At 38.1% G+C, this 121896-nt stretch overlaps 2 protein-coding genes and 1 long non-coding RNA gene across 7 annotated transcripts; 1 reads left to right on the top strand and 2 right to left on the bottom strand.

The window, feature by feature from the left end:
• Nucleotides 1–19386: 19386 nt before the first annotated feature.
• GAS2L3 (growth arrest specific 2 like 3) lies at nucleotides 19387–37554 on the bottom strand. Of its 2 annotated transcripts, XM_045553136.1 has the most exons (10): nucleotides 37523–37554; nucleotides 34473–34520; nucleotides 32347–32515; nucleotides 31112–31227; nucleotides 29188–29329; nucleotides 26092–26155; nucleotides 25287–25425; nucleotides 22569–22676; nucleotides 19766–21068; nucleotides 19387–19643 (listed from the first exon to the last, which is right to left on the bottom strand). In XM_045553136.1, exons 2-10 carry the CDS (start codon nucleotides 34494–34496, stop codon nucleotides 19606–19608), a joined length of 2103 nt encoding a protein of 700 aa, XP_045409092.1. In that variant the 5' UTR covers nucleotides 34497–34520; nucleotides 37523–37554; the 3' UTR covers nucleotides 19387–19605. The 2 variants fall into 2 exon arrangements, with proteins under 2 accessions (XP_045409092.1, XP_045409093.1); XM_045553137.1 differs by lacking the exon at nucleotides 19387–19643 and having other exon boundaries at nucleotides 19730–21068.
• LOC123639394 lies at nucleotides 19912–27364 on the top strand. Its single transcript, XR_006735710.1, has 3 exons — nucleotides 19912–19998; nucleotides 22919–22978; nucleotides 27325–27364. It is a non-coding gene; the product is annotated as an uncharacterized LOC123639394 (long non-coding RNA).
• A 13468-nt stretch (nucleotides 37555–51022) lies between the features above and the next one.
• NR1H4 (nuclear receptor subfamily 1 group H member 4) lies at nucleotides 51023–121321 on the bottom strand. Of its 4 annotated transcripts, none has more exons than XM_045553142.1 (11): nucleotides 121131–121321; nucleotides 106330–106484; nucleotides 105541–105675; nucleotides 89538–89903; nucleotides 73797–73937; nucleotides 71805–71938; nucleotides 69860–69958; nucleotides 69420–69519; nucleotides 65954–66100; nucleotides 52800–52913; nucleotides 51023–51643 (listed from the first exon to the last, which is right to left on the bottom strand). In XM_045553142.1, the coding sequence occupies exons 3-11, from the start codon at nucleotides 105617–105619 to the stop codon at nucleotides 51405–51407; spliced, it is 1419 nt and encodes a 472-aa protein (XP_045409098.1). In that variant the 5' UTR covers nucleotides 105620–105675; nucleotides 106330–106484; nucleotides 121131–121321; the 3' UTR covers nucleotides 51023–51404. The 4 variants fall into 4 exon arrangements, with proteins under 4 accessions (XP_045409098.1, XP_045409097.1, XP_045409096.1 ...); XM_045553141.1 differs by having other exon boundaries at nucleotides 73785–73937; XM_045553140.1 differs by lacking the exons at nucleotides 105541–105675; nucleotides 106330–106484; nucleotides 121131–121321 and adding an exon at nucleotides 96312–96448.
• Nucleotides 121322–121896: the final 575 nt, after the last annotated feature.

Below are 121896 nucleotides of genomic sequence, written 5' to 3' on the forward strand. Positions count from 1 at the left end.
AAAGTTTTATCCAGAGAGTTAAAGTACTTTCCATGAATCCTTTGATTCATGAAAAGGCATACCATGTTGGAAAAGTTTAAAAACATCTTAAGATGTCAGTTTTTCACAAATTTATTTATAGAGTAATGGCACCCAAACAAAATTCCAATGGGATTGTTTTTATGGGGAAAAAAGGGAAGGACAGTGTTTTAAAGTTCATGTGAAGAAATAAACAAATAATTTTTAAAAAGTCAGTAGTAGTGTTGGTGGGGTGTACAAATGGTGGTGAAGAGTGGTATTAGAATATTGGTTAGCAATTTGGCAGAAAAATAATTTAGATCTTGATCACACACACACACACATCCCAATACATTTTGACTGGATTAAGACCTTACATTAAAAAAAACAAACCATAAAAATAAATATTTATCAAACTTCTGGTGGCAGTATAACTTTCTAAACTTGGGAGTAATTGAAGAGTGAGAGATTTTAATGCACATAATTTAAAATGCCTTCATATAAAAAGATAATCAGGCCAGGAGTAGTGGTTCATGCCTGTAATCCTAGCACTTTGGGAGGCAAAGGCAGAAGGATCACTTGAGGCCAGGAGTTTGAGACCAGCCTGAGCAAGAGCAAGACCCTGTCTCTACCAAAAATAGAAAAATTAGCCAGGGATGGTGGCTCACACCTGTAGTCCAAGCTATTCAGGAGGCTGAGGCAGGAGGATCATTTGAGCCCAGGAGTTTGAGGTTTCAGTGAGCTATGATCACACCACTACACTCTAGCCTGGGTGACAGAACAAGCCCCTATCTCCTTCCACATAAAAAGATATATATATATATATACACACACATGTATATATATACATATATATATATATAAAATCAAACAAAAGGTAGACTGGGAAATATGCAAAAAGGAAAAAGGCAAGGGTTAATATATTTTACTTTTATGTAATAACAATTATGTAAGTTAACAAGAAGACCACTAAGATCACTAGGAATAAGAATGAGCAAAGGACATTAATAGAAGAACTTGTTCAGCCTCAGGAGTAGTCAAAGATATGAGAATAAGTAGAATGACAAACTAGCATTATTTATATGTTAGTTAAAAAAAAAAAGATTACCAGAAACTACCCAGAGTTGGGGAAGGGGAGATGTACTATGAAAGGCAAGTTGTTATCCCTGCTGGTGGCTTTGGAAACCAAAAACCACATTTGAAAAGCAGTTGGTGATATTTACTGAGAACTGTAGAATGACAAACTAGCATTATTTATATGTTAGTTAAAAAAAAAAAGATTACCAGAAACTACCCAGAGTTGGGGAAGGGGAGATGTACTATGAAAGGCAAGTTGTTATCCCTGCTGGTGGCTTTGGAAACCAAAAACCACATTTGAAAAGCAGTTGGTGATATTTACTGAGAACTATAAAACATTCTTTGACATTGATCGATAGTACTAATACAATTAAGGTATTTCTGACAAAAATATTTTTAGATTAGTCACACTAAAGGATTCTTTTGTTTTCAGCTACAAGCACGTACTTTAAAGTTGACCTGCAAACTTTTTAATTATTTAGGAAAAAAATTCTGTTGCTAAAACTATTGTTCCCTACAGTGCAACATCTTTATTCTCCATTTGGATGCCTTTGTGGAGGATTATAAGCCTGATGATACATTAACCCATAAATCTCAGGGTGCCTAGGAGTTCTTTTTTCTCTTGCTAATGTGACTAATCTTTCATCTAACAGGAATTTATTGAGCATGATCTATATGCACACCACTGGAAGAGGTACACAGCTTTATGGCACAATTTCTGCCCCCAGGAAGCTTAGAGTCTGGGAGAAGAGTTCATATGTCATGTTTAAGAGAACCAAGCAAAAATCCAAAGTATTAAATAGAAAACAAAAGTCACTATTAGAGGTGCTGGATGCTTTGTGACATTTCTATTTTGAAATCTTTACTGTATTCACATCATACCATCTTCAATGCGAAGTTTCTTGCTGATGTCATGTTACTTTGTTAGTAAGTGAGAAAGCAACAGAAACTCAGTAGAGAGTCTTTGCAAATAAGCATCTGTGTGGTGAACATCGTTGTTAGAGGCTCAGACAAACAAGCCATTGGCCACACACATTGACAGTTCTCAGAGAGAAGCAGGAGACTTGGAAAGATCCAGAAAGACACCAAGCTGCTCCTTTCCCTCTGGGATTGGTTACATGGTAACTATTCTGACCTGAAAAGGGAGGAGTTTGGTATTTCTAACGTTTGAACCAGCCATCTGCAAGAACTAGCACCTGCATATGCACATACACGGGCTCTCTAGCCCTGGTCCAAAGTGAAGGATCTTCTTTCTTATTGCAAATTCATCTTTATTCTCAGTCAGAAGTTTGCTAAACTTCTTTCTTCAGTGAGGAACCCTGTTCTGTTTTCACCTGTACATTTGTGTCAGTTTGAATGGGTAAGTACGTGTCTGGCATAAAGTAAGCACTAAAAGAAAGAGGGGTTGGATAAAGTTAATCTGGGCAGGCTGCATTTTAAGATGCTTTTTATGGAAAGAAGTTCATGTGGAAGATTATTTTATAGAAATTTGTTTTCCCCAAAAGCTTATGCTTCATCTTAGTTTTCGTTTCTGATGCTATTTCTTAGAACCGCTGCATACTTCACTCCTATTGATTTTATTTTTCTCCTAGAGACATAAGAGAGGATAGAGGTTAATTTGTCAAGTCCATTGATTTTTCCCCTAAGAGAATGGGTTTCATTTTCAGCATTTTCATCTATTAATTGCTACTCATACCATAAGTGGGTTCTCCAAGCTAACTTCTGTTAATGTCTAATGTATTTTCTGAGTCATGTAACATTCCTGTGATTATTGCAGTATTTGGCCATGATTTTTTGAATTCACACCTTGTTCTTATTTCTAAACTCCTCAGGATGTCTCCAAGGAAATGCTCAACAAATAGTGACCCTCTTCTCTGTCCGGGTTCTGAGCAAGTTGAGAAATAAAATAATGACTAAAGATAGAAGCCAAAATAACAAGGATATTTGTAATAAAAGCTAAGGGGAAGGGCAAAGTTTAGGGTGTTAACCAAATGGGCTTGCTGACAGGATTTGGAAATTAAAGCACCAAATTCCAGGCAGAAAGGAACCGGAAAACCTACTCCACTCCCACCCACCTGCCTCAAACTTTTTTATTTTTATTTTTTACTTTTTTGAGACAGAATCTTGCTCTGTCCCCTGGGCTAGAGTGCCGTGGGGTCAGCCTAGCTCACAGCAACCCCAAACTCCTAGGCTCAAGTGATTCTCCTGCCTCAGCCTCCGGAGTAGCTGGGATTACAGGTGCAGGCAACCACACCCAGTTAATTTTTCTATTTTTAGTAAAGATAGGGTCTCAGTCTTGCTCAGGCTGGGCTTGAATTCCCGAGCTCAAGCGATCCTCCTGCTTCTGCCTCCCAGAGTGCTAGGATTACAGGTGTGAGCCACCACATCCAGCCTCCAAACCTTTTGAAATTGCAGAGCAGAGTAGAATTTTGCTGTGGTCAGCCAGGCTCCCTCCATAAAGCAATAAACGGGGACATTCTTCCAAAATTTACCAATCAGATAAGTTACTACCTCCTTGGGGTGGTGTGAGGAAAGGGAGAGAGGCCAGGAATTAAATTAATCAACCCGTTCATAGGAAGGAAATAGGAAATAGCATGAGATGGGAAGAACGGCTCTTTGCTAATAAGATGCACATCGAGAAACAGTAACAAGACATGGAATGAGCAAAAAAGTGGAAGTAAAAATATTTGGCATTAGTCCTGATTTTGCCATATTTTCTAGCTGTGGGGACTGGAACACATAACATCTCCCTGAGCCTTACAATTTTCTCATACGTAAAATGGAGATAACAATATCTGTTCTTTTTATCCACCAAAGTTATTACAGGATGACGTAAAATAATACAACTTAAAAAACAGTTAAGCACGAGGATATGCTATTAGCAAATATAATAGAAACTTACACAAAATCCTACCTGAAAACCACAGGATCAAGAGTTTGAGCCCTTCGTGGAGGGCCTCTTCCTCTCAGCTTTGAAGCAGAGTTAGCTATTTTCAGACTTGCTTCCTAAAAGGCTCCTTGAGTTTGTTCAGCTTCCTTCCATGCGTTTCTCACTGTGGCCCTAAGGTGACCAGAGATTTCCCCAGGGACCTCCTTGGACATTTCTGCCTTAGGCCCTACATTTCACTCCCTGTGTTGTGTGTTCTGCCTGCCAACAGCTGTGGCACCAAAGCTCTGCGCTGGTTTGTCTAAGGAGGCAGATGCCCAGCTCCTAGGTGACCCGGCACACCTGACCCCTCACAATAGCTTGGTGCATCCTTATGGGCAGGACTGTGAGGCAAACCTGCTCCTCCTCCATGAGCCGCAGCCCCAGCTCCCAGGCGCTGAGCCGGAAATCAGGGCTTCGTTGCCAACTCCCCCTCCCCCTCCCGCAGCCCACCTGAAAATTATAGTTATTCATTGAGCCTGCATATGAGTTAGGTGCTTTTTAAAATGCTTTGTATGTCTTGTCTCTTTTAATCTTCAGTACAATCCCAGGAGGTAGGCCCTATTTTTTTAATCTCCAGTTTACAGTTGAGGAAGTTAAGTCCCAGGGAGATTAAATACAATAACTTGCCAAGTCCCACAGCTGTGGTTTTACTGAACTTCCACTTTCCGTCAGTTGCCAAGCCCTGCATGTTTTACCTCATGACTGTTTTTCGTTTCCATTCCCATCTCTTCACTCCTACCCTCCTCGTCGACTTGAGGCCTTCATTTCTCTCCTCCAAACTGTTGCAGCTTCTCGTTGAAATGTCCTTGCCTCTCTCCTTCTACTCTACAAAGGCTGCCCAGCCATCCCAAGTGTGGTTGATCAGTCCCTTCTTTTTGTCTTATAAGTGTTTGGGTATTTAAGTATCTGTTTACCTGTTTATCTTTCAAACTAACACAATCTCCATAATGACAAAGACAATTGATAACACTCATAGGAATTTCTACTCCATTTATTAAATGCCTACAATGTGCGGGACACACTGCTAGGTACTTTATAATTGTCATCTCTACTCTTAAAGACCACATGGAATATACTATGATCTCTATTTAAAGATGAAAAAAACCTAAGGCTTACTGGTCTTTGTATAACTATACACAACACAGATCTGGGCAGAGACATTCAATAAATTTGTGTGTTGAATTTAAAAAAGTAAATGAATGACTCCATAATCTACAATTGTATATCTTTGGAAAAACACTGCACTTAATTACATCTAATCCAAACAGAGGTAGAAACTCAGGTTTATATAGAGATGTCCTACAACTATAATCTATCTGTGAAATTTTTTTCATTGGGTCCTATTTCACTCTATCCAATGTGTTGATATATTTTTCTGCTATATCTGTTCTCTCAGGCTTTGATTTTCTTTTTTTCTAGAGACAGGGTCTCACCCTATCACCCAGGCTAGAGTACAGTGATGTGATCACAGCTTATTGCAGCCTCAAACTCCTGAGCTCAAGGGATCTTCCCCTCTCAGCCTCCTTAGTAGCTGGGACTATAGGTGTGCCCCACCAGACTTTGATTTTTTTTTTAAATCAAATAAATTAATTTCCAGTCACAGTGGACCTTTTTTTCTAGCTCAGATACATCAAAATGATAGGTTACATATTTTTAAATTTAAAAACCTATAGTCACATTAAAAAAAGAGAAAAAGATTCTATAGAACAGGAAAAGAGAGTCCTCCAGAGTAATGAGTGAGGGCTGAGGCCACAAGCTTACAAACTCATGAGGTAATCCAAATCCATAAAAGACATCCAACAAATTTATACCCAAAGAAATAGAAATACAGGAATCCCCAAAGGAATTTGAATTATGTTTAAAATTTTGAAAGAGACAAAGGAGAGAATATCTAAGAATAGATGTTATAATCAAGAACAGTAAGTTATTAAAAAGTACTAATAAAAAATTCCTGGAAAATAAAAAAATAGTCACTGACATTAAAAAGTCAAAAGGACTCAGTAAAGAAAGAATTAATGATTGAAAGGTGCAGACATCACCCAAAACACAGCCCAGAGAGATAAAGTGGCAGAAAATATGAAGGTGAATTTAAGAGACACGAAAGACAGATTGCAATACTCTGACGTGAATCTTCAGGATAAAAAAGTATACCAAGTGCCAAGCGGAACAACTTTTTAAAAAATTTCCACTCTTAGACACCTTGTAGAAGCAGAACAGCAGAACCTCAAGCAAAAAGAGAAAAATCTTAAAAGCCACCAGAGAGAAACAACAAAATTTCTAATGAGTAAAAGAAGATGCTAGAATAAATGGAGTGATATCTCCAAAGCACCTCAGGAAAGCAGTACTCAACATAGAATTCTGTAGCAACTAGAACAACATTTAACTTACTTGAATTTTGTATCATGTGGAGGTATTTCCTGTTCACAAAGCTAAGTATAATTTTTTTAAGAAAGAGTGAGGAGAGTAAGGATAAAATAGACATCTTTATGCGCAGACTAAGCTAGTTTATTATCCAAAGCTCTTTCCTGACAGAATTTCTAAAGCAAGAAAACTAAATCCATGAGGAAGGATGCAATTATTGATTGTAAAATAGAAATAATTACTGGCTGCAAAATATAGAAATAATAATTATTTTTTCTTCTTTAAAGACAAGAGAGACCTGAAATTCTCAATAATAATAACAACATGAAACAATAGGGATGGGCAGAGTTGAAAGAAGATAAGCCTGACAAGTTCCTTGTTTTGTTTGAGAGCTGTATTTTATATGCTTTTAAATTTTTAATGTAACCATTGAAACAATAGAAATAGAATGTTTTCAAACTGGTAAAAAAGAAAAAGGGGGGAAAGAGAACAGAAGATAGGAAGGGAGAAAAAAGAAGCAAACGACAAAGTATGAAAAGAGAAACTCAGAGGGCAGGTAGTTCAAATACATCAGTAGTCACAATAAATGTAGGTGGATTAAATTCACATAATAAAAAGACTTCTAATTGAATTAAACAGGCAAAATAAAATATTTGCTTGTGACACACCAAGGTGGAATCATTCCATTTCCTCTGAGCTGAATGCGTCTGTATGTGCATGTGTGTTCACGTGTGTGTGTAGCAGGGGAAGAAGGGCATGCATCCAGTCTACATGCTCTTTGTAAAAGATTTTGGTGGGGCATAAAAGCTTTGTGGACCCAGTAGCACAGTTTTAACCTATGCATATGTTCTTTTACAAGTTGTAATTCAATTCATTAAGATTTTTTTTCAATGAAAGTTCTTCATCTAAAAGGTGCAGAATACTGAATGTGAAGCAAGTCATAGTAACTATTCAGGAGGGTGAGATCTATGAGAATGATCAAAAGACATCATCAAAATAGCTTGTTTCTGCATCGTATGAGTAATAGGTCAACATTACCAGTTTTTTTGTAGATGCAGCCAAATAACATCCCAAGGAAGGAAAATTTCACATATCATTGATTATTCATTTGACCATTTTAGACGCAAGATCTTCATTCTTTCCTGGGGCTTATATAAATCAATTGTAACAAACTGTGTAATTATCATTCTTGCAACTGGCTGCTTGTGGCAGATTTAAATTCCATTTTGCAAGAGAGCCAAAAATCTCTTCTTTGCTTCCTAAGCTCAAAAGCCAGAAAGCAGCTGAAAGATGGTCACTGCTTTGTTCTTGAATGGAGCTAATTACAGAGCTGTCTGCAGCAGGATGGGCACTCTGCAGTCAGTGTGTAAATAGGAACAATTAGAGCTCATTTGAAGCAGACATTACTTCCAAAAAAAGAAATAGAGCTTCAGATTTTAATTACTCTCATAGGAACCGTTACATTAAACAGAACCTGACCATTTTTTTTCACAATTCAGTTCCACAAACATGACAATTCTCTGTCATAAGAATGTTCTAATTTTAACATTTCTACAGATGGTTTGGTAAGAATGTGAAGTGTATTCCTCCCATCTTTCCTCACTAGATTTATTTTAGTCCTACATCACAGTTTAAAATAATTTGCATAGTATTGAAATATGTATTTAATGTATTTTGTTCCTATCCTTTAAAGTCATTACTTTTAATTTTTTAAAATGTTACCAATCAACCATTTATTAGACTCTTAGAATATTTCCCCAAACTTTGTACTTAATGCCTTGGAAGCATTCTCTTGCTTGGTCCTCGTATCCACCTTGTGAGGACTGTTATCCTCATTTTATAGTTGAAGAAATTGAGGTGTGGTTACTTTTCCAGTGCCACACAGTTAGTAAATGGTGGGACTGTGATTCAAAGATATTTCCAGGGCCCTGGCTCCAGGCCACTCCCCTTGCCTACCAGCACAATTTAGAAAGTGGTACCAAACGGTGCCAGCCCTCAGGGAACTTGGCTAAAGAAGACATGAGACATTTTCAGGTAGTTTAGGAAACCACTGTGGGAATGTTGACTCCATGTGTGTGCGTGTGTACATGTGTGTCTAGTTGCATTTCTGGGAGAGGGAGCCCTGCAATCTTGGAGTTTGCAATCGTTATCCAGGTGCGAGGACTGGGAGGGGATGGTGAGCATGGAGGGAGAAACGTTCAAAGAAACATCTCAGAGGAGATGGCTCTTGCTCTTGGCAGGTTTTAGGTTATGGTTGAAGATCAAATGATTGCCCTTCATCCACGATCTGTTAAGCTTCTGTGTAGATGACTGCTTTGAGATACCCCTTCTTTTTCTAATTTATTTTTATTCTTTTGTGTTTATGTTCCTAACCTGACCAGGTTGCATTATGTCACTCACATACCCATAACCCAGCTTAAGAAATAGAACATTACAAATTCAGCAGAATCACACCCAGTACACCTCTACCCAATCCCATTTCCTTCCCTCCCTCAAGAAGTAACCACCATTCTAAGCTTGGTGTTTATCTTTTTCAGCTAAGGTGACCAACTGTCTTGGTTTGTCTGGGACTGAGGAGTTTCCCGGATAAAGGACTTTCAGTGCTAAAACAGGGAAAGTCCTAGCCAAACTGGGATGGTTGGTCACCCTACCACGCATATTTCATACTTTTACTACATATATATCAATCCACAAACAAGATATTGTATTATTTTCTATGTTTAAACCTTGTAGAAATGGAATCATGCTGCATTATCATTCTACAACTTGTGGTTTTTTTTTAGCTCAATATATTTGTGAGACTGAGTCATGTGGATAATTATAACTCAAGTTCATTCATTCTCACAGCTCCAGAAGATTCTGCTGTTTGGATACAACCATAATTTATTTATCCATTCTGCTATTGATGGGACATTTTGGTTGTTTCTAGCTGTTCATTTTAAACAGTGCCGCAATTAGCATGATTGTACATGTCTCCACATGCAAGTGGGTGAGAGTTTTTCTACACAGGGCTGGGTTTGCTGGATTGTCTTTTACACACATCTTCACCTTTGCTAGCTACCCGGGAAATTGCTCTCCAAAGTGATTTGCTAATTTTCCTCCCTACTAGCCATGTTTGAGGGTGGCTGTGGCTGCACATCCTCACCAAGGTTTGGTATTATCAGATTTTTTAAGTGTTGAAATCTAAGGGATGTGAAGTTCTTGTTTTCTTTTTAACAAAATTTTATTGCTTGTACTATTCCCTACTGATTGTTTTATACATGTAAAAATGTAAATACTTACCAGATTTTGTTCCATAGGGTAATGATTTTATTCTCACTGTGAACTTTTTGAGGGTGGACTTCAGTTGTAACTGTTTTTTGAATACTCAGAAACTATCACAATGCTTGTCGCATAGTATTTACTCAGTATATGCTTATTGAGTAAATGAATGATAGATTCGTCAGGTTTTTATTTTGGGGTAATGTTTTCTTTGTTACATTTTTATGAAGGATCTAATAGTCATTCATTCATTCAACAAATGTTTATCAAGTACTTACTATCTTCCTCGTACACACATACACACACACACACACACACATACACACACATATCCAGAGAATGGCCAAATTACATTGATCTTGTCTCTTTAGTAGCCCCTGGAGTCACAATGCTGGTGGGTGGTTTTCCAAAAAGGCAAATCCAATCATGTCACTCCTCTGTTTGACATCAGTCAACTGCTTCCATAGGCAGTTCCCCATAAAACACAAACTCCATTACATGGCTCACAAGGGACCACATGACCTGGCTTTGCCTACCTGTTCCCAAACCCTCAGAGCTCAGAGCTCTACATTCCAAATTGTGAGTGATGTGTCACATTTCCACATCTCAGCATCCTACTACTCTTTCAATTTAAAATGCATTTCTCCAAATAGCCAGCAGGTCCTGTTTTTCTTTCAAGGTCCAGCTACTGCATTAGCTTCTTGGAAAAGCCTTCCCTGGACACTCCAAGAGACCACCACTCCTTCCCAGTGCACACTTTCATGCACTCGTATTGTGTTTGCAGTCACGCTTACTACAAGTCTGTCTTCCCTGCTAAAGAGTGAGCTTTTTGACAGCACAGTCTGCACCAAACCATGGATGTAGACGCTACTTTCATTAGGCCGGAAGCTCCATGAGGGGTTGGCCCATATCTATTTTGTTCACCATTATGCAAGGGTGAGCACATGTAGGCAATTAATAAATCTTTGTTGAAATCTTTATTAAGCAAGTGCTTAATGAATGTTTAATGAATAAATGAATGAATGCATGAGTTATAAGTGTTAGGCTGGGAGGGAGGTTGGACTAAATTTTCTGACCATCTGGGGATTCATATTTATTGACTGCTTGTTGATTCAAAATCGTAGTTACAGCTTTCAAATACCTAATTTATGTAACATGTAGTGTCCTTTTGTGATGTGCCAAATATTGTATGGCTCTCAGTCAGACATTTAGTTAGTGCATCTGTATTGTTGAAGATGCCAATGACATACTTATTATTAAATGGCAGGTATCCTCAGCCTGTGACCCAAAGAAGACCCCAGTGGCTTAATAACTAGTCAATCTCACTCATGAAAGATGCAAAAATATCCCAGTTTTCTGCCCTCACCCAGAGGCATTTTTCTTCTTCACTGGCACTTCTTTTTTTGTGCACATTCCATCAATATTATTTGCAAGTGAGGTGAAGCCACTTAACGTCAAATAAAGCCTGCCAGAGCATATGACCTTGAGATTTAAAACCACAAAGTGAGTACAAAGTGAACAATCATTTTATGCACTTTCTGAACACCATGGATCTCTATTCAGGCCAAAGGTCATTACATGGGGTGCCCTCCTGCAACTTCAAAAGACAAGGGAAACAGTAAAAAAGCCCAACAAATGATTCATGTCAACATACTCTAAAACACCAGCACAGTGCCTGGCTCACGGTAGGTTTCCACGTGAGTGAATAAAGGAATGTTCATTCCTAATTTCCATTATCAGTATCAAAGATGGCAACCATGCAAAAATTAGGAAACAAATCAACTCTGTTATATTCGTGATTTTTACTCTTTAGCATTATTGCACTTCGTATCTTGATTTTATTTGAAGAGAGTCCAAGGATGTCCTTCCTGTTTCTGAAATTTTTGTAACTACAGATAAATTGCCCTAACTTTTTCTTTTCCTTTGATAGCTTCCCTTTTGCACCCTGAACAAAGACCAAACTCCAGCCCAGACCTTTAGGCTTTGCGCGGTGTAGACTCCTCCTATTCCCTACTGTTCTGCAAGCACCTTACACAGCAACCTAAAGGAACTCTCTGTTATTTCCGTGCACATTTCAGGATTTCCCTCCTGGCCATTGCTCACATAGCTAGAATGCTCTTTTGTGCTGCTTTGGAGCATATGGGGTGGCAGGATTCTGAGCTCCAGCTACAGGTTCAAGGCCAGGCTCCACCACTTACTGTTGTGGTATTACTGTTGCAGGTGATTTTTCCTATTTGCTCTCAGATCCACCCCATTCCCTCCCCTTCCGCTGCTCTGAGCCCTGCAGGCTGCATTGCCCAGGCTCCAGGGTCAGCCGGTGGAAGCCCCCAGAGGGCCGCTAGAGGACAGGAAAAGAAAGAAGCCAGAGTGTTTTCCTTCCTGTCTCTCTGCTGTGGGCAGCATCTCTGGCAGCTGCCGTGTCTCCTCCTTGGCTCCAGCTCCACCAGACAGGCCTTCTGTGGTTTCAGCTTCCTCAAATGGAAAGGGAGGGAGGGAGTCCCGAAGAGGCTCTCAGTTCAGCCCACATCCAGCTATGCTTGAAGCCGTAGGATGTCCTCTCTGCAATTCTCATTTATGGGAGCCAATGCATTCTCTTTTTAAACATAAGCCATTTCAACTTGGAGTTTTCCATCATTCGCAACAAATTAATCTTTATTAATTTAACCCCTCAAGTAAGAAGTAACTTCTCACTCATCAAAGAAGTAACAGTGTTCTTAACTCATTAAAGTGCAGGATGGAAAGTGCTACTTGGTGTAGGAGGGATGTGGAAATTCAGAAGAGGAAGAGTGACTTCCATTGTGACCTGTGGGTGGACAAAGCCAAAGTGTGTGGCCTTTATTCAGGTTAGACTGGGAAGCCAAGGAAGATTTTTGAGCAGTGGTGTGTCAAGATTCAAGTTGAGCTGTAGGAAGATTACAACAGGCACAGTGTGTAAGGTCAATTGGATGGGCCTGCAGGGCTACTCCACTGCACAACTCCAGGGGGCGCCATTCACCTAGAACCCACTGTGAATGGTGCTCCCTAGAGTTGTACATGTGCAGCATGGCTATGGCTTCTGCTGAGACAAGCAAACCAGCCTTTTCCTTGTGCTGAAGTACATGCTCCAGGCCACGCAACCTGTGTGAGCGGACACTGAGTGTCAGAGTAGGCACTCAGAAAAAATGTTTGCTAAATGAGCAAATGAACAATTGGTGTTTTACTGCCCACACTGATTGGTCAAGGGGATGGGTCCATGATCTAAAGGCAGTGAGTTCATTGGTTGTCTGGTGACTGATTCAGTGACTGGAGCAAAACTCTGGAGCTCTGCCCCAAAGGAACGATGGTAATTAAGCCAATCAGATTCTCTCTTGAGACCTTGAACTGGCAAGTGGTATCAGTTCATGTTTGTTTGGAGAAGATACAAGAGAGCACACAAGGAGGAACAGAAACTTGAACACTGGCAAGAATACATTCACGGCAGAGCACCAGAGTGAAGAGGCGGGAACTCAGGCTGCAGAAAGGGAGATAAGATTATCTGTCTCTAGAACTCTCTAGACTTCTGAATGACTCTTTAATGTCAGCTTCTGTGAGGCTTACTGTAAAAATATTTGTGGGTTGCTGCCAGATTCCTGTTGTCCTTTTGGTTGTGTGTATCCATACAATAACCCGCTATTAGAGAATGCTGAGGTGAATCTCTGTTTCTTGCAGCCAATAGAGCTGAACTACACACACCAGCTCTTCCCAGGATGCCCTTGGGTCCCTTGGGCTGCAGGCCAGCTAGGAGGATGCAAAAGACATTGAAGATGTTGTTTTTTACAGGACAAGTTTCCTCTCTCATCTGCTGGGGCAGCAGGACAAGACATGGAGATGTCAAATCACAGGAGCATCTGCTCAAAGCTGTGCTTCTTCCATGTACCTGAAGGGGCTGCCAGGAGACCAGCCTTCCTTTCTTTCTTTTGATGGGCTCCTGATCCGAAGCAATATGAGAAAACACAAGCTGCTCTCATGGAGGTATTTTATCCCATGAGTGATATAAGTCACAAGGAAAGGAGTGGGTTACAGTCAAAAAGAACATCACACTTTTTTTAAAAAACCCACTTGAAGGAAGGTTGTAATCTCCTAAGAGCAGGGATTGGGCTTATCACTGTATTCCTAGCACTTGGCTTAGTGTCTGAGTAGATATCAAATGTCGGAGTAGGCACTCAGAAAAATTGTTTGCTAAATGAACAAATGAATGAATTGGTGTTTGGCTGCATCGTGGCCAAGTAGATTGCTTTAGAACTCACCATAAATACAGCTAACACAAGGAATCTGCAGGGCTGGACCCAATGCATTGAGTCTCATTGAAGGGGCCAGCACCTGGGATGATCCCAAGAGCCCCCTGGGATGACCAACTCTACCATTTTGACTTCAGTCTGCTGCTCAGAGGTCGGTTTTAAAGAAATGGAACTAATAGACTATATCAATAAGCTCCCTGGCCTGAGTTTCCTCCTCTGTTCAATGAGAGAGTTGACTCAGTAGCAGCAGGACACTTGTCAATCTAAGTCAAATGTCATGGTCTGAGTAGCCTCTCGCAACCCTAAAATATTTTAAAACAAACATCTGGACAGTGAATTTGGACGTTTTCAACATTTTTTTTCTGTAAAAATGCCACACTCTCTAGTTAAGTGTTACGTAAATAAAGAAATCCGTAACTTTGAGGCCTCTCTTATTACTGCCCTCTTTTCCTTTCTTTTTTCCTCTCTTCTCCAAAAATGAGCAGGCTATGTTTGCAGGCTTCGCCACACTCTGCCATGACGTTTTCTCAGGAAAAATCCTTGCACTGTACGTGGGTCAACAAATTAAGCTAGAGGTTCTCTTTACACACACTGATGGCTTATTTCTCCCAGTAAAAGGACATTTCCTTCCCTCCTTTCTTTCTTCCACACACATTCAGGCCCTGTGCTAAATGCAGGGGATGCAACTGTGAATAAGTGAGACACGGAGTTCCCACTCTCAGCTTGGGGAGAAATTTAGATCTGCAAATGGGAAATTGCAGTGTCAGATAGAATGCAATAACAGGAAACACGTAAGGTGGGAAGAAGGTACACTAGACACATCCAACCCAGGGTTGGAGGGAAGGGTCTGGAAGCTTCTGCACAAGTAATATTTAAGCTGAGACATGAAGGGCAACTGTGAGCCAGGTGCAGTTGGGGTGGGGAAAAGGAGTGGTAAACTTGGGGGAAGAGGCCTGGCTCTCATTTCCTGCTGGAATATCCTTTTAAGACTCCAAACTATTCTGCCTTCTTAACTCGCCCTTTGAGCCTCAGAGCCTCATGCAAAGGCTGTAATTCTCAGCAGGGTTTGTTTTCAGTTTTTTGGTTTGTTTGTTTTGGTTTTGACCTGTAAGGAGTCATGGGTCTTGGTGTACTCTAATAATTGCTTTTGCTGATGCTTAAGGTAAATGAAAACTACTGCAAATTGCTGTTTAAAGGCACTTGCCTTCATTTTATTTCAGTGCTAAGATTAAAATAATAAAAATTTTAAATGTCATGTTTCACTCCTCTTTCAAGACACACCACAGTTTGGCCTATTCTTCAACAATTATTTATTGGATTGGCACACACCTAACACGGTGTGATGAATTATTGAAGGGATCTGTGTAACACAGCTTTGTACCATATTTTCAAGGCTATGTGAGAGAAAGTGAAATTTATTCCTTCTGGAAGAAGCCTATGAAACCTGCTTACTCAGAGGACAATTACTTATTTTTAAATGTTTTTTTAAAGGAGGCTCTATAGGTGACCTTTTTACCAATATCTATTTTCACTGTACTATAAGGAAATTGATTTTAATTGCTAATACTGTATAAGCATTTTTGTGCTAGATTTAACTTATTTTTCTCTCATTCATTTATCCACCAAATATTTACAAAGCACCTTTATTGTATCGTCCAGGGGATTGAATGCAATAATTCATTGTTCTAACAACAGTGCTTATGTTCTAAGAACATAGCAAAGTGGTTTATAAATATTAAACTAAAAGCATAAGAATACACTAATCTCTAAGTATTAAAGCTTACAATATATAAATTCAAAAACAATTAAATCAAGATTTTTCTAAGACAAAGTAAAAACAGGAGGTGATAGTCCAGATGTTTTTTAAAGATGCCACACAAGTCCTATTTTCTGTATATTAACATGAAGAGCAACTCAACAGTTTGTAGGAAGGTATGAATAGGTAAAATGATTTTATCCTTTAAATAAAATTCAATCACTCAATTCCAGTAGATATTTTTATATTCACTTGAGTAACTGTCAACTTTCCTGAGCCTCAGTTTTCTCATCTGTAAATAGAGAATTCATTCATTTATTCATCAACAGTTACTGAATGCCTACTATGTGCCAGGCATTGGTTTAGGTTTTGGGAACACAGTGGTAAGCGAAATAGACACAATTCCTGCCTTCATGGAGCTTATATTCTAATGAAGATAAGGCTCATCTCATGGAATTGAGAAGATTGGATGCTATGTAATTAAAAGTGTTTCGTGACTTGCAAAGTGCTGTATAAACCTAACATTCTTGAATATAGTATTTTATCTTATGGCTATACCAGTATTAATATGCTATGATTTATATGCTGATAGCTAAATCTTTACATGCATTATTTAATAATGCCTCAAGATAGAGTTTTACTGTGTTTTTCTACAAGAACAAAACAGTATACTTATAGGAAAACAGCTTAAATTTAGTAAAATGTTTGTCTTCATATTTTCAGATGAACTGGCAAATGTTTTGTTAATATTTTCCAAATATTCCCCAAAATTTCATAAGATAAATTTAATAATCTTACATTCACAAAGGGTTAGGAAAATATAACACAAATTTTGTCTAAGTTGTGTTTTCACAGAAAATACATATTGGATTAACTGTATTTTGTAATTGCTCTGGTCATAAAGGAAAAAGATGAATATTCAAGAATATTCTCACTGTATCAAAGTGTGAAATTATAACAGGATTATAGGAATTGAAAAGTGGAAGTTCTTATTACCAGTAGACTTCTGTGACCACAATGCTTGTGTGATCTACAGAATTCTATTTAATAACTGATAAATTATTTCTGTTATCTGAATGATTATTAAATATGACTGGTCTTTCTAGAACAAACATGTAGCAGCTACAGCAATGTGGGGGACAAAAACTGCTGCTTAATGGTAAGTTAGCCTTATAATCTCCTGGGTGCAGTGAAATAAATTCCACAAATATAAAAAAGGCATTTTAAATAGCAATAGGATTAAAACTATTCTCAAATTATGAATGCTTCATATGTGGAATTTCCCACATGAATCGAGCAAATAGAATGTTATTCAGAATACAACAACAAAAAAAACCAAATTGAGACTTTGGTGTAGATGTTTAAATTTTAATACTTGAGAAAATATAAGTTAAAATCTAATACAAATACTGCTGGCACAAGAAAATATAAACAAATGTGAATTTGAATGGAGTCAGTATGTGAACGTGGATGTCAGAATGTATTGTAACAGCCTGTTATTGAAGCCTTTTAAAGAAGTAACAGATTTTAAATCAGAGATTAAAAGATTGCTGAAAGAACAATAATTTTTCCTTAAAAAAATCCCCTTATCCATTAAGAATTGTAAATTCAGTATGGAGAGGAAAGTGAGAGGTCATGTAATTTATCAAGGCATTTTGAAGACATAAGCATTAAACACCAACTCTAAGCCCAAACAATGCAAAAATAATCAGCATTTCATTGTTCTCTGAAGTTTAATTTTATATATTAGTTATGTTAACAAATTATAGCAAAGAAAAATAAAAATATTCTATATTTTTGAAAGCACACATTATTTCTTCTCCCAGGTACTTGAGTAATTTAAACTTTATATTCATTTTATTAAACACAAAAAAGAACTTACAAAATCTTGCACTACTATTAAGAAGAAATGAAACCTTTCCAACTTCAACAATGTAAAAGCTGTTTTAAAAATTGTGAAAATGACGAGAAATATTAGCTCTGTAGGAGAATTTAAACATATCTTTGAAGAAATTATCTTTCAGGCATTGTTTATTCAAACAAAACCTTTATTTTGGAAGGGTAAGCTATGTATACATAAAAATTCATCCCTCATGAATATAACTGGAGAAATTCCCTACTGTTGAAGACTAGAACTATCTATAAATTGACTTCCAATTTTTCAAATAATTCTTTGGTTAACTCTGGAATTTGTGCCAGATGCCTGTGGGATACTTTATTCCTAATTATTCGCAACACAAAAATTAATGTGTACATATTATTCACAATGTAAATTATACATTGTAAAATCTACGTGGATTCATAGGTTGGGTATCATACCATGTATTTATTTATTTATTTATTTTAAGTTTTGAAAGTTACTGATACAGAAGTATTGTTTAGTCTTAAGGGAAAAAAACTCCTTTTTGATGATAAAATTCTTTCTCTAAAAGATACATTAAGTATTTCTGATCACTAAAAAAGTAAAGCTTCTAGCACTGCATGAACATTGATTTCACTCTCCAAAGATATAATTATAATATTATCTCTTTCAGTGCCCGGATCAAAAGAACTAAACCAAATATCTGGGGACTCCCTGTTTTATGAAGAGAAGCATGAATTATTCCCAAAACTAGTCTGCAAATATCTTTGATTTTAACTGCACTCCTCAGGCAAAAGATCACTTACTTTTATATGACGTTTTCTTGCTTTATAATCTGTAGAACATTAGTAGCCAGCTTAAAATGCTTCTTCTATGATTGTACATTTGTGTAAACTATTATTTTTTTCTTTAGGAAACACTAAAACAAATAGAAAAACACAAACCTCAATACTGAATAACCTGTGATAACTGATAATACTGTGAAGTTATTAAAAACACCCTTAAAATTTCTCAAAGTACATTAATAATTTTAAATCGTCATAATCCCTTAAAAATAAATTATTTACAGGTATCATTTTAGGTTGGTGGTGTCTATGCAGTCATTACATGATCTGGATATGTTTCTTGAGAGAATCTGCCTACAGAGCAAAAAATGTGTCACGTGTGCTGTGTGCTTGTCATTGGAAAACTGGAGGCAGCATGACTTTATTAAAGAAAATTAACATAATTGGAAGAAACTAATTAAAATTGGTATTGTGCTATCTAAAGACAAATAATAATCTCATGATAGAATTTTTTATTATATATAAATCACTCTAAGATTCTTCTTAATAGCACCTTAATTTTAAGAGTGTTAAAACATTCTACTGTTAAAATATTTTAATGTAAAAATTTATATCTGCACTCATAGGAAATGACACTATTAAAATTTATTTTTAACATGACAAAAGCTACTAAATCAGTTTCCTCTGGCACATTGCACAACATCCATCTAAATTATAAGGTGTCTTAAGGTTTTACAGATAATATATTTAAAAAACTTTTTTTAACCAAATTACAATTTGTTTCGATAATTTGGGTTTTTGGTTTTTTTTTTTTTTACCAAAAATATTGGTAACAAAATATTGCCAGTGTTAATATATGCCAAGTAAATAATCAGTTCCTTCTGATTTGGAAGGCCTAAAAAAATTTAAATAAGAATTATACCTAACTCAGAGTAGTGCCAAGCTAATTAGCAGCAGCCACTGGTAAGTATTGGTGAATCAGGGAATCCTGACTGGAAATTAAATTAGGTGCCTTTTGTAGGACAAGTGCCAAACCATTGCTTTTTTTACTAAAATGCAATTAACTAACAGTAAGAGCACCACTGTTAATATTAGCAGGTATATAAACTCCACATTTAATACATAATCAAAAATATAACTACTGTAGTTATAATTTCTGTAGTGTTATTTAACTGTTTCCCTTCAAGGGAGGATGTTAACAAAAACGGTATGGCTTGAAAATCATATACATGTCTATGATTAATAAGAAACTTGGGGTGATTTTATACTGTTTACCTCAAAAAGAGCACTTCTGGTGAATTCTAATGAACTTTCTTCTCATTTCAACCTCCAACCCCTATCTTGTACTTACTGTCTGCACCTATTTGGACAAACACAAACAGGAGAAACTTTTAAGATGTGAAACTAACACATTCACTCTCTTCTTCCTTTCCTCTGTTTTCTTAAAATGACACATATGTATTTATTTCCTAGGTTTCTTACTTCCAGTCATGACAAAATAATGGTCATCATCTTCCTTTTTCTTTGCAGTAGGTTTTTTATCTCCACTATCTGTTTCCTTAAGAGATGAGGGAGGTTTCCTGGTCAAAGTTGGGGTTTTACTACTTTTTGAAGATCCTTTAGCTGAACACGGGCCCTTAGTGGCAGTCTGTGCTGACTTTGGTGCAGTTTGTGTTTTGGCAGAAGACTGGGGAAGGCTCACAATGGACAGAGGGGTACGGCCGGGAGACTTTGAGGGGCTGGGTCCTTTCTTCTGGCCTGTACTTTTATTCTGAGGCTGCTTTTTGGCAACTGAAACTATATTCTTATCTTTCAATTCCTGTGCAACTTTTGCAGGAGAAACTGAGGATCCAGAAGCTGGCTGATTTAAACTCAAGGCTGATTTAAGCTTCTGTGCAGGGAGTGGCTTTGCTTGTGGGGCTCTATCAGATGGCTGAGACCTCGTTCCTGGACCTATGGCTGTGGTTTTGGAACTAGGTTTTGTCATTTTTGCAGAGGACTGGAAAGAAGGGGAAGGTTTAGGCCTTGCATGTATATTTGCTTTAGGTAGCTTAGGACACTTTGATGATGAATTCAAATGTGCAGCCAAGTGAAATGCCGCGCCGTCCCTGGAAGAAATATGGTTGTGTTTCAAATACTTTGGTTCCGTTTTTCCAGAACACTTACTTGGCAAACGTGTAGAATCAGGCAGATCTCTTGAATTCTTGGCTGGAATAACCTTGGCCATAGGGGTACTGGGGGATGCGATACATTTTCTCAGTGACTCGGATGCACAGGGTGCAGTTCTTGATAAAGCTGGTGAAGAAGTGTTTTTACTTACTGGATTTGAAGAAGCAACGTTGTTCAAAGGAGCATGTGGTTTCTTTGTTATGCCTTTGGAAGGCTTGAGCCTGGGATGAGAAGATGCTGCTAGAGAATTTGGCAATTTAGAATGGACTGACACTGAGCCCAAATTACCTCCTTTCGGTGAAGATGATGGTGGCAATACACCTGGTTGACGTGCCTGTTTTTCTTTGCCCCTTGGAATACCACCCGGCGTGCCAGGTTTTGAATTTTGTTTCTGAAACATGTTAACTGCTGACAAAGGATTCATTTCAGGAGGCTGAGGTGTTCTGTTAGGCAAATCAGGTGCACTTTCATTAGAAACTCCTTTTTGAAATGCTAAAATTTTTTGTTCTAGTGTAGCAAACTGTAGTATTCGACAGGGGTCATATTTAAGCAAAAATCCTTGAAGAGTATCCCAGCCTCCACCAACACGAACCATGACATGTTTTCCATGAAGCATCTGCCCCCAAAAGAAAATAAAACATAAAGCTGTAAAACTGTGGGGTTTACAGTTACAATTCATTAGCAGTCACAATTTGTAATGTCTGTGATCTATGAAATTCAGAGTATTTGCCAACAGCTTCACTACAAATTGAGAATCTCTTTCTTATATTATCAGTATAATAAATTTAACTCATGCTGAATTATGCAACTAACAATACTAAGTCTTCCAATTTGTAAGGCAGATATTTACATATAACTTGCATCCTAAATATCCAAGTTATTAATATACAAAATTGCAAGAGCAATATTATTCAATAAAGAGTTGAATATTGAAAGAAGGAGAGAGAAAAGAGAAAGAAGGAGAGGGACAAAGGGAGAAATGGGGACTTACAGAAAAAAATAATTATGAAAGATAAGAACTAAACCTTATACTTTACAATTTAATAAACTATGTCCATATGTATTCTATCCATTTAAAACACTTTGGTATAAGTTATTATTAGTTCTTTGCAGAAGAGAAAATTATGGCTCTGAGAGATTAAGGAATTTGTCCAAGTCACACAGCTTGGCCTGGCCTCAAATGCACTGGGCTGCCCCTAACTCAAATGGCACTTTGGTGGGGACACAACACACCCTGACTCTGCCAGTACAGCCCAAGCTGGATTTCAGGCCCCTGTCCACTCAGTAGACAAAGTTGCACAATTGTATGAGGTTGTCCACAAACTAGTCCTATGCTCTGCGAACCACCATATCATATTGCCTTAAAAAAGAAAGCTAATTAAAAAAAAGTACATGTGGATGTTTCTGTGTGAGTTGGGTGGGGGTGGGGAAGTAATAACAGTATATGAAATAAAAGAAAATATGGATGGTGAAATTATATTTGTAAATACTTTTCTATCATTTTCCTAAATTGGAAATAAATCAGCACTTGTATCAGAAGTGGAAAGAATGCTTGACAGGTGAAATTTCAATCTCCTTATCAGCAAAGGGAAAAATTAATCAATTATAGATCAGAAAAAGGAAGGAAATGAACATGTATACCAGCATACGGGAAGATTTTATGCTTAAGGTCCAAAGTATGTATTATTATAAACTGCAATGTTTCTATTTCCTTTTCTTACTATGGGTACTCAATCTTATTATATGTTTTGTTTTGTTTTTTTTCTTCTTCTTATGATGGAAAATTATTCCATTTTATAAAATATGAAAAATGGAATAAGTTCCCTGGGATGTAAAAGGATTGTTCTCCCCAATTACATTCAATGTCTAAAAAGTCTTAGCTCTCCTGAAGTTAGTCATTTGCCGTGTTAAAAATGTTTACCTAAATTCATTATATATTCATGAAAGCAAGTACTCTATATTTTTCCTGTATAGAGAAATTCTTCTATTAATAGTAGCCACTATTCTAATTTTTTTAAAAAGTAAAAGGGGAGCAAAAGGAGATTGGTAAAGCAATCAACCCAACTTCAAAACAAAATCTATATGCAAATATTATGTAAATGTAAATAACACTTACCCTTATAAAGAGAATTTTATCCCCTAGTCGGTACCGTCCTTCGGATAAGTACTCAATAGAAAATCGATGCGAACAACTACAAGGAGGGTCCTCAGCGATATGTTTAACCTGAGATTAAACATAAATAACAAAATTCGATGCTTGTTACAAAAAGCATTTTATTTAAAATCAAAATGCAATGTTATTTGATAGCTAGGAAAATCAAACTCAAAGATAAAAATTCAAAGGCAGTTCAGCTATTTAATATCTCTTCTCCTTTGCTTGTTAACAAATACTGAGATTAGACATTGCTAATCTAACATAAAAACCCACACTGATGAAGTCTGAGTCTCTCTCTCTTTTCTCCCAAGTGCAATCAGGCTCTCAGGGAGTATTAATACAACTGACGGCTAAAGAAGGTCTTCGAACAGGTAAGAGAAGGAAGTTGATTAAAAACACATTTGTTGAGTTCTAGAAAACATATGAGTTCATTATTTAGCTTGAATTGTTTTAGGCTCTGAATTAATATATCTTTGTCAAATCAAAGTCAGGTCAGTCAGATAAAGGTTAAGTAGGAATTTTCACTTCTCCCTTAACACTGTGCCCAACTAATATTGCAGGAGAATATCTAGATTTGTTTAAAGTTATTGTTAAAATAGGCAGATACATATTCACATCTGTTTTCCCAAGAGTGAGTAAAATTCTTTTAAAAAAATTCTCAAGTGCTTGGTTTGTTTCCATAGCCTGCTAAGGAGATGGGAATCAGGAAAACTCTACTTCAATCACTCAAGGAGTTAAAGAATTTTTATTTTTATTTTTTTTTAGAGACATGGTCTCATTCTGTCTCCCAGGCTAAAGGGAAGTGGTGTCATCATAGCTCACTGAAACTTTGAACTCCTGGAATTAAGCAATCCTCCTTCCTCAGCCTCTCGAGTAGCTGGGACTGGAGGTGTGCACCACCACAGCTGGCTAATTTTCTTTTTCATTTTTTTTTTTTTTTTAGAGAGAGGGTCTCATTATGTTGCTCAGGCTGGTCTCAAACTCCTGGGTTCAAGTGACCCTCTCACCTCAGGCTCCCAAGTCCCTGGGATTATAGGCGTGAGCTACAGTGCCCAGCCAGAATTTTATTGCAGTAAATATAATATTTTTTAAAATAGTAACACTGCAGTAAATATAAAAAGAAATTCAAGAATTCTATATTTAAAACATGGAAATGAAAATAAATTGATTAAATGAAGATATTTGTTGAAATATCTTTGATTGCAAAAAAAAACATCAACCACTGTGGAAAATATTTGGCTTTTCCTAAAATTACATTTTTGAAAAAGCAATGTCATGAATATTTTTCTCAATTACCTGCCACACAGAGTATCTAAACAAATTAAATTGAACTTAGGCATGATATATTCATAGAAGAAAATCTCTTTAGATATGCCTAAGTTAGCTGAGCGCTAGTAGAAATTTAAATGATTGTTTTAAATATCTATCCCAAATGAATGGACACTTGTGGATTTACCAGGGCCTGATAAGAAAAATCCAGAATTTGTTTATTTTCCTATATCATTCATCGAATAAGATAACAAACTTACAAACAAATAGAACTGATTTTCACAAGTCATTCAATCAAGTTTGACTTATTCATAGCCTGAGTATATGTGTGCATTCATATACATACCATACGCATAAAATGGTTAAAAATAAACTGAACTCAGGTAAAGAGTTTACAATGATTACAATCATGTATATACATTAGTTGACCAAAGTAATTTGAAAGGAGATATTTCTTTTAGTCACTACTTTCTGTCTGTAAAAATTTCAGTAAGTATACAGAATTTCAGTTGTATACTTCTTAAAAGGACCATAAATGATGAATCAGATAATATTTTTTCCTTATTTTAAACATGACCCCAAGAAATCTGTAGATCACATATTTATAGGTGGGCATTGAATGTATACATATAGCACATATATAGAGGAATGTGTTCTTTTTTAGTTTTTATAACAAGAATGCAGAGACGAGAAGTCTTTTATTTTCCTTGTTTAAAATATCCAAATACCACTTATACTGAGCAGTACAAATCAGCACTAACCCACAATCTAAAGGAGGGAGTGAGCCTGAAAGAAATAAGAGCTGTGGATAAGAAATGCTTTCTTCTGGTTTTATTTATTGCAAAATTTATGTTGTAACACTAAAGAAAATAGCAAACGAAAATAGAATAATCTACAAAGGTACTACATGACTATCAATTATTTTCATACTCATTTTTTCTATAGTTTGTCTACATATACATATTTTTCACAGAATAAATATTGTTCTTGTTGCTACGTAATCATCATAACCATCACATAAAATGATTATTCTGTTAAGATAATGAATCGTTATAATTTGTAAATCAGATTATAAGACTACCACGTTAAAAACAGAATCAATGAATTCTCGTGGCCTATGGTACTCATGATGGGTTCCAGCTTATTAGCCCCACCACTCCTCAACTACACATCCAGTCCTCATTGCACACACACTACAGAAATCACCTTTAAAATATAGCACCCTGAACTCATCAGGGAGTGGAGGGTAGTACTGGCATATATTCGGAATATACCAATATCTGAATATACCAATATATCAATGGCTTGATAAAAGAAAGAAACACTTTCTTTTCAACATAATATTACCTATAGCAATAAAACTGAGACTTTAAGACATCGTGGGCAAAAGAAAGATGTGGCAATACTTACAGCTTCATGTAGCTCTTCGTGCTGACAGCATGATTTTGGAATGCTGATGGAATCTTCAGGCCCAGAAGTATTAAGCAAGGTCTCTTCTAACTCAATTTCTTTCTCAAGTTTTACTAATACTGGTGGCTCAACCCCATATCTGAAAACCAACCAGGAGATCTGATCAGTCAGGCAAAGATGACCCAAGCATTTCCCTGCATATCAAGATAGACTATATTTTATTTTTAAAGCAAGGTCTGTACAATTCTCTTCTACCAGTTGTTTCACTGGGACATTTGGAAATGCTCTTTAATGTCTCAGAGATTGCCAAAAATAGATTATAATCTTCACATCATAGCATATATTTGGGTTACTGGATGCTTCCAATATTCTACCCGGGGTCCAGAAAGGCAGCTGTAAAATCAGCTGTTGAGTAAATATGAGGATGAGTACAGATGGGGGACACCAAGCCTCGGCCTTCTAACCAGATCCTCTCTGTGCTCAGAGGACCTGCTTTGCCTTGAACTGCTGTAAGACTACATGCTCTTGCCCTATTCTTAAACTAAAAAAATTAAGTAACCACTTTCACAGCTTGAGATTAAATGAAGGCAAGTTATATCGAGAAAGCAGATGTTGACATATGCTCATGCAAATAGAACAAAGTTAATAAAGAAACAAAAAGAAGGATAAAATAGGAAAATAGGTTACTTTATTTCAATCAAGAATTATTTTCTTTTATTTATAGACAATAGTGTTCTTAGCTAATATTAGGTAGTTTAAAAAATGTTTCTGACATTGAAATTCTGAAATATTGTAGAATATATACCTTGACACGATTCGACCAATTTCAAGAAGACAAAGATACACCTGTCTTGGATCTTTGTGCAAAACTGTGGAAAAAAAAGACCATATATTTTCAGGAGCAGAATTAAATGGGGAAATAAATTTATGGCATGGAAGATTGTAAAAGGAAAGAATAATGAAGACAGTGGGTTTACTTGTTTGGAGAAAACTTAGAAAAGACATTTTCATTTTCTCTATATGTTATTATCTTCACTTAAATACTTGTACACAAATGTTCATAGCAGCCTTATTCATAATAGCCCAAAAGTAGAAAGAATCCAAATGTCCATCAGCTGATGAATGGATAAAAAATATGGTATATCTACACAATGGAACATTATTCTACCGTAAAAAGGAATGAAGTTTGGAAGGCCTAGGTGAAAGGGTCACTTGAGGCCAGGAGTTCAAACCCAGCCTGTGCAACATAGCGAGCCCCTGTCTCTATAAAAATTAAGAAAAATTAGCCAGAGGTGGTGGCACGTGCATGTAGTCCTGGCTACTCAGGAGGCTGAGGCAGGAGGATCACTTGAACCCAGGGATTCTAGGCTGCAGTTAGCTGTGATTGTGCCACTGCACTCCAGCCTGGGCAACAGAATGAGATCTTGTCTCTAAAAACAACAAAAACAAAAACAAAAACAAAAAAACAAAAAAGGAATTAAGTACTGTTACATGTTAGAACAAGAATGAACCATTATGCTAAGTGAAAGAAACCAGACACAAAAGGCCACATATTGCACGATTCTATTTATATGAAATGTCCAGTATATGCAAACCCATAGAGAAAGAAGTCAGTAGTTGCGAGGACATGGGGGAAGAGAGTAATTGGAACAAATCACTAATAGGTATAGGTTTTCCAGAAATGTTCTGGAATTAGTGATAATGTACAACACAGTGAATATACTAAAAACCACTGAAGTATACAATTTAAAACTATGAATTTTAATGTTATATACAGCACATCTCAATTTTTTAAATGCTATTAAAAAAGGAGCCTAATACACTTAAAAATGGTTAAGATGGTACATTTTGTTATGTGTATATATATTTTTGAGACAAGGTCTTGCTCTGTTGCCCAGGCTGGAGTGTAGTGGCATGATCATAGCTTATCGTAACTTCCCAGTCCCAGACTCCAGAAATCCCCCTGCCTCAGCCTCTCTAGTAACTAGCACTACAGGCATGTGCCATCATGCCTGGCTAATTTTTTTTTTTTTTGCAGAGATGAAGTCTTGCTATGTTGCCCAAGTTGGTCTGAAACTCCTGACCTCAAGCGATTCTCCCACCTCAACCTTCCAAAGTGCTGGGATTACAGGCATGAGCCACTGCAACTGGCCTGTTATGTATATTTGAACACAATTTTTAAAAATAAAAATTAATTTTTCAGAAATTTATTGGCTGTCATTTATTTAATTTTAATTTTTAAAATTGTGATAAAATGTACATGAAATAAAATTTAGTATTCTAAAAAAAATTTTTAAAAGTTAAAAGAAACTGAAATGCAAAAGTAAACAGATCCTTAAAAAAAAAAAAGCTCTGATCATAGAACTCATGCTAAATGTACAAATGCACTGATACAGTAGTTAGGGATATTCAACCATTCTGTTCCTGTCCTTAGAGTTAGAAACTCTAGGAAACTTCTGAATCCTAATCTAATAATGTGCAACACGTGATGAACTACAGGTATACTGACTTCCCCAATAGAAATGGCAGTTGTTCTTTGATGTATGAATAGCATCTCTTATATACCCCAAACACAAAGGATACTCTTTCAAATAAAAAAGCCTATATGTGAATCTAAAACTTGTACCAATAAAGGAACTTACCCTAAATTTTTTATTAAACCTGTTTGTCTCTAAACACTTAGAAGTACCTTAAAATAGATTTGTTTCTTAAAATAGCTTTGAGTTCCCAGCAAAATTTAAAAAATTAAGAGGCACGTCTGTGAGACCAGCCTAGAAATGAATTACTGGTATTGGCAGTGCTTTATTTAGTTCTATACTGACCTTCAGGACAATCAGAAGAGGTCTTCTGCTGAGAATGAGAAATATACAATTATCTTACATCCTTTTGGAAACAATAAACTGGAAGCTGGACCATTCAAAGCATTTCCTCTTCGCTTTCATCTCTAGAAGCTGGATGTGCCATTAAATCACCTACACTGTCAATAAATATCAGCACACCTGGACTGAAAGCAGCTGCAAACCCATGACACTTTATACTGGGTAGGAGTATCCACTGGCACAGCTGGGGGAGCAGCTTACCTGCGTGCAGGCAATAATTTAAAAACAATAATAAAACCAACTAAAAGTCAGTTTGCTTTTTATTATCACCATGAACCAGGAATTCTAAACGTTAGTGATAAAACTTCTCTTTCCCAGGGCAGATGACTCCCACAGCCCCCGCCCTTGGTATGCTACTGCTCCCTTTGCAGCAGTATAAATTCGCTGTGTGTGTGTATGTACGCATATATGTATATACATATATAAATGCTTTGACATACACACACACATATAGTATAAAACTTAGCTACCAATTTACTCACTGCACAGATACGTCCGTTGACTTAAAGGAAAGGAGAAAGTATATCAATAATTCTTCAGTAGAGCATGACTTTTCAAAATGAACTGTCAACAGTATAAATCCATGTAGATAATTGACTTGGTAGCTGCTGTTTACAAGGTAAATCTAAATACTATGACTACACATCATTAGGCTTTCTGTTGTTTCCGTAATTATCTGGTTAAAGAGAAATTACTAGTAATTTAGACTTGGTAGAGTAATTCTTGATGAAAACATTAATTAGTAAAGCATTAGTCCAGAATCTTCCTGCAGCCAATTTATTTAGTAAGTAAAGTATTTTGGGGGGCATTCTAGATATACAAAATCTTTAACCATAAATGAAAAGCTTAATATATTTGATTTAGTATCTAATTCTCCAATTGTTTTACAAATAAAGTATAAACTTTCCTAGGAAAATGAGATGTGACATTTGAGTTCTTATTTGGAAAGAAAAATTAGAAGTGAGGGATATAAAAGCATCCTAATAAACATTAAAAACAACAACAATGACTACAACACTTACCTAAACCTTCAGATTCAAAGAGGTAAGTTTCATCAACTCCAATGTGCCTACACCAGTGAAGGAAGTTTGCAGTATTGTCTCGAGCAAAGAATGAACCTGATGCAGCATCCTTCTTACAGGGAACCTTTCCCATTGGAAAATTCTAGAAAAGACAAAAGAATAATTTCAAAAAAAATCAAGAATCTTTTCATTAGATATTCACTTTAATATACTAAATAAATGTTCAATGCATTGCATGTAACTAAAAAGTATCCTTTAGGGAAAAAATGATATCTTCAAAAACTATCTTATTTTACTTTAAAGTATATTCCAGAAAATGATTACTAGGAAAACAATCTGGTATATGGTATGTCTCTTCACACATAGTTCAATACAAACATAAAATTACCGCTATGCTAAAAGTTAACAGACACTCCTTTTTGCTTACTTCCTTACATGCAGATTCCTAAAGATGGTTCTGAGTTTCTTGAAACTATCAAATAGGGAAGTAGTTGGCCATTCTTAATTCAAATTCTTTGAAAGTTAATGATCTAAGTTTCACAGAATCTTAATTTTTTGACTTTCTGGCCCAAGAGTATTTACATAATTCTGCTGAGGCTGAGGGATTTTTTTTTGTTTGCTTTAGTTGAAATTTTTACTTAAATAAGCAATTCATGAATATGATTATTTTACACGATAGGTCAAGTAGGATATAATGTCTTTCTCCCACCTCTAACTCGTAGTTCCTCCCTCACCCTAGAGAAAACCACTATTACCAGTTCCCTGTATACCCTTCCTGTTGCTATTAATTTTCAAAACTAAAATAGCCTTATGAGTTTTTTCTGATTGAATACAGAATGTACAATCATTGTAAAAAAAAAAAAAAACCAGCAAAATACAAAGCCACAAAGAAGGTTAGTATCAACTGACATCCTCTCACTCACATTTTGGTGAGACAGCTCTGTGCGCAATTATACACACACCTGTACCTACAAAATGTCACATAAACATGCTATTCTGCAATTTGATTTCTGTGTGTATATACACTTAACGATGGGTTGCTGGAGTCTTTTGGAGTTGAAAATAACAGATTTAAATAATCATTTCTAACAAATATATACTATTCCAATGTGTTTAGGCATAATAATTAATTTTTAACAACTTCTTTATTGATGAACACTTAGGTTGTTCCTAATTTTTTCATACTATCATTTTTGTGAATTTGTGATTATTTTCTTGGAATAAATTCTTATAAGTAGAATTATATATTAAAGGAAGTGCTTTATTTTCAATGTGATATATATCCCACTGTCCCCCCAGAACCATGATGCTACTTTATATTTCCACCAACCAGTGTGTAAGTGTCCAGACCCCAAACTCTTGAAAACACCTACGTTTGATGAAAGAGAGGAAACCTTATCTCCTTCAAATCATGACTTTAGGGTCAATGAAGAAGAACTATCTAAAAAAATTATTGATTCAATCCAATATTTATAGAATTTACCATTAAGGTAACATATGGAGACTATGAAGAAGATAATAATAACAACAGCAGCTGCTACCTGGGTGCCAGGAACCATCACAAGCTCTTTTCTCAATTAACCCTCACAACAATCCTAGAAGGAAGGCACCATGATTGTTCTCAAGAAGACGTGGCCACTGGATAGCTACTGTGCATCAAGCACTATGCTAGACATCATCTATACATTATCTCATTTAATTCCACTGAACCCTCACAAATAAATCCTATAAGGTAAATATTAACACCTCCATTTTACAAAAGAGAACATTTTTTCTGGATGCTCAAAAAGGTTAGGTAAATCATTCAAGGTCTCTTAGCCAGCTGGGGTGGATGTTTACAACCTTGTATAAATGATAAGAAATATACATAAACAAATTAATATGTACCAAGACATAAAAACAATACTGTCAAACATTTACTTACCTCTGGTTCTTCAGAGTTGCATGTTTTCACCATGTTTTGAAGAACCTTAATCAGTTGGCATAACAGGACTCCATTATCAAGTTCTTCCAATAATCTTTCTGCCTTAACTTCAATGCCTAAAAGCATATTTCAAAGTTAAGATTCTTCTAGAAACAGTAAATTCAAATATGGTTACATTCTTTAAATAATATGGTTAAAATTTAATTAAATAGAATCAGATTATAGCCAAAACACTACACAAATATCAGATCAGGTTCCAAATATTCACTCTTAGAAGGTACAGTCAAAACAGCAAATAATATCAAGTTAAATGAAAGACACTGAAACAAAAATATCTGTGAGGTAGAAGTGTAGAAAAAATAAAATTAACATCTCTTTGATTTCATTTAGAATGAAATAAATTCACTGCATATTAATATTGCTTACACAAGAAAAAGATTCCCTATAAATAAGATGGACTTTGTTGCAATTTAAAAATTAAAGATAATACTATAACAAATATCCAGGGAATATTAATTTTTCACCTCTGAAATACCTTCTTTAAAAGCATTATTGCATAATAAGCTTTAAAAATTATCGAAATCAACTGATATCAGACAACTAGAGTGAGTGTAGAATGTATAATTACCTTGGAAGGCAATTATATTTACCTTTAGAATATTCCTTTTTATGAAAACCTTGGAATCCTACATGAAATTCTTTATTTAAAGTGAATTTATTTTCTGGGAAGAAAGTTTGGAGCATTAATCATGTTCTCTAGTAGAGTAAATTTATGATGCTGGACATGCTCCAACCTGACATTTCCTTTTAGGTTTCATATGCCTTTATACCTCAATGCCTCAGAAATAGTAATCATTTTAACTACAGTATACATTTCACTCAGAGTCTTGTGCCTTATACAAGATTAGTGGGAAAATCAGTAAAAAAAAAAAAAAAAAATAGACCTGTATACTTTTTAAAGATTTTAGTGTTAACAATGAAAATGTTGATTATTCAAAGTTCACTGACCTCTTCAGTTAAATTTCAAATTTTCCAATATTCAAGACACAAGATTCAGGGTGAATCAGAATATCTCCCCAACTAGAATGTAAGCTTGGTAAGAACAAGGATATTGAATACTTCATTCACTAGAGATCCCAGCATTTATTATAATCACTCCTTGACAAACAGTAAGGCTCTCGGTAAAAAGTTATTGAATAAGAGAACCCAATTTGGGGCATTGTATCAAGCCTTACCTAATAAGCCAGATAACCAGATTGACAGATCTTCTTGCATGGGCAACAGAGTGGCTGCGTGCCTGACAGTTATCCACTCGTCATACTGACACACGTTAGCCAGTCCTGGCCCGTGTCTGGGAGTCAGAGGACTCCGTGGACTTAGAGGCAGGTCTTCTCCAAACCATACCTAGAGAAAACACCAATCAACTGAATGAATGCAACCTTTGCTAAAAATCATCATAATCCACATCTAGATTTAAATGATAAAGTACAAACCATATATAATAGACATACAGACAAAACTGCAGCAGCTCACAAGAAGCAAACAATAGTCCTAGATACCTGAAACATTTTCAGTATTCAGTACTGTGATCAATGTAAGAGAACCCCTAATTAACAAATGGATTCTACTATCAAGCCAAGAGGAGACAATTCAACAAATAACATTTTTCCTTCACTTGTTAACTGAGTAAGTTTAATGAGTTACTTGACCAGAGTCTTAACCATCTTAGCTGTAAAACAGGTTAATGATTCCTGCCTTGGAAAATACATCTTTGTGAGATTAATCAGAACATTTAAAAGCTCTGCACTTGGCCAGGTGCGGTGGCTCATGCCTGTAATCCTAGCACTCTGGGAGGCCGAGGCAGGTGGATTGTTTGAGCTCAGGAGTTCGAGACCAGCCTGAGCAAGAGTGAGACCCCGTCTCTACTAAAAATAGAAGGAAATTAACTGGACAACTAAAAATATATAGAAACAATTAGCCGGGCATGGTGGCACATGCCCGTAGTCCCAGCTCCTTGAGAGACTGAAGTAGTAGGATTGCTTGAGCCCAGGAGTTTGAGGTTGCTGTGAGCTAAGCTGATGCCAGGGCACTCCAGCCCAAGCAACAGAGTGAGACTCTGTCTCCAAAAAAAAAAAAAAAAAAAAAAGAAGCAGTTTTGAGTAATAAAGGAGTTCTGAGCATACTGAAGGAGAGGACCCAAAGGGGAAGAATAAGACCTTTCAGGAAATTATCATGGACTCCCAAGTCCTGAAAGGAAAAGTATGATGGAGCTGTCTATTAGTAGAGCAGGACATAGTTGCATAGCATAGGAAGGTGTACAAGCAGGATCACATGCAGGGTTGTTCTTAACCATTTGATAAATAAATTCTCTTCTCTAAGCTGTCATCCACTGTTATCTTAATAAGTCTTCTTTCTTATTTAAAAATGAAGGAAAGACAGACTTTCATAACACAGGTATTATGTCCAGTTTTATATCTGAAAAATTTTGTTGTAGCAATGATACGATCAAACTTCTGAAGTGCTTACTAGGCAATATACATTCTATTAATAGTAGGTCCTTTGCACAGGACAGCTCATTGATTCCTTGCAAAATACCCTGCAAAATAAGGACTATTATTCTCACCTCAGAGGCAAGGAACCAGAGACTGAAAGGGGTAAAATAACTCGCCAGAATCTCACAGTCAGAGTGGCAGAACTATGACCAAAACTGAAATCTGATTGACTCTCAAGTTCTCACTTTTCCAAGGCAAATTTTATTATCAGCTGCTTGTATCTTTCTAGGTAAACCTTCAATGTGACTTTTATCTGTAATATTCAATCCTGTTCTATTTATATCAAAAGAAAGAAAACTATTAGGATATAAGAATAATATAGCAAACACCAACTCTGGAAATCATTCAAATATAAGATTATTTTGGTTTGTCTCATTCCCCCCAGCTTGCTGCCCCTCCACCAAAAAACAAAAAGCTACCTTTTAAAATTTTAATGCCTACTCATATACAGGCATTTACAGAGCACATGAACAATTACCTAAAATGAAAAACTTATATTTGTTTTCACTAATATCTCTTTTAACAGTAAATATATACTAAATTGCAATAAGGAAAAAACTATAAAACATTCCAATTGTTTTCCCAGGGTGGTATAAATAAGATGGACCCACCAACTCTAGGGTATTTTTGATTCTCACAAATTCAGTACAAATGAAAGCTTAGAATCAAAATCTTTTCAGAACTAGAATGTCAAAATATAGTATTCCTGTTATTAAATTGTGATGCTTTAAAAAAATAGCACAATAAAAGCATTTTGTGATTAATCTTATAATTTAAATTTTTTTTTTTTTTGCAAGAAAAACACTTACTTGAATTGCAGGCTGCATGGTCATCTATATTGAGATGAAATTGCTTTTCTGAAAACAGAATGAAATATTAACATGCAGATAATGGCAGCTTTCCTATTTCTCAAAATCCCCAAATTACAATATTTAGAGATGTGCTTTACTCTCCTATTTGACTAAAAACCTAAAGTTTTCCTTCTAGTTAGAATAGTTTGACTATAAGAGAATTCATTAATCATTCCTTGTTTCTTACTTCATAAAGATACTCCTTATTTGAAAGAGGAAAACCTGAGACACAGTTTAATCTGTAGTTTCTGGCTTTAGGATCAAAGTAATTCTTGAAGTATCTGGCTATTAAAAAAAAAATAGCTCATATAAAAGTCTCCCAGAGTCTTACTTTCCCCTGTAAACATAATATAAATATAAATATCACAACAATTGATATTGAAAGTCAAGTATCTTTCATCTTATCTTCATAGAGATCATAGAAGATCAACTGGACTTTATATAAATTCACAAGCTTGACCATACCTTCTTCTACTAGACAAGGTAGTAAAGATAAACATCAATTTTAACTGTGAACCAAAAATGCTCAATGCCTTCCTATAATAATTTTCAGGGACAAGAAACAAAAGGAATAGCAATTTTAGCTTCAAAATGCAATTCTTAAAATCTACAATAAAAAAACTTTAATTAATTAAATCAGGTTAATGCAATTCCTTAATGTGTTTTTAGAGAGAAAAAAAAGTGAGGAGCTTAAAAACATTCAGAATAATATAGACTACACAAAACCTAGGATTTTTGATTGCTTATAGCAGCATAATAAGCTGGACTATTTTTTATTTTAAACCACCACTAAAACATTCTAAGAAAAAATATACAATTATAAAGCTATAATGCTATCACTTTCCAAGGAAAAGTTATTTTTCCTCTAAGTTATATCAGACATTCCTCACACCCAGTGCCAACTATACATACCACTTTCCTTTCAGGAACATTTCTTCTGGTACCAAAGTTGAACCTTAGCTGAGCCTTACTGAAAAGCCTAATATTATATCACATTTTCTTTGCGGGAAGGCAAAAGACAACAGAATGTCCTTTTTGATGTCATTTTTCCTTCTCTCTACCACAGCAAAAGGCCAAAGTACAAGTGAGCATTACTAATGAGCTTGTTATGCTTCCCACGAGCTAATTCAGTGGGGAATACATTTTCCTTTAGCATAAATAATCCTTTGTCTCCAACAAAGATCCACAGTAAGAAGCTTCCGAGACCATTTTTTAAAAGTGCAGCAAAGAAGCTGCTCCCATTAAAATGGAGTTCCACATAATCAGACAAGAGCTTTAACAGTTGGAACTGCCAACCCAAAACAAAAGAAAGCCTAAATTATAAGGCGTGTGCAAATCAAGAACAGTGACACATTCACAAAGAAGCTATCACAAGAATGTTTAGTAGTTGCACTTTTTGTGGAAAATTCGAAAAAATTAGTTTTATGAAAGAAATAAAGAATTCATGCACAACATTCAGTCACTTGAACTTTAGCAAAAGAGTCTTTTTATACACACACATATATATATTTGATCCTTCTTACATAATAAAGACTTTTTAAGTTTACAAAAATATATCCATCTGTATTCCCTTTAAAAAAGAAATTTTTTAATAAAATGGGACTCAGATAAATTATAATGTATCTTCATATATGAAAAGCTATTATAAACATGAAAATATCCTTTTATTGGAAAATGTTTATAAACTGATGGATTTTTATCAGTCAATCATCAATTAACTAATGAGTACTCACTATGTTCCAGATGCTAAGCCAGTTTTTGATATTTTCTAGTCATCTACTGTTGTCTTTCTAAAACATTTTTGTGTCAGATATTTAATCCCAGGAGTAGCTTTTAAGCCCCAGTTCCAATCTGTATTGGAATCACAACCTTTGCCTCTCATTCATTTTATTACTTATTTTCCTCTTTTCTCTCTTTCTGTAAAAATTTAATCTCTATTTCATATAAACCAATTATACTGAACCATTAACGCTTCATTTTTGGAGCTGCATCTTAATTAGCAACTTACTGGCCTTATTTCATTTTTGTCTTTGTTTTTGGAGACATGTACCTCAACTCTTTGCAGCTGAAGAAGTCTTCTCCCTTAGATTTTTTGGGAAAAAAGACCTCTTCTGTGATCAAGTCCAAGCTATTCTCTAACCCTGCTGGGAACCTTTTACAAGGCAAGCTATGCATAGACCCTAAGTTAAGAATACTATACTCAACTTTTAAAGGCTGGGGAAAATGTTAGAGGCACAGAATACTCATCCACCAGAAACTTGACCAGGATTTGTGCCTAACCCACTCATCTTAAAAAGTTTCCATCATGAAATTCTCAAGATTATTTGCAGTAAAGCTCTTCATTTCAATTTGACTTCAGATAATAATGGGGAAAAAAGCCAACTGTTAAACTGACCCTTGGTCCCAAAACTACAGGCTCTGAAATGTACATTTTCATTCCTCTCTCATATTATAAGACATGATGGATGAGGAGAGCTCAAAGTGTCATGGCTCAAGCTTGATACAAATCTGGGGTTAAACAGGAAGAGTGGCCAAAAAAAGCAAAGAAATAAGGTAAGTTTCTTCAGAAAAAGAATAACCCTAATTGCCACTGTACCACATATCCATTCAGCCACCAGATTACTGTCAAGACACATAAGCTGCCAGGGTATGATAAAGTTATAGTCACTGCTGAGGAGAGAGAGGAAAATGAGACTGGGGAGGAATCCACAGGGGCCTTTCAACTGTACTAGTAATATTTTATTTCAAGTTGAGTGATGAGAACACAGGTGTTACTATACAGTCTGTATGCCTTTCTACCTGTCAAAAAAAATTTCATCATTCTTAATGCTTCACTCAGAAAAACAGATGAAGAACATATCCTTCTGATTTATTCAGGAAAAAAAAATGTTTCTCACCTTTAAAATTTTGAGTTAAATATTTCCTAATTGCCTAATAAAGAAAATAGAAGTGCTATATCTATACCAAACATATTCCATATATTTTTAATGTGTATGAAAATAACTTACCATAAAGGCAACACTGTGGTAGCAGAAAGTATCAGATACATCTGGCTTGAATTCCAGCTCCAGCATATACTTGCTATATGGTAGTTAACTCCTCTGAGCCTCAGTATTCTTGTACATAAAATGGGATATCGCCACCTCCTTCTTATGGCTGTTGTAAAAATTAAATGAGATGATACATATAAAGTATCTGACACATAACTAGCACTTAACAAATGAGTTATTTTTAATATTATGATGAGATATAATTATAGTTTAATATAACTTATCAAATTAAAAAGAGATAAGAAAACAAATCTATAAATACTCAGACATTAAGTATAATTTGGAGAGCTTCCTTTACTAACATAAAAATAAGTATGATTATAAATGAAAGTAAAAGCTTTAAAATGCTCACTTCATAATCAGGAGGATGCTCAGACACAAATCTGTGACTGAAAATTCTCTTTGCTAGAATGTCTCTTCAGGAATTTATTTAACATGGGCCCTCTGCCCCATTCCATCTGTCCCTTCAATGTCCTCTCTACCAATTTTGCTTATTTCTGGGACGATATCACTGTTTGGGCTATATCCTTTTTCATGTGGCACACACTCTCTCATTTATTCCACAAGCATTTATTTACCCCCTGTATTGAACTAGGCACCATAGGCAAGAAACACGGTGATGAACATAACAGATACCTTACAGAGTTAATATACCAATTGAGAAGATTGCAAATAGCAAGTACACAAATGAATACATAATTTTAAATCATGATAATTGCTTTGAAGGAAAGAACAGAGCGCCACAAGAGAGAGAAACAACAGGGGCCTACTTTAGACTTAGAGTCAGAGATTAGAAATGATTTTGCTGGAGGAAAAACATGAATTTGAAGAATGGTAGGAATTAGCCAGGGAATGAAGAGGAAGAGTTCTGTGCAGAGAGAACAATTTTTGCCAAGATGGAAAGAGTTTGATGCATTCCAGGAACGGAAAGAAGCCAGTATGGCTGAAGCATGGAGAAGGTGCATCTTAGGGTAGGGTTGAAGAGTTAGACGGTCGCCTCAACATAAGGTCATGTTGAGGAAATTAGATTTTACTCCAAATGCAGTGGAAGCCACTAATGTGTTTTAGCCAAAGGAGTAGTGACACGACCTAACTCAGTTTTAAAAGAGCTCTCTGAGGAGTGAGAAACATGGGAGTGAAATAGTGATGGGTTTAACAGAGGAAAGGGAGAAACAAAAAGGAAGGTAGATGGAGATGTAGGAAAAAGGATGAGGAGAAACAATGACAGAAGGAAAAACAGGGAGGGGTGGAAAAGGTGAGAGCAAAAATGAGAGGGAGAGTAGCCTGGAAGGGGAAGGTGCCACTGCAGTAGTTAGTGACAAATGATGGTGACTGAGCTAGAATCTGACAGTATCTCCACTGTACATTGCTTGGCCAAGCACAAGTTTCTGGACTGTTGTTATAAATACTGTTTCTAGAAGTATTCAAGTCTGAAGCTTAGGAAACAGTTTTGGTAGGAGAGATCTGAAAGTCCCTAAGAAAAAATCGTTGTCTCCCTTCTCCACAATGTTTCTGCTATGGAAGAAATGTGGCAGCAAAGCTTAGAAGCAGCCATATGGTAGACAGGTGTCTGATGGGGGAGCTTTTTTGATATTATTAATTATTATTATTTATTATGTGACCTGAATTGATACATGATTTTGCCTCTCATCCCCATCATGTTCAAGGTAGAATATGTACAGTGATTACAGTCAAGGTACCAGCAGGTCAAGTGAGCTGCCTGCTATGCCAGAGGATCATTAAGAAAAAAAAAGACTAAGGCTAGTGTGTAGGCAGAGGGTCCAGGTGAACAGGACAAGATAGCTATGCCAGTGCTGACCAATGCACTAGTCAGGAATTCATACAACTTCCCCAGTGGACAAGTACATCTTAAATAAACTTCATCTGTGGCTCCCAAAATTGTCTACATCCTAACCCTCACAACCTGTGAATATGTAACCTTCCAAGGTAAAAAGAGACCTTGCAGATGGCTTAAATTAATGAACTTGAGATGGGAGATCATCCTGGCAGGCCCAGGACGATCTCCCATCATAAGAGGGATGCAGAAAAGTGGAGAGTCATAGAAGGTGAAGTGAGGGCAGAAGCAGAGACAGAAGGAGATGTCATATGGAAGAGTCAGAGAGGTTTGAGGTGCTATGCTGCTGGCTGTGAAGATGGAGGAAGGAGCCAAGGAATGCAGGTGCCCTGCAAAGAAAGAGACTCTCCCTGGAGGCTCCAGAAGGAATACAGCCCTGCTGACATCTTTTTTAGCATAATATGACTCTGACTTCTGACCCCTGAACTGTAAGATAATAAATTTGTGATGTTTTAAACCACTAAATTTGTGGTAATTTGTTATGGTAGTAATAGGAAACTAATACACATCTTAAGTGAAGAAAGGAAGATTTGCCCAGAGGTCAGGGCATTTGATCTAGAGAAAGTAATATGTATCCAAAATATGATCAGGAGATGCAGTGATTCCAACATGCTGAAGCAATGAGGAAAGAGCACTAACTATATATAATGTACTTAAAAAAAAAAAGATGCCATTCAATCCAGCAATAGCACTATTAGGCATCTACACAAAAGAGCAAAAGACATTCTATAATAAAGACATCTGCATCCAAATGTTTATGGCAGCACAATTCACTATTGCAAGGATGTGGAAACAACCCAAGTGCCCGTCAATCCATGAGCGGATTAATAAAATATGGTATATGTATACAATGGAATATTACTCAATTATAAGAAATGACAGTGATCTAGCACCTCTTATATTTTCCTGGGTAGAGCTTGAGCCCATCCTCTGCAGTGAGGTATCACAAGAATGGAAGAATAGGCTCCACATGTACTCGCCATCAAATTGGCACTGACTGATCAACACTATGGTGCTCACGCAGTAGTAATATTCTCTAGGGATTAGGGGGTTGAGGGGGTAAACTCACAACTAATGGATGCAGTGAGTGTTGTAGAGGGGCATTAGGGCATGCCTCTAATCCTCGCTTGGGTGAGGCAAAGTCATAAAATGTCACCAAAATGTTTGTACCCTCAATAATATCCTGAAATAAATTTTTTAAAAAAAGATACAAAACTGACAGATAAAATCCACTGAGAGTGCTGTGTGTTTACTGTCATCACCATCATCAAATGGTCCTACCTTTGTAAATCTATCAACCATCCATTCACTTATATCTTTAAAGAGTCTTCCTGTGTATACTCCCTCAAGGAACAGCACCAACATACACTAAGTTACCAGGACATCCTTGATTCCTTCCTCTCTCACCCCTCTACCTACCACCAGTCCATACCTTTCCTCAGCCAAAACAATCAATGACCATATCTTGTTGCTTTTACCTCCAAATTTTTCCTTCAATACCTATTGCCACCACTCTTCTAGTTCAAGCCACCATCATCTTTCCCCAGGTTTACTGAGAGTCACACTTTGTCCAGCATTGCAAGCCTCCATCCTGTTCTTCATGTACTGCTGCCCGGGTGATCATTCACAAACCCCCATCCAAAGACATTTTACTATTAATACTACCTACTTAAAGCTCTTTATGGCTCTCCAGTGCCTTTAGGATAAAGTCCAAACTCCTTAACAAAGCTCACAAAGGCTTATAGGATCCCAGCCAGCCCTGTCTCCTGACCCTTACACTCTGGCCATATTCAACCTTTATTAGACCCTTAGAGCACCAGGCTCTCTCTCTTCTGGGTCTTTGCACACGCTGCTTCATCTACGTGGAACACTCTTTCTCCTCTTTTCCAGACTCAACTGTCCTTCAGACTGAATTCCTCCAAAAGTCTCCCCTGAACCACCTCCCCAATTTAGGGTATATAGCAATATTACATGTTTCTATTTTACTGTACTCTATATCTTTCTTATAAACTCCTTAAAGAGGTATTAGTCTTCATGTCTTTCAACTTCATTGTAGAAATCTGTGCTAAACTTAGTAACAGAATTACTCCCAAATACAATAAATGTTTGTATATATCACTAAAAGAAATATGAAATGATAATGATGGTATGCATATTTATTTCAGGAAAAAGCATCTTCCATAGCACATGAGGACTTTTAAGAGAAAGAAACAAGATTTTTACAGTTTAATAAAACATGACATTATTTACAAAATATAGAGACTGCTCATTTGTTGAGAAACTTTTATTTAAAATTTTCCTCTTGAAATGTCTGGTAGAGATTCAACCTGAATAACTTAATTTTATATCAGATATAATTTTTGGTTTGTCATAAAACTTTGTGGGATACAAAAAAAATTCTTAATGAATTTGAAATCAGTTTGCCTTTACCTATGATAGAAGGCTGTATGAAAAACATAGACATACACAGGCACCAATATAAAAAAAATAAGAACACTAGGTGTCCATTAACAAGAAATTGCTTAAATAACTTATGGGACATTCATACAGTGGACTCATTTAGCCACTGGAAAGAATAATATAGAGTTATATCCACTGATATGAAAAGATGTTTTTTATATGTTATGTGAACAAAACAACCAGTAGAACAGTATATATAATGTTACAGGGATCACAGGGTTTTTCTAAATTATGTGTGCATACAAAAAAGAAAAAATTCTGAACACAGTTAAACATTTTTCTCAACAGCCAACACTCTATATACAGTAAGCCCTTCACCATAGCTAATGTTATACTTTCTTACAGAAAAGTTTATGGTGTGTGAGAGTAAGCAGGAGTCTCTATGAGTCAGCATTCCAGCAATACCCAGCATATGATTGATGGTCACAATACTGCAAATTCCTATGACGATTTCACGAAATTATATTTAGTAATCTGCTATATATCATTACATCCTATTTGTTTGCAAATGTGTAACACATTTATGAAATACACGGTAGCTTTCCATTAACCAAACACCCTTCTCTGTAACAATGTAATAAAATGAGGAAACTTTTTGAGTTTTTAGAAAAAGAAACATTAAAGGAATACAATTATAATTATAGTGTATATCTCGTAAACATTACTTCTGAAGCATTTTTCTATCACAATTAAATCCCAATTAAAAATAAGGAAACTCAACTTTAGATAAACTGGCTGACAGACTCCAATTTTCTATTCTCTCAAATTCTATGTCCATCACGCAGCTCATTAGGTATGTAAAGATATATCTAATATCAACGTATGGAAAGCAACAAGTCACAAGAAGAAAGTAAAATACACACACATTACAATAAGATAGTAAAACATAATAGTACCTATTAAGTTTAACCTCTTACTTTCCTCATCAATGGTTGGCTTGAAAAAAATTATCACAATAACTGAAACTTTTCTCATTATCACCAAACTTAAATTGAGATATTACAGAAAAAAAAATAGAAGAGTAGCTTACTAAAAACATAGTGAATAAACAAAAACTAAATGGGAAATATAAATTAGGAAACATTACTTGTGAACTAATTCTCCAACTATCATTTATATTTATCAAATGTAAATTAGGAAACATTACTTCTGAACTATCCTCTACACATCAAAACTCCAAAACATGATTGGTTTTCACTAATAGTATATATATTGTTGACAGTGTTGTTTTATTACACACTTTGATTTACCATCACAAGTTTTTTCTCATTATTTTGTAATTCATATAATATTGTAAATAAACCCATACCTACAGCAGAAATGACTCTGGGTCATACAAACAACCCAGTGCAGGTAAGTTGCTTAATGTTAGGAATATAATTCAAAGGTAGTCTGATATGGAAAAGGGCCTGGACTGAATTCCGGGTGGATGCTAGTAAGTTATTTCCCTTCTCTGAGCTTCAGTTTCCTCACCTATAAAAATGGAGATAACATCAACTACATTGCAGGATTACTAAGACGTGTAACAATAATATAAATAGAGAACACACCCAGAACACTACCTGGCATATTCTGGGTAATAATGTGTTTGATAAATAATAACACAAGTGTTTCCTACGTGCCAGATACTGATTTAAGTGCTTTACAGGTATAATTTAGTCAGTGAATGACAACTATCACTGCCTTCATCTTCAGCCTCTCCCCACCCTTTCAGGATAGTTCAAAACTTTTAATTCAAGTTAAACAGTATAGAAATAATAATAACTATGTGTCAGACACTGTGCTAAATAAGTTACATAGATAATTTAGTCAGTGAATGATAACTATCACTGCCTTCATTTTCTGCCTCTCCCCACCCTTTAGGGATAGCTCAAAACTTTTAATTCAAGTTAAACAGTATAGAAATAATAATAACTGTGTGTCAGACACTGTGCTAAATAAGTTATATGGATTATTTTATTTAATCCTCACAATAACCCTCACATTAATAAAGAAGGAACTATTATCAACCTTCCTTTACGGATTAGGAAGTTTAGGCTTAGAAAGATTAAATAACTTGCCTAAGGTCACACGCCCAGTAAAGCCTGATTTCAGAGACCACATGCTTAGCAACTCTGCCACACTAAAAAGAAATACTACTTTTAATTCAGTAACGTCAAAATAGCAGACATCTATGGCTCATGACAGTTGGTTGGTTGTTAATGAGCTTTGAAACAGATGAGTCAGACCAACAATACCTATCAGGATCTACACCATATCACTAGCGTTTCCACTTTGTTATTTGAAACAATTCCAATCTCCTCCCAAAGGGACTCTGAGGTGGTGAGAATTCCAATTTCTAATCATTTAAGTGCCAAGAGAGGTGATCAGATAGCAGTTCACAAACTGCTTATCTTCTGAGAGAGTAGTTTCTAATGTTTTCCACACAAGGGAAGCAAAACCCTGGCTCTGACCTAGACTGGGCCTGGGAAAAAGAAAAAGAAAAAAACCTCTTCGCTTAATAACAACTGGATCAGCTACCCCACCGTAACATTCCACAAAGCACTCTAAATATATAAGGTTGAATCCCTTGGTTTGAAAAGATTAGGAAGGAAACAGGCGTGACTCCACAGGGAAGCACGCCCTCCAAAATTTTCCCTCTGACTTCTTTGCCAGCCTCCCCCAGTGCGGTCCTCCGAACTGAGGGCTGTGGGTGGGAAAGCACCCTCAGGGTCTCCAGTTACATTTCCTAGTCACATATCTCTACGTTCTGGGCCCTGCCTGGACTGCAGAGAACAAATAGGGAAGAGACTGTGAGCCCTGCTGCAGGGAAGGATGACAGTCTGTGCTGGTGTTTTTTCAGAGTCAGTGACTTCAGTTCTTTCCGCGGGTGATGACAAAGTATCAAGTGACCTTCCATGTGCTAGGCGCTTGGGGACGAAGGCGCCCCTGGAAACCCTGCACTGGCCTCAGGCTGCGATTCCTCTCCGGGTCTGAAGCGGAGCGGGTAGCGGTTCGATAACCTGCCCCCCAGCGCCCAGCAGAGCTCGCCCGCACCTGCTGCTCCGACAGCCCCCGCTCCCGCCTCCGCACACCTGTTGCCCCTCTCGGCGCGCCAGGGTGGGCAGGTGAAGAAGGCAGGCTCAGGGACCAATCAGAGCACGCGACTCCCGCAACCAGCCAATCGCAGAGCATCTTGGCTCCCCAGACCGGGGACCCAACCAAAGCTCCGCTGCGACCCCGCGGAGCGCTGGGGGGGCCCCGAGAGCCCTCGGACCAGAGGCGCGGAAGCCCTGGGATGGCGAGTAAAAGTTCGCGAGAGAAAGGGAAGGCAAACAGGGAAGTACTCACCAGGCGCGGGAGGATCACTTCTCCCTGCGGGGCGACATCTCGGCTCAATCTGTGCCGAGCCGACACGCCCCTGACCAACCGCCGCCGCTGGGGCCTCAGGGTTAGCCGCGGTTCGCCGCCGCCTGTTTCGAAGGGACCAATCAGAGGGAGGGGGCGTGGTCTGGAGGCCCCGCCCCCGGGCCCCGGGAGCACGCGACTAGCGGGAGCGCCTCAGGCCGGCCGGCCCGCCCTGCACCTCCGGGCGTCTGCGGACCTTGGTGGCCCAGCCTCTCTTAACTGAAAGGCGAAGTGGCTTAGTCGCCGAACACGTCCTCCGATCTGGCCTCTCAGCGATAGCCCCTCCTGTTTGTCCCGACACAGGCGGGAGAGGTGAATCAGCCTGGCCTCCTCCGAGGGTTGCTTCTTGCTGGCTGGGGCGTTGCCGGGTGCAGTTGAAGGGCGACTCCCTGGGTTTTACCTTGATCTGTTCAGAGCCGCTCCCCACCCCAGATCCGCTTGGGAACTGGCTGTCCCGATGGCTCTGCGGTTTCCAGAGACAGAAACTGTAACCCAGTAGGAATGGAATCCTAAGCAGAAATCTTTCAGGGAGCCTTGTCTTCTCATGGGTGTGAAGGATGGAGAGGAATCCTGTAGCCCCAAGTCACAGCTGGAAGTGAAAGGGGGATGTTGATTCTTCAGGAAACACCAGAACTCGGGGAAAAAAAACAACCAAAAAACTATTAACCTCAAACAAGGGAGGCTTACTAGCTCCAACGGTTGAAATAAAAACTGAGACTGGGCATCAGTGTAATAATGTAACTACAATGTCAATGTTACAATGTAACAATACATAGATCTATAATAACTGTTAAGTGTGGCTTGTTTTATAGTTTCTAGTGAAGGTCCTGCCTCTCATGTTAGCTCTGTCAAATCGTGTCACCTCTCTGGGCCTTAGTTCCCCATCTGTAAAGTGTGGGCATTAAATTGGAATTATAGTCTCTCTCTAGCATTATCCCTTCATTCTCTCAACAAACCCAATGAGAAGTACTGTTGCTTGCTGAAGAAACTGAAATGAAGAAAACGTTCCCAAGCCTTCAAAGTGCTCAGCAGCTTGGTAAAGGCCAAATGGAAGTCTATGGAGGTCTGTGAAAGAGGGAACAGCTAACAGTCTTCAAGGGTGATGATCAGGTTTGAAAGGAACTTAATTTTGAAGTTCGAGTAAGATCGTGCCAGGAGGGAGGGGTAATTGGGAGTAAGGAGTGCTTTCCAGGCAGAGGGAACAGCAAATGCAAGGTTCCAGAGATTCAAGAGCACAAGAAATGTTCTGGGAAAGGCATTTTTGAATGACTAAGATTTGAGGACCAGGAGACAAATAAAGGTGGAGGAGTAGGCACAGATGAAAGGTCTGATAGGTGCTGAGAAAGCTAGATTCTTTCCTGCAGGCAATTGGGATGATTATAAGGAGAGACTGATATGAACAGATTTGTGTTTTAGAAAAAAAAATTGTTTTCAAGGATTTTTGAGGAAGGGAGTAAAACAAGTGGCAATTCCAAAAATTAAAAGATGACAATTACCCAAACTATCTCAGAAGGAATGGTGGGAAAGAGGATGTCTTTATATATACACATAAGTGTATATATGTGTGTGTGTGTATATATATCCTTGCTTTTACATTAATTCACAGTACTCCACTACTTAAGCACACTTACCATATTACCTGTCTTGATTTTAACACTGCAATTAGTAATTGAGGGTTCCATCTAAGGAGCTGCAATCTACTTTCATGTTCAGGGTTTCTAATTGGTGGTTAGGTTAATAGGCATGTTTTAGAGGTCCTCTCTTTACTTGAAATTGGCATAGTTGTAACACAAAGCAAGACTCACCAGTTTTTTTCCATCAGATCACAAAGTCGACTAGTTCTGACTTTCCAGTTGTGAAGACATATCTCACTTAAAGAAAACACCATGTTTGGAAATATAAGTTTTAAGTTTTTACGTTAGAAATAATCACTCATCTGACTAAAAAGCTCTCCAGAATACAGGAGGGTCTGTAATAATCATATAACACTTGGATCTTAAAATAAGATTTGGCTTTTTCCGCAGCCAAATGCTTCTATTGTTTCAAAACACTGTACTTGTTAGAGTTTTCTTGTTTGTTTGTTTTTGATCAGTTTATTAGTTGTTTTGTTCTGCATTTTGTTGTCATTTTATAAATGTTTTTAATTCTTTGACATTGTTGGTGTCAGTCTATGAATGGTGCCGTGTGTAAAGTACTGGATGCAATCTTTGTGCAATTGGAGTATTGATTAATTTACAATTAATTAAACTACTTATGCAGCAAATAACCTATTGAGAACCAGCTATACTAAAAACAATACTAAGCTGTCTTAAAAGAATGCTACTGATTTGTGTTAGCAAATATTATGTGTAAGTAACTCAATGATATGAAATTTTATGATTACAACAGCTGTGGTTGAGGTCTAAAATAATAGTCCTAAACCCCTCCAACAGACTAACAGACCCCCTTTTGGCTAAAATCACCAAATTTTAATGCTCTCAGCCATGGCAGGATGGGAGGGTGGTCACATCCCATTTACTTTCACTCCAAACCCCTGGCTAGTCATTACTAGATTTTATCAAAGGCCGAAGACCCCTGGCTTCATTCCTCAGACCACTTGGCACCCTCCTCCTGTTTTTTATGGTTCTGACATGTCAACTATTCTGGACCACAGAGAACATTTTCCTGATGTATGACTGCCCACTGAGAACTGGTTTTAGCCAGTCTCCCGAGGATGCGTAGTTCAAGGACTTATGCCCTATATTTCACCTTTTTATGTATAGGGCCTAATTATAATGCATTTAAATGTTGAATCTCCATCCTAAAGTGAACATGGGTCATATGTTTCCACATGTTACACACATGTAAACCTAATGCACATACATGTGGGTTTTTCATGAATATTCATGAACTTCTATATCCTATTGAATATATATACCCTGCTGCCCCATTTAGACTGTGTACCTACTTCTTTCTCTCTCTGATGCCTGGCTTTATGGTTTTGGCAGAGGCTTCAAGCCTACAAGACGTAATTCCCTTAGAAATGAAGCTATCCTTTAAATTCACTAACTTTGTGACTGCTTTTTGGTCCATATGGTTAATACTACAATGTTATGTTACATCTGTGTAGTGGGTTGAAGTGTCCCCCCAAAATTTGTGGTCTTATTTCAAAATAGAGCCTTGCAGGTGTAATTAAGGTAACGATTGAAAAAAGATATCATACTGGATTATGGTGGGCCCCAAATCCAATGAGAGTGTCTTTGTAAGAGAAAAGGACTCACACACAGAAAGGAGGAAGGGAGGGAGGGAAGAAGGGGACAGAGGGAGAGACCATGTGAAGACAGAGGCAGAGATTAGGACTGTGCTGCCACAAGCCAAGGAATGGCAGGAGCCATCAGAAACTGGAAGAGGCAAAGAAAACTCTCCTAGACACTTTGGAGGGAGTTTGGCCTGGCTAATACCTTGATTTTGGACTTCTGGCCTCCATAACTATGAAAGAATAAATGTTTGCCATTTAACCTGCCAAATTTATAATAATTTGTTACCGGAGCCCTAGGAAATTAATACAATCTATATCTGGAGAGGGATATAAAAAGCTGACAACATAGCAAGAATGACTACAACAAGCTACACCTCCCATTCCTCCACTTCATCTACAAGATGTGGTCACAATTATTAGCAATGTAGCCATACCAGGCTCTCACAGAGCCTATGTTATCTCTATTGGTTTATTGCCCAAGTATTATCAAGTTTCTATCACATTTAGCTATACGTGAGAGAAAACAATCTTCAAGCCAACGTACTTCTAACCAGACAGCTATAAATCGGGGGTTCCCACACCCCATCCTCAGGTTTCAATAATTTGCCAGAACAGCTTACAGAACTCAGGAAAATGGTTTACTATTACCAGTTTATTATAAAGGATACAATTCAGGAACAGCCAAATGGCAAAGAGGCGAGCAAGGAGGGCAGAAGAGCAGAGCTTCTGTGCCATCTCCAGGCATGCCATCCTCCAAGCACCTCAGTGTTCACCAGCCCAGAAGTTTTCCAAACCCCGTTTAGGAGTTTTTTATGGAGGTTCCAACAGCTGTGGCAAATGAAATCATTTCCCAGCCCTTCTCCCGTCTTGTAGGTTGGAGATCAGCGCGGAAAGTTTCAACCCGCTAACACCTGGTTGGTTCCTATAGCGACCAGCCCCACTCAGTTAAGGTGGAAGGAGGCTTGCTGTAAACAATAAAAGATGTTCCTATTAGCCCTATCACTCAGGAAGTCCCAAGGGTTTTAGGAGCTCTGTATCAGAAATGGGGAACAAAACCCAAATACGTATTTCTTACAGTATCACAATTAGTTTTCCCTGTGATAAGCATTATTGTTTGCTATTACAAGGCCTGAACCACTTGACTAAATCCAGACCCACAAGATTAATCTTCTAGCTCTCTCTACAGTGCCCCCTCTACAGTGCCCCAGCAGCTCCGGCTCATTCCCCACTGATTTCTGCACAGATGGCTTGTGATCTGGAGACATCAAACCATACTCAGTTCCCCCAACTGTATTTACCCTTTCAGGCATTCATAAATCTTTCTTAAATGTCCTTTCCTCACCATCCTCCTCCCCTGGTGGGCCTGCAACTTCCCACTCACCCTTCATTAACTGCCTAAACCCCCATAAGCAGTAGGTGCTGATGTCTTCATTTTATAGCAGTGAAACTAGCTTAGAAAGGGGCTGTGCACGCTGCCTCCCTCCTCCAGATCACGTCTGGTCTTTTAATATCTGCACAATTCCCCACCTTTCTCCTTTTGCTACCGCCCCTCTCTCTGCCCTGAACTCCCTTCCCTCTTACTCTGACCCATAGAATTTGGGGCTATCCTTGAAGCCCAGAGGAAATTCCATCTTTTTCGTGAGACTTGCCCAGAGTCCTAGTAAAGCCCACAGCACTCTCCTCTGCACCCCCTTGTAACTCCCTCCAGGCAGTCACTGGATCTTAATCATTTTTATAACCCCCATGGAGTTTAGCAAATGAATCTTATACTTAGTGGGGACTCAGGACATTTTTGTCGTACCAAATAGAATCCAATTGATGTAGCCCCAACTCATTCCCCTTTCCACTGACTAGTTATTTTTAGAATTCCAGGGTTACTTTAATACAAAAAACTCTTGCTAAGCAAGCTCCACTTTGGCTGACTTCAGGAGAAAGGGAGATATTAGCCCATTATTTATAGAAGGTGTTTTATTGTATTCACCAAAGGATAGCGGAGAAGAATGTAAAAGTATAACAATGAAGGAAGGAAATGAACTAATTCCTGCTTTGGGGGAAGTATACAACAGCTGTGCACCCAGCTGTAGGAGTGTTTTCAAAAAACAAAATGAAACACAAAAATGATTAATTGTATACACTGAAGCCAATAGTGAGCACTTTTAAGAGACATAAGGAAAGGTCCCACCACTGTAGTTATCTGTATACTCTAAAATTGTAAATGCTGCCTCAAGACCCAAACTATGGGAAAAGAGATTGCTTGAGGGAATATTTTATGTGAAAATCATTAAGTTTTCTGTGCGCTATTCTCTTTGAACTTCAAAGAAAAGGAAATGATCAGAGGGTTATTACAAAAGAAAGAATATTCACCAGGACTTTTCTGGGATGAGAAAAGTGCCATTTATGTTGGGAAAGTTTATCTTTCTGTAAATTTTACCCCCTCAGGTTCAGTAGGATGTCTTTCAGCACTTAAAGAAACAAGAGTTTTTATATTTGTCAAATTTTGCTCCCAAAGAAAAGCCTATTGCCATTATGTTTGGTTTATTGCCAAAATTGAATACAACTCTTTAATAAAATAAATCCAATACGTTGAAAGGAAGAGCAAAATGAGATTTTTTTCCCCTAGTTCAACAGGTAGAATTGAAGTAACAATTGATTTAATTAGGCAAACAGGGCATGCCAATTAGAAGGCAGGATTCCCTGAAGCCTTGTGAAATACAATGCAGAGAAAGTGATTCTATCTAGCCCCGTATTTACAATTGTGGAAATTATATGCGCAATTATTACATAAATATTCATCAAGATTTCTTGGATGGGACCAGGTACAAATGAAACAAAGGAACGTTATACATCAGATTTATATCATGTGGGAAAAAAGTAGCCAGCCCCTTCCCCTGCAATGCTCATCACTGTACATCCCAGACTTCGCAGAGAAGCGGGGTAAACTTGTAGTCGTTCACTCTCCACGACATCAGCATCTCAGCGTGGTGGTGATTGAATGTCCGCAATTCAGTCAGGCGACCCAGCAGACAGGCAAAATGTTGAGGATTTTCAGGCTGATGAATCTTACACAACTTCTGTAGCACGTCAAGAAGTGGTTCCTGAAGTTTCTCTATTGCCTCTCTATCCTTTATGTATTGTCTGTCTGTTTTGAAGTTTGAAATAAAACGACAAAATAGAAAAAGTGGAAAAGCATTAATTTGGCATAATTACAGCAAGCTAACTTTTCTGAAGTGTAAGTTTACAAATATGCACTTAAAAATGTACACATTGTGTCCAATTGGATTAATTTTTACACGCACACACATATACTCATGTAATCATAACTAGTTTAAGATACAGGACACGTAATGCTCCTAAGAAACCTCCCTAGATTCTCATTCCAATCAGAAACCCTAAAGGTGGACATAGTATCCTTTCTGGTGGGTATAGTCTCAGCAGTGGAATGGCTGGGCCATAGGGCATATACATGCATAATTTTAGTAGGTTCTGCTGAGAAGTTTTTCTTTTTTTATCATAAATCATAATTTTTATGGTAAAACAAAGTAACAACTAGCACTTACTTCCAAGTTATTAAATATAAAAATACAGATAAATTTTACATACAGAGGTATTCATGTCAACATTGTTTAGAACAATTTGGAAATATCCTGAATATAGTAAAAATTAGGTAAATGATTGTATATCTACACAATGGAATACCATGCACATATTACAACAAACTCTTCCCAATATCATTTTTTAATGACTTAGGAAAAGACTTTTGAAGAAATTTAAACTTAGAAAACACAGTGCGTTCTCTGTTATGTTAAAAAGTGTATAATTTCATTTGTATCCCTGCTCAAATATCAACCACTTGGAAAAGCCTTCCCTGACCACTAATTAAAATATCATTTTCCTGCCACTTTCTTTCTTTATATTCTCGTTATTTTTTTGTAGCATTTGCCACCTTCTGAAAAATTATTTGTATTTTTTTCTTCATTTATTATTTTTCTCACCCTCCTAGAATGTAAGCTCCATGGGAGCTGTATCCTGCTGTATCCTCAATGTCTAGAACTATGTTTAGTACACAGTAGGTGTTCAATATACATTTATTCAATGAATGAGTATGATGTTTAGAAAAAAAAACTGAGAAGAAGTACACTGAACTGTTAGTGATGGTTCAATTTGAATGGTAGAATCATAGGCCATTTTACTTTTTCCTTATATTTCTGTGTTTCCTGGATTTTTTTCAAAAAACATTATTACTATAATACAGAGGAAAACATGGCATAAAAATTAAAACATAACATTGAAATTACCTGGAGAGAGGATAACAATTGCTGTTAGCAGAGCATACTCTTCTTGAGTCATTTTCAATTCCCCAATACTTTTATAAAAACTAAACATAGGCGTTATGTAATCATCAGAGATACCTATGAGAGAAGTTGCAGAGTCATGGTCAAAGTTTTGAGTAACTGAAAAGTGTAAATCTAGAAACACATTACACATATACATATGTTAATTTTTGCACCCATATGCACACATTCAAATACTTACTGTACATTACATATCCCAGACAAAGGAAGGACATTGCAAAGATCAGTTAACAAAATCCTCAAAATACAGCCTAATCAATGATTTGTATGTATCCAATTTCAGCAGTGTCTTTGTTTCAGTCACTACTGAATAATAAATGATAATGCCCCTGAATTGCCAAAAGAATCTCAGGAACTTCACCATTTTCTAGATGGTATTTAGTTAATCTTTTTTAATATTAAGATCTATAATTAATGCAGAGATAGCATCTTAACAAAAAATGGTTGTTCTTCAATCCAAAAGTGTAAATGGCTTCATTTAATAAATAGGCCAGGGTTCTTATCAAAGGGTTCTGATCTCTCTTTCTCTGAAATACCAAACCTTTTATGTATCCATTGCCTACTAAGCATTGGTACTTGGACTTAATATGTCCAAAATCAAGGACACTGTGTACAGAACTAAACTGCAACTTCCTCCAAATCCACTCCTGGCCTGGCGTTCCCATTCTCCATGGCTACTATGCTGACCCACCCAATTGCTGGGCCTGACAACTGGCCTGTGGCTTCCACCTGCTCCTCTCACGTGATGCTCACAGACCTCTCCACTGCACCTGGCCCTGACTAGTGTGAGCTCCCATCTCTCTTCATCTGGGTCCTGCAGTTGCTTCCTCCCTGGTCTTCCTGCCTTCAGCTTGGTCCCCTTCAATCCACCCTCCATTCAGATACCAGAATGACCTTTCTAAAATTCAAATCACATACTTTCTCCCCACCTCTTAAAAACCTTCAAAAACACTCTATGGCTTTTGACATAAAGTTTTAATTGTCTTCCTTTTTGCATAGGAACCTCTGAGACCTGTCTCCTGCCTATCTCACCACTCATGATAATAATAGTAGGAGTTGGTGTATATTGTGCACTCACCGTGTATGAGGCACTGTTTTAAACACTTATTGTGCTAGAATTCATCTAGTATTTCTAAACCCCAGGAAGTAGATTCAGAGAGGTTATATAACTAGCCCAAAGACACACAGCTGGTGAGAGGTGGGAGCAGGATTCAAACTGAAGCTGGCAGGCTCCAGAGTCCTGACGGTGAGCCGTGACTAAGCTGCACCACCTTCCCGCACGCAGCCTCTCCTCCGGCCACCCTCAGCCACATGCAGTTCCCTAGACAAGTCACACTGCCCAGTTTTTGTAGATGTTGTTTTCTCCACTTGGAATATCCTCCTTCTCTTTTATCTAGCTCAATCCTCTTCGTAATTTAAGACTTCTTTGTACCACTTCCCCCACTCATTCAACAAATATTAGTTTGTGCAGAAGAGCATTTGGCTGGGAAATTGGGGAGACAGAAAAACAAAGCAAAACAACAACAACAAAAAAAACCTGTGATGTGACTTAAGAATGAATTAAGATGAGGATGAATTTCCCAGGATTGGTCCAGATGGGAATAGACTGATCTTTTCCATCACAAACCAGATCTAGAGCCAAAGAGCTTTGGCTGAACCAAACCAGAATAAAATTTGCTTTCAGATACTACAGAGTACAGTTATCATCTAATGGTATACCTCACAGAAAGCAAACTTATCAGAAAGTCTAAATCCTCACCTTTAGAAGAATATAAAGAATCTTCCCAAATTGAATCCGTGGCCTTTCCCTCTCTAGTCAAAATACCACACTCCTCTCCCCTTCAACTTTGGGTTTTTTAATTGATCCCAGTGGGCTCTATTAACAACAGTGTCTTTGTTGAGCAACTTGGGGATTGCATCACGTGGAAGACTGCCCTTTATCCAGCTGTTACAGATTGAACAGAATACCCAGGAGCAAACTAGATGCAACTTAAAATGCAGAGGACTGGAGTATGTGAGCCTGGAAATACCAGCCCTGGCTTCCGGTAAGCAGAGTAGGTAAGAGGTCATGAGCCAGCTCTGAATTTGACATCTGGCTGCATGACTTGATCTCGGGCACGTTGCTTAAACTCTCTAAGCCTTAGTTTTCTCATCTGTGAAATGTTGTAACGTGTAATGTAACGTATACTCTGTAGAACAGTAATATTATAGAAGATAATATATGTAGAGTGCTTAGCACAATGCCTGGTTCACAGTAAACCCTCAATAAATGTTAGAACAGATAATTATAACAGCCATTACTATTCTTATTCAGGAGAATTGAATCAACACATTGGTTCATCTTAGTTCATCTTAATCTTAAATTTGGGCCCGGTGCGATGGCTCACGCCTGTAATCCTAGCACTTTGGGAGGTGGAGGCAGGAGGATCGTTCAAGGTCAGGAGTTCGAGACCAGCCTGAGCAAGAGCGAGACCCCCCGTCTCTACTAAAAGCAGAAAAAAATGACCTGCTAAAACTATATATAGAAAAAAATTAGCCAGGCATGGTGGCACATGCCTGTAGTCCCAGCTACTCGGGAGGCTGAGGCAGAAGGATCGCTTGAGCCCAGGAGTTTGAGGTTGCTGTGAGCTAGGCTGACGCCATGGCACTCTAGCCCGGGCAACAGAGCAAGACTCTGTCTCAAAAAAAAAAAAAAAATCTTAAATTTGTGTACTCTTGTTTTTACAAGGCTATGTTGGAAGTTTTTATTATTTATTTATTTTTAATTCACATTTGTTTTGATTGGATATGTTGGGTTTTAAAAAAAAATCCTGCAAATTACTGGGGATAAATACAAATTATCTAATCAGTGCGATTTGCCTCAATATTTTTCTAGATATTAAAGCTAAACTAAGATCTGTATTTTCTTGGTAAGGTTGTTCTTTTTCATCTTCAAAAAAAAATGTCAATCTTTATGCTTTTTCAGCATTAAAGGACTACACCCATCATTGTAGTTACCTAAAATAATATTAATAATTCATGGCAATGCCATTACTTTAAATAGTACATGATAATTTGGGGAAAATATTCAAGGCAACTGATTTGAAAATATTTGGTTGTAAAAAAAAATCACCTTTGATTACCTAATTTTCCATTCCATTTGTCTTTCTAAATCCCTACTCACCCTCCAAAGATGTTACCTACAAGATCTATTTAATTACGGTTGATAATGTTTGGGAAAAGTTAGGTTAAAATGTTTATTATGATTGTTTCATCTTGTGCATGCTGTAAAAGCCAAGAGTGAATATAGTGAAATATAGAAAACAAATAATACGAGAGTTTAAGAAAAAAAATTTCCTATGGATAGATCAAATCTAAATCTGCTTTTGGAATTAGAGTCAACAACCAGAATTAACCATGCCGGCATAAACAAAGTGGGTATTTCAAATGTTTGCAAACCAGCAATTTCTAACATAAGAAATGTAACAATAACATCATCCTGAAGGGGACAGCCTTTTCCTGTTTTCCTGCTTCCTCCTTCTTCCTGGAGACTTGCTTAAAATTTGCTTCCCTTTTGCGTGCTCAACCAAGTAAGTGATTTTTGGCCACAAGAGGGAGATATTTTCTAACTTAACCGCAAAACTTTGCCGTGGAAAAATTCCCAGCTGCAAAAAATCAGTTATGATTTCTCTGTTTCTTATTTGGTTCCCCCCACTTTAAAAACAAAAACGGTTGTGATTGACAAATTAATTGTTCAATGATCAGGAATATTCTTTGAGAGAACAACCATTTGATAGAATTAACACCATACTGCTTTAAGTTGTTTTAAATATAAATGTGTTTTATTTACTAATTAACTTCCTGGTCTTAATTGGGAACAAAAACAAAGCAGATTTGTGTGTGTGTGTGTGTGTGTGTGTGCACGCGTGCATGCATATTACATATGTTTGTGTATGCATATTATACAAGACACATCTTCTGGTATTTTAAATACCCCTATATAATTTATTATAATTGACATTCTCAAGATAGACTGAACATATTGTTTTAAATGTTACTATTTGCTCTAGAAATGGCACCACCCCATAGAGGAAAGGTTAAGGCATACCTGACATGGCACACAAAGCTATGTCTGCCTTCTGCTTTCATTTCAAACGAAGCTCTCGCTGTCCCAATGGTTTCCCTACGAACTAATGACACCAATTCTTCCAGCTTCCTAAATCTGATTCAGTTTGTTGCCTACACGACATATCTACCTTCCCCATCCCTCCCCCATAGCCATATTCCATGACGGAGGCAGATCCGAGCTCCAGCCCAAGGTCCAGTCACCATCAGGCTCATTTCCCACATCAGAAGTGGGAGTAGGCAGGGACAGCGGTGCAATGCGGGCCATGAGACTAAAGGGGAGTCCACTGGGAAGCTCTTAAGAAAGATTCATACTCAGGAAGAGACCATCTCTTTTTCCTTTGGGCATTGTGCCCGGACATAATGCCTGGAACTGCTGTGGCCGTTAGATGACCAGGAGGAGAAGCAGCCTATGAGTAAAGCCAACATACCAAGGATAGCAGAGCAGAAATATGAGAAGGCCCTGTGCTTCTGATGGAGGGCTGAGCCGCTGAACTAACCAGTTCTGCTGCCACACTTCCTCTGGGGTTCTCCTTTGAGCTAATACACTTCCTTATTTTTTAGGCTATGTTGAGTTAGATTTTCTGTTACTGTTAGCCAAGAACATTCTAACTCACAGCTCCCCTAGCAAGGAGACACACTTTTTATGTCTTCATGCTTTTTTCCTGAAATATAAGAGACAATCCTTGTTAAGCTAAGGTATCTCACTCATGTTTCAAGGCCAAGTTCAAATGTTGGTTTCTCGGTGATTTTCCTGTCACAGAGGAGCATAATTATTGGCTTCTTTATCTATGTTCATTTCTATTGCACCTATCATGATTCACATCTCTCCTTCCCACTGGAGTATGAAATGCCATACAAATTTTATGAGAGCAGGAACCAGTTACTGTGTCCCCAATGCCTCGCCCATAAAGGGTGCTCCATAGATGTTTCTTATTCATCTCTGTATCTCTAGTAACCAGCATCCTGCTGGAGACATAACAGGAGATTAATAAATGTTGGTTAAATTAGGCCATAGTATGTTTTGTTAGTTCCTTGTGACAAAGCTGACATGGTTGTGAAATGCGATGGGGACAAAGGATGCCATTAAGATAAGGAAGACATTGTTGTGGGGCTGAGAGATTGGACTCTGTCCTCTACTTCAATGGCTAAACTCTACCTAGTGAGTCATTTGTGCCATATTCTTGACCCTAAGTAAAAAGTTGCCATCACATTAACAATTCAGAACAGAACTACTTTCAAAATAAAATATTTAATTTAAAATATTTAATATACTTCTCATTGGTCCTAGTGGCTAAAAATTGTCTGGCCAGATTAGGTCTCACTGATGCTTAGGAGTTGCCAGAGTTTGTATTGTCAAGTACCAGACTCATCTCAACAAAATTCACTGATATTTGTATACCTACTATGCGCCAGGCACTGTGTTAGTGCTGGGAGCACGAAGTCCTCAAGCAGTTAAGAGACTGGTGGAAGAGGAAGATGCAGTCAGTCCTCCACATCCATGGTTTCCATATCCATGGATTCAACTAACCACATATTGAAAATATTTGGAAATAAAATTGTGACTATAATGATCATGTGCAAACTTTTTGCCCTTGTCATCCTAAACAATACAGTATAACAACTATTTACATTGTATTGGGTCTTTTTTGTTTGTTTTTGATTTTTTTTTTTTTTTTGAGACAGAGTCTTACTCTGTTGCCTGGGCTAGAGTGCCGAGGTGTCAGCCTAGCTCACAGCAACCTCTAACTCCTGGGCTCAAGCAATCCTTCTGCCTCAGCCTCCCAAGTAGCTGGGACTACAGGCATGCACCACCATGCTCGGCTAAATTTTTCTATATATTTTTAGTTGTCCAGATAATTTCTTTCTATTTTTTTAGTAGAGACGGGGTCTCACTCTTGCTCAGGCTGGTCTCGCATTCCTGAGCTCAAACGATCCTCCCACCTCGGCCTCCCAGAGTACTAGGATTACAGGCGTGAGCCACCACGCCCGGCCTGTATTAGGTCTTATAAGTAATCTAGAGATGATTTAAAATGTACAGGATGATGTGCATAGGTTACATGCAAATACTGTACCATTTTATATCAGGGATTCGAGCATCCTTGGATTTTGGTATCCAAGAGAGATCCTGGAACCCGTCCCCCTTGGATTCATGGGGATGATGTACACAAATAAATACATAACATCCCCCACTGAGCATGTACAAAGTGCTTGGGAAATGGAACTGAGGAACAAGGAGTTCGGCCTAGGGGAAAGGAATCTGGTCACTTGTATTCCTTTAATGCTTCCTCTTAATTTAAAGATTTTTCCTATAATTTGAGTCTCAAATTTGCCCATGCCAAAATTATAATGCGACCACTTTGAAAAGCAAAATTAGAGATGCTAAGAATTCTAAACTTTAACTTAAGCATTTTACCTTTCCAATAAATATTCTGCCATTTGTTTCTTTATATTTCTAACCCTTCTTTCAAAGTCAGTATCTGAACTGATAGCTCAGATTTGCATCTTGGGAAAATGGAGTTCTGATGCCTGTTTTCATATTGTACAAGTTGCAAAGGCTAAAGCAGTGAAATCATAGCACAGAAAAATCAGCACAACGTAGTTCAGTATAATAATACTAGCTGCAACTTCCTCACTCTAATAAGATTATCCCCTTCCTTTGACCTCATTGTCTCTATTCATTTTATCATTTACGTAAAAGCAATTTGAAATTCCTAAATTCCACTTACATTTTATGTCTCAACTGAAGGGCAGGAACTGTGTTTTACAAGGTCTTTATATTTCCTATTAGCCGATAGTTGGGCAAATAGTAGACTTTGGTGTCAGGTGCGACGTATAGAAAGAGTGCTGGGCTTTGAGTCAGAACACCTGCCTTTATTTCCTGGCACCCTGCTGATTAGCTGTAACATGCACCTATGAGGGGCCATTGGGAGTAGTACTAACAAGATGACGTACATAAAAACAAAACATTAAAAAAATTCACAAGATATATTGTTATATGAATACTTAATTGAATATTTTTATGTCTCTTGTGGACATTCAAAAAGGCCAAAAACTACTATAAATTTCAGGGGTTATTTATATTTGGAATAAACAGAACAAGTTGCTATGATCCGTGAGAAGTTATTGATAATTTCTTTAATGTTAAAATGTAAACTCATTCAGCATTAGCAAGCCTATTTCAATCCTATCATTTTAAAATGTCATATGATTATTCCTATTTTTATTAAAAATTCCAGCTTAAAAACCTAGTTGTATCATAATACTAGATTAGGAATAAAATTATTGATGCATTAGAATTGTGTGGAAACAATTCAGCCACAGGTTTTATCAGATATAAGTTCTAAAGCCTCAATTAGCATAAATAAACACTAACTCTCATTAAGTAAAAGCAGCTGAGAAGACAGTGTCTTTGTGTATATTATTGGGATATAAAAATAACAAACAAGAGTGTGAATTTGAAGAACAAAAAAGAAATTTCACATTATATTCTTTAAAGAGTTCTGCAGGCACAAACAATGCAACTTTCAGACATCATGTTACTCTGGAGTTAAATGTACAATAGAAATAAGAATGTGTTATATTAGCATAAGAATAAAAAGTTATTCTGAAAGGTCATCTTGCAAGATCAGGTTTTTATGTGGCATGTGGAAGAGGCAATGTTCTGAAAATCCACTGGGAGAAGCAAATTCATAAATATTAATAAATGGAAACATCATTAAAGATGATAAACTATGAAGCAGCATGTGAGTTTGGATGGTTTTTGTTGTCACAATATGCAGTTGATATTTGGGGAAAGTATTTTATTATGAACTAGAGACATGCATATTTGTTTATATAGACCATATTTTGGAAAACTTTATTCTTGAACTTTCTGAAACTTGAAGAATCATAAGTTCTGAAACTTATGAAATTACAATCAAGGTTTTTTTTTTCTTATTGATTATATGTATTTTAACTGGCAAGACCCTCATCATTTCTTGCCTAGTTACTGTGTTATTCTCTTTGCAGGTCTTCCTGCTTCTTGTGTCAAGGTATGATGAAGAAGTTAAGTTGGAACCTCAGTGGAAGTCGTGTATACCTCCTCTGGATCATGCCCTCACGGGGAGGGCGTGCAGTTCTTTCCCTTCACTGCCCTCCCCATTGGCTGGAATGTGGTTGTACCAAAATGGTAGGGAGCCACTTTAGACCACAGGGATGTGGTCAGCAGTCTATGGATGGATGAGCAGCAACACAGAAAGACACTGTGAAGCTGCCCTATCAGTGCTCATGCCCAGGCTATTACAAGATAGAAATAACTTTCTATCTCATTTGAACACTCTTTATTCTTAGTCTCTGTTACAGCAGCCAAACCTCTAACTAAAATTATATATAATATATGATTATTTATTTTCATGTATATTTCCCCTGGAAGATGAAGTCCTTGAGGAATATGACTTTATCTTATTCATCTTTGCATCCCCAGTGTACCTGGCCCATGGCAGTACTCAATAAACGTTTGTTGGAAAAAAAAATGAGCGAACAGATCAACAAATACAGGTCCCAGTGGAAACAACCCTCCCTTGCTACTGAACAGTTAACATACTGACAGAGTCAAAGGAAAATGACAGGATTCTAAACTGACTCAGGGCTCATCAAGGGAGAGGGGGAGGGCTAATGAGCCACCCCAAGAAACATGGGGAGGTATTCTGAGATGATAATGTGAGTCAGAACAGCTTGATTGTTCTTAAGGTTTAGGGAATGTTGGTCATCTCTACTCTATAGCTCACCATCGGAAGTGCTCTTCAGGCAAAAAAACAGGTGTTCTGCCTATTGGAGGTAGCTGATGTGTTGCAGAGAGGCTCCGGAAACATGGGGCAGCCAGAAGTCAAGGGAACCTGGGTGTGAGCACATGCGTGGGTGTGAGCATGTACCTTGAAGCTTTGGTGTCTTCACAACTAGGACCACTCCACTTACTCCAACAGGCTGGGCTCTTGCCCAGACTCAAGAAACCCTGGAGGGCCCTATGTTGCATCCAATTCTAGGAACTTGGCCACAGCCTTGTTTCTCGTGACGATCCCTGTCTTGACATATTGACTAAGCCTGGGAGTCCATCTTCCTCTAAGCTTGACCACATTTCTTTGAACCAGGGGATTGACCACATTTTCTTGAGCCTCAACTCCTATGGCATGTTCTTGAAATCTACCTTCTCTCAATAAGGTTATCAGGTGAGAATGAGGGGGGAGAGGTGTTGGAAGTTTGAAGAGAGAGAAGAAGGTGTGAGATGGTTTCCCATAAGAGTAAGAGTGAATCGACTAAGGAAAGGGGATAAATGGGCAGTACCGAGGTCCACTGGAGCTGTGTGCTCCTTAACTTACAACCATACTGGTTCAGTTCTCAGGTTTGAGCACAGAGTAGGTGGAGAGTTGTATTTACTCAGAGATGGGGTTTCTTTAGGTGAGAGAAAGACAAGGAATTGAGGGTATCCTGTGAACAATCCAAGGAAGTGATCATATTGATGGACCATGAACACCAAGTCAAGTACTGAGGGAAGTGAGGTCAGGCAAATGGTAGTAGAATCAATGGCCAGAGGGTTAGTGGATGGAAGGTCAATGAATGCAAATTGTTTTGGAACAAAGAATCCTTGGAGTCAGGGTCCTGGAAGAGGGTAAGCTAGAAAGTTAGACAGGAATGTCAGAGAGAAGGAGTGCTTGAGACAGAGATTTTGGAGGAGGGAAGTTATTGGTACTACAGGGTCTAGGTCTGGTGTAGGACTCATAATGTCTACTCAAGGTGTTATAAAGAGCAAATGATATTTTTGTGAAGCATGACGTTGGCCGTGGAAATGCTCCATTCAGATCTCCCTTAAGGACAGCTGCAGTGTGGAACATTGCTGGTCGTGAGTGTCCAGCTGCTGCCCCTGTGGACACTGAGGACATACTTACATCAGTCTTCTCCCAACCAATGACTGAGCATAGGGGGTGTGTCAGTACTGGCCCAGTCAATGGGCAGCTTGAACTAGGTCCCTCTCCGTTGTTCTGGCTGAGACTTTCTCAGAACTGCCCTGTGGTCTGATGCTCTCACAGCCAGTCCTTCCTTCCCCCTCTCTGTTCACAGGTGTCAGATCAGTGTGGTGGTATCGTCGCCTGGCCTACACCTGCTCCCTCCCCTTTATTCTTCAGGGGCATTTCCCCCAATTAACCTCTGGCACACTTAGTCCCATCTTGGTATCTGCTTCTTGTAGGAACTAGAGCTCACAGAAACACTTAGAGTAGAGCCTGACACATAGTAGGTGGTGCTGAATAAGTATCTTTTGGTATTATAATTAATAGATCCAGACATTATGTAAATATGCCTTTTATATTTACACATATAAACTATAAACATTTATAATTTTCCTCTTACTAATTCAATAAACTTTTTAGGAAAACTCTAGTTTTTTCTTCCAGCTGAACCAGAGTAAAAAAGGGATTTTCTCTACCTTATCCAGGCTGGGAAAGGACCCTGTACTAACCCAGTGGTCAACATGGAAATGGCAGCACCTGACTTGGCCTAGGACCTAGGAGGTCTGATGAAGCCAGTCAAAGATTTTTAAAAAATGGAAGCTGAACACCCTGGGGGGGGGGGGTGGAGAGAGAGAGAGAGAGAGAGAGAGAGAGAGAGAGAGAGAGAGAGAACAGCTGCTAGACAATTTCCCTTCAGATGTCCTGTCATTGAAACATTTCAATTCATATAACAGATATTGCATCCCTTTTTTTATTATTGTCTGGCACCTGAATCAACTTTAAATGACTCATCTTTGGGGATGAGAAGAGAGAGACACAGCAGAACTTCCATACCCAAACTGCCTTTCTCCTTTTCTTACACTCAAATGCAAAAGAGGTATCTGTATCCCAGATTAACTACTACAGGCAAGGTCTAGAAAAAGGAGACCTTTTGTTGGTTAGTTGTCAGTCTGGGATACAAATAACTTTGATATTTGGGAGAACAACCATCTGAAGAGTAAATAGATGGACCAGCTTCATAACTGAAGACAAACCTCCATTCATTCCACAGATTTTTTGAGCATCCATTAGGTGTCCAGGATAAAATACTAACTCAAAAAGAGGAAGACCCTGCCTTGTGGTGTTTTTATTATCAAAATCCAGGCAAAATTGCAGAATAAACATTAAAGTTAGTCATGATTTCAAAGAGATCGAACTGGTTATGGGGTCTATTTCAATAGCTTTTTTAAAAAAATGAAATGTGCACCAAATAAGAAGTAAAGCCTAAATTCAAGCCTGATTTAACAGTCATTATCCTTAATCACCACAGGTTCTTGATGAATATACTGAATACACATTAACTAGAGTATGAACCTTTGAGAGTTAAAGAAACCTGTCTGGAAAATGAATAACATTTTGTCACATGTCATTGTCTCCTTTTATTAGTTTTTTAAAAATTGGATTTGACTCTTGGATTTTCCTAAAGAGAGCACCAAGCAAGAACCAAATAAGTGACCAAGATAAGCTGGTGAGGCTTAATCCATCACAGGTTAAAGCCACCATAATTTTCTGCATAAAGAGAGAATCACCAATCTACCTTCAATACCCTAAACCAACAAAGAAATTCATCCATGTGAAAATTTAAGCATGTGTCCTTTAACTCTTTCCTAAGTTGAACTGTCAATTACTGATTGTAGCTTTAAAATCAGGACACTTAAGTAAATGGCTGAGTGGCTGAGTGACTGGCTAAACCACCAATCAGAAAAAATTGAATTAGTTAAGAGAAGAAAAACAATAAAACTTGTAGAACTGGATTGTGCTTTTGAGGTTACCTGACTCAACTTTTTTCCTATAGCCTGGACACACACACACACAAACATACACAAACACACAAAGTACAAATTAGGGCCCAGAACAGGTAGGTGATAAAATCTGTCGAGGGCCAAAATCCGTATTTCTTTCAAAGAGTGATAAGCTGCAATGATACATCTCCCAGATCCTTCCTCGCCTATCCAGTTCTCCTGGCAGCAAGGGTCACGTCCTTGAAACCTCTCACCTCCTAACAGGCTTGTCCTAACACTGCTGGAAGATTTGTAAAGCTTGATTTTGGTGTTTTCCCTTCTCTGCTCAAAAATCTTCCAAAATTACTGAGGAAACAGCAAAATCTTTAGCCCAACATTCAAGACCCTCAACCATCTGGTTCTGGCTTTCTTTCCTTTTTATTTCTCTTTAATCCAATCAACTCAGCTACAAATTCTTCTTTGTGTGCACATCTTGAGCTTTCTTGCCTCTTTCCCTTTGCACCTGCTGGTCCTTCTCTTCTGTACCACTACTCTGAGTATACAAATCTAATCTCATTCAAGCCCCAGCTCAACTGCCAACAGAACCTTTTCAGAGCCCTCCCAACTAGAACTTGTCCTTTCTCTCAGTTTTTCTCTTCCACATTTTATTATAATCAGATATAGTTCATCTCTTCCAACTAGACTAGGAGCTTCTAAGGGGAAGGAACAGTGAAGATTTTCTCTTGACTACCACCATAGTACCTTGCCTTTAAATGTTTGTTAAACTAGTAAATCAATGAATATATTAAAAATAATGCCTCTTTTAAAAGTGTATGATTTTTAATCTACCAGTGATGCTAATTATACTTTTAATTTTTAACTAGAAGGAAGAAACATAATGACTATGGAAAGACTGCTTTTAAAAATAATTTTCAATTTTTAAATTATATTGTACTTATATTACAGATACAGATCTACCTGAAAACTTTCCTTCCAATTTCTATTCTAAAACATTGGTTTTAAACTTTAAACTTACTTCAGTCAATCATAGAATGATATTACTAATACTCTAGAAAGAAAAGCCTCTAAAAGTCCTATCTATTTAACACATATCTTTTTAAAACCATTCTCCATGCTAGACACAATGGATTAATAACATTGCATAAGATTAGCAAGAGCCCTGCCTTCATGGGGGTGTGCCAATTTTACTTGCAGAAGCAGTCTCTTTTACCACTAACCAAACACTTACCACTCTTTCGAATTCTTTCTTCTAATAGGTCAACATGTCCAGATGGAAGTTTCCTATTAAAAATCTCAGCTGAACGGAGGAACATAGCTTCAACTGCAGACCCTTTCAGCAAAGCAATCTGATCTTCATGGTCTAAAGTCTGAAATCCTAGGTAAAGATGATAATCAAATCAATACCAAGGAATTGTATTTGTATAACAATTTTTCACGTTGTATATGTATAACAATATCTCATCATCCCCATCATTGCCATTGATAAAATATTTCCATAAAGTGATTTTGTAATTGTTCTACAATTGGGTGGTCCAGTTGAGTCAATAAGTATCTATTCTACCCCAAAATAGAAACTGACTTTGATCTTCATTGAATAGGATTTATCAAATGAGTTAGGCAAAAGGAGATGTTGAGTCCTCACCAGATACATATATTATGGCAGAGACTGAATGATTCAGATGAAGCAACTCTCAGAAACTGGAGTTAGGCAGATACTTTTTGAGCCATTATTTTAGTCACACCTAGTGTGTGTGACTTCCATTCTGCCAACTTTGCAGAATGGAAGCATCCACAAGCCGGAGAAAACATTATGTGCATCCAGCATATTTGGCCGATTCATGAGTCTTCAGTCAATCTAGAGAATGGGTAGCATTTCCCCCAAAAGCCAATCAAAGTAATATTGTGCTATCTACTCTGAACTCAGGACTGCACCATGCAGGGTAGGGAAAATCAGAAAAATAAGGAAAGAACTGCCAACCTAAAGGACTATAACACTGCCCTGAAAATCCAAAGTCCTTATCCAGGCTTATGTGGTACAGCCTTTCTGACCTCACTTCCTGCTCCTCATTCCCCTTGCTCTTTGTGCCCAGCCACACTGACTCCCAGGCTCTGCTGTGAATACACAAGCCCACTTTTGCTTCAGGGATGAATGCTCTTCCCAGATATCCCCATGCCCACTCCCTCACTGCAATCAGGGCTGTGCTCTAGAGTCACCCATCCTAAAAGAGTACTCCCAGCACTCATTAGTCTCTCCCTGCTTTATGTTTGTTCATAGAACTTACCACTACCTGACACGATATGAGAGATTTATTTGCTTATTTGTTAATTATCTGCCACCTCTACTGAGAGTAAACTTCTAGGGGGCAGATGCTTTATTTTATTTGCTTTTGTATCCCCAGTGCCTGGCATATAATAGGTACCCAAGAATTATTTGTTGAATAACTGAATGACTAAATGAATGAATGAATGAATGCGAAACAAAACACAAGCTGCCGTGCATGCTGGTACACACACACACACACACACACAAATAGGAATAGAGACAAATAATGCCATCAGGGTCTAAATGGCTTAGGAAAGGACTAAACAACAATGGGAGTTTAGAGAAGAATGCAATGCTAGGGATTCAGAGTCACTATTCTTGAGAATCTCCGAGCTTCTTTGAGGGCAGGAGCCAAGCCTAATTCCCCTCTAGGTCTCCAGCACCTTGGACAGTGCCCGGCACAGGCTGTGCTCCACGAACTTCTGAATGCAACGACTCAACTTTGTTTTTCACAAAATGGCATTTCAGTATTCCTATTATACCCCTATCATTACTATTTGTAATGATGTTATCTCTATGATTATTGATAAATAATTTTTTCCTTCTCAAGGGTTTTTGTGCCTTTTATTTCTTTCTGTATTTTTAATTTTTTCCTTCTGTTTTATTCATTGAACACACATTAATTGTACTCTTTCCCTCAGAAATTAGGCTAGGCACTGGGAAAGAAGAGATGTTAAGATATTGATAATACTTTCAGATAAGCTACTTTTTTATGAATAAGATTTTTATTTGTCTTCAATTATTTCTTGGTTCAAAACCAACTGACCATTTGAACTGAAAAAGCTTCTCCCATAAATAACTAAAACATCACATTTCTCCCTTTTCCAATTCTTCCCCCCATAGATTTTACTCTGGTGTAATTATGTTTTTGTTTTTTTATCAAGATTGCAGTCAGCTTAATTAGCATATAGCAAATTAAGTTCCTCTTTCATTGTTAATAAAGAAATGAGAGAATATTAATGTTTCAATGATGGCAAGAACTTTCTCCTCACATTTTATGAATTTTATGTAGGCTTACGTCTATCCATGACACATTTAATAAAATAATGGCAGAAAGGAAATTAACATGTTTAATTAAAATCCTATGTCAGAAGTTCCCTTCTGTAATTTAATATTACAGTGTTATGCTGCTATACAAGGTATTAATATTTATTATACTCTTCTAGACCATGAGATTCTAATGTACTAAGATTTTTAAAAAACACTGAAACAACTTAAACCTTTTGGCTAAGATGGCATTAATAAAATGGCAGAAAGAATTTGAAACTGGGAGATAAGACTTCTGCATTCCAGTTTTGTGCTGGCACCATCAGAACAACCATAGATAGGTCTCTCTCTCTCTCATCTCACACATACAACTATTCATCAAGCCCCAAGGATTTTGGAATCTCTCCTCATTTTGTTTTTTCTTTTCTTTCGCACTGCTATTGCTTTATTTTAAGCCCTCTTGCCTGGACTTGTGCAGTAGCATACTCACTGATCCTCCCTGCCTCCAGTTCTTCCCTGTTCAAATACATCTTATACAAACCTGATAAAGCCATCTCTTTATAACAAAAATGTATTTCCCTCTCCAAGCCACCCAAATATCTTTACCATCCAGGAGACATGGATGAAATTCTTTAGCTAAGGCTCTTATCAGTCTGGTGCCAACTTACCTTGTTGTCTATTCAAGGAGCCCACCATAGACATTTTACTACAGTCATAGTGAATTTTCTTTCCCATTTCTAATAACCCTATTCTTGTTCATGTCTCATTATCTTTTCACAAGCATATCTCTTTTACTTTTAGACACAACTCCAATATGATACTCTCTGAAATCTCCCCTTCTTTCCCAGACACAATTAGCAACTAATTCCTCTCCATTCAAATAGTATTTCATATGTGTGTGTGTGTGTGTGTTTATTATACCCTTTTACTACTCTCCTTGAAGGTAATAGCTAGACACAGTACAGAATAGGTATAAACAATGGCTTATTGAATGCATAAATGGTTGAATGGCAACTTTGCAAAGTCTCGATTTTTTAATGTATTGATTTGGAAGAGTTATAAGTGATTTTAAATATCCTTTCCAGCTCTAAAATCTCATGTCTATACTCGTTGGACACATTAATTTAAATCAGATGTGCTACTCATTTTACAATGAACAGACCTGTCTCTCTCAATATCATAAGAATATTTTAGAATGTAGCAGAGAAATAACTACATTTTTGTAGGTAAAAGTACCTGGCAATAGTGATATTGATAATACATCTGATCTCACAAAAAAGTTTTGAGAATTGAACAAAACACTTCATGTAAAGTAGTTAACATAATCTGTGGCACATATTTAAGCTCTCAAATAATATTAACTTTTGTCATTAAAAAAAAATACCTGGCAGCTTTTTTGTGAATTCAACGAGAATCTGTACATGATTAGTAGCCATTTCAGTTAAAATGAGAAAATTTTCTTCTGCACTGAATTCTTCTTTTAGCTAAATTTTAAGAGAAAGAAAATGATTAGTAAGTAGATATGAAAATGATAAATCAATACAAAGTCATTAGACTAAAGAAAAACTGGATTTAGAAAATAAAATTTAAAGACCCAGTTAATAGTTTTCAGATCTTTGAAGAGCAGTTACCATTACCGAGGTAGATGTGAGACTGCTTACTCTTTAATTGTTTAATGCTGATAAGAGTTTAAATGTGTAACTTAAATTCTCATCTCTAATTATTTCAAAGTAACATATTCATACATAAATTCTACCTTCAAAGTAATAAAAGCTCAAGAAAATATTAACTTCAAACCCATGTATTTTCAGATATTATACATACAATTTTGTTTGTTATTTCCTGAGGCATCCTCTGTTTGCTATATGAATCCATAATATAATGTAGAAGATTCTGTTGATCTGGGGTGAGTTCAGTTTTCTCCTACACTGGCAAGAAAATAAAAGGTGTTAGGGAGGGTGGTTATGAGGCATTCTTTCTATATGCACATTTATCTGGAGTGAACTAATAATAGAAATCACTGGAAAAGCCCTAAATAAGCAGAAACTGTGAGCTCAAACATATCGTGTAACTCTTTTTTGTCTCCTTGGGCAAGTCATATCACATTTCACTAAATTTGTTCCAAGTTGCTCATTTTTCTATCCATAAAATAAAGGTAATAAAATATTCCTTTCATGTATTTCTTAGAAATAAATAACAGTCTGGATATGGAGCATATTGAGCCCATTCATATAGAAGGTCAGTGCATGTTAAAGGTTTAATCATAACTAATGAAATATCCCAGCATAGTGTGAACACTATGAATACTATATTCATGTAGAATTTAATATTCCAAATGAATACTCTTAGAATATGGCCCATGGACCAAATCCATCTGATTTTGTAAATAAAGTTTTATTGGAACACAGCCATACTCCTTTGTTTATGTATTGTCTGTGCTGCTTTTGCACTGAGACAGCAAAGTTGAATGATACAGACCATGTGGCCAAAGCCTATGATATCTGGCCCTTTACAGAAAAGTTTGTTGACCCCTAAAATAGAAAGTCAACAATCTGGACAATTCAGGCCTCATCTCTTTCTCCCTTAATAGTCTCTTTTGGAAAATGAGAACAATTATATCAACTCTTTTTTTCTTATATGAACATGGTACTGACTAAACACTATGCCAAAATAATACTTTTATATAAAATTATTTTTTTGAAATGAATACAAAATAATATATTTTAAAAACTAAATGTGGATAAATTTTTTTGTCAATAATTTAATAAATATTGAGAAGGGTGTGGCTTGGACAATAATGACTCATTGGTTTTTCAGTTAACAGCAAATTAAAATTCCACCTAAAGTTTCAGGATACAAAATCAGTAGCATTTCTATACACCAATAATTATGTAGCCAAGAACCAAATTAATAAGGCAATCCCATTTACAATAGCTACAAAAAAATACCTAGGCATTGTAGAGGGGAAGGGCAAGCCTCTAAACCTCACTTGGGTGAGGCAAAGACATAAAATGTAACCAAAACATTTGTACCCTCATAATATCTTGAAATAAAAAAAATACCTAGAAATATATTTAATTAAGGAGGTGAAAGATCTCTACAAGAAAGACTACAAAACACTGATGAAATAAATTGTAGATGACACAAAGAAATGGAAAAACATCCCATGGTTGTGAACTAGAAGAATTAATATTATTAAAATGACTACATTTACCAAAGCAATCTACAGGTTCAATGCAATCCCTATCAAAATACCAACATCATTCTTTGAAGAATTAGGAAAAAAAATTCTAAGTTTATATGAAACCAAAAAAGAGCCCAAATAGCAAAAGGAATCTTGAGCAAAAAGAACAAACCTAGAGGCATCACATTGCCTGACTTCAAATTATACTACAAGGGGCATCCTTCCCAGTTTGAGGCTCTCTTCTTAATGACAGGGAAAAAAATGATCATCAAAACTCAGTTGGAAAAAATTTATCTTACCCACTAAATCATTCCCACTGGCAACCACTAGGTAGTAGGAGTGGAATGGAATCACGTAGAGGGAAAACTCACTTTTTTCTTTATGCACTGCTCTTATTCAAATTTTTACATCAAAGCATATATTACTCTCTTGATTAGGAAGAAAAGAAGGAATCCATTTTAATGCACAGTTGGACTGGAAATTCTACTGTGGCCGTGGCTCTAATCTGAAAGCCCCCCAGCCAGACCACTATGCACCTAAGCTCAGCTCCAGCAGGCTTTGGCAGACACCATTGCATGTTATTACCCTGCATGACTTAGTCGTCGAGGTCACTTGTCTCAAGTCACGACCTTCACTATCTTCATTCACGGTCTGAACTGCATGCTGCTTCATATTTTTTCTCAGTCGTTTAGATTTACACTGAATTTCAGTTAACAAGCCTGAAAAAATAAGCACAGAAATTTCACCAGTCACAGAAAGTACTGTTGGGTGTGTGGTCATGAAATAGCTGATGTGTGCTCGGCCCAGAAGATCTCCTGTACAATTTGGCACAGAACTAATTTTAGCCCTTCTGGTGTTTTAAAAAGAGAAGGCCAAGGTTTAAGACTTGACCTTGAACCAGAAGTTTAACCTCTGTGAGTCTCAGTTTCCTCATTTGTAAAATGGAAATATCTACCTCATAGAGTTTCATGTAGATTAAATATAATCAGATCATTTTGTAAAAATGGGCTTTACATAAAGAATTTGTGATACAAAATCATTGTATAAGTGCAAGGCATTCAGCCAATAAAAAGGTTAGCATTAATATTATTTTCATCCATGTTTACATACTGTACCATACGAAGCATATTCAATTTCACATTACACACACATAAACTTGTTGAGTAAAACAAATGTTAACATTCGTTAGGGAAAAATTACAAATCCTGTTAATTTTCAGAGCTGTACAAATTATTGAGAATAAAGTTAAAGTTGAAAATAAGTCAAGGTGACTTTGAAAAGTCATTTTGAATGATCATACAATATCATCACTGATTTACACTTAAACCAAGCTATAAAAATAATTAAAACAATCTCCCATATTCCCATTTAGCTTCCTTCTTTTTCTCTCAATGTTATTAAAACAAAGTTCCAGGAATTTCTTTGTGCAGGAAATTTATTTTGTAGTATCATGAAAGATCTGCATCTGTCACTAGAGAAGTTTATGTTCATACATAATATCATAGACTCTTATAGGTCGACTTAAGCAAAATGTCCTTGGAGCTGCATTTGGAACAAGTTCATATTTAAGTGATGAGCAACCTGAACCACCCAGTGTTAAGGTGTTTCCATTGCAAGACTGGATTCCAGCAGCAGCCCCTACTGCAGGCTCTTGTTTCATGGATGCTAAGATGAGATTGTGATCAGCCACTATAAAACTTTCATCCACCCAGAGCTGGATTATTTACACAGGCCTATTTTTCTCCCTCTTGCATGCATTATTTCCCTGGGTCCATCCCAGCTGCTTGTACGGTTCGGGAACAATAGAACTGGAGTCACCTTCTGAAGGCTTTTATTTCATGTGGCATTCCCTCCCTGAATGTTATCATCCCCTTGGTGACATTTGTTTGTCTATTTGTGATTTGAGGAGGAACAGGACATATCTCAGAATCTGAGTGGTCTGTAAAATTTGCAGAATGAAAAATTAATTATGTTATATACTAGCATGAATTCCAATTTTTGATGAAGATTACAGTTCCTCACAAAGCCAGCAGTTAATACAGTGTCTCTTTATCAGATCAAAGGACAAAATTATATTAAAACTGGGAGTAGTTAATTTCCGGTGTAAACCTATACAAATTGGTTCAAAGCTGCACTAAGAGAAGACAGATTCTTAATAAAATGACTTGGTTTAAAACTCTATTTGGACAATTCAGAGGCAGTTATACCTTATAAACCACTCTTATTTTTTCCACAACTGTAAATTTATATGCTAATTAAGGAATAAATAAGTATATTAAAATCAAATTTAGAGGAAACTTTTAGACTGCCATTCTTTGTAGCTCATTAAAGCATGTTATTTGAACTGTATTTAATACCATCTCACTCCACGTATAATTCGTTGCAACAAAGAACAATAAAACAGGCATTTCTCTCAGGTGAATAAAATGCTCTTTATCTGACAGTTTGGACAATTTCAGTGGTTCATTACCCTTTTCAAGAATGTACCATTCTCATGATGTGAGTTACCTGACATCTGCCTTCTTAAGAGACTTTTAGTGGAATTTAATTGCTTGAAGTGAATACCTGTATACATACATTCAGCCAACATCCCCATCTCTTTGCATTTCCTTAGTCGACACTCTTGGCACTTTCTTCGCATGTACATATCCATCACACAGTTGCCCCCGTTTTTACACTTGTACACAGCGTTTTTGGTAATGCTTCTCCTGAAGAAACCTGTGGGAGAAACACTGAAAAATGTAAAAAAAGGGCCTCTTACAACGTCTCAGAAGAACACCTTTGGATTGAGAGATGGCCCAGGCAATCCTTGAGTACACTGGCAACAGAGAGTACTTTCAATTACACTGTGTTGTCAAGAAAGCTGATGTTTTTAATTTACCTCTAAAAAATAAAGAGAAGTTTGAATTATAGCCTGTCTTAGGAAAGTCTTAGCTTGTTTATTTTTAAGATAAATTACTTTCATACATCTTTACTGGGGGAAACTTATGTGCCAGCGAGTGATAGGTGCTGATGTTCAAAGGCAAATAATTCATCCCTACCCTCCTTGGGTTTACAGGCTGGCTGAGGACAAAGACATGCAAACAACTAACCACCTGAAATTGAGTGTTGCATGAGTTCTGAAAGGAGGCTGTTCTGGGGCAGAGCAGACACAAAGATTGGTCAGTTTGGGATGAAAATGTCAGGATAGGAAAAGAGCGTTAAGCTAAATTTGGAAAGTGGGTTGCTGTTTAGCAGGCATTTGGGGAGAAAGATGCATTCAAGGTTTTAATTCAGTACTTAATATGCCATCCTGGCATAATACTAAAAATGCCAACCTTGATCTAAAAGCAAACATCTCCCCTGAGAAGGTGTAGCACAGCTGCAGCCTGTAGCAGGTAAGATGCCTAGAGTACGGAAAGGATATGACTGGCTTCATCTCTTCTTTTCCTCTTCCCCACTCTTCTCTTTCTCCTCCGTGTGGCTAACCGTAGCTTCTGACACTTTCAGAGTCAAGGGGCCAGTGTTGAATAGAGAGAGGATTGTGGGGAGCAAAAGAAGAAATGACAGGAATGTGCTTACTTGCCTGGTATCGCTATAAGTTGGCTTATACTTAGCAAGTTTTCAAAGTTGACTCTCTCCTTGGGTTGGGTTCTTTAGAGACCTCCCATCATGGGGATGCTCTCATCTGCACTTTCTTCATGAGAGCAAATACATCTCTCTTCTAGTCCATGGCTTGCATCTCCTTCTCATCTAGGAGTTTGGCAATTTACTCCACACTTTTCACACTGAGGTCCTCCATGTGGCCCTCTTGGCATGGACCTAAGATAATCCCATGGTGGTTTTCTCTGGTCCAACAATCTCTGGGGAGCAGAGAAATCTCTTCCATTTATCCATGAGCAGTCGGCCACCCCACCTCCTGCCTTTCGACTTCTCAGGTGAAAGTCAGATGCCAATCTTCATGTCCCTCGGCTTCAGGGAATACGTTCTCAAATGCCTCAAGCGATCCTGTTGAAGACCCTTTCATTGGGCCTGGGGCAGCAGGACCTCCTTAATGTACATATGTACAGATTTAGGGAGCAAGAGGAGACCACTTTTTCTAATTCTTACAAAGGTACTACGCATTCCAGTGGTGGCCTGAGGGGCAGACATTCCCACCTCCGACACTGCCCTTTGCAATGGGGATGTAAGATGCACACAGCACACTGGTCACAGGCTCCAAAATCTTTACAAGACCTCTCTGTGATTTCCAACTCCTGATCTCTTCATACCCTCAAAATAGGTGAGGTATTTAACTGGTTCTTGAATATCCACTGTGACATTTCTGCAAGATGGGCTCACTTTGGAATGTAGCATCTAGTGTCTTTGACTCTGTCAAAATTGAGACATGAGTCTTTCCTATTTTAACAGACTGTTGGAATAATATATATCATTTATTAAGCACTTAATAGCTATTTGTTTTAACCACTTTACCCCCCCACTTAGTTATTTAATAATCGTATCAATTTTAAAATGAAGATAGTATTATATGTCCCCATATTATAGGTGAAGAAAAATGTAGAGAGAGGTTAAGAACTTTGGCCATGATCACATGGTTAATGAGTGGGCTAGGAAGTTTCAAAGCCAGGCAGTCAAGCACTAAAGCTTTTAGTTTTAACCACTGTATTACAATTGCCTCCCTTGGGTCACAAGAGAGTAGAATAACTTAATATTAAGTACCTACTATCTGAGAGCTGCATTCTCTGGCCTGGGAGATATTGGGATGAATAAGACATTCCTTATTCTCAGAGCTTCCAACTTAGTGGGAAGACAAAGTAAATTCTCAGCATAATACAAGAGATGAATGACGGCCCGGGCGCAGTGGCTCATGCCTGTAATCCTAGCACTCTGGGAGGCCGAGGCGGGTGGATCGCTCGAGGTCAGGAGTTCGAGACCAGCCTGAGCGAGACCTCGTCTCTACTAAAAATAGAAAGAAATTATCTGGCCAACTAAAATATATATAGAAAAAATTAGCCGGGCATGGTGGCGCATGCCTGTAGTCCCAGCTACTCGGAAGGCTGAGGCAGTAGGATCGCTTAAGCTCAGGAGTTTGAGGTTGCTGTGAGCTAGGCTGACGCCATGGCACTCACTCTAGCCAGGGCAACAAAGTGACACTCTGTCTCAAAAAAAAAAAAAAAAAAAAAAAGAGATGAATGACAAGATGGCTAAATAAGTAATACATCGTTGGAATGTAGACATGAAAGTGATTATTTCAGGGCCACACCATATGTTTGTAAAGGTTGTGCCACACTTAAGGGGCAGGCATGGAGATTTGTGTATTTATTATGACAATTTTCCAGCAGAAGGCAATTAAAAATTTTTTCTAATAAGGTAAATATAATATGACAACTTCCTAACAGTTAGAAGTCAGATGTCCTGAGGAAAAGGACATATGGGTTGGAAGTAATCCTGACTAATTCTGAGTAGGGGGAAATCAGGGAAGGCTCCATGAAGGAAGTAGACATTGGGGAATAAGTAGGGTTTTTGAAACATGGACCATGAGGAAGGAAAGACATCCTGGGAATGAGCAAGGGCAAGGTGTCATGGAAGCTGCAAGGCAGGAGGGGATAATCCTTGTTGGCTGGAGGGTACAGTGTGGGGAGAATTAGTGGGAGATGTGTAAGGGGTTGTAGCAGAAACAGTATGTGATTAAATGCCCTTGAATGCCAAAGAAGTTGAGTCTTTACCATGTGGAAAGAGAGAAGCTGTTGAAGGGTTTTGACAGAAGAGGGTATGACCTAACCTGTATGTTGGGAAGACTCCTTGGAGCAAGGTGAAGAAAGGTAAAACAGGGAGATTGGAGGCTAGAGACAAGAGACTATTACCATACACAGCTAAGAGGTGATCAATGCCTGAACTACCCTGGGAGAGAATAGAAAGAAGGAAACTGAACATCAGGTCTTGGTAACTAACTAAATACGAAAACAGAGGCTGAAGGAAAAGTTAGAGATGTCAAGGTTAACAAAGTCATGGACTTTCTTGTGAATTTGCCAGCCGGTGTAAATTTCAATAGGAAAGATCCTAACATTTTCCTAAATGTCAAATCCAACGAAATAAAGTCTAAAAAAAGACTTTGTGCTTCAGATCAGTGTTGATATTGAGAGTGCAAATAGCAAAGCATGCATTTTAAAAGAGACTAAAAGCAAAAAGAGCATTTTTTTTTTCCTGGCACCAAACCATGACCTCAATGACCAATTCGGCCCATGTGAGTTGGTCTTTTACTAATCTTTAGCCCCACCCAGGAATGATTCTCTAAAACTGTCATAGATACTGATAGACAGCTCAATAGTTAACAGAATAAAACTCCTTATTCCACGATGAGTCAAAGGAACAGTACGTAGAACAATTCTGTAGGTTTTTTTTTTTCTTCACTCTGGTACTAACTGAAAAAGAAATCATTATCATCTCAATAGCTGAATTAATTAGCTTTCACTCTGAGATGGCAACACAATAATATCATTATATCATTTAAATATGGGTACATATACTGTATTTATACTTATGCAAATGTATCCATACACATATACCTTTGCCTCTATCTTGCTCTTTCTTGTAGATATTCAACAATGCTCATACAGAAAAGTCATTTGAAAATGAATGGAAAGGAAATTCACTGAGGAACAGAGCCTTCCTGGTAATGAAAAATGAGTAGAGGAAGAGTTGGCATCGCCATCTGAGGAATGTGTAGCACCAGGGGAAATCCCTGGGGTGGCAGATGAATGGCTATACAATGATACTTTTATATGAATCCCTCAATTTTGCAGAATTTTGCACACTCTGCTTTTCTGCTTCTTTATACAGGTGGAACCCATATACTCCACCTTGTTCCCAAGTCATACACTCATATGTGTGCATGCACATGCATGTGCCAGACTCCAGTGACTGATGCTGGTAGTCACTGGCAGGAAGCCACCCATTACTTTGAAACCAATAAAATATTGGTTGATATTTTAAAACATTAAAAGTCTCCAAGTTTTTTAAATAGCAACAAACACACAGAGCTGAGTAACTAGAGATCTTTACATCTAATAAGACCTAAACAGAAACAGCTTTTAGGTCTGTCTCAGCTTACATTGCACTTATTTCGTGCCAGGCCCTGTTCTAAACCCTTTGCAAATGGCAATTCATTTCCTATTCGTAGCAATCCAATGAGGCAGAGGAGACTGAGCTACACAGAGGTGAATTTGCTCAAGGTCCCACAGACAGTAAATTGTAAAGCCCAGATTTGAACCCTGATAGGCTTAGTTCAGACTCTATTCTTTTAACCGCTACATTATACTGTCCTGTCAGTAAGAGTTTACATTCTTAAAAATTGTCTTGAGACATTAATCTCTTCAGGTCTCATACAGCATGATAATTGCCCAGACCATAAGAGAAGCTTGTTACCTTCCTCAGTTTGAGTTCATAAATGAGTATTTTGCAGTAATTATAGAAACGTTAAGGTAAAAGGATAATTTATCCAATTATTCATGTATACTTTGTTCTTTTTTCTATTGCTTTTTCATTTTCTTTCCCACTGCAAGAGAGTAATCATATTTTATGTTCACTTGCTGGGAACAAAGCTGAAGTTTTCTACCTCTAAATAAAGTTAACTCTTGCATAGGGCTTTTGTTTTCAATTCCTTGTTGAAAGGGTTATACTAGATCATCTCAAAGATGTTGGAGGCAGAGGTCAATGCTTTTAGAATTGAGGGAAGCAGAGGCAGCTTAGCTGGAAAGAGGTTTGGAGAACTTTCCCAGAGCCTAGGAATGGGATGAGTCTCACAGTAGGTGAATTCCAGCCACGGGAGGTGCCTACTGCCTGCTTGTAGCTGCCTGAGCCCAGGTGAATTAGTTTGCTCTGTGAGGTTAAACCCTTACCCTCTAGACTGCTGCTTAAATGCTTATTTTCATTTTTTTCTCGCTCTTCTCATTCAATAATTTATACTTTAGAAAGTTTCTTTTAGTCATCACTTACATATTGCTAATATATTTGCTTTACACATTTTTTTCTTGCTTAAATCAAGTTTTTATCATCTTAGGTTTGTCTTGCCTCATCGCTTATATATTTATTTGAAATATCAATTCACACCTACTGGAAATCATCCTTTTACTATTTTATTTTTCTGTATATTCTTTTAGATATTATTTGATCAATTTTATTTTTTAATCTTTTTTTTTTTTGTTTGCCTCACTATTTTTTCTTTTTGTCTGTTTTAGTTCAGTTATATAAACTGTTTTCTTGCTTTTGCTGTAAAATGGCAGCTATAAGGGCAAGAATTTTGTCAGTTTTGCCACCACTGTACCTCCTATGCTTAGAATAGTGCCTGACATATAAGTGGGTACTTAATAATATTTGCTGAATAAAGAATTGAATTAATTAATTAATTATCAGGAAGAGGGAGGGCTTAGAAGACAATGTATGACCCAAATTGTTATAATTATAACAATAATAAAATAAAAATTCATTTAAAAAATAAAAATAGTTGATGCTTATTGAGCACTCAAGTGTGCCAAGTACAGAGCTACATGTTTTAAAAGCAATGTCTCATTTTCTTTTTCTTCACAACAGCCCACTGATAATAACAATAATAGCAGAGATTTATTGAGCATTTATCATCGGGCAGAACTGTGTTAATTGCTTTACACACATTACCTTATTTAATCCTCATGACAACAAATAGTTACCTATCTCAAAGGATTGTCCTGAAGATTAAATGAATTATCACATATAAAGCCTGCACACAGTAATCACTTGTTATAGGTTAAAGGTCATGGTCACCATCATTATTATCGCCACCATTATCATCTCCTCCTCCTCCTCCTCTTCATTATTATCCTCATTTCACAGGTGAGGAGTTTAAAGCTCAGAGAGGTTAGGTAACTTAAGACAGCTAGGAAGAGAATCAGCTGAGATTGGAATCTAAATTGTCTGTCTTCAGAGTCCCACTCTTCCCACCATTTTTATACCACTTATTACAAAAGGCTTCCAATGCAGTGAAATAGTTTGGAACCCCACCTTGCATCATTCTCTAAGATAACTTGACCTACAGAGTTCATTAGGATCATTATTAAATTTTATAAAAATCAGACCTCCCTTGATCTCCAATAGGATTTCAATAAGTTTATCTGTGGGTCAGGGCTCCTCAGGTTTTTCAAATGTCCATAAACAAAGGATCCTTTAGAAACATTCTATCTGTTCTATACAAGAATAGTTTCAATAATTTTGGAAGCCTTTCTAAAACTTCAGAGCTAAGTCTAATGCTGGTTCACTATCTTATTTAAAAATATATTCAAAAGGACATTTCCATTTCCTCAGACAGTGCCTTTTAAGAATTCTAGCATTCTCTCTCTGATATGTGTAGACTCTCCTGGCACTGAAATGAATGTGACAGACACTGACCTATTTGGACATGCGGCCATTTGAAATTTTCAGTTAGAAGCAGATCGGTTTTGTTGGTGGGGGTTTGAGGTTTGAATCAAAATTCATTCATACATTAGCACATTTCCATATGCTGCACTGATAACTGAAGAGGAAAGAAAGCTCTAGATTTAATCTAATGCCAAGCAAATGGCAGTCATTGTCACTCTACATTATGCTTCTGTTCTGCGGTTATTACCTTAAAAAATTGAAAACTACAATTTCTCTCATTGATGCTGTAAATGTTTATGACAAATAAAACACTCAGACAAATTAAAATATTTCGAATGGAACCAGATATAGAGAACAATAAAATCAGGAAACTTAACAATGTTCTTTGTTTTGTTTCTAAGTCTTTTGAAAACTTCTCTTGCTTTGTGTTTGTTTATTTATTTTAAATATCACAGGTCTGACAGATCTGCAGTGAATCCCTAAAGCAAAAGAGCTGGCAAGATCTTTACATATAATAATCTTATTTAATCCTCATAAACACCCTGTGAAATAGATAATATCCCCATTTTGCAGATTTGAGGCTCAGAGAAGGAAAGTATTGCATAGACTAAGGATTGGCGGGCTTTATATCCACTGCGCCCTCCTTCTAATCTAGTGCACATCATATACCACAGAGGCAGGAAAGTAGAACACAACCTTTCCCCGACTCCCTTGCAGCTAGCATGGTAGATGTGATTTAAACTTTGCTGTAGCGATGCCCTTGTAAGACATTTGGAAAGGGGAAATGAGGCTAGAGCTGTGCCTCTGTGGTTTCTGTATTTTCTACTGGTAAGCAGATGGTGGAGGTTTGCTGTGGCAGCATTTGGGCTTCCACTTGCTAGCTTTGAAGGCATTGAGAGGCAGCATGCAGGGCATTCATCATTTGTAGGTGCAGATTTAGCAGGAAAGCCATGTTTCTGGAGCCAGTAATGGCAGTGAAGGCAGCTTCCTGAAGCATAGATGGCAGCTGAGATGGTGTCTTCCTGGAGCCAATGGTTTTGTGGTGGCCTCTTGAGTCCCTCTTTTCTTGATTGCCGCAGAATAGTAACTACCCTGGCAGGCCAGTTCTGCATTGTGGTATTGAGCATATCTCCTGGATGCTTGGACAGAACCTGTTACTCTGACTCTTCCAATTTCTGCATTAATTCCTTTCTGCTTGAAATGTTGGTTTCTGTTTCATTTCACCGAACTCTAACTGATAAATATTAAGTAACTTGCTTATTCAGCCAAGAAGTATACAGCCTAGATTCAACATGTGCTTGTCAGACCCCAAAGCCTGAGCTCACTTTGATGGAAAGTTACAGAGTGAAATTGCTTTGCATCTGCTGAGCACAGATATCCAAGAGATGGGGGTGGGTGGGGGACAAAGTTGGCTGAGCAGCTCTCACAAGATCAGCTAGGCATGGGGCACCGGTTCTTTCACATGCGCTCTACCCTACTCTGTGCTCTACCCTACTCTGTGCTCCTCTGGTTATCCTCACAGCCCCTTCCCCTTTCTCCATTCACTATGCTAAGACAATTTTCATTTGTTTTCTTGAGAGAACATGTAAAGTGCACAAAGGAGCCTATTATTTATTGGCTGACCAAAGCCTGAACTTCCAAATCCCAAAGACTAGACAAAATTTCAAGTTGGGAGGCAGCAGACAATTAAAGAGTAACCCAATAGAGCTAAGCCATGTTGGGCACTTAAGAAGGGTCCTCCATCCCTGGCATATCCCTCTGCCCAGACTGAATTCTAGGATGGGTGGGCCAAGATGCAATAGAAACTCCACATTATTTGGGATCCTAGAACAGAGGGATTCCTATGCCCTTTCCTGGGTAGAGCTGGGGAGGCTCTCAGGGTTCCCTGCATCCAGCATGGAGTAGAGCAGATGGAATGGCTGTGTGGTTTCTCTGGGCAGCCAGGTGTTCCAGTGCAAGGCTGGAGCAACATCAGGGACCCATACATCTGAGCAGAATGAAGCAGACAGACGGGGCCAGGAGTGTGCTCAGGTGCCACGGAGACCTTTCCCACTGGTGTCTGAAGACCAGATAGGACAACACCCCAACAGATGCCAGCCTGTGTCGGCAGCTGTGGGGACCAGAGCCCTACCCAGTACCCAATCTCTCCACAACATTATATTAATCCTGGTATTAATACTTAAACAAAACCCCAGAAAGAGTGTTGCAGTGGTGAGTGGAATCATGCTGAATTGAACAAAACAAAGTTTCCACCAGGGCTTGAGACTGAATTAAGTTCAATTATATAAAATAAGGTTGCATTTCTTGCACATACGGGCTGTGGGTTGAGTGTTGTGCTCACTCACTACACAAGCTTCCAGTTAATCTGTCTGTGGACCCTCAAGAGTATTTGCTTGAGAACAGGGTCAGAAAACTACAGCCAGCCCACTGCCTGTTTTTTATTTTCCTGACTATTTTTGTAAGTAAAGGAAAGGAAAGTTATTTTGCAAGTAAAGCCCATCTGGTGTGTGGCTGCATTTGCACTATACAGTTGCAGAGTTGAGCAGTTGCAACAGAGGCTGCTATGGTGCAAAGCCTAAACTATTTACACTCTGGCTCTTTACAGAGAAAAAAGTGCCAACCTCTGGTGTAGAACATGGGCCCTGCCTGGCTCCATTTCGTCCCCTCCCTTGCATGCTTGTCCTTTTGCTGACACCATGGAGGTGAAGTCTCAAATCAAAATCAATAAAAAAACTCTGGCTTTCTCTGCTCTTAAAAATGTATTTATGACTAAATCCAGCTTCTTCTTCCTAAATTTCCCCAAAGATCAGTTCTGTTTTGACTACTTTCTCTGTCTCCCTGTCTCCTGTGATCCTGCACTTCTGGTGCAGATAGCCTCATATCTCTGACTGCTTCTATTCTGTATCCCTTATGGGCTTCTCCTCCCCTGCCTGCCTTTAAGGTTGGGTTGTCCTTGGCCCACTGGCCTCACTCTACTCACTCTGCCATGCACCAGAATTCTTCTCAGGAGGACCTAGTTTCACTAAATAGTTCACTTCTAAGGAGGTGAGCCATCCAAGGTTACTGACCTTACGGGTTTATTCCTTTGGCTTAGATAATACCAATACCTTAGTACCTAAATGGAGCACTTGATTTTCTTCTTTTAGCCAGTGAGTTAGTCAATATTAGCCTTGAGCAAATAACTCAAGAGTAGAATGATCACTTAGCAGGCAATAAAAGGCATTGTGGCCTAGTGGTCAATCATACAGACACTGGAGTTAGATTTATGAACTGTAGTTTTGAAGCTCCATCCCCTTATAAACTGGGAAGCCTTGGGTAAGTTGATTAACTTCTTGTGCTTCAGTTTCCTCTTCTATAAAATGGGCATAAGGCGCTCAACATTGCTAATCATCAGGGAAATATAAATCGACACTACAATGAACATCACTTTACTCCATTTAGAATGGCTACTATCAAAAAAAAAAACAAAAGAAAGCAAATGTTGGGAAGGATATAGAGAAAAGGGAACCCTTACATACTGCTGGTGGGATTGTAAATTAGCACAGCCATTATGAAAAACAGTGTAAATTTTCCTCAAAAAATTAAAAATAGAACTACAGAATGATACAGCAAGCTCACTACTGGTTATATAGCCAAAAGAAATGAAATAAGTATATCAAAGAGATATCTGCACTCTTATGTTTATGGCTGCACTATTTACAATAACCAAGATATGGAATCAACCTACATGTTCATCGTGGATGAATGGATAAAGAAAATGTGGTATATATGCATAGTGAAATACTATTTGGCCATAACAAAAAATGAAATTCTGCCATTTGTGACAACATGGAAGAACCTGAAGGGCACTATGTTAAGTGAAATAAGCCAAGCACAGGAAGATAAATACTACATGATCTCACTCATGTGGAATCTGAAAAGTTGTTCTCATAAAAGTAGAGGGTAAAATAGAGGTTAGGAGAGGATAAGGGGAAGGGGAAGGTGGGGACAGGGAGAAACTGGTCAATCGGTACAAAATTACACTTAGATAGGAGAAGTAAGTTCTGATGTTCCACTGCAGAGTAGGATGACTAGAGTTAACAATAATGTATTGTACATTTCAAAATAGCTAGAGTTTTTGAATATTCTAATCATAAAGAAATGATAAGTGTTTAAAGTAATAAGTATGCTAATCATCCTGATTCGATCATTATACAATGTACACATGTATCAAAACATGTTGTACACCATAAACATGTACAGTTATTACGTGTCAATCTTAAATTTAGAAAAACAAAAGGCCAAGTGAAGTGGCTCACACATGTAAGCCCAGCAGTTTTGGAGGCTCAGGCAGAAGGATCGCTTGAGGCCAGGAGTTCGAGACCAGCCTGGGTAAGATAGCGAGACCCTGTCTCTACAAATTTTTTTTTTTTAAGGCACATGCCTATAGTATCAGCTACTTAAGAGGCTGAAGCAAGAGGATGACTTGGGCCCAGGAGTTCAAGGCTACAGTAAGCTATGATTGTGCCACTGAACTCCAGCCTGGGCCACTAAGTGAGACCCTGTGTCAAAAAAATAAATAAAAATAAAATAAAATGGGCATAAGGTATGAGAATTGTTTACTACTGAAGTATAGTAAATATATCACGTCAGCTATTGGCACTGGCCTCTCTAAATCTGAGCTTCTTTTTGAAATGATATGCTTATTCCTCATCTATAAAGCAGTCCCAATAATACCTACTTTCCCCAGTTTCTGTGAAGACCTGAGAGAATGTGGAACGCCTGCCATAAGAATTAGCTTGTCATTGGTATTAGGTCTGGTGCAGGGTAAACAGCTGGCAAGGAAGTGACTAAGGGCAGAGAGTGGGAACCGAATTGTTCTAGGAACCAAATTTCAGATGGGAACTGTTCCCTGGTGGGAACATACACAGTAAGAAGTTGCCAGTGACCTTTAACTGACCTAGAGCTTATTACCATCTAATTAGCATAACATGGGTGGAACCTTGTGAAGAATTCTGGAGAAGACTCATGGGTAGAAAGGGAAACTTACTCAACCAACCTGCTAGGTAACCTGTCATGTGATCTGTTATATAACCCCAACATGTCAATCACCCCAAAAGGCCGGGAAACGGCAACCAATCCTGCAGGGAAAAGGCAGGACAAACTAGTGAGCAGATGAAAGACAGGGTGTCCATTATCTGTGGAAGGTATTTTCGCTTTGTGTCATTTTGTGTAGCTTCACTTTCACTTCATATAGGTTCTTTCTCTTTCTTATAATAAACTGTGGGGGATTTGCTCTGTGTCTGTGATCACTCTGTCATTGGCTTGACGCGGTACCATTATTCATTCTTGACACTGGGAACCAGGGGACCAGGGAACATCCAGACAGACCTAACAATTGGCACTGAAATTTGTAGGTTCAAAAGTATTTCTATTGAGATTTTTGTTTTGAGTCAGATTTTCAGAATGAACTATGCGTGTTCTTTTCTGTTTCTCTTTCTCCAAGCAGGAAGCATGACTTACGTGAGACTTTGTGTCTTTCCAGTCCTGGTTTCTAGTCTACATTTTTATCTGTTGAATTGTTCCTCTGATGACCTCATGCAGAGCAGCATTCCCCCATTCCCTGCTCCCAGCCTGCAGGTTTCACAATCACGAAGCACAACCAAGCTGCTTGGCCAGGTAAGTGTCCTCAGGTGCCTTTTAGATGTTATTTACGGCAGCATGAAGGGCTTGCTAAATCACAGATTCTTGGGCCTCATTCTCAGAAATTCTGATTCAGTAGGTCTGGGGTAAAACCCCCAAATTTATATTTCCCAAAAATTCTTAAGTGACACTGATACTGCTGGTCCAAGCACTACGGTTTGAGTAGCACTGGTCTACACAAAGTAAAGTGCCTTCTGGTAATTTAAATCAATGTCAAGTGTGTCTTGCCAAACATCTGATAATGGGCTGGACATTAGCATTGATCAATACAAGCAGAAAATAGTCACATTGCCACTACATTCTATGTAAATAGATTCTAGGACCATAACAATAATAACAGGCATTTATTAGGTTTTGACTCCATGTCACACTTTTTTCTAGGTCCTTTACACACATTAAATTGAATTTTACATTCTTATTTTATGACAGTCTTTAAAAACTAATAATAGCATTCTCTGAATTATCTTTAAGACCATGTTATACTGACATTCGGACTAATTGCCCTCATTTTTTGTTTGTGCCCATGATCTCATTAACAGCAAGAAGAATGATTTATTTGTCAAGAGCTATGAGAAAATAGCAAAGGTAAACTTAATATGCATAAGATGTAGCCAGTTCAGGGATGGCCAGATGGAGCACTGGGGGAACCAAGCTTTGGATGAATCAATTGTTTGGACAGAAAAAGCAGTGGAGAATTGAAGCCTCACATGACATGTGGTCTGGGCACTCCAAACTTGAAAGAACCTGAGCTTTAGTAACATTTTGAGCAACAAAATCACATAATCTAATATACCTTATTATTTTATTTGTTTGTAGTTTTTTAATTTTGTAAATTTGTTTTTGTTCTTTTGTTATATAAAAATAGCACAAGCAATTTGATGAAAGCTATTTAGGTCAACATTATAGGCACTCAAGAAATAGCTTCCTTCAAGAAAGCTTTATGTATAGCTCAAGTCTGGGAAACTCCATATTATAATAGTACTTGTAACTGAATAATCTCTCTCAGTGGTTCTCAACTGGGGTGATTTTGCACCCCAGGTGACATTTAGCAATGTCTGCAGACGTTTTTGGATGTCACCACTAGGCAATTCAGGCATCTGGTGGGTAGAAGCCAGGAATGCCACTAAACAATCCACCATACTTGCAAAGCATTGCCCACAACAAAAAATTATTCAGCCTAAAATGTCAATAGTGTCAAGGTTTAGAAACCCTGGTCTACGTTTCTCTTTCATCAACTCATAGTAATAAAAGGGGTTACATAAATTATAGATATTTTTCAATTTATGAAATTTACAAACTTGGTCAGAAGACAAGACACATGGGCCTGAGATAATTAGAATATTATGAAAGATGGTACTACAGATTCAGAGGATTTAAGGAAGGACCTCAAGCCAACTTATTCAATTTCCCATAGAACACAGAAATTTCCTGTATGAGGACTCAAGTCTGTTCATCTATCTTCTTTCTGAATTCCTGTAATAATGAAGAGTTCATTATCACCTGAGGCAGGAAGCCAATCTCTTTGTTGGAACAATTTGTGTTAACGTCAGAAAATTAGTTCTCAAATTAAGTCCCCAAATATGCCATTCTATAAGCTTCATCTTTTGGTCCTAATATTGCCTTCCAGAGTAGAAGCCCCAGTCGCTTTTTGACTACAGCTACCACAAAGTTAGTTCTCCTTTTCTGTAGGTTGGCAGTCGGTCCCTCAGACCTACTTTTATTTTTATTTATTTAAATCCAACTATAAGTCTTGTCATTTTGAAATTATTTTGTTTTTCTAGCAAATTAATAATTCCTTTTCGCCTTATTCCAACCCCCTGCTTGCTTGTTTTCTTAATCTGTAACACAAGCAGATCTCCATCTCCATAACTCTGCTGGCTCAAAAAAACTGTCACTTGATATGGGGGTTCAAGGGTAGTATTTACTTTTTATTATTTTGAATTGGGAAGAATTAAGTATTGTAAAAATTTTGAATGTGCTTTTACAAAGTAGAGTTTTATACATATTGGCTAAGTACCAGCAATGAACATGGGTTTTCATTATGTCATTCAAAAGACATTTATTCCATATTTACTATGTACCAGGCACTGTCCTAGGTGCAATGGTTAGTAATAGAGGTGGAGGAGACATAATCTATGCCTTCAACAAATTTATAAGTTCATTTACTTATACAAACTTGACTCTCCAAAAATAGGTTAAGGACATTTCAAAGGCCGTAAATGAGATCTTTAAAAATTTCTTTATAGATCTGTTTTAGTTTTTAAAGTTAGTGCATAAATGCTTCCTTATTTTAAAAAATTCTAACAATTCTCACACCCAGTTTTTAAGAATTGACAAAAGTATGGTTTTACACAATCTGATCATTTGAACTTTCAAAGGTTTGAGTGTCCTTGAGTCATTTTTATGTGACTAGGTCCTCTGTTTATTTTTGTAGCAATCATTGGCATCTGGGAACCCCAATTTGGCACATTATCCAACAGATTCTGCTCTAGAGACAGTTCTTATTCAGCTTTTGAAGCCAGCAGAGTGCCTAATGCATGGTACGTGTTCTAGAAATATTTGTTAAATGAATAAAGGCAGCAACGATAAATAGATGAACCTATTAGTCCACTATGTACTTTCCTCTGAAGTTTTACAAACTTACCATCTGTGCCCACGTTGGAAGAGTAATCACATAGGACTTTACATGGAGTCATTTTAATATATCATGTGTTATGTTTTATCCATTCTAAATGGATTACAATTTTTTATGATTCCCATATAGCATCTATCATAGATCTATGAATCTGCTAAATAACATATTTATTGAATATAAGCTATTATTACTTCCTTCTTTCTTTCTGTGTATTTTCTTCCTCTACCTCCTTCTCAATTAACTAAAGTGCATGAAAATATGTTTTAAAATATTAATTAAATAAAGTCTTGCTCTTCTTGATCTTCATTTTCAAAGAGATTAGTTCAACAGTTTCTTTTTTCTTTAAAACAAAAACAATAAAAATAAGCAAAACCCACAACTAACTGAACTTCATAATAAATTCCTTTTGACTATGTGTGAAATTGTGAATAGGAAAAAGGTTACTCATATCTTAGCTAAATACTCTAACGGGCTTTTCTTAGAAATCTATGATGGCCCAACAAAAGTGAGGAGGTAGGAACCCAGGAGGAAAAAATGGGAAGTTACCTGTGAAAAGGGAAAAATCTAGTTCAAGGGATTTCAACAACCAATATAGTGAAACCTTAACAAGGAGGAAAGTGCCAAAGACTTACCTTTGCATCCCTCACAGGTGAGTGCATTATAATGGTATCCAGACGCTCTGTCTCCGCAAACGACACACAGCTCATCCCCTTTGATTCTCCCTGCTGCCGTGCCCATTCGGGGCTTCTTTGCTACAGGTATCTCTGCTACCTCAGTCTCTCCCTGGTAGAGAGTTTCAGCGGGCATTCGCCTGAGTTCATATATTCCCGGAGAGTACCACTCTTCAGGCTGCTGGGGGTAGAAGCCCAGGTTGGAATAATAGGATGAGGAGGAAACCTGTGGTTGAACTTGGGGAAACTGAACATTGTGGTATTGTGAGTACGGCTCCACTTCTAGATTCTGTCCCAGAGGACCTGCCACTTGTTCTGTTAGTACACCTGGGGAAAAGTGACAACAAAACTAGAATTAACACTATCATTCTAGAAATTAGAGAGGCAGTTTAGCATTATGGTTAGGAGTGTGGGCTCTAAGAAAAGATTGAAATATTTCACTACATAAAAATTAACATTTTAACAGCATATATAGTTATAGAATTAAATGACAAATTGCATGCTCAGAAAAATATCTGTAGCATAAAACACAGACCAAAAACTCATATTATTAATGTGTCAAGAGCTCTTGCAAGTCAATAAGAAAACATTCAATAACCCATGGGAAAAAAGATAAAGTTCATGAATGGAAAGTTTTTAGAAATATAAACACAGGTGTTTTACAAACATAAAAAAATGCACTCACCCTTGTCAATAATTAAATTCAAATTTAAATTACAATATAGCAGTTTTCATCCTCAAAAATGCAAAAGCTTCAAAAGTTTGATAATATACACTTTTGGGAAAACAAACATTTTTGGAAGGCAATTTGTCAATATCTTACAGCATTTAACACTCAAATACCCTTTAACCCAGCATAAATTTTCCACTGCTAGAAAATTTGGAGATATGGTTGAACATGTATGGACAAGTGTTTTTGCAAAAATATTCATTTGCAGGAACTTTGTAAGAACTATAAATTGGAAACATTTCAATATCCACCTATAAGAGTCTGTTTAAGAAAAATTGTTATATCCATACACTAAAATATTTAGTAGATGTGAAACAATGATTTAGATCTCTGTGTGCTAATGTGTAAATGTTTCTACTATATGGTGCTATTTTTAAAAAGTAAACTGTAGAACAATGTGTATATTAAAAACATTATATGTGTGTATGTTTGTATGCAAGGCAAATTTCTGCATGATACAAAAGAAACTAGATGGTGGTTACTGTGGGAGGTGATGTTATTGCATTATTTTCTGGGGTAGGAGATTGCACAATCTTTTTACTGTTTGTAATTTTTGCCACGTGTATGTGTTATTTTAATCATTATAAAACAAAAGAGGAGCTTAAAAAAAAAAAAAGAATGCAGCACCCGGAATCTGTCCACCTGGGTTCAAATCCCTGGTCTGTAACTATATGTGTTTAGCTGGCAATTTACTTAACATCTTTAAGTCACAATATTCTCATCATAAAACAGAGAATATACCTACCTCATTGGGTTGACGTAAGCATTACATATCAAGCACTTTGCTAAATGTTTAGCACACAGAAAGTACTTGATAAATTATAGCTGAGATTAAAATAGGAATAATAATTATTCTTCTCACTATCATTATTATTAAATAAGCCCCTTATCTATAAAACCTCTAGGTACTAGAAAACTATCAGGTTATGACAATGTTTCTATTTCCTGGAATCAGAAACTATGGCTCTTTAGAAACAGAAATTTTTAAATTATGCAAAACACTAAAAAGACATAAATAAGAAATAGGAGAGTATACCAATAAGTCTGATTCTTCAAAGCATTGTCAGACAACCCTAGATCAAAATTCCAACTCCATCTCTTATGAACAGTGCGACTTAGAGCAAATCACTCAAATCGTTGATGAACTTCAGTTTTTATAGCAGCAAGCTTGAGATGAAAATATCTACATCAAGGATTGTTCTGAGGATTGAATGAGATAATATGGATTCATAACTCCTCATGTGAAACTCTTGGGGTCATACAAGTTTCAGAATTAAGAATTTTCTGGATTTTAGACTAGGATACAGTGCTATTTATATTATATAACACTCCCAGCACAGTCTGGGACAGAACCCAGAATCAAACACAGCAATATTTTCCACAGTGAAATGTATGAATATTCACACTAAGTGGAATAAATAAAGAGCATAATCAGCTTCACATCCATTCAGTCAGGTTCTGCCATCAAGTGAATTTGTGCCAAACTTTTAGAAAAACATTTGGTTTTCAGCACTTTTGGAATGTGGAATTGGCAATTAGGGATTGGGGACCTATGCAGGTAAACATGTAAAATGAATGCTCACTACAGTGTTCAAAAGAGTTGATATTATTATTATTATTATTATTATTGTTACTATTTTGGGCAGAAAACCTTTATAGTTCTTCCTAGTGCCAGGCACCTTCTCATTTATTTCTGACAAAATCTTATGAGGTAGGTAACATTATTATCCCCCACTTACGAATGAGTACCCTGAGGCACAGAGAACTTAAATAACTGTACTCTCAACCTACCTAAGTAGCTGGGATTTGAACTTTGAGAGTCTGACCTGAAACCCCAGGCACTTAATCACTACCCTCTGGGATAATTTCAGATAAGTGATGCCTCAAAATCATGATAGTCAAAGCCTTGCTCTTCCTTCTCAGTCTGAACTTGAGTTTCTTACTCCCTTCAAGACCTTTGCTTGCACATAACCTATAACTAGGCCTGCAAGGCTCTGCAGAACCCTACCCTTGCTTTCTTTTCCAGCCATTTCCCATGTTCCAACTTCTCGGTTCCTTGAATCTGCCTCACTCCTTCCAGCCTTGGGACTTTTCCCACGAGCTGATTGCTGAGCCTGGAACCTTCCTCAACACAGCCATTCCCTCCTAGAGCTTCATCTCACCAATGTTCACTTATCTCTAAATTTCCCTTTAAGTATTGCTTCTCTCAGGAAGTCTTCCCAAGAGATGAGGTCTCTAAGTCCCTCCAAGTCATGGTTCTGAATCTAGGTATATGGCATTTAAAAATCATACCTTACCTACCCTACCTGAACCTTCTTTTGCTCACCTGCAAAGAGAAGACTCTATACTACATGATCTTCTAGGTCTTCTTTACGTCTTAATCTTCATAAGTGCATGACTAATAGTTTATGAACATTAGGATTCAGGGTTTTTCTAAAACGGCAAAAAGGAGTACATACATATTATGTGTTATTGAAAAGAATCCTTTCTGCTTGACCCAGGAAATGATTGACAGAGCACACAGTACACAATATCTGTACAAAAACCAATTTCCTGTCTTTCATGCCGACTTATTCATATAAAACTGGCATTAAATCAGTATATATAATGGGCATAAAATTTTGGAAATGTTGCTTTGTCTTATGACTATAAAATGGAAGAGTAAAAATATGGAATTATTACAGAAAAAATAAAAGAAATGATAAAATATAAGCAAAATCTTGATTGATTTTATCACCAAATATGACTAAAATTTTTAGAGTGAACAGGATTGAAAATAACTAAAAAGTATTAAAAGCATTAGTTTCATTTACGCCTGGATTTTACCCTCCCCCTCGAGCCTAGTTTCTCTCTGTCACCGGTCTAGTGAGGTTATGCAACTTTCCCAAGTCAAACGACCAATAGAATCTGGATCCTATAGAATCCAAGAATGAAATAATACAGAGATTCACAGTTTTTTTTTTCTCCTCACATGACAATTCTAAGATCTCTGAGCATTTTTAAAACAAAACAATTACTTTCATAATCAAAAAACACAATGGAGTCCCAATTCAAGTCAGGTAACAATATCAATGTCATATCAATCTCTAGAATCATCTAGATTAAAATGGAAAGCTTTCACAGAAATAGATATTATGCTAACACAATAAAATACAGTAAAAATATGAGAACAGTACAAAATAATATTAAATAACACTCCTGTTCTTGAAGCACTTCTGCTTCTAGTATTTCATAGTGTGCCCACCAAATCTCCACCAAGTAGAAAGGTGACTATCAGGCAACTTACAACCAAAGAACCGGCACAGCCAACATATTCCAAATGGTTGGACTAGAACAACTTCCACCATTAACTGACTATGAGATCTTAAACAACGCATAACTTTTTCTGTTTCCATTTCTTTTATAAAATGGGACTATTAACACCCAGCCTTGCTATCTCATAAGGTAGTTGTGAGTATAACATATAGTTGTTGAGAAAAAGTTTCGGTGAGTTGAATGTCATTAAAAGACATGTTTTTTCCCAAACAACTTAGCCTTTCTCTTGTTCGTGTGTGTGTGTGTGTGTGTGTGTGTGTGTGTTTGGGGGGATGGTGGTGGGATACATGTCAAGGGCTAGGATACAAACAAGTAAATAAGTAAATAAATACAAATACAAAATTCTCTGATACAGAATAAGATGTGAAGGGGTAAGTAGTTCAACTTTAGAGTCTGCTTTCTGAAAAGGTAAATTTATTTCTATTTTAACACAGTTTAAAAGGAAAAATCTATATTAAAATTTGGATTTTATGAACTCTTTTTTGGAATCAGTCTGTCAAGGAGTAAAGAATATGAATTCCTTTATGACAGGAAATTCTCCATGAGAGCTTAGGGAAGAGCTCTTAAATGGGAACTCATGGATGGGCTCCAGGGCAGAGAGAATAACTAAAAAGAAAGCAAAATTCGTTTGGATAAAGGTTCTCTAGCTTTCAATAGATTCTCTAAAGGAGTGCCATCCCAGGGAAGGTTCTAGAAGTGATAGAAGGTTCTAAAGGTGATAGAAGAGTTCTATACCTACCCGTGTGGTGGCCACTAACCGCATGTTGATACTGAACCCTTGAGATGTGGCTAATGATCCTGAGGAACTGAATTTTTAATTTTATTTAATTCTAAATAATTAATATTTAATGTTAAATAGCCCTATGTGGCTAGTGACTGCCATATTAGACAGTGCTGCTCTAAGGAGTTTGTGACAGGAACCACTGTGCCCCCAAATGCGAGAATCAGGTTGATGCAACAGTGATGGCACTTTCCAAGATCTCACTGTTAGTTTCCGACGCTCCTGAGAATGGGTCCAGGTCACCTCCAGTCTTTCATCCCTGGCACGATGCCAACCATAGTAAGTGTTTAATGATTATTCGTTGAATTAAAGTGAATGAAAAAATTACCTTTTCTGCCTTCCTTTATTTCCTAATCCATAGTTTCTTGACTAGATGGCCCAGTTTCATTTGTGAAGTTTTTTGCTGTGCCTGGCACCAGGCCTTTGTGCCTCTCCCTGCCTGGTCAGCTGATCACCCCCTCTGTGAGGCCTGCCCCAGTTCCCCCAGGTGCAATTAGTCTCTCCTACCTTCTGTCCACGCCCTCTACTATAGCACTTATCGGAAGCATGTACAATCATTTTTATTTGTTTATAGGCTTGTCTCCCATGCTATACTTGAGGTGGTAGGAGATTCTAGTTAAAAGCGCCCCACTGAGTAGACAAATCTGGATTCAGTTCACCCACCACTGGCTAGGTTTATGAACTTGGGAAAGACATTGAACTTCTTCAAGTTTCTGTTCCTTCCTTTACAAAGCTGGAATAATGTAATACCAATGTGAGAGGTTAGGATAACGATGAACTAAGACAAAGAATGTAAACTGCATAGTACCTGACACAATTTAACCATTCAATACATTTTTGTTATTTTTGTGGTTAGTCTGTGAACTCTGTGAGGGAAAACATTAGATTATATTCCCTTTTTTTTCACTTCTGGGACCTAACACAATGCCTGATACACAGTAAATGTTTGTTAAATTGAAGTGAATGGTAAATTTTCTCCTCAGCCTTCCAACTAATTTCCATTTCTAAATACAGTGTCAGTCACTTTTACACATCACCTTCAAACAAAATGGTATGTTGCCAAGTCTATGATCAAAAAATATGTTCACAGTTGTCATTATTTCAAAAATGATTAGAATTAGAATTTCTTTTTGCTGAAAATTTGAAAGGCAAGTTTCTGCTTTGAGAAAAATATTAAAGTAGTATTTATATTATACTGTGTTTTAATTATAATCTGTGCTTTATTTCAGAGAAAATAAATAGCCTAAGCCTAAAGCTCAGCTCTTTACTTATCTGATTTGTCATAGAAACTGTTGGGAGAAACTTGCTGTGAAATTAGTTCATTAAATTTGTGTTTCTCAACCTCTTTTTATCATTTTTTTTACCACAACTCATAGTCTGAAATACATTTTATATCATGACCTCTGTATACACTTATCTATATGTAACTCAAACAAAATTCTCATGAAATAACATCCTTACTTTTTGAGGAGCACTCTGATACTTCTATTCCAGTTTTTAATACTGGTCACATGCCACTAAATATGTTTCATAATCCACTGGGATCTGAGACTTGCCATTTTTAAAACACTGCATTAAATGTACATTAAAATGTTTTTTTTCAAGTGTTCATTGGGATCAATGTTAGAACTGTTTGACTTGAAGGAATGGTGCTAATTCGACATGATATCCCATGACAGATTTTAGGGGAAACATACTTAGATTTAATCCCAGGAAGATAATCTTTTTATAACCCTGTAAAACTCACTCCATCTCAACCTCCCACTCCAGTCTTCTGGGTCTGACTGAGCCATGTTTGACAGGGATCTGTTGCTATAATGTCCAACAAAAATTCCCCAGATTTCCTCGGTCCAGTTGCAAAAGCTCCGTGACCAGACAGGTCCAAGAGCATCTGTGACCAGTGTCCTACCTTTAGCAGCCTTCGCATTCATCATTCCTGTGAGAAATCCTGGTGGTGTGTAGCTGTGGTGAGGACTAATTTGAACTGAATTTTCTAATCCCTGAAACTGCATTACCATTCTTAGCTTATTCACAGCAACTGAAAATGAGACTAGGTGAGGAGTAAAAGAGGCCAGAGGTTATGTGGTTTACTGATTAACTTCATTACAGAGCAGAATATTTGTAAATGTTTATGAGAAAAGTGCTCAATGCCAAATTGCCTAGTAAGCTGGAAACCAGTCGCTTAGATAAACATTTTCTTGGAGCACGTTTTCAGCTTGAGAACTTTTAGAGGGTAGATTTCTGCTCAGTGCCTCTGAGAATGGATTTGGAGGTCAAGTACCATGCTCTAGGTCTTGACATTCGTTCTTATCAAAAGGCTGCAGAATGATATAATTTTGTAACACCAGGAAGCAGTAAAGCATGATGCTTAACAGTGTGAGGTCTGCAGGCAACTGACCTGGGTTTGTATCCAGTGTTATAGGTTGAACTGTGTTCTCCCACTACCGAATTAATACAGAAATTCCTCAACTTATGATGGGGTTACATCCCAATAAACCCATCACAAGTTGAAAACATCATAAATCCATCTTAAGTTGAAAATATCATAAACTGAAAATGCATTTAATGAATTTAACCAAACATCATACCTTAGCCTAGCCTACCTTAAACATGCTCATAACACTTACATTACTCTACAGTTAGGCAAAATCATCTAACACAAAGCCTATTTTATAATAAAGTATTGACTATCATGCAATTTATTGAATACTGTGCTGAAAGCATGTCTTTTTTTGCATGATCAAAATCTAAAAATCGTACATCAAGCCACCGTAAGTCAAGCCATCATAAGTTGAGAATGTACCTATGCTGAAGTCCTCAAACCTGGTACCTCAGAATGTGACCTTACTTGGAGACAGGGTCATCACAGAGGTGATCAAATGAAAATGAGTATTAGGGTGGGCCACAATGCAATATGACTCACGTCCTTATAAAAATGGGAAATTGGGACACAGAGACAGACATGCCCAGAAGGAAGTTGCTGTGAGGAGACGCAGGGAAAAGATGACCATCCATAAGCCAAGGAGAGAGGCCTGGAACGGGTCCTTCCCTCCCAGCCCTCAGGAGGAACCAATCCTGCTGACACCTTGATTTCGGACTTCTAACCTCCAAAACTGCGAGATAATTTTGGTTGTTTAAGTCACCTACTCTGTGGTACTGTGTTACAGCAGCCTTCACAAACTAACACTTCCAGGCTTTCTTGGCACTTACTAGCTCTGTGAACCATGGACAAATTTCTGAACCATTTCCTGCCTTGATTTCCTCATTTGTAAAATGAGGCTGGTAATTATACCACTTCATAGAGTTATATGTGAATTCAATAAAATAATATGTATGAAATGCTTAGCACAATGGGTAGCCATCTGTCATCATCATATCGATGTTATGATTATTCAGCTTTGGACTCACGTTGTAGCTCAGGTTGTTTATTGAATAGGAATAATTCCATTTTTTTTTATATTGCAGCATAACTTCAGTACATCAAGCTTACGTCTGTTGGCTGTTTTTTAGAAAGCAGAGCTTTAGAAAGGGATTCAGTGGGTCCAGGTTGAGCCCAGGCATAAAGCAGCCAGACGCACCGTGTAACCTTAGGCGAGTCTCAGCTTCCATGGGCCCCATTTGTCTACATTAACAGATGGTAAAACATAGATAATGATTCCCGCCCTACTTCCCTCATAGGCCTGTTGTGAAGATAAAAGGAGATAATAAATCTGGAAGCAGTTTTAAAAGGCAAAGGTGATCTATATAAATGTAGTGCTCATTGCTAAGACATTTTGATAGCCTGTCCTAGTTTACAAAGTGGTTCCATATACATTATCTCGTTGGATCCCCCCTTTCACCCTTTAAGAAAAGTATTATTTCTGATGCCCACTATCTTCAATCCTGTTTTGCAGATGAGGAACAGCAAGTCAGTGAAGTTAAGTGATTTGTCTACCCAGCTAGTAAGGGATGAAGCTGGGACTTTAACCCATGTCATCTGACTCAGAATCTCTCCCTGTCCTGATCGGCAAGAAAGAGGAAACGAGTGGTGGTCCGTGGGTGTATTTCAGTTTACTTCTGACCTCAGTGTGCATCTGATCTCACTCCTCTCCTCACAATCCCTCCTTGCCTTGAGAGGATCGTAGGCGGAAGAGCTACCTAAAGGATATGAACCAAGACAAATGATTTCTGAATTTTCTATTTCAAGAATTCTCTGCTGAGTTTTTCACTGGCCAAAATAAACGAACCTGTCTGTTGCCCTCAGAAACATCTATACTAAATGAGAAGTGAGAAGGACAATTTAGCTGATCCAGGAAACCCCTGTTGCTGAGTGAAATTCACACGGACCACAGAATGTTCTCCTAGTGAGACTGATTGGATCCCTTCGCTTCTCTCTCAGAGATGATCAACTGCGTCGTGTTATTTTTTTTTTAAATACATTTTTCCCTTGAAGATGTGTGCTGTCTGAAACAGTAGCCACTAGCCAAATATGGCTATTTAAATTAAATTAGAGTCAGTTCCTCACTTACTCTACTCACATTTTAATTTTCAACAACCACATGCAGATAGTGGCTACTGTATTGGACAAAGTAGATCCAGAACATTCCTTCATCACAAAACGTTCTGTTGGACAGCACTGCCATCGATGGTACTTGGGAGCAATATGAATGATATGCCAGTCATGGAGCATGGAGCATCAGCCACGAAGGCATGAAAAAAGGGAAGTCCCAGAGCGAATGTTGGCAATGCTTTTCTGAGAACTACCTTTGGGAAGAGATGAGAGCAATAGACTTTAAGTAATATAAGCTCATTGAAAAGACTTTCTCAACTGACAAAGTAAATAGGAGTATTCTTTCTACCGTGGAGGCTCAAACATTCAATTTTGATTCCTTGTCCTGATTATATTTTGGTTGCCTACTTACTAGTTATGGAAGCTTAAGCAGATTTAACATCATTAAATATCCATTATCTCACCATAAAAAGGGAATAGTAATAGTACCTACCTTATAAGAGTGTTGTGAGAGTTAACATTAATGGCAAATAGAGTATTTATGATGTGCCAGGCATTCTTCTTAGCACTTTGTTAAACAAGCAAGTAACTTGCATGAAGTTAAGGAATTTGCCTAAGACCGCAGACTAGTAAATGGCAGAGACGGGATTGAACCCTGGAACTCCGCTAACAGATCTAAAATGGACTTAACGTGATGTCTGACACATAGAAATCACTCAAGATAAGGTAGCTGTTATCATCACAATTCTTTTTATCGCTGTAGATTTATAAATTTGCAATCTGATTTTACAGTCAGTCTTTCTCAGCTTGGAGCCCCTGTTTCTTAGCCTGCAAGGTTGACAGCTAAGCCCTAGACTGCAATGGAATCACCTGCCTGCTGGCTACCTTGTCTATAATTACCTGACTTATTACATGCCCCTTCCAACCTATGCATGCCCTATCTAAAAGAAGCAGTAATCAATTTTGTAATAAGGAAAGGCTCATTCAATATTTCTTTCCTTCTCCCATTTCTTTACTATACTATACTTTACTATACTATACTATACTTTACTATACTAACAAGGGTACCAGATCTTAGATTCCTTGGGAGAGCAAAACCCAATGTCACATTGGCCGGGCTTGGTGGCTCACGCCTGTAATCCTAGCAATCTGGGAGGCCGAGGTGGGAGGATCGCTCAAGGTCAGGAGTTTGAGACCAGCCTGAGCAAGAGCGAGACCCTGTCTCTACTAAAAATAGAAAGAAATTACATGGACAGCTAAAAATATACATGGAAAAAATTAGCTGGGCATGGTGGCACATGCCTGTAGTCCTAGCTACTTGGGAGGCTGAGGCAGAAGGATCACTTGAGCCTAGGAGTTTGAGGTTGCTGTGAGCTCAGGCTGATGCCACGGCACTCTAGCCCAGGTAACAGAGTGAGACTCTGTCTCAAAAAAAAAAAAAAAAAAAAACCAATGTCACAATGAATTAATAAAAACCCTAGAGATTGCTTAAAGCTGTGGATAAGGAACAGCAGTGATAAAATATTTCAAGTATGCAAAAACAGAGCTTCATTTTGCCTGAAACAATGGTAATTTTGGAAACTTTCAGCTTTAATTCACCCAACAAGTCAGATCTACGTTCACTCGAGTTGAACTCAGTGAGATGGAAAAATACCTGAAATCAAATGTCAGAAATACTCTACAAAACTGTACCTCAAGACCGTTAATTGTATTTCTAAACATCTGACTGATTCTGCAACATCTGGAATAGTCTTTTAATTTAAGCATTAAATTAATAGGCAAGAACCAGATTGCAAAATGAGTATCTTCTGATAAAAATAAAGCATGCCCAGAGAAAATGGGCGTAAACAGCTAGGTGGAGCATAAAGCAAGGAGAAATAGCCAAAGGAAATGAAATGTAAGTGTAGAGCATTGCATGGGATCTGTCCCCTGTCATTTGCAGGGCCTCATTCAGAGTGGGGCTTTGGAAAGGCTGCTAGAAACAATAATAAAATAATATAAAACATGGATTCCAAAGCTTCTGTTAGCAAAGCTCTAATGTCAAGATGAGATAGAACATCTGTTCGCTTCCTTAGGGCACCCAGAAATTTATTTACATATTGTTAGTTCTTGTTGGCTCTTTGAAAATTCTTTGCACTCCACAATGCTAAAATAAACAGTACTTCCTTCTTTTAATGAGTGGAGTGGTGTTTATCATTTCAACAATTTAAAATGTAACAGCTAAGCCTCCAACTCTGGATTGATGATAACATTTGATGATGCCAGGCAGCTTACGGAGCACTTTCCCACACAGCCGATTCATTCCTCCCAACAAATTGGGAAGTGTGTCATTACTATCCCCATTTACAGGGGAGAAAACTGAAGTGCAGAGAGTCTCGCCTGCCTCTGAGACTTCATTTCTTTCTGTTTCCTTCCTTATTTCCACTCCCAGTGCCACCGCTCTCAGCGAACCGGGACTCGCTGCACTGGGAACCGTGTGCGTGGGAGCAGAAGTGACGCTTATTCTGTCCTATTATTAGAATGTTTTGTCTCTTAGTCTCTAAACTTGTGCGATTTTTGAGTTTTTAAGCCACAATTTGCTAAAATTAAACATAGACTTTCATTAATATACCACCTCCTACTCTATTCACTCTGTCAAACGGTGGAAAGCTGCGGACTTTGTCATCATTACTTTTAATTACGCACTAATTGCGTAAAACCTCGCCTCCCTTGTTCATCAGAGACGGCTTTCTTAATCCATTAAATTAATCTTTGACCAAGTGTCCTGGCTTGCAGGATCTCCCAAAGGAAAGGCGACTTATCTCTGTGAGGCCACTGTGGCCTTCCATCCCTGTCCTTTATGTGGATTCAGGTACCCTGGGGCTAGGTTCCCATCTGGATTTTTCAGGGTGTCTGGCAACAGAATAAATTAAAGGAGCTCAGGGAGGTGACTGCAGCCCCATCTCTCTAATTCCACGCTGCCCAAGCTTCTTTCCTTCTTTCTGTGGTGACAGTGTCACATCCCTTCCACCCAGCTTGCGCGGCAGCTGTGGCAGCTCATCCCGTGCGAGCTCAGACTCACCTCAGGCTGACAGCCACCCTTTCAAGAGCTCCTGCACAGCCTTTGCTGTCTGCCCGAACCTCTCCAGTAGCACAGGAGACGGCTTGGCATGAGCCCAGGGACAGTGCACAAGTGCAGGGGAGTTCACATCCCCAGGGGCCACCCTCAACCAACGGGAGCCAGAAGCCTATTAATACATGCTCCAGTCCCTGCTCCCTCAGCTGACAGTTCTCATGCTATTCCTAGCGGCACTGAGCTCACCTCCCCCATGGCAGTGATCTGGATAACTCACCTCATTTGAGTGTCCCTCCCTCCGTGTCTCATCCTCCCACTCCCTCGCTTCTGCCCGTCACCTCTCACATGAACTGCCCGCACACAACCCCTGCTTCAGGCTCTGCTTTTTGGAGCAAGCATTTATGTGGGTGGGGAGGCCTCCCCTTCCCCTTCAGCAAAGCCTTTGGAGAGTGAGGCGTCCACAGTCATCTCCAGCAGAAGCCGCTGGTATCACTGAAAAAGTCATTAGTGTCCCCAGCTCCCGTTAGCGAATGCTTATCAGTGTTTGTCTTTGACACAGGTCACCTTCCAAATGTCTCAAAGATACGATTTTATTATGGCCTTTATGATAACCTTCAGTGAGGGGGACTGTGCTCAGGGCCACCTTAAAGGACTTGTCAAGCCGTGTACCAGGTGAGTACCACTGAGTCACCACTTCCTGACAGACAACTGCAGCACTTTGCGGACTCATGTTGAAACTAGATGGGGTCCTAAAACTCCCAGCCTAATAATCTCCTTTTGCAATCAAACCTGAGTGAGTTGTTTTCAAGACCACACAGCTGGCGAATGGGAAAGCAGAGGCTAGAGCCAGTTCTAGTCTTTCTCCTCCTGCCCTAAAGCAAAATGAGAAGACGAGGCCCTTCCTAGTCCCTTCCAGACTTTGGGCCTTTGCTCTCGTGCTGCCTTCCTCGGGAGTGAACAGTCCCCCTGGCTTCTTGTCCTTCAGGCTCAGCTCAACCATCCGCTGCTCAGAGGCCCAGCCGTCCAGTCACTAGGACATCACTCTGTTTTCTTGTTTTCCTGGCACTTGTTGCTACCCGATAATATTTTGTGTATTGATTTATTGATCTGTATTGTGCATCCACCCTCCGCTAGGATCTTGCCTGTCTCATTCTCTGCTTTATTCCAAGGTGTTGCTCAACGCCTGAATAGAAGAAACCCAGCTATCTGTCCGCTCCACCATAAACCTCACTTGCCCCTATTGTAACGACCTGATTGTGTTTCTGAGTACACAGTTAGGCCGTTGGGAAAGAGTCCAGCTCTCTGGCTGGCTGAACCCATGGATTAACCCTTCTGGATCCCTGGCATAGCTTAAGATACAGGAGCCATGAGTTAGGCTGTGAGCTGCTCTTCCAGGTGTCCCAGTCTGTTCCCTGGCGTGCTCCACCCTAAGCACAGGGAGGGGCCGTAGAGCCCATCTGTGTCATCAGGACACACCAGAGGATGGAGAGGAGGAATAAAGGAATCCGAATTCTCTTCATCCTCCGCTTTGGCATACCTTTAGCCCAGGTATGCTGAGTGGAGTGGGACCGGGGCCCTGGAGGAAAGAGATTTGAAAAGAATGCCCGGACCTGGCTCTACCACTTAGTGAGGAAATGGAAAAGGAGTCTTCACGGCCCCCCGTGATTCAGATTAGCTCACCAGAAGGGGGAACAGACGAAGATGGAGGAATCTGCTCCAGCCAGGAATAGCAGATGTGCGATGCAGCTCATGCATCTTGTGCTATATATTCTCAGAAACCTTAAATGCAGTGTTAGGAAACTGGGTAAGAAGAATGTGGCCCAGCAAAGGAGAGATGAGGGAACCACAGTGCAGCAAGCAGGAGTCGCGGTGCTTCCTTAGCAATCATTTTCAGATGTTTCTGACCTGACTGCCCCTGCACGACTTTTTCTCTATTTACTGACACCTTTTTCACCTCGTGGCTGCCGAGGTCAACCTGCAGCCTGTGTGCTTGCTTAAAGCTGGGCTGCTTTGTAAGAGAAACCCTACAATTTCCTCTCTGCGTACACACTGAAGCTGAATAGATTGGTCGAATAATGATGACACCAGAGTACAGACTGGGAGATCTCAACATGCAATTGTAAAATTTTAGAGCAGGAAATGGCAGTTTTCGTTTGAAAAAATAATCTTAAGTGGAATTTTCCTTCATCTATCATGGGTACCAACAGTCCTAATTATTCTGTGAGTTCTGATTGGTAAAGCAAAAATTAAGAAGATGGCTATAAATCGGTTTTTCTAAGGAGAGATAGAAGGGCAGGCCAGAAGCAAGGGGTCAGAAGGGCAGGCCAGAAGCAAGGGGTCAAATGGCCAGACAAGGCGGCAGGGCCTCCCGCTGCTCTTGACTGAATCCACAGGGTGAAGAAAAGTCAACTGGAAGAAATAAGATGCAGTGAGAACTGGCATTTCATAAATAATTACTACTATCTTTGGTCTCTCTGACAGTTACTGATCAACATCTCTTTTTTTTCCCTAAACCTCATTTCTCCTTCCTTTCTATTATTTATTACCAGATCCTTATTTATCAAGCACATATTAGGATTAATAAAATAGAGTCACTGGCCTTAAATGCTCTTATACTATATGGGGCAGGTAGACATATAAATAGGTAATACAGGTAATGACTCCTCCTTGGAAATGACTTGATAAACAATGACACAATAAAGTGCTAATGACCAGTAGATAATGACAAAAACTATTAATTAATATCTGCTAGGAACATCTGCAACCAAATAAGGAATCATGCCTTAACACATTGAACTTTAAGCAACTTCAAGTGTTTGCATTTTTACTATTACAGTCTACCTTGGTCCATATTTTAATGTAAGGTAAAAACAGGGAACACCCAAGCCTCCCAGCACAGCTATTATGCAGAAGGGAATTATTTTAACAGTGGCAGAAGGCTCCCTGCCCCACCCGAAATATTGCCCCAGCTGACTGTTTATTAATGTTCTCAGGTGAAATTCTTGATAATGAGATGTTTTTCATAAATGCATAAAGTGGAGCAATATATCATTTTATGGTATCATCTAGTTACAGATCTACTGAAAACAACTTAGTACAATTTGTCCCCAATCCAGTTTAATTGACTAATCTAGGCATTGTGACATAGTTCCCCCAGCACCGGAGACATGGTAGAAAGGAAAGCTACCATGGAGCTATAACCTAAGTAAACTCAGCCTTTAATAGGTGTAATATTAAACCATAAGAATCATGATTTCATGCTTTAGTGCCTGCTATGATAATATTAAAATTAGCCCTGGAGCAGGAATCAGTTCCTACTCCCAGCTCTGTTAATTATCTAGCCTCACGGCCTTGAGCAAGTCACACAGCTTTGGGAGTCTTGCAGTCTCATCTATAAAAACGAAGACTATCAGGTCCAATGAATCCAAGGTCCAATCTACCTCTAGCCTTGCAGAGTAGCCAACATTTACTGAGTACTTAGAAAGAAGAAAAACATTTTCCTGACTCTCAGACTCATCATCTAGGCTATTTTCCTCATGTGTTTCTAAATTGCAGTTTGTTTTTATTGATATTCACACGAACTTGACAACTTACCAAATAAGTTTTCAGAAAAAGAAAATTCATCCGTGGTAGGTAAATGGGAGTGTTCGATGAGATTCATTTTTGATCCCATCCAAGTTTTTCAGTTTGAGAATGTGTCTTTGTTATGGTGGTCTTCAAAAGAAAACCCTGAAAGGCAAATAAATAAAGTTCACAATGGCAGGGATGTGGGGGGTGGTTAAGAGAGATGGGGAAGAAGAGAACAAGATAGTTTACAAAGATACAAATGGCTCCCTTCGTAGACTTCTTGCCATAGCCTTTCTGTATGTATCTTTTCTCGATATTTATCATTTTTATACCTCATTTGGATTTAAAAATGTCCAAGATGTGTGCTTTCAGAAGAGATACTCTCTAATTTAGCTGGGAAAACACCATATGTTTTCATTTAAATTTCAGCAGTTGGGAGATTTGGGGAAGATATGACATTTTGGCTATGTCTTTATTTCTTTTATATGTAAACACACACACACACACACACAAATAAAATCCTTGATTAAAAATGAGATGAATCCATGATTTATTATCTTCAACTTTAAAATTGAACGGTCTTTCTAAACACAGACTAGTGATTGAAAGCCACTTTCTTCTGGAATTTTCTTGACTATTTAGGCATTATGTCAGCAGATTTAAAATTCAGAAAGTATTCCCCCCAAAATCTTCTTTATTTCTGCCTTTTAGAGAAAATTTCAGGGGTATGCATTTTTACTCTCATGGTCTACTTTGGTTGTATATTGATCTAGGGTAAGAAGAAGTTATAATGAAGAAAATAATGGTAAGTCTCACCAGAATGTCTGAAGTTTCATCCTGAGGAAATCTCCAGAATACATCAGAGAACCCAAGAAAAGCAGTGTTCACTCCGAGCTGTATCTCTAGGTCTTCTTTCCTGCCTTCCTTCCTTCCTGGTTTCCTCGTTTCCTTCCAAGATGTCTTCTGCCTCCCTAAAGAAATAATTTGAAAGGTTAAATAATGAAAGTTGTGCTATCAGAACCTCTTCTCCCAGGCTGTTTTCTGAGGATGGTTTTCAAACCTTTTTTTTTCCTGTCTTCGCCACAAAATCATTTTGTTTACGAATAAATAACTTTATATTTGCTACTCAGGAAGAGAATATAAGGGTTTTGTTGGACAAATATTTATTTCATTAGAATTTCCCCACTATTCATGTCTCTATTTCTTTCTCTCTCACTAGCCAAATGGCCCAGTTCAAACAGCAGTGAGTTTCGGATACATTTGGCTGCTGGTAAGGCACCCCACAAGAGACCTGTTTGCTTCATTCATTCATTTATTCATGCTTTCCACAAATATGGAATGAGAATTTATTCTGCACTAAGTCCTGTGCTGAATCTTTGAAGATAAAATGGCAAAAGGAACAAAAGAACTCATAATCCATGACATCAGGCTTAATGAGGAATAGAGACATTAAACACATAATCACTCAAATTCTTAGATGATTACATGCCCTTAAAGCTGTTTATGAAGGCAAAGAACAGGATGCTCTAACAGAGAAGTTTGTGTATGAAGACATTGGGAGTCAAGAGAGAGGGAAGTAGCTATCTCTGGACTGCTGAAGAGACAGGAGTCTCTGTGAAGGAGGATGTGGTTTCAAGGGCAATTTTTAAAGATGGGCATTACTAGAGCACATATAAACTGAGGAGAAAACACCAGAGAGGGAGTGGTTGTAGAGGAAGAATGAGAGACAGTCTCCTGGGAAGGGACACAAACTTCATCCACTGTGGGGTCCAGACATACCTGAGTCTATCTGGCAAACCAATGGCATAGCCCTACCAAACTCTACCAAACTCTACTATCCATTAAGGCGAGGGGCTTGTTGGGAGAAAACCCATTCTAAAGTCAGAGGGAGCTAGGAAACATGACTTTCACCGCAAGACAAAGCTTCAATCATGGGAGAAATGTTAATCCTCGGTATAGCTGTGTTTGGCCAACCCACACTAGATTCAGGAGGCCTTCCTGCCATCTACAGGTGAGAAGGGACGCCTATAAATAAAAATGAAGCCCAGAAACATTGAGCTATAAGGTAGACCCTTCTAACACAATAAGTAGGAGAGACAGAGCTCGTTTCAACCCCACCCTTACCCTCACTTTCAAATGACTCGGCCACATATCACAGTGGAACGTTGAACCCAAGAGGGCTCCGTGCCTTGCTGGGGCAATTGTGAAGCAGCATCCCAGCTATGGCCATAACACCCGTGGAAATGGAGAAGGGAGGCTCTTATAAGGTCCTGAGCAATAAGCCAGCAAAAGTTGAGTTGCTGCTATTAATGGGACCTCATTCATACTGACAAGTTAGTTGAAGACTAGGGAAATTCAAGTTTCAATGCATACGTATCAATCATATAAGAATATATGTATACATGAATATATAATATATGAACCATGTATACTGACAGTGTATACAAATATATGTCTGTATATTTACTGTGTAACAAATGGGTTGAAAAGGCCCCCCAAAATTCCGGCAACTTTTGTTTTAGATAGAGTTTCTCCTATCTCTGGAATGGGAAATTCCACAGTTTCCCATACTAATACCTTCCAGGACCCCACAGTGTCAACAGTCAGAAATGTTTCCTAATATTCAAACCAAACTTAAGACCCATTTCCTCTGGTCTTAAAAAAAAAATAGGAAATTACAGAAGCTGGACATGATGGTGTCACAATGGTGGTCCCAGCTACTTGGGAGGCTGAGACAGAAGGATCACTTGAGCCCAGGAGTTCCAGGCTGTGATGCACCATGATTGCACCTGTGAATAGCTACCACACTCCAGCCTGGGCAACATAGCAAGACCCTGTCTTGATAAGAACCAGAAAAAAAGAGATTATAACTCTGAATTTAGGTTTCCCTCTGTGCTCTCCTTTTCTCACATCTGTATTTGTTTTAACCTTAAGCCATGTTCATTACGCTCCTCTGTAACTTCCATAGCACATGACAGCTCTCTAATATTTTCCAGGTATACACTCATCTCCATCTTGGATTCCTGTAATAAATTTCCCTCTATATGTTCATACAAACTTGGCACCTTCAAATCAAGTGTCTGGCACACAATAGACCCTCAAGAAATGTTGGCTTAATTAAATTGTCTGTTTTTATTATTTTCTTGCTTAGTTCTGCCAAATTCCATGACCCTTGCTGTGCTCTTCCTGGAGAAATGGTATAAAATAAGAATTTCATTCTCCTATTGGCATAAAGCTTTAGGACATAAGTTATCACTTGCTCACTGAAATGAAAGTCCATTTCCCCTAATTCTGCACCATTTAGGTTATTATCCCTGGCTGGAGACCCACCATGGGGGTGTCCCTCGTAAGCTAACAACAGAACTCTCTAGAATTCAGATAGTTAGCAGGGTCCACTCACATCAGATTCATTGGGTTTACAATCCTTAAGGGTCTTTAAAAAAGGAAACTTTTAATTTTTGAAATGGTATCACAAGCACGTGGTAAGCAATTCACACAGTACATTGAAAATGAACTCTTCGCAGCTCCGTCACCAATTCTCCTTACCAAAGTGCCATTGCAGTGGCCAGTTTCTTTTATATCCTTCTGAATACTATGCTCACTCTTCAGCATAAAGGGGCCCTTAAACACAATAGCTAAAACCAGATTTTGGGCTGGGCGCGATGGCTCACGCCTGTACTCCTAGCACTCTGGGAGGCCAAGGCAGAAGGATAGCTTGAGCTCGGGAGGCCAAAGCTGGCCTGCTGCCTGTTTTAATATAGCCTGTAAGCTTAGAATGGTTTGACATTTTCAAGTGCTTGAAAACAATCAAAAGAAGACTATTTCATGACACACAAAAATTATACAAAATTCAAATGGCAGTGTCCATAAATAAAGTTTTATGGGCATACAGTCACACCCATTTGTTTATAGAATATCTATGGCTGTTTTCTCCCTCCAGTGACAGAGGGGAGTAGCTGTGACACAAGACTGCATGGCTCGCAAAGCCAAAGAATTTGCTATCTAGCCTTTTGCAGAAAAAGTATGTTGTTAATCCCTGCCTTAAACAAATAACAGAAGGGATTCAAATAATCAAAGTAATATTATAGGTAACTATGAATAAATGCAATGATTACTGTGGGGATATATATCCACTTAATATATTCATCTCATAACAGTAGGATTTTACCTCGTAACAGCTCCTTACTGGAATTAGACACTTTTAACATGCTTGCCAAGTGTTTCTGCATATGTTATTTCTTTAATTGGGATTACCTCTGTGCCTTCTTTCTCTAATAACTCTTCACATTCTTCTTGAGGGAAGAACTGCAATAGAAAGACTAACTCCCAGAAGTCTCCCCAAGTTAGCTCTAGAATTTTTTTTCCCTTCAAATCCTCCCTTCAATAAAATGAGTCATTTTATAGGTTGAGAATGAGTGATGGGTGTTCTCTACACTAGTGGTCTTTAAATAGTTCTGCTCACCTACCCCTAAAAGAACCTTGAAAACCAATATGCTCCCTTAACAGATTTTTCAGGTTGACATCTAAAGTTTTCCACATAAAAAATAAAATGGTTGCAATAAATGTAATTTCTGACATATTGCAAAAATTTATATTTTTATATATTGTTGCATTACTCTTTAACCCATTGAACTAAATCTAAATCCCACAGCAGGACTAGGCACAGTGGCTCACACCTGTAATCCCAGCATTTTGGGAGGCCAAGGCAGGAGGATCACTTGAGGCCAGGAGTCCAAGACTAGCCTAGGCAACACAGAGAGACCAGTCTCTACAAAAAAAAAAAAAAAAAAACCTAGCCAGGCGTGGTGGCATATGCCCGTAGTCCTAGCTACTCAGGAGGCTGAGCCAGAAAGGTCTTTGAGACCAGGAGTTCAACGTTGCAGTTAGCTATTAATATGATCATGCCACTGCACTCCAGCATGGGCCACAGAGCAAGACCCCGTCTCTAAAAATAAATAAGTATTAATAAATAAATGCATACATAAATGAATGACACCACAACTTAATATCCTCCCTAATCTTTTTAAGAAATACATACAGATGTTCTTTAACAGTTGGCAACTTTTTTTAATCATTTCTTGAGTTCACATTTCATTCCACTTCTCTGCAGAATTTATCCTAATGTAGCATATTTCTATGCTTGAGTCCATTATTGATCATCCTAAGTTTCTGCCACTAAAATATGTATATACATTTGAATGTATTATTTTTAATTTCTAGTGACTTTAAGATTTTAGACATTTAAAAAATTTTCAGGATTGAGTTTATAGCTGGTTTTTATTAGTACCCAATTGATCATAACTACGCCTTGCCCTTTAGACTGTCCCTACAAATGCGATGGCTGATGCTCCTCTGTGCTTAAGAGCACAATTACCGAGAGCAGTCTACGGTGGAAGAGATAACATGCAGATCAGAAAGGAAGACTCCACGTCCTCAGCAGTTGTCAGAGCACAGGCACTAGAGGACGGAAACCTCCTTTGTTAAAGGTTCTGTTTAAATAATGAACTTGGAGCAACTGCCGAGGGAAAGCCCAGGAATTCTCTGGAGTTAGTAATAAAAGCTCAGATAACATGAAGCCACCATTTCCATTCAGATGAACTTACGTATGTGTTAATACAGAAAGGATTGAGTATAGGATCAGAGCAGGTGGAGAATACCTGCATTTGCTCGTGCTCACTGCCTTACATTCCACACCCCCTCAGTCCCCGCCCCTGCCCTGGAGGTGGGGATTGGGTGGATGCAGGATGGATTAAAACTGCCTTCTCTGTGTTAGCTTAATCATTCTCAATTAACAATTTTGTTAACTTAATAAAACCCCAACTTTAAGAATTCCTTCATGCACTGTTTCATGAAAGTTGTTAAAATTTATTTTTTAAATGAAAGCATTTTTAAAATGAAAGAGCCATTGCAGTGCATTCAGGCAGTATGGAAAGGCATAAAAAATGCCAAATTACATTTTATAATTTTTTTTTGAATTTACACTCCCACCAGCAGTGAATAAGAGTGCCTTTCTCATCACACCTTTGTTGGCATTACCCAATCTCACTTTGAACAATCTTTCCTGATTTGCTTGGTGAAAAATCTTATCTCTTTGTATTAAATGGTATTTCTTTGATTACTAGTGAGGTTGAAATATTTTTTTTACATCCTTATTGGCTATATGTGATAGTTTCTTTCCATTTTCTGTTTATATCCTTTGTCCTTTTTCTATTGTAGTGTTCATCGTTTTTATTGATTTGGAAGAGTTCTTTGTATATTGAATTATTAGCATTCTGGTATATTTACTACATACCTTTAAATTATCTTTATCTGAAAAGTTTTGCATTGTATGTAGTTAAATATATTAGATTTTTTAAGCTTACTTTTATTGCTTTTTATTTTTAGTTTATAGTACAAGGTGAATTTTCTCAGAGTTGCTTGTTAAATACTTTTCCCTTCTCCAGTGATCTATGTACTTCTTTTTTATAACTGACTGTAGATTTTTTTCCATGTATGTCCCAGCTTGCTGATGGATGTTTCCCTTGTCGTTTCTCTTCCCCCTCCTTGTGTGGTAATTAATGATTTAACTTCATCCATTTTGTCTTCATTATATCATCAGATTGTAAACTTCTAGAAGACAGGAATCATAAATTTCTTTTGTACACAGCTAGCAGTGTTATGCATACATGGAAATAATAGCTGTGGTCTAATAGAAATATCACAGAGGAGGAGACAAGGCTGGGCGAGGTGGCTCATCTCTGTAATCCTAGCACTTTGGGAGGCTGAGGCAAGAGAATCACTTGAGGCCAGGAGTTCAAGACCAGCCTGAGCAAGAGCAAGACCCTCTCTCTACAAAAAATAGAAAAATTAGCTGGGTGTGGTAGTGTGCACCTGTAATCCCAGCTATTTGGGAGGCTGAGGCGGGAGGATAGCTTGAGTCCAGGAGTTTGAGGCTGCAATGAGCTATGATGACACTACTGCACTGTAACCCAATCAACAGGGTGAGACCCTGTCAGAAAGAAAGAAGGAAGGAATAAAGGAAGGAAGGAAGGAAGGAAGGAAGGAAGGAAGGAAGGAAGGAAGGAAGGAAGGAAGGAAGGAAGGAAGGAAGGAAGGAAGAAAGAAGAAAGAAAGAAAGAAAGAAAGAATCACAGGGGAGGAAACATGAGAAGATTAAGGGTGGAGCACCAATTCTGCCCTTCCATGTCTTCATCCATGACCTGGAATTATTCATTCAACACCTCCTCCCCCAACTACCACCCTGAGCCTCCACTGAATGAGGGTTTAAAATCTAATTAAAAGGGCTGTTATAAAACTTAAAAAGTTTAAAAAGTGAACCTTTCATAGGTACTCACACTTATATATAGGGTGATAGGTACAAAAAAAAATTCACTGCATTGTTTCCAATAGTAAAACATGGGAAACAGCATAAATGTCCATCAAAAAGAGAATGGATACATTAAGTAGTATATTCACAATTGAATACTACACAGAAAATACAATGATTACAAATGGAACTAAAATACTATAAAATGAACTAGGACTATGTGTATTCATACTGATAAATGGGAAAACATCATATTGAACAGCCTATTGAGAATCAGGTTGCAGAATGATACATACAGTTTGATATAATTTATATACATTTAAAGATATGTAAAACAATTCTACATATTATCACTGATACTCTACTGCAGGGTCAGCAAACGACAAATCCAGCCTGCCAAGGACCAGATTGGCCCTTCTGTTTACTGTCTACAGATGCTTTTTAAGCTACAATGGCAGATTAAGTACTGTAGTTGCAACACAGTTCACACTGTGTGCAAAGCCTAAAATATTCACTAGCTGTCCTTTGTAGAAAAGGTTTGTGATCCTCACTTTATAGACATGAATGAAAGTATGGAACCCCACGTTCAGAATAGTGGTCCAGAATGAGAGTGGGGGGGAATTTAGGGAGTTTCCATAATGCCTGTAACGCAGCCCTTCTTAAACTGGGCAATAAATACGAGGAAGTTGATTATATTACTTTATTTTCTGCATGTTGGAAATATTTCACAATGAAAAAAGTTGAATGAAATTATGTATGTGGAAAGCTTCCTCATCTGTAAAGATATGCATGTTCATATGGGGCTTCTCTCTTTCCTACACACTCTCGCCCTCACCCACAAACACATTCTTAAAGCTTTGAGGAGAAAGTAATTCCTTCCCATAAAATGTTTGAGGAATGTAACTATGGAAGATATTGGAAATTTTGAGTGGCACAATGAAGTCTGTATTTAAGAAGATTACTCTAATGAAAAGGTGGAAGGGGCAGGGGAGTAAAAGAAAGAGACAAATTCGGGAACTGTTGCTGAGATAAGACAGTCATAGTGCACACCAGCGTGGCATTTGTAGAGACGGAAAGGAAGGAACTGCAATACAGCATACACAAAGGAGGAGGAAAAAGAGAAAGAATTCTGAAGATACAAAGCTTAAACCTTGGGTAATGGTGGGAGCAGGGACAAAATGTTTATTTTACTTTACATTTATCTGTATGATGCTGTAACCTAACTCTTAACTTAAGGACCCAGGAATAATTTCAGAAATGGTATGCACTGTTTGTTTTTATTGTGATAAGACACATAGTTGCTGGTAGCTTGGACTCCCGCTCTCTGGTTATCAATATTTACTTGTTTAGATACTGTGTGTCACAGGAAGTTCATGGTGAATGGAGCTCCTCTGAGTTAGTGTAAACCCTTTGCATATGGAGACCTTGGGAAGACACTGCTCCAATTAAACAGCGCTGACTCTGATTTAGAGGAATCTCAGCTCTTGAGAGATGAAGATAAAAACCAATTACATGTGCTGGTTCACTATGAACTCTGCACACACAAAGATATCACCCTTTGTGACACTGTCTCAGATGAACTCAGTAGTTGATGGCAAAACAAACTTTGTTGGACATCCATATCATCTGTTTTTAAAGGGCAGGAAAAAACTGAAGGTTTTCTAACCATCATCATTTCATTCTCAGGGGAAGCCCTGTGTTTAGCCCAAAGGCTGGAAGGATGTTGTTAAGAGAAGAGAACTCCAGAAAAAGAAAAAAATATCTTTCCAGTTATTTAGTCTTCCCAGCAGCACTCAAACTGAAGTATTTTCTAGGGCACAAATATGGATTTAGGATAAATAGATCCTTCCTAGATTGCAAAGAGATGTAAAGGACAATGTGTGGCCAGTACTGACCACAGGCCAAGTATGATGGCCTTGGGCCAGTATGGCCATTGGACCATATCATTCTGAAGATGGTGCCCAGTAAAAACCAAACAGTAATGAACTTGTATATCTAAGATTTCCAGGTAGACAACAGGCATACACCACTACACCTGGCTAATTTTTCTATTTTTTATAGAGACAGGATCTTGCTATGTTGCCCAGGGTGGTCTCAAACTCCTGGCCTCAAGCAATCCTCCCACCTGGGCCTTTCAAAGTGTTAGGATTACAGGTGTGAGGCACCACACCCAGCCTAAAGTGAATATTTTCTTCAAATTACTAAATTTACTAGTTAAAAATGGCATCTCAATGTCAATTTCCAATTCATTCCCTCATTTATTCAATCAGTATATATTTATTGACTCTGTGTCAGGCACTGGACATACGAAGATAAAAAAAAAAAATCACAGTCCTTCAGGAAGCTGGAAAAGTCAGTCCAGGAAAACCCAATTAAAAGAGTGTGAGGATTGCTACAATGGAGGTAAACACAGCAGAGGTCCCTTCAGGAGCACAAGGAGGGACTTTCGTTCATCCAGCGCTCATTAATTCTCTACTATGTGCCAAACTTTGGTCCAGGTTTTAGAAATACACTGGTGGATGAAACAGCTTACATTCTAGTGGGAGAGATGGATAATACACAAGTGAACAAATACCAGGATTTCTGACGATGATAATAAGAAAATAAAAGAGCTAAGGCTAGAGTGGTCTAGTTGCACACCATTGTGGAGAGGGCAATCAGAGGACTCTCTGAGAAGTGGACATTTGAACTGAGATATGAAGGACAGGAAGGAGTAAGCCAAGCAAGGGGCAAAGAAGTCCAGGCAGAGTGGTCAGCAAGTGCTAAGGGCCTGCACTTGGAAGCACTGGAAAAGCAGCACAGCCCAGTGAGCCTAGGACGTGAGCGTAGGAGATGAGGTTCAAGAGTAGGCAGTGCTCGTATGGCCTGTGGGCCAGGTAAGGAGTTTTGAGTTTTATTCCAAATGGAAGCCACTGGAGGGTGTTAAGCAGGGGTATGACTAGGAGAATGAGGGAAGTCTTTCTGAGGGTGGAGGCTTGATTCTTGAACTTGATCTCAAACAGTTCCTAAGAAGGAGGCGTTAGACTAGGCAAATGGGCTGCAGTGGGGATTCTATAAGAAGGGAACATAACATATGCTGTACTCTGAGCAACCGTAAATAGTTCTCTCTGCTGCAGCTACTGGATTCAGCGCAAATCAGCAGAAGAAGGATGGCCTGTTTAAAAAATTATACCAGGAAAGTTCTTTAGGGGGTAAAAAAAAAATCATGTCAGGCTATTCTTAGGGGGTAAAAGTAAAGATTTCTATCTTGCATCATTCTTAAAAATAAGTCTCAAATAGATTAAAGACTTTAATAATTATAAAATTAATGGAAGAGAATATATTTATGATCTTTATGAACTTGAGAATTGAAAAGGACTTATTAGAAATAAATAGGAAAAGAATAAATTTTACAATGTTAAAATGTCAGACAGAAATTAAGACACCATAAGCAAAGTTAAATAAAGACACTGGATGAAAATATTTATAAGATAAATAAAAGCCAGAATATTAGTACAAACAATATGTAAATAATTCCTATAAATAAAAATAGAAAGGATAAACAATTCAGGAGAGACATTGGCAGAGGAAATAAAAAGGAAATTCACCAAAGTGGAAACACAAGAGGCCAATAAACACAGACAACATCTGAAACCGATTAATAATTAGAAAAATGCAAATTAATATAACTAGGTATCATTTCCATCTATCAGATTGTCAAAAAAATTTTAAGTTTGATGATATTCAAAGTTAGGGAAAGTATATGGAAATATGGACTCTCACATATTGCGAGTGGGAGCATAGTTTTCAGTCCTCTTGACGGGCTCTTTAGCAGTATATATTAAAATAAAGTACAATTCTACTACTTAGGTATCTTTCCTGGAGAAACCCTTGCCCATGTGCACAAGGATGTTCATTTCAGTGTTTCTTCTAATGGTAAAAAAGTGGAAACTACCTAAATGACCATCAACATTAGAATGGCTAAATAAACTGTTCTCTGTGGTATCCAAAATTAGGTAGTAGGTAAAAAGACTGAAGTGTTTTTACATGTATTAACGTTGAAAGAGTGAAGTAGAGGAGAATAGGTCTGGTGGAAGGTCAAAAAAAGATATTGGCCATAGTTATAAAGTTGTCCCTTTTAATAAGATAAATATGTTAAGGTGTATCAATTCTGTAAATATCATTCCCTGTCTTCCTTCATTTTGCCAATTATAGGATTGGATGCCGTATAGGAGGGATGGGTTTGGTTTGTTTTTTTAAAGCATTTTTAGGATTATGCAACATTTCTGAGCTTCGATGAAAATTATAAACCTCTCTCTAGGAAAAACATATGTAAAATGCACAGATTTATTTTAATTAATAAACTTTAAGTTCTAAGTTTTAAGTTCACAGCAAAATTTAACAGAAAGTACAGAGAGTTTCCATGTACCCCCTGCTTCAACACACGCACAACCTCCCCTACTATCAACATCCGGCACCAGAGTGGTACAAATTTACAATTTGTCAACCTACATTGACACATCATTATCACCCAAAGACCACAGTTTACATTAGGGTTCACTCTTGGTGGTGTATACTCTATGGGTTTTGAGAAATGTATGATAACATATAGCAACCATTGTAGTAGCATGTAGAAGGATTTTATTCCCCTAAAAATCCACTGTAAAATGCATAGATTTTTAAATATAGTCACAAAGGATCCCTGACCTCCTGCAGCCCAATCAGGCCTGGCCTCGGATTCAGAGTCTGGACTCCCAGAGAGCAAGGATGTTCCTGCACAACCACTTTGGAATGACATTTCCTTGTTCTGCCCTGCCCTCCCAACCCTGGACCACAGCCAGCTTTTGCTCCTGAAGCCCATGCTGGTGTGCACTTGGCATCTACCCTGAGAGCTTCCATCCCTCTCTAGGCAGTGGCAGTAGGTAGCTCTCTGCTCGATCACAATCTCAGCCTCAGAACAATGGGATTTCCTCTGACGAGTAACATCCCTCAGCAGGGCTGTCTTCTCCCCGGACAAGTGCATTATTTACCAAGTCTTCCAGATAACCACATTAAATACATCCGCAGGACTTGAAAATGCGGAGCCATGCCATTTCTCTTTGTCTTTGAATTAATGACATTCATGAAAGTGTAAGAGACCCAAGTTACACTTGGGCTTGTTGGGACCAGGGAAAGACCATCTAAATCTATTTAAAATGGGAACCCAAATCTCAAAGTTTTATTAGAATTTTATCTTGAAAAATGAAAATTAATAAAAATTTATTTTATATTCATCCATATTCATTTTAATCAGCAGAACCCTGTTATATTTCTTAGACCTAACAAAGAATAAATAGTGTTATTTTTTCCTGTGCAAGATTTGCAATTTTACATCATAATCAACTTGCATTACATTAGCGTTGTATTAACACAAATGTACAAAGAGGAGAGAGAATAATAGCAGACATTCCTTTATAGCCAACATTGGAGATGGACAAACTGAGGGAGAAAATAACTTGCTGTGGAGAGCAAAGGGGTTAAAGGATTCCAGAGCAAGGTGAGAGACGGGGGAGAGAAGAGAAATGGATGGATATTTTTATGTAATGAGGCTTTTTGCCTCTTCATGCAGCTTGGTGACTAAGGACACTCATATAGTGATGCCTTTTAGCTACATCTCCACTTGGAGAAAATATAGAGACAATAAGAAATAGCTGGGGTGACCATTGTTCCTATTTCTTCTAGCCCCTTCATAATCTATGTTGCTAGGATTTAAAGCAAAGAGAAAACTCTCCTTATTAAGAAAAGAACCTTCTTCCTGTTCTTTACACACCCATCTAATAACAATGTGAGCCTTCAAAAATCTATCACATCATGCATGATATGCACATCATGCATTCTCATGGCCTTCATAACCTACAGACTGGGAACCGCAGTAGTTCCGAGCTCCTCCACGATGACCCTCATCACAGCACCACGGTGGGTTCATTGTGGTCTTTAATGAAGATGCTGATAACCGAAGTGTCCACTCAGCTATCCTAGACTGACCTCAGGGTTAAAACAAATAGTGCTGCAAACTTTCCACTTCCCCTGCTGATGATGCAGTCATTAGAAAATGCCCTATGCATGAGGTTTTGGGAATGTTCAGAATTGTTCTGGGGTTTAACAAATCATCCCTGTCAAGCTGGAATGTTTGCTGGCTTGACTGTCTACTCCCTGTCATTCCTGATTTCAAGTTTTTCCCAGCCTACAGCAATATAGGGGTAGCCAGGAAGGGGCTTTGGAGTCAGAAAGACCTACCCTCAAATTCAGGTCCTGCTGGCTGGGCATGGTGGCTCATGCCTCTAATCCCAGCACTTTGGGAGGCCAAGGCAGGAGGATCACTTGAGGCCATGAGTTCAAGACCAGCCTAGGCAACATAGCATGACCCCATCTCTACAAAAAATTTAAATAATTAGCTGGGGGTGGTGGCATGTGCCTGGAGTCCCAGCTACTCAGGAGGCTGAGGCAGGAGGATCCCTTGAGCCCAGAAGTTTGAGGACACAGTGAGCTATGAGGATGCCACTGCACTCCAGCCTGGGCAACAGAGGGAGACCCTGTCTCAAAAAAAAAAAAAAAAAGAAGAAGAAGAAGAAGAAATTCGGCTCATGCTACTTCCTGTCTGCCTGTAGACAGGTTACTTGTCCTCTTTGAGCCTCAGTTTCCCCATCTGTAAAATGAGTATAAGAAAAAATCCCATGCAGGGTTGTCATGAGAAGGAAGCTGGCAATTTAAATAAAGCCTGAGACATGTTACTAGACATGGAATAAAAGTTAGCTCTACCACATCCTCACGCACACACACATTTCTTTTCTTTTCCTTACAGGGCTCTCAGGGCCTCATAACCATTGGATATTCTGTGACAACTTGGCCTGATCTTGGAGGTGTAGAAACAAGTGTAAGGACAAGGGTTATATTACTTTCCCTCTCCAGGTGCAGGGAGAGGTCAGAGGTTCGTGGGAAACTGCTGCAGATACTGAGGAAGGGTCTCATGACAAGAGCGCTTGGTCCCTCCCTGCTCAGTTACCTGATCAGCTAACTAGGAGTTGCGTCAGTCCTGTTGCAACATTCTCAGAAAACAGAAAAGTCCACAGTGCAAATGGCGCAGGTCCATAATTTGGAAGATTTGGGGGTGGGGGTGACACTGAGATGAAGGTGTCTATCATTTTATAAAATCACTGCCAGAAACACAATGGCTTCCCAAATGTCTTTCTCTACCCCTCTCCTCTTTCTTTAGGAAGAGGAACTATATATATATACATATATATATTAATATACATACACATATTTAAACCACTTAATTGAGGTATGACTGACACACAAAAAGCTGTACATACATACTTCGTGTGTACACCTTGATGAGTTTGGGGATAAGCATACACCCGTGAAACCAATACCACAATCGACGACATAAACCTGTCACCTCCAGAAGTTTCCTCCCACCTTCTTATTTATTATTAATATGATTTTTGTGTCTCTACCTCTCTTGTTAATACTGCTGAAGTGATTCTAAGACAGCACCAGAAGTAACATCAGATGTCTTTAAAGTTCAAAGCTCAGGTGTGAGTTTCTCACAGAAAGAATCCAAGGTGAGTCGCTTGTCATCCCCCACCCCTCCCTTCTAAATAAAAACCCAATTAAGAGAAATGATCTGGGCTCCACAGCTGCCTAATTCCCTATGTCAGTAAGGAGACAAGGAGATATCTTATCTATAGATTCAGTCCTCAGACAATTTTAATAATAAAGTTCTTCCTCAGATTTTCCATCTTTTAAAAATATTTTCGTCTGATTAGAAATGAAAAGTAGACGAGTTTACAACTGAAGTCAAAAGAGAAAGCTTTTTAAACCTACTCTTCTAGGGAAAATTTTCATTTCAATTAAGCACAGTGTAAACGTCCCAGTCCTAGTTCTCAAGTCATCTGACATTAGCAATATTCCCACACCCACACCAATATTTGATAAATCACTAGAATACAGCACATCATACAGGTCAAACTGTTTATGGAATAAAAACAGAAACATTTCTGAAATTTACTTTCTCCAGTGATTCTCTTTGGGTGAGCACAGTGTTAAAGAATATTCCTAAATAATTTTTTCAATAGGTAAGCCACTGTTAGACTCATTAACTTCTGCTTCTTTTTGTTTTTAGAGTTTCTTTGTCTTTTTTTTTTTTAATTTTCAAGATTTTACACCAAACACTACTAACTTAGAATTCATTTATCAACAGAAATTACTGATGGCAAAGAGAAACCTGTGACTGCTTCTGCTCTGTTGCCGTGAGATAGACGCCCCGCTCCCAAAGGAATTAGGTACTTACTTGGATTGTTTTGGGTCAGAGATGAACTTTCAAGGCCCCGGGGGGGATTCCGAGTCCAGTCCGCCTCTCCAAATCCCAGCAATTTTGTTACCAATGCTCAGATTTGCACCGGGGTAAGACAGCGAGGTGAGGAGGAGGACAGAGATCTAGCGAAAGCGGTGGGTAATCACAGGCGGCCTTCTGGCCTAGCAGCAGCATCTCCTCCTTGGCTCCGTGCCTCAGGGACACAGATTAGTCATTAACAACCCTCCCCTGCTAAATGATATAAACACAGAAGGGAACCTTGGGAGAGCCTCGTGATTCCCAGGACAAACCCGCAGAGCCCCGGAGCCCTGCAGCTCGCCTTGTAAAAACACTACTCCTCCGACTGCTTTGTAGGCGCCCATATTTCTGTACACATGGTCTGAAACTGAACTGCCGTCGCCCCTCCAGCTCTTCCCAGTCTCTCTTAATAGCTCTATCGCTTCCCAGGAACTGAAGCTAGAAACTGAGCTTCTTCACCCTTCCTTCGCTCAGCCTCCCATATCAAGTAATAACAGATTCTGTCTCTGATGTCCAACCCGCCTTGTTCCTCTGCTGAAGAACAACATTGTTCCCATAACCCATTTCTCTTCTCTTCTACTTCTGTTTTCCAAAGTGCACAGCAATGTAAAGCATAGGCTCTGTTCAGATGCCCACTCTTTAGTCACCACCTTGAGCAAGACACTTCGCCTCCCTGAGTCTTAGTTTTCTCATCTGTAGAATGGGCATACACTGTCTCATGGGC

Source organism: Lemur catta, chromosome 6 (genome assembly GCF_020740605.2).
Source record: "Lemur catta isolate mLemCat1 chromosome 6, mLemCat1.pri, whole genome shotgun sequence".
NCBI classification, from domain to species: Eukaryota; Metazoa; Chordata; class Mammalia; order Primates; family Lemuridae; genus Lemur; species Lemur catta.

Bases quoted from the DNA above. Each gene is read 5' to 3' on its own strand.
- GAS2L3 (XM_045553136.1), bottom strand. From the start codon at position 34,496: ATGACCATGCAGCCTGCAATTCAA. The intron at 31,228-32,346 runs GTAAGGCTTGAT...ATATGCTTTTAG, and splicing joins CTGGTTATCTGGCTTATTAG to GCATTGAAGTTAAGGCAGAA. The intron at 26,156-29,187 runs GTAAGTGTTGTA...TTTTTTCCACAG, and splicing joins CTTTGAATCTGAAGGTTTAG to TTTTGCACAAAGATCCAAGA.
- NR1H4 (XM_045553139.1), bottom strand. From the start codon at position 96,420: ATGGTAATGCAGTTTCAGGGATTAGAAAATTCAGTTCAAATTAGTCCT. The intron at 69,959-71,804 runs GTAATAACATGC...TTGCCAGTGTAG, and splicing joins CGACGACTAAGTCATGCAGG to GAGAAAACTGAACTCACCCC. The intron at 69,520-69,859 runs GTATGTATAATA...CTTAAAATTTAG, and splicing joins AGGAAATAACAAACAAAATT to CTAAAAGAAGAATTCAGTGC.